The following is a 121896-nucleotide window of genomic DNA, read 5'->3' on the forward strand; positions in this document are numbered from 1 at the left end:
CAACGACACCACATCTCCCTTTCTATATTTAGTTGGATCAGGGAAACTATTTTCTCTAAGAAGTTTCATACTGACAAACTCGATATGGGAGAGTCCCTTCTCCTGAGGACTCTGGTGGTGCGCTGGCAGTCCACGCTCCAAGGCATTGTGGAGCCATGCCAGGAGAAAGAGAGATAAAATGAACAATGTCTGCTTGGGAGAAAGTCCAAGATTTATTTCTGACCCTGGCCAAAAGGCAGGAAGAAAACTCGCTGTTACCCAAGTGGGCAGTTCTGTGGGGAAACAGAGGACTTCTGCCTTCAGAGTGTACCAAAATAAGGAAACCACAATATGCAATACAAGTTCCAGTTTACTTGTTCAGTGATGCACATAAGTACTGGCCAGTTCATAAAATTTACTGTTTTCCCTTAAAAAAAACACACTGGCATCCATCTGAATCCTATGGTTTTTTAAATCCAAGCAACACAGTAGGAGAACCAAGGATATCTTCATGGGCCAAGTCTTGGGCAAACTCTCCCAGATCAATGGTTCGAGGAAGAATTTTGTTCCTTTTCTCCAACTACAATCCCAGAGAATACACCTATAAAAGCTCAAATTGGAGAAAAATGTTGCACGTTCTCTGCATTAGAAAGGGAAGTTACCTTACTGCCACACTATTCCTTTAAGACACCATGAACGAAAGAAATACAAAGAAAGCTTTAGTCCAAATGGACTCTCAAATTCACAGAATATGTCATATGCACATTACTATTTTAGGGCTTTTTTTTTTTTTTTTTTAATAAATTGCCCTGTGGGAAAAGCTGGCTGCAAGTCAACACCACAGAAACCTAATTTTAACTCCAATGAATACAACTATTTACAAGGCCCCCTTTCTGCAAAGGAAAAACCCTGCCATTGCTGGCAGTTTTGATGTGATATGAACACATATTTCTAAGACATTCAAATGGACTTGCTTAAAAAAATACTGTGTTTTTACTCATGCATCTTTAATGTTCAAACTGTTCTTGGCAGCTCCCAGTCAGAAGCACTGTCATCCAAAATAAGAGAATGACAGACATTAATATGGAAACATTCAAGCTTTTAACCGAGCCGGAACAATAATTATGCCATCCAATTTTACTTTGAAGAGTCCTAACCTCGGTCTCCACTAGCAGACAAGATCCAAAAGACAAAGATATAAAGAGGTGTTTAGGGAAAGCGAAGCAGAAGTTTTTTGACCACGGCACCTTGCACAGCATCAGAACCCACATTTGAAACTAAAAATATCATTGCAGGGGTATCGGGGGATTCATGGTATGACACAACAGTGAATCAAGTCTTTACTACAGGAAACACTAATGCTCTGAAAACACTGTGCTAACACATCAAGGAAACAGCCATCCAAAGGGGAATTTAACGTTGCACAACCTACACCACACTTTCCCTAAATATAAATAAATTATATGAACATATGCTCTGTACACTACTCCCAGATGCTAGAAGTGCAAAGACCAATAATGAAAACCAACGCTAGCAGGGAAAAATCTGTCGTTAAACACAACACTCGGGGAGCGTGGAGGGGGAACAGCCTTTAATGAAACAGGTCGCGACAGTTTGAAAGAAGCTGACAACAACAGGGAATGCTGGAGCTGACGTCTCCAAGTCTTCTCACTCTTGGTTAAAAATAAGAGGCGTAACCCCTCGCAGACAATGAAATTGTGTTTTATTACACCTATAAAAGCATGCAGGTTTTTTCTGAGACAATAAACAGATGGTTGTCTTATGCTCAGAAGCAAATGGGAACAGACTACTTACTGTAGACATTAGATACTGCTGATACACTGAATTATAAAGTACTTGTATGAGTGTTTGGCCAGCTAGGCTGCTATTGCAGCAAAGAACGACCTTCTGCAGCAGGATGCACAGTCCATGATGTTCTCCTCCTCAGGAGGAGCAGGGAGAAGAAGGGGCAAGGGGATCCAACATGCAGAAGTAGCAATGGAAAAATATCCAAAAAACCCAGAAAGATTTTTTTAAATTGGACTTTGATTATCCTATTTATGAAGATGACCTCCAGCTACACTTGCCTGTTTACACAGTTCAATGAGGTGATGTCTCTGCTTACCACCTGCTTGTCTGCAGTCCAGGTCTGAATGACAACTACTGGGTTTTTTTAGCTAGTGCCAAGGGAAAAAAAAGGCTTTCCACTAGCCTGAATTGGGCATTCGCAAATGTCCTGCTATGTTTGTGGTCCTAGTGACTGGCAGTGACCTTACAAACCACAGGGATAAATCCACAAGGTAAACCAAATGGAATTTTCCCTCTGCATGCGCATATGCTAATGCATATGTGTGTGTACCTATACTAATGCAATAGAAATCTCTGTGAAAATCTGAATTATATTTCCACGTTGCAGCACTAATTAATTTGTCGGGATTTGGAAACCGATTCAGGCACTAGTCTTGTCTAGACTAGACTATGGTAATTCTCTGACAAATGGCATTTTTTCCAGCTGCTTAAACAGTCTTCACAAATGTACCGTCTCCCCATGCTTGCCTCCATCCAGGAGAAACTTGAAAACACTTCTGTCTCTCTCCAATTTTTTTCACTGTGTAATCTTTTAATTTACAGACAGACACTTGAAGTTGCCACACTAACATACACGTCCCAGGAAATCATCAGAAGCCCCAGTACCGAATCTCTTTGTGCCTGTGCTTCACCTGAAGCACGTAAACAGCACTACTTCCCTGAAGGACGCTATTTGCATGTTTAAGAACATGATTAATTATTTGCAGGATCAGGGCCAAAAGGTCCACCTTGTGCACAGGCTTTGATACACACACACAAAAGAAATTTCTGAACTGTTACTCAGAAAAGCCGTAGCGTAGGCAGCAGCGTCGTAGCCTAGCGAGACAGGGTGAAAGGAAGAAGGGACAGGGTTTAGGACCGAGTCTTATTTGGGCTAACCTAAAATGGTTGGGAGCCCCAGCCACACCAGGGTGCAAATTATCACTTTTGCATCTACTCAGCTACCCCTGCACTTCGCCAGTTCCCTGGAGAGTTAGTGGCATTGGCCAGGCAAAGCATTTCCTAGGCATCCTGGAAAGGGTTTGGATGCAGGACGTGAGCAGAAGTCAATTTTCATGTCTGGAAGTCTCTTTGGAAAGGTTTCAAGTCACTGTCAGTTTTTTTCCAGACTGTCCTATCTAGGCAACCTCTAGGGAGTTTGAATAATTTTCTCATCGCTTACCAATTCAAAGGCATTCTTTACCTTGATATGCAGCTCCAGTGAAGTCTTCTCTAAATTCCTAGTTTCCTTTGAAGACATATCTCTATAATCAGCCTAGAAAGTTTCCTGACTCCTGTATGAGATGGCAGACTTTTTAAGCCAACATTTCTGGCTGAGATCTACATTGCAACAAAGCTGGAAGGGAAAATCTTTACAAACACCCAGCAATTTTCCCATACAGTAGAAATGCAGTCACCTTTTTTTTTGTATTAGAAAAACCCTACCGGTGACAAACAAAACAGAGATTCATCTTCTAGTAGGTATGCAAAACAGGTACAAAAGAAACCCAGGCAGAAAAGAGGGTGAAGAGGAAGAAACAAAATAGAAGCATTCTCTTGAAATATTGAGAGTTTGAATTTCCAGGGTTGGTGGGATTACCGCCTTTTGATGAAAAAATCAGTTTTAATTGTCTGTAAGATTGTACTCAACAACCCTATAGCAACCTGAAAGCTAGTTTTTCACAAAAATCCTAGTTCTTGACGCAGCTTGGATCTGATGTGATTTTTTTTCATCAAATAATTCTTTGTAACTGGCAAATAGCTTAAGCTGTGGGAGGTGGAGAGCAGTATTTTTAAGGCAGGGGCATCTAGCACCTTGCGAAAACACTGCTAAGGCACCGTTAAAGTTGTAATACCGCACATCTTCGTTTGGGTTGGAAGGGCATAAGCCCTGCAAGCTGTCAGAAAGCAGTTGTGTTCTGCTGCTAAAAAGCACCGTGCTCCAGGAGACGAAATGTTCTGCAGACGTCCGCAGATGGAGGTGCACAGAAAACAAGGAATGCTTTAACACCTGCTTGTCTGTGCCAGTTTCTTTTCTCCCTGCTCCTCTGGCCTGCGTTTGGACACTTCTATTCTCCTCCGGGTGCCTGGATCTCTTGGCAAATTTCCTGAGATAGGCAGTTCGCTATTTTCTAGGAAGGAGGATGGTAATTGGGGGATATTCCCCTTTTGATGTGCAGGGCAATTAAATCCTCGATGAATAGAGAAGAAAATGAACCATTCGGTGTCACTTGAAAGCAGAGATGTGTAGTGCCATTTCTACGCGCCCGTGTGAAATACAGAGGGGCATAAGGGCAGACCCGAGCTCTTTATGTTGCAGCCAGAGCCGCTTGCAGATGCAAGGGCACAACAGCCCATTCAGAAGGGAGACTATACAATAGGTCATGAGAAAAACCTGTTGCTCCTGATTAAGTTTGCAAATACTGTATCTGTAGGGATTCAGAGACATGGCTGTACCAGATGAAAGGTCCCAACTGGAATTAGGATGAGCGGCAATTCTACGTTGCGATCAGGTCTGATTAAACTGGTATTCACCCAGCAGCATTCTCTCACTCCTTTGTCAAAATTATTCAATTACCATTTTTGACAGGTTTTTGCTTACTTTTAAAGGAGTTCTAACAGTTCATAATATACCCTGAAACAATCTGTTCAATTAATTAAAAGAACACATTCACTCTAATATTCATATTTTTGCATCCAGTCCTATAAACATTTTCAAGAAGAAAACAAACAGCCCGTGGGATTCATTCCACCTTCAAAAGAGCTAATACAAAGGATTAGGGGAATGGTAGCAAATCCTAATACTTTCTTAAATGCCACAGAGGTTTACAAAATAGAGTTTAAGGAATACATAGATTCCTTATTAAACAGCAAGGAAATTGGGGGAAAAAAACTCCCATAGGATTGTTAGCCAGTTTCTACAACATGGTCTTTTAAATTACTTCTCAAGCCGTGTATAGTATGGCATTGCAGGACAGATGAGGCCTTATGTAGGAAGTCAAAAGTATGAAAGTCAGCATTATGCTACCTGCAAAGACAAGAGGCCAAATTCAGGCTTAGAGTGAGCACAGTCTTTGGAAGGAAAAACACAACTGGTGAAGAGACCTGATTTTGGCTTTTCTGATTTGAGTTCAGTGAAAGAAAAAGAAAAGAAACAGTGAAAAAAAATTATTTCAAGTGTCTGACTGATTGAGGAGTGCAAATCCCATTAATTTCCAGCCACCGCATGCTTTCACAAATCTTGCTCTCCGCCATCAAGGCTGCATGAGTATGAATGTATCTCCTCATAAGATCAGCTTCAAATTCAGATACACGTAGTTCTAGGTACCCAGTTATACAGAGGTAATTGCCTTTACACATGTTGTAGGATGCCATGAGAGGCATGATGCTGTAACAAGCCTTTCTAAAACACTTCTCCCTCTCCAAAAAAGACAGTCCTCACTGAACAACTTGTACGGTGTCTAGCTAACTTCTTTTTTTTTTTTTTAAAGCAGCTTCCATCTTCAGTTTTTGGAGTTAAAAAAGCATCTGAATGTTTACAAGCCACATCAGAAAAACAGGCTGCGACTATCATCTCGTTACAGTGAAAGCATATGTGTGGTCAGCTGTTAGGCAGGAACAGAAGACAGTCAATTACATACGAAATACCTCCGGGAATCAGCTTCACAACACCAAAACTTGTTAAGAAACTCATTAGGGTAGGTTTGAAGCGACGACTTTGGGACACGAGAGCTGTGAAGGGTGATGAAAGCAGGGCCACGAGGTGGGAGATGCAAGGCATGCCCAAGAAATACGGCAGCTACGGCCATCCCTGCGCCTGCCGCAGAGGGATTTTTGTTCAGGGGCTGATGCTCGCTCTATCGAAACCTGTGGGAGATCCGTCACTGGCTGGAGCAGCAGCAAGGGGGGAGTCAAGGGTGCCAAACACAAGAGGTGGCTTTAAGTCAACATGAAGAAAAACTGCTAATATAGAAAGAGGCGATTTACTTACCAAAAAAAAAAAAAAAAAAAAAAGGGGGTATTTGTTCAATCCTGTAAGGATTTCAGAGTTCGGGCTTTTAAACATGCATTAGCACTCTTATACGAGCAAGTATTTACTTTTCCTGTCTAACTCATTTTCTTCACTGTTGAAGATCCCCAGAGTCTTATCTAGATCCAAGTGGGTTTATACTTTAACTCTCCACATTCCATTTTAAAGCAGAGTTTTAAGAAGCCTCTCCTGCTCTCCACTGCTTATACACCAGACCCAGGGCCGTGAACAAATGCAAGTCTATAACCGCATCAAAAAAGGTTGCTTCAGAAAGACAATCTTATTACTATTTTCTTACATATGATTTAGAATAAAATCCCTTGTTGTATTTCACTACAATAAATCACAATTCTTTAAGAACTTCTTGGGAAAAGGACCGTGTTCTTTGAAGTGTTGCTTTTCTAATGCAGCCAAGGTTTTTTCAGTTGAAAGCAATCAAGTACTATTTTCCAAAGCAATTGAAATGTAAACTCTTTGTTATGATTGCCTTTCAGGAGAAATACAACATAAATTAAAATCAATGCAATTTGACTACTTCATTCACGTGCTGTTGCATACCAGAAATGCAACATTCAAAAATTTTGTGTAGGTACCATGGCACTCATGTAAAATAGATTGTCTATGATAACGGTGCCTAGAAAAAACACTGCAAACCAAGTATTTGGTAGCATATTATTCTCCTTTCTCATTTCCTTCCTTCCTTTAAATCAGTCAGAAGTGGGTCAATATTCAATAAACAGAAAATACAGATTACACAACCAACTTGCTATTCTCCATAATATTTTATCCAACAATCTGTTTAAAAACAGCAGAAAAAAAATTCATTATGACCTCATTTTCTACATCCAAAGTGACAAGCTTGTTGGCCTATGCCCTACAACCTACCTAAATTTTTCCTCTCAAGTATTGCCAAGGAGGTATTCATACTTTTCCAAAAAAGCACATCTCAGGCCTCTGGTTGTACGGTTTCATGCACTGGTTAAATAAAATTAGAAATCCAGCCTAAAAGAAATCAAACATGTCACAGACATCTAGACATGATATTCCATTACAGAAGTTATTTGGAAATGCTACAGTTTGATGCTATGGTTTCCTCCATTTAATTTAAAATTGCCTCAAGAATGTTAATCATCTCACAGCAGTAAATCCTCCGCACGCCAAGCATTTTCCATAAAACCTAGAACTCTTTGTTCACGCTGATTGGGATCTCCCCAAGATTAGGTGGTCTCGTCTGCCCATAGAAATGCAAAAGAGAGAGAATAATTCAAACCGGTCTTTGAAAATCACGGCGGCTCATAATCTGTCACAACCACCGGTCTCGAGTGGGAATCAATAGCAAGGATTCGACACGGCCATAATTTGCTGGTTTACCTGAATACAGGTATTAGAGTTATTGACTCAAAGTATCACCCGAGGGCTACAACTGAGCCTGCAACCCGCAAAGTGCTGCAGAAACCTCTAGTGAAGGATAGTCTCTTTAGGGAGATAAATCACCTCCTGGGCCAGATGCCGGCTGGTACGAGCGAGGTGGCTACAGCGGTCCCGCTCAGCACCGTCTGAAGCAGGACATCTCAGAGGACTTCTGAAGCAGGACATCTCAGAGGACTTCTGAAGTACACACAGGACTTAGGTGCATGATCAGAAAGCTACTACCCATCAGCTGAGGCCTTACAGCTCACTCCATGCACGCTTTTAGCCCACGGCAAAGGCAAAGTAATGAGAATTAGGAAAACGTTCTCTCCTGCAGATTACATGAAGATGAATTGCATCCCTTCTACAAAAGTTCAGGAGCACTGACAAGGCTTGTTCCCAAATCTCTGCTGACACAGGGAAATTTGATTTTGTGTCGGAGCCCTAGCTCTCAAGTGAGCCAGCATGTATAGCCTATGAACATGGACTTCTCTCATACACATCTGTCACACATCTGAGGGGTGGCAAATAGACATACGAGGATAGCAAAGGCTCTAACTATTGAATCTCACATAAAGTTAACAAAGAAAACAAGTTTGGACTCAGGCTGCCAAGCAACTTGAGTTTCCAGAGTGAAAACACTTGTGCAAGCAATGGAAGCAAGAACTGAGTCTGACTTCAGAGCTTACCAGGAGGGAAATAAAAGAGGAGAAAAGGAAAGTAAAATTTCTTTCTATCTCGTGAGGGAAAAGAGGCAAGAAGTGGATGATGTGCCGTTGCCAGAAATAATGAACTCTAGAACACCTAATAAAAGTGTTCAGGGAGTCCTGTGATCTCTAACAGAAAGAGGCTGTAGAGAGATATCACTCTTTTCACACATATCCCACAGAAAAATCATGAAGAAAAAGAAGGGAAGCATACTTGCACCACAGAGCAAAACACTCTGGGGCTCCGTGTTTAATTTGGAAGACAAAACAGCTTGCCAAATAGGGGTGGGATCATTTGTAGGACACATGAATAAACTTTCTTCAACAGAAGACATTTTTAAGAGAAACTGTTCTAGGCTTAGAGAAACTCCTCCACACTGCAGTGGCAGCTGGACAACCCAGAAGGACAAGTGGATGATGAAAGCCAGTAGTGTAGAACCGTGCCTGATGACTTGAGAGAGAGGTTGCTTTGTGGGATCGAGATAGCTGGAGCATGAATATCATATTCCAATATAAAAAGCATTTTAAAGTGGGAGAAAAGGATATCAGGTCCTGGTGAAGGGCAGAAAGGGACCCGTTTCATGAAGAAACTCTTCACTGAAGAGTTAGATAACCCTATGGAGGAGAATGTCAAGAACAGACATGAAGACCCTTTACGTGCCTGCCCTGAAGATGACTAACAGCTAATTCACTGGCATACTTGGAACGAGAAAAAATCCAGTCCCAGGTGAACAACACTAAATAGCTGTTACATGGCAGAGCAAAGGCAACCGCAGACTTGTGCTGGGGGGGGAGGAAAGGCTGGAGAAGCACCAGGCTGGTCCCAAGTGGTTCAGAGCATCACGAGGAAAACACGCGGGATGCAGCCAAAGTAAACAGGAGACAGATTTCCAAGGCTGCGGTAATAGAGGAGGAAGATATGGTTGTGCTTAGGCAAGCAAGGGCTGCAGGGAGCGGCGTGCCATGCAAACAGCCTTGCAGAGCCAGAGCCTGGCCACTTATTTCCAGTATCTGCACATCTCGGAGGGACGTTCCAGGCAACCCAACAGAGCTTCACACTGAGCAAATAAAACAGTAAAACCATTCATTTTCTGGAACTGGCCAAAATTCATCAAGTGCCATAAGGGGCACAGTGAGAGAGCAGCTGTACATACAAGCCCAGATTTTATTTAAAGAAATTTTACAGTAATCTCAGTAGCTGAAAGAGCTGACATCATGATGCAGAGACACCACTCAAATCTGAGGGAAGCTGGAGAATTTATCTGCTGGTCAAGCACACAGGGAGCAGAAAATAGACACGTAAAGGGTACCACGACTGACAGGAGGACGAGTCTGTGCAGCTTTATGAAATCCAGCCCAAGTCAAAACCTGTTCGTTCGGATGGAGCCTATTCATCCACTAGCAACTCAAGGCGATGGCATAGAGTAACGAGCCAAATGGCAGCAAAACATGAGTCAGAGGAGACAGGTACTAACTCAAAAAAAAAAAACCAGTCAAGGCAAAACAAAAGATAACATGAGCGGCAGGAGAGAAAACCTCAGCCCAGATGGCACAAAAGGAAGAAGTTAGAAGACACGGGGTCAGCTGTGGCTCCACGGAGCAGCCTCGCATGGTGAGTGTAGCTACGCGATGGGAGCAAGTCCCACCGAGCAAAACCAGGCAGCCCAAGCGGTACTGGCTCAGCAGCCCAGCTGGTGCTCCAAGCAGAGGACAAAGAACAACAACAACAAAAAGTCACTTTCAATCCACTTCCAAAAAGTCACTTTACAACTCAGTTAAAGCAAGTGCAACTCCTCCCTGGCTCATAAATGCCTGGAAATGAAATTAGTGTCGCTATGCAAAATGGACTATATTTAAATCTACATGAGTGTGATATTTTACATAGAAAATGTCAAGAAAAAAATGAGGGGTGAGAAAAACACAGCACATTGTCTAAACTCCACCTATAGCAGGCGGACACCCAACATTTCTGGAAATACGTTTAATTGCACCTAATGCATCAAGAAGGCCTCAAACTTGTTGCACATCGAGGTTGTGCCTCACCTATAGAGAAGAAGCATAAACCTCACCAGTTTCCAGCTATTCAGCAGAAAAGAGCTACAACATGGCTAAACTGGCTTGTGTTCATTCCTTCCGACCTCACAGGGAGAATAAATACATTGAACATCAAGAGGAGTCCAGGTATTACTCTAAGCAGAGTCTATATAATTACTAAAAATAGATGCTATGGAAAATCCCTGTGCTTTAAGCCCTTGCAGCTTTGGGCCAAATTCCAAAGGCTGTCACAACTGACAATGTGCACGTTTGTTAAGCAGCAACACAGGCCACATCTAGCTGATTGGGGACTTTATAATCTATGTTTTACTAATGAATTTTATGCTAGCTGTGCCAAATCAGCTAGTTTATTTGGGCACATTCATGCAAATTGTACATCGACTTGGAGCAGCAAGAAAATTCTTCAACTTTCCAGTGCTGTGGAATAAAGGGAATGTGTTCTCCAAGTCGAGGAGCACATTTGGCATGCTGAACAAGGGTCTTGAAGGCTTTGAGGAGGGTCCACCGCAGTACGATTGGAGGCTCTTGCATTTTGGAATGGATCTTTTGGGGGGAGAAGATATTTTCCCCCTCTTATATTACCTATGTAACCTAGGGGGAAAAAAAGGCGATTATGTCAATTAGACTGCATCGGGGGCTGCATATTGGCAGCTTAAAACCAGCTAACGACTCTGCTGACCCTGTTGGCTGCTTCCCATCTTCACCCCTTCCCAAAGATGTCTCTTCCTCTCCTGGACACCTAATTGCCGCAGTCTAGCATTAAGCAAACCAGGGTAGCTCATTGCTTATCTGACCTGCATAAGAGACAGGAAAATCCAGTAGTAGCCGGGCGAGCAAGGATCAGCAGAGCAGATATCTACATTTACAGCTTTGCTCCATTCCCTCTTAGGGCTCTAAGCGCTTAGCCAAGAGAGAAAATACAAGTATTATTAGCTTGGGAGAGGAGTCAGCACCTCCAAGGGAAAACTTGTTTCGTAGGCACAGTGTAAGCAGGGAAGAAAAATCTCATTTCATACAATTTGTCACTCTCCTTTGATTAAGTCTTACTTTTCCACGTTTTCACCCTCTGTGCTTCTCCATCCCTCTCCCCCCCCGCCTCGCCCCATCCCCTCTCACAATTCCCAGATTGTGCTTTAAACAACAATACCGCAGCTGAAAGGCTATTATGCAGATTCATGAATACATAATTCAAAATCAAGCTACCACAACAGTTGCTCTTAACTTTTTTAACCCTATTGTCGGGCCGAGTGGCGACGTTCAGCTGCGACAGCAGACGAGAGAAATATGACACACGCAGGTTTTCCCACAGCCTTTCGCCCCTTCTCCACGCTAATCCCATTGAGAGCATTTATGCCCGGAGCACAATGCGGGGATCCCCGCCGCGGTCCGGGGACTGGCCGCAGCTCAGCCGCCCCGTGCCAGGGGGATCCCCCGCCACAGTTTGGGTCTGGGGTTTTTTTGGGGGGTAGGATGAACCTCTTTGCAGTGATCCAAGGCTGGCTGTAGACGACAGAGCCGCTGTGTTAGCTTGAACGTGAGAAACATTCATTTGTCGCACGACTGTTCAGGCGCTCCAGTAAGCAAAACTGCACTACTGGAAAAATTTTTGCTGTAAAATGAAACACCAAAAAAACTATTGAATTCACATCCCAGTGCTCATACTGGTTTGTTTCTTACTGTTTCCCTCCTCCTGCCTTTTTAGGCTAATTTTAGAGAACGCCAAGAAACAAGGCTGTACAGTCAGCAGCTTCTAACAGGAGCCGTGGTGTCCATATGCCTTCAAACCAAAAGCAGCTCTTTCCATTTAAAGGGTAAATTAGTGTATTTTGTTTTCCAATAAATGCAACCCAGGTCGACCAACCCATGGCACGCTGTCACTTGGAACCCGGCTCTCCACAATACGCTGTCCTGTTAACTTGCCTAACAGCCCAAATGCAAGCCTCGGTATCTGTAAAATAGCCCTTTTAATTTAGCCCATGAAAGACTATTTCTGATTAGTGTCACGTCAATTTAGTGTTCTCAGTACTTTGCAGGGGTTTCCCAGACAGCTCCGTTCTCCTCTGAAGAGCAAAGAACGCTCATCCCAAAGGTAATTTTGGCATTTGAATTAAACCACAGTAACTGTGTGCCTTTTTGCCTATTTCTAGACGACTGTAGTCAAAGCAAGTACAGTGACTCCTCGGTGCCCTGTAAAGATCCCGCACAAGAGAATGAGATAACCAACTCTTTAGCGAGTGGATTAACAGATTGTGAAAAGCCCGTCTCTAAAATTCAGCACAAGCGTTTCTAATGGTCTACAGACAAGCAAATGATGGGCTGATTTTTATTAAGTTTCACACAAAGGTGAATTAGTGTCTTTTGCTATGGCAACGGCAATAAAAGGATATAGAATGACTCCAAAAGGTCCTGCCTGGCTGGGGAAATTGGTTGACATTCTGCAAGCCTATTCAACCAGGAAAGGGTTTCATTATGTGCACTTCCCCCAGGTTGATGGGTCCCATCACATGTGCCCCCCCCTACCACTGCCAGGGATGGGACAAGAAGAGAGCAGGAAAAAGAGAGCTCATCCCTAAAATGGTGGGGTTTTGGAAGGAAAGCATCCTGCTAAAAGGAGGGAGAAGGACATGGTTAATTGCTACTTGCTGAAAGTGTTGGGGGGAAAAAAATACGAGAAAAGAAAAACACCCGCTTGAGGCTTCCCACTAGCTCAGGCAAAGATTAAGTTCTGCTTCATCAGCTGATTCAGCAAACTGCACACCCGGAGCTACAAGATACCTGCCGTGGGGACCGACTGCAGCTTAACAACAGGAGAGTTACGCTTTTTGCCAACCGAAAAGCCACGCACACCACCCGGGTCTTACAGCTGCTATGGCTGCTTTCTCAATAGATGGACTATATGATGTCTTTCCCTTAAAACTTCAATGCTCTTTTCCATTGATCGCTGTCATCTACAGAACCCACTACCCAGAGACTTGGTTAACAATACAAGAAAATACCTAGAAGAAAGGGCATCCCCATTTACACTCTGAAAGGAATAAACAGGGAATAAACCACAAGAGATTGAGCATTTAGGCTGGTGAATGTTATGTTGCTGGGGCAAGTTCCTATACCGTACTTTTGTCTCCACTGGAGAACCTTGCACCTGTGTGGCAAAATACAGTCTTTCTCCACTTTCAGTTCAAAAATGCCATTAACTCGCCATAAGAACAGGAGTCTTAAAGTCTTGCATGAACCCATCAAGTACTTCAACCGTCCTCTGCAGAGCCTGGTCCGAGCAGCTGATTTCTCCCCCATTGACTCTGAACTGGGTTAGTCACACAGTTCTGTTCCTCATCTGCTCCCACAGTTCTCATGGGGATCTAATTTCAGTTTTCACTCAATCATAGAATTGGAGAATAATTTAGGTGGGAAGGGAGGACCTTTGGAGCTCAGCTGGTCCAGCTCCCTGTGATTCAAACATTTCTATTCAGCTATTTTTTTCATTTGTAAAAATTCTCTTGTCGTCTGTCCTTGAGCTTCCCCTTATCTGCCTTTTTCTTGACAGAGCAACCCCTTGGTGGACTTTCACCCTCCCGCAGCACTCAGAGCAGCTCTTTGCACCGACAATCCCTTGTCTGAGGATGTCCGAGGTCCTGGTGGGACTGATTAAACATCCTCCCTTATTTTACAGAAGGAAGAACGGTGCCTTCAAAGGATTAAGTGGCTCAGCATATTCCTCTCGTCAGGCTTTGCCCCACGCGTTACCAACGTGCCCAGCCGACCGCACCGCAGCCAAACGGAGCATCCCAGCAGCTCCGGAGCCATCACTGCCGAAGGGGACCGCAAACCGCTTCGTCAAAGGAAAAATCAGCCGTGAGGAGTGATTAAAGGAGGGGGAAGAAACTGCCAGGAGCGTTTGAGGTCACAGCCTGAGGGACCTAATCAATAAAAATAAACGGCAATCTTCCCCCAAGGAAATGTTCTGTAGCTTTTTATCTCATTTCTTCTGGAGCTGATAGAAGCAGAGGGGAAAGGCATTGACTTCTTGTTATTTTTATTTACTCAAAAGCACTGTATACTGACTGTCTTAGCTCCAACTTCATTGTTGTCTTACCTTACTTGCAATTCTTCCAGACAGTTTGATAAATGAACTGTGAAGTGGCCCAGCATCACTTGTTCTTTCTACAGCACTATCAATAGAATATGCTCTTAAAAGTACAGATCCCCCAAATACCAGGGGAAAAAACCCTTTCAGGATAGCAGCTGCACACTGCATATGTGATATGTTTATGGAAAGAGTAAACACGAAAAACAGACACATTTGGTTTTAATTCACTTTGACTGACCCAAGGAGTCCTCCCCAGGGATAATACTCAGGTCAGCCCATAAATTTTCAAATAAGTGTGCATGATTTTTGCTGCATGTTCTCTATTAAAAAAGCCAGAAAGTTGTGTGGGGAAGGATTTCTGAGCAGACATCCAATAAAGACACTGACACAAAACTGGTATATTTGTGGACTATTTCACCAGAGAGGCCAGCCGTTGTACCAGCACACGCCATGGCGCTGATGATCAACAGTCCATATAAAAACCTGCTTCTGTAGACAGAAGTACCTCATGTTACCGGAGGCAAGAGTCAGAGGCTCAGACATAACACACTGAATAATATCTCACCCGGCAAAGAGCTGCACTGAAGCCAAAAGATGAAATCATGGGCTCAGATACCATTCAACACGGCTATCGCAATTTGATCCATGATTACAGCTTCTGGGAAAATGTTCCCACTTCTTCCCTCCACCCAATCTTTAGACAAGTTGAAGGGATTTTGTCATAGAAGGGCAAATTTTTATTTTATCTTAGTTCTTTATAGCAACATAAATCTGGAAAATTCTGAAACAGGTGCCAAAACGCGGTCCTATTAATTATAACCAAAATGTTGTAACATTTTAAGGCCTCTATAGCAAATCGCAACGCTGGACCACACTGTGGTGTCCTGGCTCTCGTGGACTCCACCTCATCAAAACATTCCTCGCGGGCTTAGCCTTAAGCATCTGCTTATGCGGTCTGCTGAGCCCAAGCCGTGCAACGCAACTGTTCCCTACGAGAAGTGTCCCTCATCAGTGCAGCTACGCTGACCTACAGCGGCTGGTGTTATCGCTGTATAGCATTTCCATCTGCAGTGCTTTGTATTTGGTTTAGTTCTGGTTTTTACCTCACTGACACAGAGAATGACAATTTTGACTTAGCATTAAGGCAATGATCGTCATTACACAATATAAAGGATGCAAATGTAGGATACTTCCCGTCACGCGAGTAGAGAACTCGCTTCTGATTTCCTGCCACTACCCTGATTTCCCAGTGCTAACATGCCAGCATTTTGTCTTTGCTGCATTTGGGGTTTCTTTTCTTTTTTTTGATTGCCTTTTTGTTGACAGCAGTGATGGTTTCAGTGTTATTTTAAAAGATGGTTAAGTGGTACCCAGTTCAAGTCTTTTACATCACTTTGAAATTTGAAAATCCTAAATCGACTTTCAACAAATACATAGCTGGAAGCACAGGAGGACAGCCCTGATGTACACTGATTTATCTTAACTCCCCAAACTCCAGCCAACTGCTCTCAGTAATATTCCACTGAGGAGGTGATGTTGATGAAACTCAGCCAAATACAAGACCAAAATCCCTTTTTTCAATTAAATGTTTTTAACATCTCCAAAACAGAGTTCCATCATGCGACAACATCTTGAATTAATTGAGCTACGGGCAATCCTCGTTCTTTTTGTGTACTATAAAATGTAGGAAACACAGATGCTGTCTGTTTAAACTGTCAAACAAGTTTCCTGATGGTAGCTATCATGTCTGCTACAGACTTGTTGGTTTAACAAATGTTGTGAATGCAAAGTTGGAACATGTGTGCAAAATATTCCAAGCTATAAACATCAGAATCATTAGAAGTTTGGGGAAGGTTTGTACCAGCATCATGAGAAGAGTTATAACTGCTCTGGCCATTTTGCTGAAGGGTTTCAGGAAGGCTTTTCTGTTTCAAATATGACCACGCTTATTGCGAAAAGCCTCGTCACCCAAAACAGGAGACCCTTACTTAAAACTGCAGGCAGAGAAGAAAATAGTTGGCACATAAAAAGCTTTCCATTTTTCTTGGTTCAGGTTAACAACAAAAGAAATACTGCAGGTAATTTATGGCCTTTCTTATCAGCACAGTCCTTGAAAAATAGGAGGATTAACTCAGCAAGAACATTGAGAAATCTCAAATACTGCATCTAAGGGCCAGATACCATCTTTCCACACACATTGTTGAGAAGTATGACAAGCATGAGCTCTTTACGGGCTAGACACACCAAAGTTACTATTGCAGGTGTGCAGCAGGGAAAAGGGACGAGGCCACGTGTGAAAACTTTCAGAAAAGGGATGAAATCACAAGATGTGTGGTTATTCTACTGAGCTCCTAAAGTCAGAGGCGACACAACTGAGACAAACCACTGAGCTTATAAATTCCTGTTACACCCTAACTTCAACCTTTTAAGAAGGACAAGTGTTTACAGCTTTGCTATAGTACACAGTTATTTCTTGATCCAGATGATTTTTATTTCCAGTAAAACCAAGAGGCATAGACAATTAGTTGTTGCATTTGTAGTACCACCAGAAGGTTCAGGAGACTGTAATCCTAATTTTACTTACTATAAAATACGCTAATGAACAATGGTATAGAGAGGTTTGAAAAAGATCCCAGATGCTGGCTGGAACAGGAGCGGGGAAACATTTCGTGTTATGTCAGAATCAAACTTTTTATTAAATATCCAACTATTACTACACATCACTAGGGATTGCAGGACTTCTAATGAGGACAGACTGCTGGCTTTTAAAACCACCATACCATTTCTGCTCGATGCAGAGTGAGAAAAAATGATTACGCTCCATGGAGCCCGTTCAGAAGAGAGCTCAGGCTCGCTGAAGGCCAGATGCCAGTATATACTTCCCTGACCTTACTTTTGAGAAAAGTGGAGTCACTTCTAAAGGCCTCAACAACGATGTAAGGGTAGGAAACCTTTCTACACTCAGCTGCCTAGTTTTAGAGTGGCTCACCTGCCACACAGTCCCGCTCGGGAAGAGTGAGTCAGAATGATGGGATTTCGTGAGACTATCAAGCACTTTCAAGTACCAGCAAATTGAAAAATAAGGTGCCCGCGGGGAGAGTCATGACATTGTGAAGCTGTAGCTCCAAGGCATTTTGGATCAATGTACAATGTGCTGCTCACAGGACTTAATGAAACAATTACAGCCCTCCCGTTGATTGCCTTTGTTTTCTACCATGAATCAATAGATTATCAACTGTAAATGTCAATGCATTCGTTCTTTCCTAGGAGGTCACTCTGCAAGGTAATAATGAAGAACACACATCACTTGACTAAATATGCTTTTGAGTTACTAGCTACGGAGAAATGTCTCCATTTCTAAAGAGTCTAAAGAACTGAAAGAAGCTCGTACATGCAAAAGAAAAACTGAAGACACAACAAAAAACCCCAAAGGAAATGTGAATGGAAAATCAGCTGTTAAAAAGCATAGAAAGAGGCATAGAAAGTGTATTCCTCTTTGTAAATAGGAGGTATATTTTGACAACCTCACTCCTTTGGATTGAGTGGGTTTCTGTTAGGAGAGTTCTGCTTTTTCAGGAACATCCATTTTTAATTTTAGCAAGTCAAATTTTTCTATTTCAGTGCTCTGCTTTTTCCCATCGTGTAAATAATAATTACTATTTTTATTTTACAATACAAGGCAAAAAAAAGAAAAATATAGATTTAATATATTAAAAGCAGACCAAAAGAAGATACATAAGCTCCAATTTCATTACACCGCACTGGGATTCCTCGAATATCTCTATCCTGTTAAAGAGGCCCATGAATACAGGCGGTTTTAGAGGATTACCACCAGAAGCAGGTATTGATTTGGAGTGAAGGGTGTAAGTAATGAGACGGGGGGTTGCAAGATGTCAGAAGCTGAAGCTGGTCGGTGTAAAACTGAAGACTACACGTTAGTCAAGGTGCAGCATTATTCCAGCAGCTTTGCTGCCATGTCCCACCTGGGGTTGCCACCTTTTATCCAGGCAAATGCCTTTCTCATCCCAACTGGATACTTAAACTGCTGAAGAGTTTTGTCAGACTGCTGCCATGTTTATTTTCGCTGAGAAGACAGTGTCTCACGTATCCCCTCATTACAACTTGGTAAGAATGTGCTAATTTATTCCTGGCTGAAATGTGCTGACAGCCTCCAACTGAAGGGAAGAAGCCATAGAAATACTGATGTCTCATAGCACCATGGAACGTCCCCTTTTCACGTAAGAATGACAATGCCTCTCCATAAAAGTGTTTTTAGGTGACAGAGGGAACAAGCTGTAAGAGTTATCATAAAGTACACAAGCTCTCAAGGATGCTAACATAGCAAGAAGAGTATAAAAATACAATATACAGTAATATTATAAAATATTCTACAATAACGATATTATACAATAACCAGGAAATCCCATGTGCCGAATTGAAAGGCTGACAAGGGAGAAGTCCCCTCTGCCCCGCTGGCCAGGGTGAGCCTTAAGGCACCACAGTCCCTTGAGAAAAGGTACAATAACTGGAGCAGGACGTTCCTCTGAACCCCCAGTTCCTCCAAGCCTTCCACCTTGCTCCTGGAAAGCAGTTATTCACTCCATTTACTGTAGCCAGCTTAGAAAGGAGTATTTACAAGACATCTGGGATTTTATGGACTGCAAAAATTTCAGGGATGAGGATAATCTCAACTTGAGGACGCATGCAGCAGCTGTCACAGCAAAGCCTCTTCCAGGTTTCTGAGCACTGCAATAGTGTATTTCTATGAAGAATAATAAATAATTTACAACAGGGAACCTTGTTTTTTCAACTGATCTGTCTTTGACCGCTTTCATCTTGAGCAACAGACTAATATATCCACAAAACAAATGGGTTGCAATGCCCTTGGCAATAAAAAAAAGTGTTGCAGTCTCCTGACCTTTAAGTTCACTATTAGAAACCTTATTTTGACATCATTTTATTCCCTGCATAGGGGAGAAGGAAACCCTGATATCAAAATAACTTAGGTTAAAAATGAAAAAGAGATAAGGAGAAAGCAGAAAAATAATGCACTTCTGAATTTTTCTCTTTTTAGCTTTCACAATCAATGCACTAGAAACCTCACCAAGACAGCTATTGACAACGAAGAGATTATTTTTTTGGGGGGGAAGGTGTGAACCGAGCATTGGTTTTTTTAAATAAAATTTTGTGTTTGACTTAAAAATCAGTTGGCTTCTGAAAAGAGCAAGGCAACGGACAAGCTGTTAGTAACTGAAAGTGCAACTGCAAAGTTAATTGTTGGTGAACGCAATACACACCTCTCTTGCACCAGAAGATGCGAGCACACTTTCTTCATTTTTGGAGATAGCATTTTTCCTGAGATGCACTGATTTAGTTGTTGCAATCCCAATGAGAAATACAGAGCAGCTGTCAAAATGCATGCACTGAACAGTATATTAGACATTATTAATGCTCCTACTGCACACAGTTTGATAGGAACAACATGGAAAGGAATAGCATCAGAAGCATTTCGAGATAGGTAACTGCCAGCTGGCCCCTCTTTAAGTGTGCTACAGATCTTAATTTCAGTAATATAGGAGTAGTACAACATATCTAATAAATCCAGTGTTATAAAATCTAGACTATTGGTCTTGAAATAGCTTTTAATCGTAATTTTTAAAAAATTGTGCTTCATTCAACTAATGAAGCACAGAACTTTGTCAACCCCACCTGACAATAATTTTTTTTCTGATACACCACAACGAAGAGCAGAGTAAAAAACTAAACTCAGAATGAGATGTTAATAAAAGAGACCCAGAAAAAAATTTAGATACTCAGGCAAGAAGTAACGTGAGTGCTAGGATGAATTTTGCAAGCTGGAACATGCCCTCTGGTGGCTGCAGGTTGAGAGCATTTAAGAAGAGAAAAATTACGTTTGCTGGTATAGAAAGGGTTGGTTCTTCACTGTACTTTACTGAATTGTGGTAGATAAACAGAAAATAAGGATCTGCGTTAAACAGAAAAATCAGTTCTGACAGTGACAATTAGTATTTTGAAAAAGCAACATTTATTTGCTGATGTAAACCACTGAAATAATTCTTACTTTGATTACTGGAGCGGCTGGCACGAGGGCACCACACTAAAAAAGTGGACCAGTGGGACAATACTTAAGAAAGCTCAATAAAATATCTTAAAACCATGATTATTTGGAAAGGTAATTGGGATTGGTTAGTCTAGAAAAAACACCAGCAGGTTGACTTGGCAACAGTCTTTGAAAATGTCTAGAGCTGTTCCAAAGAGCAACCTCAGCGATTGCTCTTCATATTCAGGTAGGACAAAACACACCAGGTTCACTTGCAACCAAAAGCATGAAAATTAGATACCAGGTATTAAAAACATTCAATAACAAGGGTACTGTTCCCTGCAGAAAATCACTCTAAGGAGCTTTTTGAACTGCCTTCGTTAGAGATTAATGCAAACAGTGAGGATCACCCCTGTGAGGGGTGGTAGATGTGTTCTTGCTCTGCTTCAGCCTGGAGAAGAGAAGACAGGGGAGAAGCAGCAAACAGTTTTTGAAAGTCCCATCCAGCCTATACTTTTCTGCTCCTATGTAGACATCGAGAATTTCAACAGAATTCATGCAATTTCATTCCTTAACTCGAGCTTTTTGCCAGAAATGCAGGACACTAATCTTATTTATATTTTTAATATTCTACAACGCTCCATTGATTCTTCCTGGACAATGACAATCAGATGTCACAGACAAAGGGAAATGAATGAAATCTGACACATTTATTTTAAAGCCTGCAGCAGACTAAATTGTAAATAAATCCTGCTTTTTCTGCAGCACAAAGGTTGCAGACTGACTGTCCCTGCGGACTCTGCTCTCTTCTCACTACTTAACAGACTTTCTAACACTTTCTTTTGTCCCGATAGCAATCTCTCAGCAGGACTTTTGGCAGACACATGTATTATGTGTCAAAACCGAAGTGGAAATAACTGATGGGAAGCACAAAAATCTGATGGGAATAGTTATAATAAGGAAATGAATAAACATCGAAACAGTGGAACAACCATAAAGAGATACAGCCAGCAAGCTTCTGAGCTGTTACTTGTCTAAGATGATCAGCAAGAGCCACTGTTTTCAGAGTTAAGATTGTTTCATAGTAATATAGATAGCATTAACATACGCTATACTTGTGTTTATATGTTAATTTCATCTCTTTACATTCCTACTTATTTTAATACTGTTAGAAAACAAAGCTGTCACAAGATGAACTTCAAATGTGCTATAAAATGCATATAATAGATTAATTTATAGAATACTATTTTATTTAGGAATCCACTGACCACAACCAGCACCTGGCTACTATCTTTAGTATTAGTTACTATTGGACATCTGTTCCTGTAAATGTGTTTTGGCTTATACAATGTATTTTAACACCCCCCATTATCTTTGTACTTAGGCAGTTCTACTCACAAAATGTTTTGTTTAGTAAGTGCTTGCGTACTTGATGACTTATGTGCTTCTCAAAAAAACTCATATAAAAGTAGCTTATTATAACCAACCTAGCTGGTATACTCATTTTGTTAGCAGCTATGGTTAACATATATGGTTAACATCATGTATAAATGGTGCTATTTATACAATTTGTTTTCCACAGTGCATTTTTATTTCCCCAGTGAGACCAATATCTGCCTCGTAACTAAAGGCAAATCACATGGCTACTTGCCTGTTAATGCTCCTCTGACCAGCAGCCACCTTCAGTTCCTCTCCATCACGCAGGGTCATCGCCAACCCTTCCTCGGTGTTTTCTCTGTCGCACCTTCCTCAGCGGACGCTCAATCCTGACCGAGGAACACAGCTCACCACCCTGGCCTCCTAAGGACAGCCACAGAGTCAGGGCTTGGAAACTCTCCATCACTTCGACTAGCTTAAGCAAACAAATCATTTGGCAAGCAGAAACATAATCTGGCTTTTTTTATGCTCAATATGTGAGATCATACGCAAGAGGCTCTGAAGGTGCCTTTTTATAAATATATTGGGTATGACACGTGGCTACGATGCTTCTGGAAACACTGATGATTTCCCTGAAATGTGGAGATGATTTCTGCCCGAAATATTGTCTCTACCCTTCCAAATGCAGACTCTTCCTTTAGCAGGACTGGGACAGAACAAGCAAGAAGAACCATTAAAGCTTGGGGGGAACGGTGGAGATGGAAAGGCTGATGAGGAGAGCACATAATACATGTCTGAAGGATTATCTGGGACAACCAGCATGAGGGGGAATTCAGAAATACATGGCGGATCAGGCTAGTAGCTTCAGAATGATCACCTGGCAAAGATATTAACAGAACTTCAAAAGGAGTGATGGACGTAGACTCCGAAGGACCAATGAAACAGAAAGTTTCCCAGGAAACTGCCAGGAAGTATGATCTGAAGGACAGAGCCTTGTGCACTGGACCACCGCAAGCCTTGGCACACCAAACTTGTCAGCCATGGTGGCACTGGGCTTCGACAAAAGTCTCATTCAGGAACCCAGAATTAGCTGGAATTCTGCCTCATTCAGCAGGAAAATGAATCAGTGTTTGGTTATCTTTGTGCACACAATCCAGATTTCTGTGTTGCTTGTTTGGCTGCTTACTTCAGAGAAAGGGTTTTTTTCAACCAACTAGAAATGGTATAGCATAACTAAAATAAATAGCTAGTCCTACCTAGTCTCCGTTTGCGAAAAGCCTCTGTATTTTATTTCATTCACGAAAGAACTGTAAATTCTGTTTCAAAGCATAAACTCTTCATTAATCTCTCTAGCTAGAACTAAAATTTAGTTCTAAAATATGGTCATGTGTTTTGAACTGATAATTATCCCTTATAATCACCGCTACTCTTTGACTTCCCTGATTTTGCTGTTCACTGGACACTTAGTCAACCTCCAAGATAATGAATTCCTACAAAGTAACACAGAAGTCACACTTGGAGCTATTACTTACTTATAATAATTCACAGAGACTAGAAATAACTTTATTTTCTATACTTACAAGTCAAACAGGCCTGCTGAAAAGCAATTACAAACTCAACATGCAGGTTCTTTTGCATTTACTGAAATGTGTTGATGCTGGAAATGAGTAAGCTTCCCATTTATTTCCAATTAAAACAAAGAATGGTATTTTTTAGCACTGGTCACAGCTCTGCATTTTCTTACCACCATTTTATGCTCATTTATCAACAGACGATAGAACAAGGCAACCTTACTTTAGGGATTAACTCTCACAAACTAACTACACTAAAAAAACTCTTTTAAAATAGTTTGTACTAAATTAAATATCTCTAAATTCAATAATTCTCAGTGACAACTTCTTATTAAATAAAATTGTAATAGTGGTGAATTTTCAGCTCCACTGAAGTCAATGGCATGATTTACAGAACTTCCTCCTCAGACTCTATTCCATTTCCAAAACAGGGATAGAGGTATCAGTCCTGAAAAATACTGCACCAATTTCCTTCTAAAATAACACTAAAGAAGCAAGTCAGATCTCAGTGTGGTACGTCAGATGAACTCAATTTCTGAGTTAATCTCAATGCTGACTTTTTTTTTATATCTATCTATATCTATATATATAGATATCTGTTTGAGTTCAGTAAGAGTCAGAAGCCCAGCATGCCATGGTGCTGCAGTTCCAGCGGAGGTCAGAAAGTCAAAGCACCATTTCAGAATTCACAGGAAATGGTCATTTACCTTTAGTGGTCACACTAACGACAACTTCAAGCTGTAGTCAGTTTTCAATTTTATACTTATCTCACTTTTCTTCAACTGCAGTCCTTAAAAGCTCCCCAAGAGAAACAGAGCATCAGATAAAAGTCTAATACATATCTAGAAGGCATATCAGTAACAAATAGTGGGCACAAAAACATGGAGCTCTTCAAGAACTCTCAGTGGTGACGTTAAGTCTGCTCCCTTGCAATTTAATAGAAACTTTAACTTCTCCAGGAGCACAGCGAGGCCATCGTTAAATGGTTTTGATGATCTTTAAGATTTTGCAAGTCATACTGGAATTCCTCTGTGCCCATTAGCTGATTTTATATCATATAAAAAGGTTTTCTCATTTATTTTGGTTTTAAGCCGTATGGGCATCACCGCTTTTCAACACATTGTGTAGGCAGAAAATGTTATACTATTTGACATTTCACTGAGCGACAAGGGTATTTTCTCCACAGAAAGGAACTCTTTATAATAATGTTTATAAGTAGTATTTAGTGGTTCTCCTGTGGCCATAGGTTTAGATAAGACATGGACAAACTAGACTGTACAGTATACAAAAACTTCTTGGTACCAGATAAACACGTACCAGGTATAATGCTGACAGAAATAACCAATTTTGTTGCAGACTGGGAACAGATCAATACAATACATCCCAACTAATAAAACATAGAATTACTTTCTAGAATTACTGTTGAAGCTGTACTCTATATTAATAATATTAAAATGATCAAACAGATATGGAAAAAAAAAGTTAAATCTGCAATGCACTTGAACCCCAAGCCCAGGAATGACAGGAGATGTAACCCTCAGATGGTAAAATTGAATTTGGTTCCTTTCTGGGGAAAAACACCTACACATATATTCTTGAATAAGAATCTTTCTTCAAAGTTTAACAGGAAACTTCAAGTTGATTCAAGGTAAATAGCTCCTATCCAAGAAGATAAGAAACACAAATGCATTGGTATTGTTACGATGTTATAATACATTACTGAATTATACAAGAGTGTTATTTCCCCAAATTCCTATAACTTGTATGACTTGATAGGGACACAGACTACTAATGACAATGTTCATACATCAGATAATAAAGTGCATTCGGAAAGCATCACGACTTCCTGTGTTTCCAACAGAAGTATTTAGTAAAATGTTATTAAAGATGTTAATTTTTGAGCTGCTGCACCAAAAACACAACAGTCAGTAAAAACACAGGAATATGATATTTAAGTCTTCGCATACAATTCTGCTCAAAAAAATTGCAACAAAACCCAGCAGTGGTACCTCATGTCTTTTTTTTAGCATAGTTCTGAAATGTGCACTGAAGAGCTATAGGATAAACCTTCCAAGCTCTATTTCACATTAGTGAAGTGCATTAAAATACCCACTCTTTTTAGACAAAGGATAAGGCTTATACCAAAAAAACACTGTGCCACTTGGCTGCATATCTTTGGTATATTTATAGTGCAACTATTCTGTTTCATCTCTAAAGGGGAAAGTTTTCCAAAGCACTGCATCCCCTGCCACTGAGAATCTACTATGACCTCCTACATTCCCTAGGACCTCAGACACTAACCTACTACTTTAGACAAATGAAGAATGTGCAGTGAAAATAACTTCTTCCTGTTTTTAAATATACTACTGAAACAAAATTAAACCATGCCAGATTTCACATTAGAAGGAAACAGCACGTTTCAATTCTCTTGCAAGAGTTCAGGAGCATACAAATGCGAGCATAAATTTCATGGCAATTTTTAACAACAGATATCCAAGGTGCTATTTGAAAACATTTGTAATTTAATTATTGTTAATCTAGATTTATTCAATCTTTGTCTCTACAAAAAAGACACCTGTTTTTCATTTTCCTTAGATACTTAGAATTATTCAAAATGCATAGAAAGGCTAGAACTACTTAATTAAAATATATTGCAAGCATATTTTTCTAAACTTGTATCACTAAAGTCTTGCTGTATTGTAAGTTTTATTGGAGGTGGCCTTTTAAACACAGTACCATGTATTCACACAAGCCTAGATATATACCTGTATTTCATACTGCTATTTGAGTAGGCATACTAACACAAAACTATAGTACATATCATCCAGTGGCAGTGCAATAAAATGTAGCGCCATCAGAATCCCATTTAATGATTTTTCAACTTCTAAACAACAACATTCTTTCTGAACAGGTCTGTCCAACCAAACTTGCATATTGCTGAACGCTGGCTTCGTCGCTTGGCCCCTTCCTTCTTTTCTTATACACACTGTAAGGCATCACGGTTCTCTTGTGAAGTACTCTCACTCTGCCCAGTTCCTTAATACGACCTTCATCAACTGCAAAGGGAATCAGAGAACACAAAAATTAGTTATGTACATTGCCCATATGATCTTAATTTATGCAACTAACTTCAGTATGCATAATGAAAACTGTAAGAAGTAATAAAACTAACCTAGAGATGAACAGCAGATGAAAGCAGAGCTGATCTACAGAGCAGTCTTCTTGAATCATGGTTGAAAACAAAACCTAGTTTGCAAAGTAACTGTATTTGTGGTGTGTGAAAAAATAAACCATGCATCACACATTTCTAATGGTGATACATAGCATTTCTGAAAATACCTCTACTGCTGTATTTTAAAATTCATGTTCATTTAATGCTCGCTGGACCTCACTGCCAGAAGTGAAACCCTATCTGGGAAATACTTTCAAACACAACCGACCAGAAGAGACTTGCTGTTATTGCCATATTGCACTTAATTACTACGCCACTTACAAAATCCACCAGCACAGCGCACTCCCTTTCCTCAACTGTGAACAGTGTATTAAAACCAGCAAGAAGTCTCCACACCGTTTGCCTTAGGTAAGCATCAGGCAATAAACTACCTTCCCAGGTGAAACTCCCTGGCACTCCAGCCCCCAACTTTTTTCCTCATTTATACTGGTTTCTGAGTTTCTCTAGTAGACTGAAGTTAAACAATGCCCTTACTTCAAGTCTGATCCCCGAGCTGAGCAGACCGACAGAGTTTTAGCAGTGCAAGCGCTAGCTGGGTGGGCACGACATAATTCCTCAAGCTTTCAAAGATACACACACCACAATTGAATCTTATTAACCTCATCTACAGACCCCCTGTGACTTAATTTAACCAGAATCATACACATAAGAGCATCGTTGAACAAGTTAAAACTTCTTTATTTTTATGAATCCAGTTGATGCTACTATTGCTGAATAATAATGTTATATAGCTGCTGCGTGTCAGAAAAATTGGCTCTACCGTGCTAGAAAACTCTGAAAGTGAGAGAACATGCCACACACCTGAGGCCATTGCAGGATAAATTAATAAAATTGTTACAAAATACTGGTAAAGAAATCTTGGACTTTTCTGAACTTCAGGTTTAAAAAGCCACCAATGTAAGAGTCAACTTAAATACAGAACCTGAAATACGAGTTTGAGAATAGAACCATATAAATTCAAATAGTAACAGAGAAAAGATGCTTTCTAGAACATCAGCATTTGGGGACATAAACTATGCAAAGATTCAATCTTTTTTTGGCATCAGGACATTATTCTGACTGAAGAGACAGCACAGGTAAGTATAATTGCTTAGCTTCAAGTACTGCATCTGCCCCAAATTAAAATATTTTATTTGTTCATGTACTTGCTTCATTTAGGTTAGACTATTTAAGGCTCCTTGAACAGTATCTGAATAGGATCCACTCTACACCATTCCCCACTTACAACACCCGCAATGAAGCCTTCTGCTGATCATCGGTTGACTCAAAATCGAACCAACTGCTGTGGAAAACCAGATAATTCAAATAGCTATTTCATGGGCAAAAATAGGTTTTATTTATAAGAGAATAAACAGAGGTAGAACTTTCTCAACAAGTTTCACAAATGGCAATAGATCCAAAGTGCAGAGGATATGACACCAGCTCTGGAAAGCAAATTGGTCACCAAGTCCTGTTGCCTTTTTTTTTTTTTTTTTTTTTTTTTTTTTTACATACCTGCTCATTAGACTTGCCACAGGTAAGCTAAACAACTTGTCTGGAAGAATCTGAAGAAATCTAAAAGACAAATCTCTATTCAAATGTAGCCCTTACTACAGAAAAGCTTAATACTCCCTTTGGGGCCTTCTTTATGCTTTAATAAAGACAAGGGAGGTCATGAAATGCTTTTCTTTGCAAGACATTCTTAAGAACCTCCCCCTATTCATCCACAGAAATGGCTTATAAACATTTTTCTGCTGATTGCCTGAATTTAGTATGTGAAACTTAATGAAGCCTGCTTTACAAAGTTTAGAATGACTTCATTACTTTTATCTCTGTTTTGATTCCTAACATGAAAGCACAATATATTTCTTGAGACTTAACTAGGAAAACGTGGTTCGAAGGAAGAAAATCTGAATAGTACTTGCTAAGATTGCATTCTCCACTAATTATTGTTGGCAATTGCTTTAGATAAACACCAAGTCAATAACACTTTATGGCTTTCTCTCCCTCTTTGAAATCCGTTAGGTTTTTGATGTGTGGCCAACGCCTTTCTGATATCCCAATAGGTTGTTTTTACTACCAAGCCCTACTGCCTCTTCTATTACATCGTCGTCCTTTCTGAAAGTTCACCAAGGAAAAATTTGCAAGTTTAGCTTCTGGAGGTGACACAAGTGTAAAGTTATTTTAACTTCTTTAAATTGGAAAGTTTATATTTACTGCACCTCTAGGCCAACTATAAGTTTGTGTCCTGAAATGGATTTATGCCAAGCGTAGCCTTCATAGTCTCATGCCAAAAGCACTTTCAAAGCCATTCACTACTCACTGTTTGATACTCTTGCTTTCAAATAACACTGAAGCCTGATACTCTGGATGAGTTCATCTTTTGGCTTGGAGTGTTCCTGGCCCCAGATTCAATTTCTTACAGTAACTAAAGCTACTGTACCTTCGGTTTCACTATAGCCTTACTGGCTCAGCTGAACTCTGTTCTTGTTGCTCAGCATTTATACCCTTACTCCACTTTTACACATTACATCAAGCGCAGCTGGTGCATTATCCTCCTTGCAATCAGGCCCATGTTAGCTCTAGTTCTGCAGCCATATGAAACCGTTATTATGACCCAGCGTTCTAGCAAATTTGTTAAGCACTACAGCCAAGTGTTTTCTGGGGAGAAGTAAGGCTTGCCAAGCCATGCTGTAGATCAGTCCTTTCTTGGACAGGTTTGTGGCACACGTTTATAACACAGCCCTCAGGCAGGAGAAGGCTCTCCCAGAGCAATTGAGAAAATACCAATATCTTGAAAAAAAATCACTGTAATATGAATACTTCAGACAAGTTTTAAGCTTAACACAGTAAGTTCTGTGCATAAGATGACTTGGCAATGAGTTTATCATCAGGAAAAGTTTAAAGCTAGGTGTGTTTGGTCTTACAAACTTACATTTGATTGACTGTATTTATATTTGTTCTACATATTAAGGTTGATTCCAGATTCCTCAAATAAGGTTTGAAAGGCAGAAAAATAATAGTCCAAATGTCTACAAAGACTACCTGTTTTAGTGAACATTCCTCCATTGACTCCCCCCAAAATAAAAACTTTAATGAGAAAAATAACTTTCTGTAAAAGTACTTAAATACACATAATTTAAACTCCATCTGAAAAAAGAAACCATTTACTGAAATGTTAAGTATCACTAAAATAATCTCAGGTACATAGTTAAGCTTTTAGAGCAAGCGAATAGGAACTTGTGTCACCATAATAACAAACCCGTAAGTTAAAATTCAGCCACCTTTCAATTGCTACTGCTCTGAAGGCAACACCATACGAATTCAGGAAAGCACTCCCTTTACTTGTGATTTAAACCTAAGCAGAATAAAGAGAATTTAATGGAAAATAAAAGCAGATTGGGTTCCAGCATTGTTTAAAAAAGAAATTACCCCTCCCCAAAAGAAAAATTAAATACCTGCTCCTGCTGAGTGGCACATGATAAAATTTGCATTATATTTAAGAAGATGCCAGCTGAATTCTAACAGGCCTTCTCTGCGTGACTGATGCTGGGATACAGAAGCAATCTCAAATCAAAATGAGATCATATGCTATATTAAAGATAATTACTTGTTGAAAATAAGAAAAACATCTCTAGCAATAAGTATTATTTCCATGCTTTATTAAAGAAATTTCAGTTAATGGAAAGACCCAGACTGATCAGATAGTGGAACAGTAAGTTAGTGCAACTTTAATCATTATTGTAATTACTGAATGCAGTATTGTTACCATTAAAAAGCTAAAAAAGCTTATTTTTATCTCCTCACACTTCCTCACTTTATACCTCCCGAGTCTCCCACTAACCTCTGCTTTGCCTCACAAGTAGCTGGTGCATTAATTTATATAAGCCACAAAAAGAGAAAATCATGGGTTTGAAAAGGAAATTTCTTTTGCAAGTGCATAATTGTTGGATGCCTCATCAATTTATAGTCAGTTAATTTTCTAAGGCTGGCTTCTTTAGCCATCACCCCAGTCCACCCCTGTATGGCTAAGACCAGACCTTGTAAGCCACGGTTTTAAAGACTATGCCACGCAACTCAAGTGGCAAGTTGCTTCTTAAGAATATTGTAGAATCCATCCTCCTGTAAGTCCACATTTTGTTCAACTAAGCAAATAACACTGGGTCTTGGAACATATTTTTATGTTTTTTTACAATTTTTTACCTTTTATCTATTTCTGTGCATTCTCTCCTGACACATCTGGAAACACTTCATCTTTATGACTTGAAATGACCGAATTTGGTGGAAGCAGTTCTATTAACAAAGCGCTATAAATGAGCAATAGTACTAGAAGGAGGTACAATACTGCTAATGCCCATCTGAATTCTTGGGACTTTGCCTCTGGGAAGATCATCTTCTCATGGAACTGTTGATTAATTGTAGTCTACAGAAGAGACACTGTCACTTGACATGCAAAATATGTAAAGTTTTACCCCTTAATTCAGTTACATCTATCAATATAGTTTGGATGGTAGAGACATAAAAAACCTAAACCGCAGAAAAATCAATTCTGTAGATTGAAAGTACCTGTCATTTTAGGAAACTGAGCAACTGCGGATGCCAACTGTCTTTCTTTACCAAAATATCATCCTATAAGTCTCAAAGCTAAAAATACAGCTGAATTCTTGTTGAATAAATTGTCACTTCTTTCTCTTCTCTCCTATACTCCTAAAACAGCAGATTTTTTTATATAGTGTTGGTCTATTGAAATTTGAATATAGGAGAGATTTCATATATAATTCAACCTTGCCACTGTGATCCCATAAAGAATTTGCAAGGATTGCAAAGAGGAGCTAAAATTCTTTGTTCCCACTCCCATATCACTATTAAATGCAGTTTATACATGGAGGATTTCTCCTCTGAAAAAACAAAACGTATTGGATATGTTGTTAAGTATCGGTAAAAAAAAAAAGTAAAAGTGATCTAAAGACCCTCTACGCAATGGTTTGTCTTGGCAGATGTCAGGCAGATATTGGTTTGATTTCTTGGCCCAGCTACACATGTGCACCTTCATCAAAAGCATGGGCAACATTGCTGAGCGACACTGAGTAATAAGCTAAAAGTAACAGCAGTGGTCTTCAAAGGCAGCCTCATCCAGCAATCAGCCCCAGAAATGCTTTTATACTCAAGGGACTAGTAGGAACGTGAAGAGCAGAAAGTCTGACATACTCCTGTACAATTCGGTTTTTATTTCTTCGCACAACCCAAACCAACTTCCCCCCAAAACTACAAGCTCCCTCCCAAAACCAAAACATGATTTTCAAATGCTGATGTGCATTCCTGCTGAAATCCCAACATAAAATAAGGAGGAATTATTTTACCATTTTTATTCACAGTAATAGCAAAAGGGCATAAGTGTGCTTTTACATGGAAATTCGAGGTTTCATGTTCTGAAATATTTTTTTTTACAGCATAGAAATTGATTTGCATTTTTATAAAATTATTTTGGGAAGCCGATATCCAAATATTTTCATTCTCCAAATGCATTAATCTTTATTATTACTACCTAATATAAGCTGAAGTGAAAAACAGCTACATCTGTCAGAAAGCCAGGTAAGCACGTGCAAAGCCGTACAACTGAGACGCACAGAACAGCGAGCGAGCTCTGCAACAGCCTGCTGCAACTCTACACAGGCTTGGAGCCAACATCGCGTTCAAAAAAGTGCGATGGTTCAAAGGTTTTTGTAGCAAACTGTTACTAAGCCAGCTTTTCGGTGGTGCCTGATTTGGGTCAAGCTGGTTTTGATCAATACTGATTTGGAAAGACAGCTTGCAGCGGCCGTGTTCTGTGCTGCTCTTCTTTAGAGCCACGCATGATGGGTGCCGAGTCAGTGGTACCTCTTTCCTCATCCCCTTTAATACACTCCTCACAAACATGACGTTTTAAAATTTGTCAGGGTTATAATCTAGAGATGCAAGCAATCTAACTTTTTTTTTTTAAAGTACATTTTTCCACTTATAGGAAAATAAGTGAAGAAATAATTAAAAATAAGTGACAAATTTACTGACTTCCTTATTTTTTTAAATAGGAAAAAGGACAACTGCCAATTTTCAGAAGAGCCCACATTAGTCCCAGGAAAATATTTCTTACGTTTTCTGTACAGAATGGATTGAGAATTAGTATGAAGCCTTGCTGAAGTCTGGTATTTCCAATTCCAAAAAGAAACGTGGCACTCCTACTCAACTCCAAAAAGACACTGTTTCTGATCATAAGTTTCAGTTACCTTAAATGCTACTTAAACCCACTGAAACAAAGAAAATATTTGGCCATCTTCACTTTGTGCTTCTGCATCCATGCTACACAGGGAACCTGGATTTACTTTTTTCTCCACAGCAGGATGAAACAGTGGAAGAAAGAATGGAAACAGGAAAAGAACCAGTCCTAATTCAAAATTTAAAATATGTAAAACGTGCCATTAACTGAAACCTGTGATTCACTTTGAAAGCAGTCTTTGAAGAAAACTCCCACGTAAATAACTCACATTATAAATTAGTTTCCATTTTGCTTAAAAATGGAATCTCAGAAAAAGTGGTTTTACCTCTAAGTATTAAATCCACAGGAAAAAAAAGTACAAAGATTAACACTTGACAACTGCTGTATTTTGAGACTGACAACCCAAAGGTTATGCTTGGTTTTTGGTTTTGTTTCAAGTTGTTCTTAGTTTTTAATTTTCAATTTTGAAGCAGCTAGGACTTGCATCATTTTTAAAGATGAACACAGTGTTCATATTTTCCAAATCAAAGAAAAATAACAGGTTTAAAACTCAATTTACAAGTAGTTAAAAAATTTCATGATACCTGAGCTTTCAAACTAGGTGTAAAAATGATCAAAAGAAGCACCCATCCCTTTCTGGTCACACTACGACAATGTTAATCTATTTGAGAAACACTACAGCCTTGTTGAATTTTTTTTAAGGAAAAGCTACATCTGGTTTACATGACCTTGTCACAGTTAATGATGAATGATTTTAAAACAAAGAAACTTTAAAAGGAAGAAAACAAATTAACTTTTCAAATCTTATGACTGAAATATAGGAGATATTAATTACTGGAAATAGAAAATGTTTCCACCTCAGCCAGAAGCCTAATGTATCTGACCTTTGAATTTAAGCTCATTTCTTACTCAATTTAAAGCATTATTTCTTTTCCTTCACAAGCAAAGCATATTAAGTCATCCTCAAAAACAAAATAAACAATACACAGTGACAAGATATGCAATATCCATTAATAGTAACATTTATATAAAACAGTGAGTTGAAACGTGTTGTTTCTCATACTGCTTCTTTCATACTAGATTCATACATTAAGAAATATTAAAGACCAGTATGCCTTGGGGTATAAAAATACTAACTCAAGCCAAAATAAGAGTACAGTTAAAATGAAGCATAAACAACAACAACAACAACAAAAAATCAATGAAAAGAAATCTTAATTAGAACCAGAAAGCACAAGTCACAAAGAAAGTACAGTAAAATGCTCAGGATATTCTCAATCAGCCAAATCTTTGCAGTTACTCTAACAAGAAAAAAATAGGAACTTTTGAAATCACTGTTCAAAAAGAGTACATTTCTAAGGGGGAAAATGCACTTTATAAAAATATTATCAACGATCCTTAAAACGTGAAGAGAGAAGAATTACAGTTTTACAAGCATAACTTACAGGGAACCTTAAAATAGGTAAAGGCAGGGAGTTGCAACAAGGGTAAATCCTAAAGACATCTTCCGAACAAAACTTTTGGGCTTTGTGCCTGAAATCATACAACTGGTTTATGATTTGCAATTCAATCTTGAGAAGCAAGCAGACTAATCACTTGACAAAACGCATTCAGAATCCACTAACCCTGCTGTGCCATGCGGAAACAATAACTTATTGTGTTTTGACTCTTATTATTCTAGTAGTAAACATGAATAGGGGCCAATGGAAAACATTTCCTGTGAATTCAGAAATTCATAGCAGTTCTCGTTTTCAGCTGTAATTCACAGCAACCTGCAAAGGCTTCTGGCTTACCTGCAAATACAATCCTTTGACTACATTGCCTAACACTAAAATCCAAGTATGGCCCAGTGTTTTGGACACATTTGAGTAAGATGCACATAGAACAGTAAGTATAAAATTCCCGGTTTATGGATGAGGATGTCTTTTATAATACAATTATTCTAACCTACCTCAATTTATTTTTCTGAAATATGGTGACTGAGAAATGGCTACCGAAGGGCTATATTTAAATGATACTGATATTTCTCCAAGGACTTGCCTTTCAGGGATGCACTATTAAAAAAAAAAAACCAGTAGTACCTGGGAAAATGTTAGTTAAATGAGACTGAACAACTTCCCATCTGAAAACACTATCCAGTGCCTCCCAGTCAAGACACTAAGACACACAAAAAAAGGAATATAATCTAGTAGATGGCGAGCTGACAAGCTATTTCACTTTTAGATGCTCTTCCAGAAGACAAAATGAACTAGTCAATTCTTTTGAAATTGTATCTCTGACACTATTCTGGATGACTTCAGATACAAGAAATGAGAAAGTGACTTGCCAATGAAGAATATTAACTACATATCCAGGAGATTTTTGTGGTTTTTTTTCTTTTTTCTTGTTTTAAATATCCTTTAATTATGGCTTCAGTTTAAATGCACCATGCATACAAGGACCAGAAGCAGAAATGCAGCAGGTACAGCTCGGTTTTAAATGCATGAACCCTGTGAGACACTAGTTCTGTGCATGACCCTGCAGATAATTGCCCTAAACCAGGTTCTGCGACTGCAGCACCCAGGCAATCAGCAGACTGCACAAGGCAGTTTTGCAGACCCAAACTAGGTAGGTCAAAGTTTTACAAGCTCATTCATGTACCAACTCACTTTTGCTGGCCTCTGCAGGGCTTTCTAATTAGAAATCTGCAGGGATTTCTAATGCCTGACTCCGATCACACGGGGTTCTGGGAAGGTTTATTTGCTCTGGGTCAGCATCGATGAGCCTGACCAAGCTTCATCCTGCATCAGATGCATCTCAGAACCTTTGTTAGCTGAGTTTTTCTGTTCATCAAAGCATCCAAGTCATTCAGAACAGCACAAGAATGTTCAGTGTTTTGAGCTCCTCATTTCTCTTTAGAGACAGAAGGGAAAATAATGCTCAAAATCCAATGAGCACTTGGAAACAGCACATGAAAGCAACTCTCTAATTCACTTGCTAATGGGGAATTAAAACTGCACACGTATCTTTCCTGTCATCTCAAGAACGTCATCAAAAGTGACTCAGTTACTGTTGGGAGAGACACATTAAACATACCACTAAATCTGTGAATTAAAGGTTGAGGATACTAAATCAGGGATGCATCTTAAATAGAAAAGATGAGGGATGGAAAGCAACTGCCACACAAACACTTCCTATTAGGGATGAATGAAACTTTTCATTCATTTCTCATGGAAAACATGAATAAATATTTTTCTTAGATAAACACAGAATGCTTACCTCATTACTAACTCTAGTAGAACTTTAAAACTAGTAACTACACTGACATCTCAAACACAGATTTATTTCCTGAACATATTTTGCCTAGGAAAAAACAGAAACAATACATAAACTGCATTCTTATTCCAACTGGTAGCTAAAATACCTTGTAATTTAGCAAGATTTAACTAAGAAGCCAAATACTCAACTCTACTAAAATCAGTAATTTTCTAACTACAAAGTGACACTAATGAGTCAGTCTAAGTTTTGTACCATGAACAGTGCCCAAGATGATGTACTGACCTTCGTGCCTGTGTGAGATGAAATCATGACTGTCCTTCCCAGTATGGGAATTTCTGCAACTTCCACTGATTGCAAAGCTGACATTTGACATGTAAAAGTGTTTCAGACTTTATTTTTCATGTCACATTATTTTTACAAGGGCTAACAATGGAGGAATAGCGTTACTGCCTCATTTTATATATTTTAGAGTCATTTTGCACTGCACAGACAAATTAAGAAAACACACTTCCTAACATTCATAGGCCATCATCACCTGCTGGATCATAACCTTGCTTCCAGGCCATCATCACCCACTGGATCATAATCTTGCTTCCAGGGAATTAAAACTATTTTTGTGGCTGAGATAGAAATATTAATTAAAATAAAGGGAATTTTAGTAATTCTGGATTTTTTTTTTAATTCTATTTTATAAATATATTTCCATATAATTATTTTCATCACATTTATGCAAGAATAAAAAATGTTGGTAGCTTTGTTTCTTTTTCTGAAGCAAAATCTTCCCATGGGACTGACCCCAAGCCAGCTGACAGCAAAGGAGAACTAACGAGGACTTCAGACTTCCACAAGAAGGCTTCCCAGGAGGCACTTCCACTTTCAACCAGACTTCCAGGGACTTTTAGTCACAGGATTTAATGACACTTCCAGCCGACAGCAAAACACAGTACTGAGCCCCAAGCTTACAATGACAGTAAAACCAATGGAATAAAAGATAGTACGAAAGACAAAAGTTACAGGATTATGCTTTAGGGAGTTACAGCAAAAAAAAATGGGACAGAAACAGGAAAAAATCTTGAAGAGTAAAAAAGTTAAAGACTATTAAAATATTTGAACTGTATAGAAGTTAAAATGGCAGAAAGCACTAGGAGGATCTTTCAAAAAGAGGGCAAAGCAAAGTGTTTGTTAAGTTTGATATATGAGGAGGAAAAAAAACAAATACAAGAGTCAAGCTGAGAATTACAAATGCAAGCATTTCCATGAAATAGGAAAAATTGAAGCAATTGGCAGTAGCTTATCAGCTAAATAAATCAGATTACAGCAATCAATTTACAGGCTAAATTAATTAAAACATGGAATCAAATTATGTTCCACGTGAGAAGTCGGGATGATGTCACCCGAGCAGAGAGTAAACATGTTCTGAGGCACTGAGGATCATTACAAAAAGTCTGACCCTGGAAAAAGTTTGCCGTGGTGGCTGGTAGCGTGTGGCTGCACTGGGACTCAGCACATGCCTGTGGTGTCGCTTCCACAGCTGCTCTGTATCTGCGCCTAATTACAGCTTTTAACTTTTATCACATTTTGGAACTAATCCCATATGCTAGTTATCCTCGGCATGAAATAAATCTGCATGATCTCTCTACTTATCCCACATTATTTAATTTTTAATTTCTGTTCTTGTTTCTAACACCTTCTGAGTATGGAAAATAATTCCTACAGGATTTGGCAGTCCTTGCACTTCCCTGCATTCCCCTGAATCTTTACGAACTAATGAGTTCACTTGTGGTCCAGTCACAAAAAAAAACAGAATTATTGTGCTAGAGAATTAAATGTCACAACATTCAAATGGTAAAGGAGTACCTTGAGCACACAAGCGTGTAAGATTCATCTCTTCAATGCGAGGAGAAGTAAAGTATGCCAGGATATCTTTATTTTTCAAGCAAAGTCCTCAAAAAAATATGTAATTTCAAAATACATCTGTTTGTTACACAGCTTCTGTGATGGTCATGTTGGATTAAAACATATTTTTCGGAATTCTGCAGTCCAAGCCAAATGTTTCATGAACTACACTAGAAGTCAGGCGATGGTGCTTCTTGAGGGACATTGGTTTACTCTGCTACATGTATGTCAGAAGCAGATATATTTAGAACATCAATAAATACAAAATTTTAAATCACAAATATTTAGCAAAGTTTGAGATTTGCTAGAACAACACAAAATGGAGTTCATATTATGGCCATACTTCAAATCGGTTTTAAAGACCTTTCTGTCTTTGCAATTGATTGTTTTGGGAGACTCTGTTGCAGGGCTGATGATTCAGTGTAATTTCTAACCCACAAGCCAAATTATGCAGTGCAGTTGTTTAGGACCCACAAATTAAGTTAACAACATTACCTTTTTAATTACAGAAGTACTGGAAAATTTGAGCATATTTTTGCATCCGAGACTAAAACCCCATGCCAGTCATTTCAATTTAATCCAAATATACTGAAAAGTGAGGGAAAAATTTGCCTGGCTACACCTTATTTGCACTATCTTCGTTGTTTAAATATCTTGTATGCTCAGGGATCACACTGGATTTAGAAATATGCATTCTGATGATTCTAAGTGTTTATAAACTTAATTAGAAACAGATACAAACTTGTAAGATGTGTTTCTTCTAGAGGAGCTGCTAGAAATAACTGCCTTATTCTTGATTATAGAATTCAGATTTATTACCTATAGCTCTGATAAGATAGTGGAAAGTTAGTTCTTTAGAAGAATTTAGTACATGATCTATCAGAATTTGAGCTGTTTTCTAACTCTCCAAAGTACACAACACTGTATCCTTAAAAAATTATAAACAGCAGTTTTTTCACAGCAGACCAGCAATTTCTCCCTAATCAGATGACTGCACAGTTCTAAACAATTTGTTTAATGTGTTCCATCTGTGATAGTTTCGTGACTACATTTTCATCGTCTCAAGAAGTTCAGTGCATTTATGCTTATAAACATTAAGCCACATCACACTACCCTTATAAACATTAACGTATACTGTCTTTTGCATTAATCCATCTGACTAGATTCAAAGATGCACCACTACACTATACATCACTTTGCCAGGGATCTAAACTATCAGACACAACCAAATGGCAACCGTAGTTCACTTTACGGATGCCAATATGTAATCATGGCTTTTCCGTTGTGAGGGGGAGGAGCAATAAGACCAGTATCATGCTAATACACCATATTTTAAAAATATATCTTAAAATTAAACAGCCTCTGTACTTGATGGGAGAAAAAGAAAAAAAAAAATCAACAAAATACTTGCATTCACATTCACAATAAATGTAAAATGTTTGAAATACACCCTTTTTATTAGCAAATAATAGTATCTAAATTGTACATGAAATTAAATGTTCTGAAAAACACAGCACTAAAAATCAAGATTATTGAAATAGTTGTGACATTTTTCTAGTCAAAGCATCATGCACACAAATCTATTTCTAAAATAAACACAGTTTAATATAACTGCCCAAGCCTGCAGATTTCTGGGTAAGAATTCTAAGTTTTATTTATGTATTGGGCTTGCGTGGCAAGGTTTTGGTAGCAGATGGGCTACAGAGGTGGCTGCTGTGAGAAGCTGCTAGAAGCTTCCCCCATGTCCAACAGAGCCGATGCCAGCCGGCTCCGAGACGGACCCGCCAATGGCCAAGGCCGAGCCCATCAGTGACGGAGGTAGTGCCTCTGGGAGAACAGATTTAAGAAGGGAAAAAAAATCTGTGCAACAGAAACGGCAGCCAGAGAGGGGAGTGAGAAGATGTGAGAGCCCCAGCCCTGCAGCCCCCCAGGTCAGTGCAGAAGGAGGAGGAGGAGATGCTCCAGGCACCCGAGCAGAGATTCCCCTGCAGCCAGTGGTGATGAAGACCACGGTGAGGCAGGCTGTCCCCCTGCAGCCCAGGGAGGTCCACGGGGGAGCAGATCTCCACCTGCAGCCCAGGGAGGACCCCATGCCGGAGCAGGGAAAGAGTGAGGAGGAGGAAGGAGCAGCAGAGACAACGTGTGCTGAACTGACCACAACCCTCGTTCCCGTCCCCCTTGTGCTGCTGGGGGAGAAGAGGTAGAGAAAACTGGGATTGAAGTTGAGCCTGGGAAGAAGGGAGGGGTGGGGGGGAAGGTGTTTTAAGATTTGATTTTATTTTTCGTTATCCTACTCTGATTTGATTGGTAATAAAATTAAATTAATTTTCCCAAGTTCAGTCTGTTTTGCCCATGATGGTAACTGGCGAGTGATCTCTCCCTGTCCTTATCTCGACCCATGAGCCTTTCGTTATGTTTTCTCTCCCCTGTCCAGCTGTGGAGGGCAGTGATAGAGTGACTTTGGTGGGCACCTGGCATCCAGCCAGGGTCAACTCACCACGATTTACTAGAACTCATAACCTTCAGTTTCTTGCAAGAAGCATTAAGATGCATAATCACGACACTAATAAGAGGATTCAGAAGTTATTAAATACTGGGAATGTTGTTTGCTTTTTACTACTCTAGCTTACTAGGTGCAGCAGAATAACAATGCCGCAAAGCTGTGAAAATTTTAATTTTGTATGTAGCAAAGAAAATGGAATTAGTTCTGCAATATGTGAGAAAGACGTATTTCTGAAGAAAAAAAAAGTTTTTTCAGCTTGTATTCCTAGAAGTTTTAAAAATCTGGTAAAAACTTGCAATAAACATTAGAAGACTACTATAGAAGTCAACTGGAATTCTTAAGTAATTTTCTTTAGTTCAGTAACTCAAAAACTAGTGATCTGGTATCAACTCTGTTCATAAGGTAATACATGGAATGGGAGTTATTACAGAGTGATTCTTGTGAGCCTGAAGTGAGACCTCTCACTTCAAATTCTGACCTCTGCATAGCTATGTGTACTGTCCCAGGACTCTGGCATTGATCCTTGGACTAATAATCCTGGAAAGGACAGTTCAGGCGCTGATTTTAATGTTGTTTTGGTCTGGGGAGGGAGGGTGGGGGGAGTTTCAGATGGTTAAGACTTGTATGTGAACATGAGGCAATTTATAACACTTTCTGGATTTCAACATCTGTCTTTTGTGTAGACATAGCCTCACCAGTTCCTGGGTGGCTGCAGACAGATCATTGAAAAGCACAGAAAAGACAAATGATCTTCTTTTGATTCCAATGCCTATCGTCATTTTGGCTCAGACCAGCTGGAAACAGTCTAAAGCCTAAATTTTTCTAAGGACTTCCACTCCTCTGCTGGAAGAAGCAAGGTCCTTATTGCTGTGTGGAGATGGCAGATGCAAAGTCTGGTCTGCATCAAGAACAATGAGAGGAAGGTGCTTGCTGAATTGTTAGGCACTGGCAAATTTCTGCTGGCATATGACTTTGGCTTTGTAATGTCTTCAGGTTTTCATGTCTAGTTTCTTTCTACATAGTGTATCTAAAAAACAGCCTCTCTTATTCATCTCTACAAATACCTGTCTAGATTTTCAAGTTTTAATCCCACCATTACAGCTTTCTTCTGTTCTTGTCAAGTCCTTCTTCTTACCATTCTACCTACGTGAACTACCACAAAATATACTTCCGTATCTTTCCATGCATGTTTCTACCAGCTACCCTGATCACATCAGACAGACCTCACTTCTAAAGCTTTCCAGAGTCTGTTCCACTCCCATATTCATTCCTAGCACCTGCAGGCAGTAATGTAAGCTCTACCTCTGACTATGGGATCTGATGTCCCAGACCAGTTTATTTGTTTTTGAAGGAAACTCCTTTGTGTCTCCCCCTATTCTTCATTTCTCCTATACCTCTCATGCTGTGAAAGATTTCTGCAGAAACTCTAAAAGATAACTAATGTACTTCCTTAGATTCCTCTTCGAAACTCTCCTCCACTGTGATGTTTACAAAAAAACCCAAAAAACCATACAGTTTAGTCTATTACTATTTAGTCTATTAATAGACTATAATCTATTTTATAATTGACCGGACAACCCAGAAGTACTTCTCTGTTTCTTTATACCATCCTTTTGCATCCATCGTGGTTTGTTTTAGACTGTACTCTCTGGAGCAAAGAGTGTCTTGTCTCCAAGAACACACAAAGACAACACAGAGGAGTCTATGTATGCCTTTGTTATGTGTATTTTTCAATGCTGGAGAAAGTACTTTCATTTTAATTAATGTATTCCATTTGATTCCATTTTGATTTCACTCTATTATTAGATATACAGGAAGTTGAACAGATGTGTATTAGCTTAGCCAATTTATCAGCTTCAGCAAACAAATCAGTCAAGAAAAAAGAAAAGCACTAAAGACCCTTTTGATCTGCACTACTCAAAGCTTCTGCTCAAAGCAGCTGACACAGGAAGGTGGGGAGCAGCTTGCACCACCAAGATTGCTGTGGGCCATGCCTACCAATTCAGATCAAGCATAGCTTTTTCACGTGGGTAACAGTACCCTGTTCACCCTGGTTGGCACAAGGTACACCCCACATTACATGACCCAGTCAGGAGGCTAGAAAACTACAAAGTCTTTAAAGCCACGACTTTAGATTGGGATTGTATCTGCCCTTATCTGAAGTTGCTTCATAAAGGTGTTGACAGTCCAGTGCTGATGGGAAGACAGATTTGAAGTTTCCCACTAATTTAATTACCATCTCAAAAGCAGATTTTCATAAAGATTTTACTTCATGAAGATATTTTTCACAGGCTTCTCTCTCAGGAGCAACAAACTGAAAATCTCAACAGATGTTAGAAAAAAAAGACATGTCATTGGGTTAGTCTCAGAAAAAGGGAAAGTGGAAGGATAAAAGTATTGCCAAGATACCAAGTAAAGCATTTGTAATTCTTTTCATACTGCATTTGTTCCATGGGCAAAGCTGTTAATGAAAGTACTACCAACGAAATAAAACCCTGAAGACTGGTTTTGAGAGGAAGAAGTTAACTAGTATGACAGACAGTCTCTGCCCAGGTATATTTCAGCAGATGCTATCATGTGACTGAATTTTGCTCATCAGTTTTGATATGTTGTCAGAGTCACTGACAAGTACTTATCTGCAGAGCGATCTTTTAATTAACTTCTTTTTTCTTTAACATAACTCCACCTGTACTTACAGCTAATGGCCTGTTAAATGAAGTTCAGCACTATCTCAATTTTCAGAATGCATCAATATCCAAAGCCTCTATTACTGCCCTACCTCACTAACTGCTTATTTATTTGTAAGTAAATGACTGACCACTGGTTAATAATAAACACATCAGAATACTAATAAACCTCTCATTTATAAGATGGTGCCGTGCAGGTCTTGCAAATTTTTCCAATTGAACAGACAACAGAAATGAAAAATCTGTCCTGAGGCATGAGTAATTTAAGCAAAACTGGTAATTTATAAAAGCAAGAATGCTTGACAAACATGACCTTTCATCCATGAATGCTGTCTGAGCAATGCTATGCAATTTTTTTTTCCAAAGTAACTGATGTTTTTCAATACATGTTAAGAACTGCACATAAAGAGCCTACTAGCAGTTTATTTAAGGATCAAATTTGAGCTGGCACAAGACGTCCTCGTTGTCTCTGTATGACTGGAGTGTTTTGAGGTTAAGTAAGGTTGAATCTCATTACACTGGCCAGAAGTAATAAAGACTTGGACCTATTTCAAACATCAGGCACCCATGATTTGCCATTCTAAACAATAAAAAGTTATCATGGTTCCTATGATTGCTTTTTAAAGTTATTAACTGTTAGATACTTTTTTAGACTTATCTCTGTGGTATATAGAGTTAAGAACTTTGTTTAGTTTCTCTGTCCTCTCTTCTTTATTCTCCAACTGTTAACAGAAGTATTAGATGTCAGAGGAGACAGGGATGGAAAACAATACACTTTAAAACCATTTGAAAATGCTCAAGCTCGGGACAACCACATAATGCAAAACAGGCAAAAATTCTCTGCAAATATCAATTAATATTTTCTGATACTTTAGAAAAAATTTGCTACTTTTTGTGAGCATCTCCTTTTTCTTTTTTCTTTCCAGAGAAGAAAAAATAAATCTGATTATAAGAAGGAGCTCTGCAATGTAATGCATATGAATAGTCAGAAATCCTTTTCATATTGCAGAGACTTGGAAGGTCACAGTGCATAGCACCCCCTCCCGAAGTAGCATTCGCTGCTGTTCTATAATGCATTTTCATAACCTGCAACTGGTAAATTTATCAGGCAAATTTTTAATTTTTTTAAAGGGACGGAACAGAAATTCAAAAATTGCCAAACATGATGAACAAACTAGTGTGAGGTAATGTTTCAGAAATTTTCTGACATTACAGACAATATTAAAAGATGACCATTTGCAGTGACTGTTTTATTGCCCCAGGCAGCAATGCAAGTAGCACTATTTCTTCCAGTTGTTTACTGGATCTGGTTACTGCCCTCAGTTTCTACGTCGGAAGTCCCACTCCTGATAAATCATGACCTACTTAACTGACATAATTATGGGCATTATTATAGAAAGCTGATTCAAAAGGAATAAAGCACACAATCATTCCTATTGCTCTTTTTAAAATTCCCTGTAACTTCATTAAACTCATACTACTGACTATTGTAGAAAGTAAAGAAGTAAGAAGGAAAACTGATTTTACTGTTGAGAAATAGCTTCCTTAGAGCTAGCAACTACTTAAACCTCAAATGACTATAAGCTCACAGCAGGTCCAGTTCATTTCAACGTGTAGCTATGTTTTAATTTCCTTAAACCACAGGACATAAGTCACAGTTCCAGTGGTGTCTGGAGTGAGATATTCTGTGCTGATAATGATGCAAAGTTTTATATCCTGGAGTTTCCAAATGCATGGTATGCCACAGGAATTTCACAGAATCGAGAGGATGATGCCCCTTCGCTTGTACAGGGTTAACACCTTCAAAGGCAGCAGTTTAGTTGTCATTTTTGCACTTAAATGAATGCACTCTTCTTTCCGAATAACAAGAGTATCTTGAGCACCGCTGGCCTCCCAAACCATTTCCCTTCTTCCTCCTCCCTTTGTAATTTTTTTCCAATTTCCTCCCACCAATCTAACGATGATTCTAGTTGATCAAGACATGATGGGCTGCCCATTTAAATCTCTCACACATTGAGCACTTCCCATGGTGATAAATACTCTTTTCAAAGAGCATCCAAGCATGCTCCCCAGTCTACTTCCCACCCCACTGCACGGCTACCTACACAATCCCTAAAGAACATTCTCTATTTGCACAGAACACTTAAGGTAGTAATTCTGATACTAAAACTTTTAAATCAGTATCTATATCTAGAAAGTTATTTAAACCTCATTATTGTAGTGCTTAATAATTATTATCTTAATGTCCAGTTGAGCAACCAAGTCACAGCATAAATGGTAACATGCACAGGATGAGGAAAAGCAAGGAACTCAAGTGGCTTTTCCAGAAGCTCACAATCTTGCTTAAGTGGTCATCTCTTTTCAAATTCCTTTCATTTATCTACATCCTGCCCTTCCAACAGTTAACAGTTAACCAGCTAGTGAATGAAAATTGTATTAAACTACAGCCATGAAAAGTAAAAAGAAAGAAGCAGCTGTTGAAGACTACTCAAACTCAGACAGGTAAATTTGTATTTTGATGGCTAGAAACAGACCGTAGTGTTATGTATTCTTGAGCTTAATCACTGACATCTCTGAATAATACCACAACCTTTCTCAATTGCTTTTCAGTGGAGAAAGAGAAAATTTCAAGAGCAGAATATCCAGCAATTTGCAATTAATAAAAAAAGTTAATCGGTTTTTCCTTTCTACCCGAGCACCACACCAAGCATTCTCTAACACAGCTCCCTTAAGGCCTGCAATCGGCCAACAGAGTCAGTAGCTAAAGCAAGTATATGTATTTTTTTCCATTTGCTTGCATTCTTTTACAGTATCATTGCTGTATTATGTTCTGGTCAGTAATATTTTCAACCATTCTATGCTGGCATATCACTAAGTACCTATTTTACAGAATGTAAAAATATGTCCCTTCTACTTCAAGATGTTTAAGGTGTTTCTGCTGTTCATTGTATTCTTCAAATTCACTGACAGATTGTTAAATCAAATCTGCCAGTTTGTTTCTTAACAAAAGCACTTGATGCCTTTAAGCTTCTCCAGCCCTTTCATTCCCTTTCCTGTATTGATTCTAATTTCCTTTCTTTATGCATTCATCTGACTGGAATGTAAGGGAGGAACAATTATTTGATCAGTATTGTTCATGCACAGAATAACAAATATCATTATCTGAAAAGTAGCAATGTGTGTTAAATTTGAACTACATATAGTTTGTAAAACAGAATGTACTTAAAGTTTGTATTGCTTATTTCATGTTAAAAGATAAAACTCTCTATTTGCTAATGCTTGCTGGAGGAGTTGTGAATTTTACACTTTTTATCCTTTACAGATAAGATTTCCATAATGCTTCAGCAGCAGATGATACCAATACCTTATAAAAACAAGACAGACAATTTATAGGCCCATAATTACTTGTAAACTTACCTGCTTTTACGTCCTGGTTGAATCGACAGTATTTTGAGTGCTCAAGCAGCGGTAGACATTGCTCAATAGGTGTCCAGACATACGTCTCTGGACACAACAAGTCAGAGGGCCTGTACTGACCCTAGAAAGAAGAAAAGAAAAAAAAAAAAAAAAAAGAAAAGAAAAAGAGAGTAGTCATATCAGTTGCACAAGAACACTCTGGCTACATCTTCCCAGATTTTCCTATGAACAAGGAATAGTTTTAATCTAATCTACGCCAAATGAGTCAGAAACAGCTTCATTGAAATCACAGGCTTACTTCTTTATTCCTGAGATGGTGCTGAAATTAATACAAACTTAACCTTGGCACTTGAAGAAAATGTAAAATTAACATACCACATTTTTACAGTATCCAAGATGAACTAGAAAAGTTTTGGCTTTGCTCACTGAAACTCTGTTTTTGAGTTATCCTCTAGAGTTCTGCTGAGCTGGTGCCGACACTAAAAAACTCAGCACCTCCAAAAGCAGCTCGTCTCAAGTGTTGGTAATTCTAGCAAATAATGGAGACCAAAAATAATCTAATAGAAAAAAACCCCACTTAACAGTAAGCAGGATGCTATTTTTATTGCATTAGTGATGGAGCATTTTGTTCATTGGTACTTAAATAGTAACATTTTCTTTTTAATTCATGGAGTTTTTCCTGGAATAGCTTACAGGTAATGAATAGTGAAATTCTACCACTTTTTGTTGATTTATTAAAGAGATATTCTTTGCAGACATTCCCAGAAACTAAACAGCCATAATTATTTTCCCTTCAGCTACGCAGAAAATCACCACCTCAGCAATAATAACCTCCTCTAATCAGATCGTCATTTGATTTAAAATAAGATTATTCACGGGCCTATAACTTAAGTAAAAAAATCTATCTTTGAGCTATTATTCACTTAATCCATACCCTCTCAACATTCAGAGCCATATGGTAGCAATATCAAATTGATTTTTAAACTGAAAATTTATTTCACATTATCAGCTTGAAAAACACACATACACTAAATAGAATGAAAAAGTTTAAGGATCTCAATTATACAGGTCTTGAGGCAACAGTTAAAAGACAGCATTGTATGAAGTCACACTGCAGTTGGTACAATTAAGAGTTCTTCATATCAATTACTTTAAATAAGTAATGAAGATGATCACCTTGATATGAAGTTGATTTTTTTTCTAACATCTACTATAAAAAAAGGCAAACTGGCCTTGAATGAAGCTGCCCAATGTTTGGGAAAGGACATAGATATTTACTGTGACTACAGTCTGGTGATAAGACATATTTTTAAAAGTTACATTCACAAGCTCTGCTATTCTTCTTTTAGACACATCCTTATGCAGCAACTCCCAATTTTGGAGAATGAGAAGAACCATTTTTTGAATGTTTGCAGATTCCCAATTCTTTTTATTCTCTTACTGTTCAACTCTTCACAATATTTACAGGAGAATTAACTTCTTTTATTATGTATTTCCCATCAACTGTAAATTATTGAGTAAGAAATACAAAAATTACCTCTGATAAAAACACCCATAACTGTCCACTTAAAAAAAAACCACAAAAAAACCCCACAAACACCAAGTTTCATGCTGAACCTTGTCAAATACCTGATGTATCTTTCCAAAATGGGTCTATATGACTCTGATTTTCTCATTTGAAAAACGCTCATGATTGACTTGTAACTACTGTTGTTGGTTTAGTGGGTTTTTTTTCTAATTAAATGCAAATTTTTGTATTAAATTAAAACAATATCCCTCCACTTCCATGCAGAACCTTAAACCGCAAGGCCTTATAAAATCCTCTAAAGCCAGAGAATGGAAATGACATTATTAAATAAACCACTTTGAAATGTTACGCTATCTAAACAGAAGTAGTTGAAAGGTATGTGAAAGTAATGCTTAAAGAACACTTTTAGTCACCATTACTCAGATAAACAATTTAAGGACTTGGGGAAAAACATAAGCCTTTTCAGTCAGATTTAAAAAAAAAAAAAAATAAAAAAAAAGAACATAATTACTTGTTGATTTAAAGACATTTTCTCAACTGGCCAAGAAGGCAGAAATAGCCAAGTAACCATGTTTCAGAGCTGTCGCTTAAGCACAGAAAATACAAGGTGGCAATTTAGTCTTTCCTAGTAGCATGGGTATACTTGTGGCTGTAAGTAAAGATTGCTCAGCCACTTACAGTTTTCCTATAAAATACTGCCCCCCTACATCTTGAAATGTATCACATTTGTGAATCCCACACATGAAAATCATATCACTATGCAGCCCTATTCTAAATTTCCCAATTAATTCTACAATGTCATATTCTGTCATAAAATGGGATGTATAAAATTAACTGCATTGCAGCATTACTAGTTTGGTTATAAGAAAAAAGAGCTTCTTTAGTACTGAGCAAAACAGCAATGGGAAAAATTGATTATCCAATCCATCACTATAGATTCAGTATTTATTTTGGGTGTCGAAATACCCTACCTAGAAGAGAAAAAAGAAATAGCTCTGAGGTGACCTCCTTTAGATGTTTTCTTCCCCCCAAATTTAGAATCTTGTTACTAAACTTCCCTGAAGATATGTGAGGCTGAGGTGATGAGACATCACTGACCAGTAACACACAATGTAATTAGAGGTAAAAATTAAACAAGCCATTGATGCTCTTCAATATCCTCCCTTTCTAAAAGTATTTCCAAAAATACTAGAAGATACTTCTCACATAAAGGCATTTTATTCACACTACTGGTTAAACCCATATCCCATGACTCATTCCATGGAGGAAATGGGAACACAGAGACATACTGAGGTGAATTTCCCAAGGAACAGCATTGGCACTGTGTCTGTATTGACAGAATTAAAAAGGGAAACCACAGAATTTCTTAAATCAATGCAATAATTTCTAAGGGCTTTTGCCTTTTTTTTTTTCCCCCTCCCCTAAGCACTTACTCTCAATTTACTTTCTTTCGTAAAAATGTTTAAAACCTCAATATGAAAATAAACAACTATGAATTCACCTCATTTTTTTTTTTTTTTCTTCTCTCTCTCCTTATTCCTGGACTGTGAAAAAATGTGAACCTGAGAACCCAGACAGATTCTGCCTCATGTACAAGAGCACCTGTACTTCAAGAAAAATTTTCAAATTTCATTATTCACTCTAAAATGATTACATCATCTAAAAAATTGCCTCTAATCATACTATTTATATTCCTTCTTATTCTTAATATTGCTGATTTGCAGTATACATACAACATAAATCCAAAATAGAAAGGGGATCTCCTGAAGTGAACTGCTGCAGAGCTATTTATCACAGTAGAACTTCATCAGATTTGCACAACTGGTTTTGAAAATCATTTCTCTTTGGCTTCAGATTAAATTAGCATACATTTCAGAAGTAATTCTGTCTATGGTAAAATTCCACAACTGAAAACATTTTGCTTTCTTTTATGTCATAATATAAAAGCTCTTGCACAGTAGCACTGTTTATGCTGTCCAGACCATCTTGGGAATACTTAACTACAAGACTTTCAACAAAATGTACCATGTTACAGACCATCCCTAAGCACTTGTCTTACATTTCAGCTTCTTAAATCCAATACCACCTGCTGATGAAATGCACTCTGTCAATATACAACTGCCCATATGTCTGTCTGTGCATCTACATTTTGTCGAGAAATATCCAACAAGATGTAAAATGTGCTATTTTGAAATGTTTTTGGAAATAAAAAAATGCATTTGCCTAAAATTTCATTACTTTTGATGCTGTTTAAAATTTTCATGGACATCCACAAACACCCTTCTTGAGACAGAATATTAACACATTTTGAGCTGTTATAACAGCCTCTGCAGATTATACCAGATGTCCATGGTACAGTCAAATATCCCATCTCTGACCGCCATTGATAGGAAATACTCAGTGAAGACCACAAGAACAGTATAAGCGTATAGTGTTACTCTGCCAATATTCTCTTGACCTCCAACAGTTTGCAGCACAGATTCCTCCACAACCAAGTAACTTCAGTAATAATGCGTTTTGCCATTCAAGAATCCTAAACAACCGCTTTGATTTACTTCAATCTGCAAACTGTAGTTTTGTTTGATGACCATTCCTACTTCTATTACAGAAATGCAGTGAACAATCGTTGCCTTATCACCATGCAACTTATGTTACAGACAAATATGGTACCTCCATCAGTCTGAAGGGACCTAAATTCTTTAACACATCCCCTTACATAACTATCCTAGTCAATCTGTCCTCTTTCCAATTTTGCTTTCTCTCCTTTGAAATGGGAAAAGGCCACAGGGGGAAAGCATCCAAACTGCATTGTTCAAGGAGCAGGAGAGCACAAGGCATAATAAAGACATAAAGAAAACCAAAAGAAAAAAAGTTGCATATTTATAAATATCTGACTAATCTATCAAATGGCTTGATTAAAAAGCAATACTGAAAATTAGTATAGCTAAGAAATTCCTGAGTATGTGGTTTCTTCTACCAAGTCAACTCATCGCAATATAAATGTGACTGTTTCATAAAAAAATACTTCCAAGACATTTTATTCTCACTAATGTTTGGGGCATTTTTCCTCCCATATAATATAAAAGAAAGAGTCTCTAAGGTGCTTTCCCTTATACTATTAGGCATGCTGCATTTTAATTGGAAGCTTCTGGAAATAAATTTTACAGTGAGGCTGCCAAGCCTAAATTAATACTTCACACCATGATATTTTTTGTTTTACAGTTTCCAAGTCAGAATCGACCAGAACTACTCTGAACTTTTGTTCCACAGGAAGGGCAAATGTTTTAATGAGACTTTAGTCTGGAGATTACTTTTTAAATATTTTGTAAAATCTGAGGGATTTGGTAAGTACTTCAGATGAAAAACACCAGCGGAGTTTGTTTTTGTAGCCTAAGTAAAATTTAAAATGTGAAACTACGAAGAAAGAGAATAGTCTCGAAAACGAAGAAGGTCAAGCACCAGTAGCACTGAAAAAACAAAATAGGAAGGTTAAACACACATTTAATTCGTTTATCAGGTACAGTTTACATCTGTATTCTATTTTTTCACAATAAACCCATTGATCTTTTATTAAAAGTGAATTAAGACTGCCTTCATCTCCATTTCCAGCCAGCTGCTTAAAAAGAAGCTCTCAGACTACATAAACAAAGTAACCCCAAATTATCAACAGCAATCCATTAGAGCAAGGCAGCACCACCCGAGAAAGAGCACACCAGACTACAGGTTTATTAAATTCAGTCTCTTCATTGAAAGACAACCCCTCTGGAATCCCATCAGCAAAGTACTACAGCAGACCCTTGCTCCCTGATTTCATTACATAAACAGAAATAGACTTTATCGATCCCCAGGAGAGTCCTTTGCAAGTAACTTTAACTGCTGTGTTTTCACAGACAGAGGTTGGACCGTGCCACGCTGCACCCGCGCAGTGAGCCAGTGCCGGGGGGGACAACGAGCGGAACATCGGAATCTGTGCTTCCAACCATCCGCAGTCACTCATGTGGGATCCATCTGTGGAAGGCCTGAAAGACTTAAAGACAACAAAAAAAAAAACCACCCCAAAACAACCTACACAAATTCACTCCCACCTCATAGTCGCTTTGGTTTATCCTCTTAAACAAACAAAAAAACCCCTAAGATTAATAAATACGGAATAAAGCAAGCAGCTTTATTTATCAATGAGAGATGGCTGGAGACTTCAGATTTATCATCAAAAAGTATCCAGCACACAAGAAAGCATATACCAAAGAGGAGTTAAATCAGCCAATGTGTACTTTGTAGGTAACTCAGTGAGTAAGTAACAACAAGCTGGATTTAACCGTGTGGTCCGCAGCTGCATGTGCACAGACTGCCTCGTACTGCACTGCCAGTATCAAACTTACTTTCTCCAAACTGCAAACTTTGAATTAATTACGCAACCAACATTTTTAGGACCCCAGAGCTGCATTCTTGAGTGCTTAGCCACCTTTCTGTTTTAATAAAGAATAATGCATTGTAATCCTTAAAAGATGTTATGAATAATAACCAAAATTCATTTTGTAGCTCACAGAACTCAAACTACTTCAGAGAAGTATATGAAGTGCTAGTCCTTCCTCTTCAAAAAGCTGTGCTGATTCTCATTCTTTTGGTTACATTATCACAGGCACAAAACCTGTGTAATGGGAATTCTACAGGCCAGCCAGGGAGCTGTAACGCACTTCCCAACACATCTCAAACAACCACCTTCTCCTATATTGTTTGGCTTCCCGTAAGTGAAATGTAAACATCATTTGAAGTTGTATTTGGAGAAGTATACCAACACTTACTTAGGTCAGTTAATTTGTTATGACATTACTTTTTTTGCTATTTTCATATAAATGTGCCCCAATAATCTTTAAACTGACTGACCAAAGCAATGGTATAATTTGCCAGCTTTCACCTCTTTTCTGTTTATTTTCCAATTCAGTGTAAAGTATTAACAGAAATAACTAATGATAACCTGTTTCCAAGAAGAAAATAGTTGTGGTACTTGATTCCTACATGTCTTACAACTAGTAGGAAACAAAGTTTCCTACAAATATTGACTACATATTCACACTTAGCTGTTCTCCACTAAATCTAAAAAAATTTTAGTGTTTCAGAAGGTTTTCATAGTGTCTCTCAGGTAAATAAAATATCTCAGGTAAGTGTAAAACAGATTAAGATAATGAGTAAAAGACAAAAAGGAAGAGAGCCAAGATTCATGCTCAATACCCTAAACTAAATTAGTCTTAAATTTCACTCAGATTTCAGGTAAATCTCAGCACTTTATTTGCCTAGGGTGGTCTGCACAGAAGCACTTACAAAGAAATACGTCACCCCCCCACCCTCGAAATACGTTCGGAAAGTATTATCATTTCTTTGTTTACCCAACACATGCTATTCCTAGGAATCTCCTGAATTGTTTGGATTCTGCTATCTTCATAACTCAGTGTACACTCTAAATAGCTGCTTTCACCTTGTCCTCTTTCATAAAAATCATCTGAAATATTTAACACTTTCTAGCTTGCTTTTGATACTGGAAAATGGCCAACAGGCGTCTGAAAGGGCTCATGGACTGCTAGAGAAAAAATTGCTTTCCATTGAGGAAAAAAGGGAAAATCTGGGACAGGTTTTGGTTTTTTTTTTCCTTCCCCCTTTAGTCTCTAACTCTGTCCAGCTCTTCTTCCTCCTTTATACGCCAACATTATCTTTCCCTCCACTCACTGAGTATAACATGCTAAGGGAGGCTGTGGATGTTTATGTCACAAGATCCAAGCTATGAACTGCTGCACATTAATATACAAATGTACCATGAGCAAGATCCAAGAAGCCAACAAAGTGCTGCTTGAGATAACATATATCCATGACCATACTCAAACAGATCCCATTATCGTCTCTAACACCACCATATTAATCAACGAGATAATTCTGGTTTCAAGTTTAAAAGTTAACAGTAATTAGTACGCTCAAGAGACTTTCGCTTCACTGTCGTGGAAGGCTGCTGCAGAAGTGATGTGTGCACAGCAGACATTTATCATCTCTGTTTTATCAGCTTGGGATGCAACTCTCCAGAGCTGAAGATAACGCACAGCTCTGGGCATACTCTGTCAACCACTTTCAAGCACTGCTCTCTCCTCCAAGACTTCTTGCCAAGAATTGTTCTTTTTCATTTATAAAGACCAGTAAGTGAGAATTTTCCATTGCTCATTCTAAGCAACTAAAGCCACTCTATCTGAAGTCACCACATTAAAGCCAATATATCTGGAATAAAGCCAGTGATTAGGCTTGCACAAAAGACGAAAAAAATCCATACGTTCAGGAATTACATCATAAAAACTGTACTTTTAACATCTCCTTGATGACTAGATAGACAAACACATATTTAAATGAATACTTACAAAAAGATAATTTTAAGATAATTTTTGCAGGGGGGCAGTTGTTAGTCTTTTATGTTCATATTCTTTGCATTTTGAGATCTACTCAAGCCAATGGATGCCTAGCGTACAGTAACATTTCTGAACTTGGACATAAGCCATTAAATATCTGTGCCTATTCCCACCCCACATCTGTTCTCACTCATTGTTTTCTGAGTAAGAAAGATAGATGGGTAGATACATACATACAGGTTCTACATTTGCTGTTCTTAGATTTCAGTAAGCTTAATCTAAACAGTGAATGCTACTAGGCTGAATTGGCCATGTATATGATGTTTCACACTGTTGAGACAACAGTACAAAACATTACAAAATGGTCCCTTCAAGACCAATAAGATGTATTGTTTACGCTACAACAGCTATTTGTCCCTGGGTTCCAGACTTTTGATGACAGAAACAGCAAGTTTATGGATTCTGAACTGCCTTAAGTTGGCTGGCTGTTTAGCCAAAGCTGAAATAATAATATCCAAATGACAGACAAATATGAAGACAACTCCCGAAACTGAGAAACAAAGAGAAATATTACAAGTACACCGCTACTCAAAAAAGCTTACGTAAAATTAGGGTCACTTTTTAAGCATGTTCTCCAAGTACTTTTACATCATCAAACTTTTGATGTATCTATTTTGCCTTTTTACGTTTTCCAAGCTTCTTTTTTTAAAAAAAATTATTTCTTTTTTGTTTATATCTGCTAATCTATGCTGTACACAATAGCATTTTATTAAAATAGACTACTGAAACTAAGTTCAGCTTTCAGTGTTGCTACATAAACTTTGTGTTTGGCATACAAAAATATGAGATACTGATATGGGATGGTACTTACAGGAAAACTCTATGGTACATTCCTGGCTGGAATTCCAGACACTGCCACCAAGAATATTAAAACATTACATACCTTCAATTATTGCCATTTTATCTCTCTCATTTACTAATATTTAGCGTCAGTGATACTAAACTGGCAGAATAGTGACATTAACACAAGACTGAAATTCCAAAGAATGTTCCTAATTCAAGGTTTATTTGTACACGTTTAGAGACTGAGATTCCTTATGAATTTAAAACAGCCATATGTTCAAAAATTTTACAAGAGAAAACATGATTTTGTGATTTTAAATAAAATATATAAAACCAGCTAACATTTACTGGAAATTGCCATTAAAAATCTGGTTGGGAACAAGCTAATTAAAGATGGTACCACACAGATATACTTCGGAAGCTGAAAGCTAGTATTCATCTTGTCCATAGAGAAGCTACTCAAGAATCCTAAAAAAAAGTAGCAACTTCTGAGAAAGCTTGAGTGGAAAATAATAAGAAAGAAGAGTTAAGCTTGTACATTTGATGAATACTAGCTTCTCTGAATTTCAGCCAATTTTTCAACAACTTAAAAAAAATATCAAGTATATTACAGGAAAAAAATGTAGTACACGTTGCCTTTTTACTTCAAAAAACAAAGGTCTTGGGGAATAAAAATTGTCTGATTACTGAAATGGAACTTGTTTACTTTAAATCTGCAGCAGAAATTCTTAAGAAGACCCTATCATTAAACTTGGAAAGAAAGATTAAAAAAAAATATGACAAAAAGATAAAACCCAAGTAGGGGCCTCAAGAGGAATGCTTCATTAGAGACACACCAACTATGTTGACTTAGGTCTATCTCAAAAGAAGTTTATTTTGGCAGCTGTGAGAAGCAAAAGAAAAAAAAAAGAAAAAAAGTAAAAGTAGTGAGTGTTTCAGTCATGTGGATCCTGTATCTTTCTCTTTAAGAGCTGCCATAAACTGACAGTATTTTTTAAGTTCATTAAATTAAATGTATGAAATTTAGTATTAAGTTTATTTTCTTACATTTAACATAAAGTGAAATAAACACAGGAAAAATATGCACAGCCTAATATATCATACTCACACTTTACACTTACATACACAAAATTGTCACATCGATATCAAATAGCTTTAAACATTCATTAATACCTCACTAGCTGGAGTCATATCTAAAAGAACAGCATTCATCTAAGCTGCCTACAGACATACTCCACAGGAAAGCTAAATTAATGCCCTGTCAAAGAGGCTTCTACTATCTAGTTATCAAAGTAAAAACACTACAGACCATGTTTATTTAATAGAAAAAAAAAAATCCAAACACAAAATTAAATTGATAGAATTTAAATGAAAGTGAGCATATTTTAAAATATTTTTCTGTACAACTGCACAGGGAACCAGAAAGTTAACATTCACCAGAACTAAACCACCAGCACAACAGAAATAGGTGTGAGGGCAGTGTGCATAGTTTTTTATTTTTTAAAAACATTGACTGTAATTATGATGTACCAAAAAGTAAACCAATGCAAATTAACTTTTTAATCCTTTGTGATGATTAAAAGGAAACAGGGGCTAAACCTGCTACCCTCACTCATATGACTCACTTCAACTCAAATTTGTTTTTTTTCTCATCTTTTAAAGCAGTAATTCTAAAGGACAACACAAGAGAAAAGCAGGTATATTCTACAGCAAGATACAGTATTTACTTTTCAGATATCTATGATGTCTGCAATTTACTCTTTTTATACATCCATAACACATGCACTGCTCTTGCAACTTAACCCAGCTGCAGATTCTCAGCTTCTGGATAAAACTGTTCACTGTGCACCAACAGGGCACACAGAAACCTGCGTTTCTTCCTGTCCATTAATTTCTCTGTATTTTTAATGCTTTTGACAACCCTTTGCCTGTACGTCTATCTTCAAATCAAACTCCCCATTATAGCCATTGTGTTCTGTGGTTACCTGCAAGAGCTTGTGCCATTTTCCCCAGCAAGCACCAGTGCTCATCAGTGTCCAAGCTTTCCCCATCTTTCCTAGCGTCTCTCCAACAACTCTCCTAAAAGAGTTTTCCCTGGTGCCCCAAACCTTCTCTCCTCCCAGCTCCAAAACTCAACCCTTCATCCCACTCAACCACCCAAGAGCCCCTCAGAGCACAGGCTAGCACTTGCTACTCAGTGCCCCTTCTTCTGCTCAGCCTTACACATCAGATCGAGCTTTCCCTTACCACCTATACCCATCAAACCACCACCAGGAATACTACCTCTGTACTAGACTTTCCCAAAGTCCCACTTCTGCGTCTAATAGGGTTTCCAAAAACTCAGCTAGAAACACACCGAACTTGCCAAAAATCTATCCAGACAAGACTCTGAGGGCAAGAAAATAAGACCTACCCAGGAAAGTCTGGGCTGATGGTAGCCTTATACTGAATAAATAATTTCATACTTCACCTTCATGCCCAGCTACTGACTCAGTCTGTGGAATTTTTGAAGACATAATAAATACTAGACTAATTGACAGCTTTTCAAATTGTGAAACAGTGATATTCACAAGTTGAAATATACTCCTAATTAAGAATTCAGATACTAGATGTTGGCTTTAGATTAAGACATGCTATGTGGAATTTTCAAAAGCATTTATAGTATTTATGCCACTAAATCATGTTGAAAAACAATGTCACTTTAAAAATTGCCACTCCAGCATTTTTCATTTCTATTTGCTTTCATACATTTAAGAACAAGAAATAATATTCTGAATTGATAATTCAGAACAGTACAAGATCTATAACTTTAAGGCTTTCTATCAATTTATGGTATACTTGACATGTTTTTTCAAGCCCAACAACAAAAAACAATAGTAAAAACCAAATAATTTACCTTTAGTCATTCAACGCTGAAATACACACAACCCAGTACTGAAGAAACAACTTCAACAACAGTGGCACATATACACAAATAGGTGTTAACAACAATCTTAGGATAGTAGAAAAGAGTAATGTTGTAGGACAAAGTGGACAGCACAGGAAAGCTTATTAGTAAAAACTTCATTTCTGTGGGATCATGACTAAATAATATTGTGAAATTCAAGTTAACACATCCTTAACACACACAAAAATGTTATTCAGACTAAAAATCTGAAGGAGAAAATAAGACAATGATAAATTTCAGTGTCTAAGTGACTACAACTTATATTATCAGGATAGAGTAACACACCTCTGTCAAAAAATCTAAACCTACTTGTCTCCCTTACATCTGCAGATTATAAAATGAATAAATAAATAGACTCACTTTACCACGGTATTCCAAGCATGTGTTAGAACTTAAACCTTAACAGCAAGTAAAGCAACAGCTATCTGTACGAAGTACCAAGAAGTATCTGTACAAAAATGTTGGACTGTCAAAAGAACTGCACTTTAAAAGAAGCTTCTTCTATTGTCCCTAAGAATGTTTATTTTCATAGTAAATTTTCATTCATTAAATAAGCATTCTAATTTTAGGTCCATTTTGTTTGTGAAGTGTTTATTAAACAAGCTTGCTTTGTTTGCTGGGAGAAGAGAATTGGTAAACAAAGCCTCTCTGTGCTCTCCGAGCAGTCCGTTCTCAGCAGGAGACCATCCTACTCCACCTTGGGACCATCTCAGCATGTGGAGCTCACAAACCACACGTCTGAACTCAAGCCATTACTGATCTCACTGGAACAGTCTTAAAACGAGACAAAAATCTGTACTGCAAAAATGTGTTAAGTTTTGTCACCATAGAAGAGATGATATGTGGTCTCCAAAACTGGAAATGCATAAAGCAGAGCAGCCAGGCATCACACCTCCCCTACAGCGCACACAAACATCTACTGTAAAGAGCCAAAACCAGCCAAAAACCCTAATGCTGCAGAAAGCAGAACCTGAACTGCCACCACAGCCCATACCAGCTTCCGTTCATCTTCTCCTCCTTAACACTTGAAACTGAAAAACAGGCTGTAGCTACGTTAGTTGCCAGAAGAAATACTAAACTGAGAGCGCCCCAGTTTCTGGGCTTCAATGCATCTCAGTCCCTCTGGGAGCATAGTAAACAAAAGACAGTGGAGAAAGAACCCAAATATAGGAACACTAATGTAGGAATAAGACAGAGAAAATATGGCTAGATAGAGAGATGTCTTGAACTTTTGTTAAGCTATTTTGCAGGGAATAACAACTGCCTGAGGATATAATGCAGTAAAAATAATTGTATCCTTTCAACATGTTCTTTTTGCATTGACTCGTTTTCAAACTCCTTGTTCTGTTAATGAATTCTGTCTCCTTAATTATAAACAAAATATTAGACTTACAGAACTGGAATTCTTGTCAAGTAGGTCCATTTTCATTACACCAAACGGAACAAAATGAAATAAGAGTAGCAAATTCTGTAGTGGTAATTCTGCATGCAGCTTTTGCATCTATTAGCAATATAAATGCACACGTGCATGCTTGCAGCTCTGTAAAACTGCCCAAGTTCAACAGTATTCTCATAGTTGGTTAGAACAGATTCACTATTATGCTTTCATCTGAATTACTACCACTAAAAGGTACACGAATGTCTACTTGTATGTTTAGGAAAACACACTGTTTAATGTTATGTATCCCCAAAGTCTCTGAGCTGAAACATCAACACTTCAGTTTTCTCTTAGTGCCAGATGTTTGGAAACTGTTTTCTTTATAATCACCTTCACAGAAGAACACAAGTTTGAAGGCAAATGGGCTGGAATCAGTAACTATACTATATGCTACGTTAAGTCCTGATCATACCAAAACCTGGTAATTCAAGGGTATATTAAACATACATCCAAATATAGCATTAGGGGAGTATAAAAATTAGAACTGCACTTACAAAAATCAAGCACTTTGTTGACATTCTAACAGTTTATAATCCTCACTTTTCAGAGTAAAAATACTTAAAAACTGCCCAGGCAATCACCTTGCTTTATTTTAAAATCAATAAAACTCCACACTGCATTCATGTGCATACATATCTGGAAGCAGAAAAGCAGTTTCATGTACTTCCATGAATTTGTAACACATTTCTAAAATAGAGAGCAAAGTATAATAAATCCTTGTATGCTGAGCATCATATGCCACTTAATATTGACACAATAGTTTAATCCAGATCTACACATCTGAAGGACAGTGTCCAAAAATGTTTCTCAATTTTTCTGCCTCCTAGGCAGCTTTGGTGGCATCTAAAGCTGTTTCAATGTACAGCAGCTCACACTGGACCCTGGGAGGCCGTTGTGCTGATGAGGCTTGGCAGAAGCGTGGTACATTCCAGCTCCACCACCATCCCCTGCAGAAGGTCTCCAGCTGCCCCTTTAGGGAAGTTTTCTCTTGGCGTTGCACTGTCCAAGCAACTTAACGCAGCCAGGAACCAAAGATTTGGCCGTAAACCCAGAAAGAGTTCATAAATCTCAGGGAAGGAACAATATCTGCAGTTTTAAGAGACTCACAAAAGGTTCACACTCGTTCTTGTTTGTTGTTGCTCTAAAGACATGCAATAACCACAGAGGCAAGAGGATTAAAGAAAGCCCATCTTACCCAGAATTTAGCTTGTAGCATACTAAAGATTTTAGATATTTTTGTTGCAGTTTGCAACTTTTCCAACTTAATGGGTATTGGCTTGAGGAATATCAGCATCTTTTTTCTTGGATCATCACACCAACTTCTTCCAACGTCACAAGTAAAGGAGGCAGATGTACTATCATTTAAAACTTCATCAGAAAGTGGGGCTGTTAGTACAGGCATTTGAGGACTAACAATTCAGTCATCAATGCAATCAAGAAGACATTTAATGTACAGTTTCTTTACCATCTGCCACTGATAGAGAATTATTTTGTGCTTACAAATCCATTAAACCATCATCAGCAACAAACAGCAAAACAGATACAGTTCTGAGAAAGAAACCAATTTATCTTCTAAAATAAAGTTTCAGTCAGGGCTTACAAACCGAGCTCCATTAGAAGCACACAATTTATGAGAAAAACATAAAATACCATCTTCCAATAATTTAGGCTGCACAGGTGCTGTCCCTTGGATCCTTTCTCAATGCCACACCTAAATTAGCAGGAATTGTGGTGGAACAGCCCCAAAGCTTCTCCCTGTGGGGACATTCCCAACTTGATCTTCCTGCACAGCGTCCTCAGATTGCCCAAAGTGAGAAGCAGGGGCAGAACTTGGGACAGGCGCTGCGGCTCTCGGGCAGCACTACAGCCTTCAATGTCCTTCAGTGCCACTGTATGACATAAACGGAGGATGCAAAGAGTAGCAAGGCCCCCCCAAAATACACTGTTAACATCTCTCCACCTTCCTCCCCTTCCCCTGAATGTAAGATAATTAAAAACAATTAATAGCATGCCACACAATGCCAACTGGTAAAGAGTAAAATTGAAACAATGTAAAAAACAAAAAGAAATTCATAAAATAAATCATGGATCAACATTACTGACCATATTAGCAATAAGTAGCCCTTCAGAACACTAGCCTTAGTATCTTAAATAAATAAATAAATAAAATCAATAGATCAGTGGAACAAAAAGCTCATCTTGTCTTCTGTCCATTCACAGAACAATAGTGCATTTGTGTTGGGACGAACAGAGAATTTGGTTCCTGTGTACTTTTGCTCCACGAACCCATTCTTCTTCAATTAGTTGACAATGGGGTCATTTTCATACCCTTTTTTTGTCATTTTAGCTCAGTGTTCTTTGTGAAAACATTTTTGTTCCAAACAAGAAAGGGGAAGGAAGGAAACTATAATATTCTATTAAAAAAGATGATCTACTCCCTTGAAACCTTTCTAGTAAGAATCCCAAAATTATCCCACACATCTAACACAGCAAATAACTACTCTTAACAGTTTCAGTCATTCCTTTTAAAACAGTTCAGTTATTCAGTTGGAAACAACCAAACAAAATAAAGTTTTTGGCAGTGGTTAACTCTCTCACATGATAAGCAGAAACCTCATGGCAGTGTCTGGAAACAGCAAGGGGGTTTTATGTTGGTTTTTTTAATTTCGTACTCAAAAGACAACAGTTCTCCAAGCTCCCAGGTCTCGCTAGGCCTCCCCAATAAGGTAACCTTTGAAAGCCTTTGGGAACTGATTTTATTAGATTAAGAAAAAGCTTTAAAGAAGCTGTAACAAAAATATTTCACTTCTCCATTGACCCTTCTGCTTGGAGCCCTGCTCTGTGCAATCTCTCACAGCTCCAGTGCCCTCATGATAGTCTTTGTGAAAACACAGCACCATCCAAGAGCCTGCCAGGCTCCACAAACTTTGAATACTGAAAAATGTAACTTTTAACAGATACTTAGCTAAACCAGAATGAACAGCAGCAAGATCCAAGGGCATATACACAAGTGCTTTCATAGTCACTTAGTCACAAACCTTAACACTAAAAATAACTCAGCCCATATCCCAATTTAGCCCATTCTGAAAACTTTGTAGTCACACAATTCCCATTTTTTCTCCTTTCCACCCTTTCTCCTTGCCTCCAGAGTCTACCACCATCTTCTTTAGTATAATGAAGGCAATAACTCATGTTATATAAACAAACCACAGAAGCTGACCTCAGCATCTGAGGGCCTTAGAAGGCCTAATTTTTGACATCATTCTCTAGGACAGAAATGCATAAGTTGATGAAAATCCACTAGACAGAATAAAGAATGACAAGAAGCTTAAAAATGAGACTTGGAGAAAAGAAAGAACGGGGCGGGGGGGGCGGGTTGGGTTTTTTACCAAAAATTAGAGAAGCCCAAGAAGACACATGATGGGAACCACCAGGTTTAGAAAGAAGGGTGTTCAAAACAAAACAAAACCAACCAAAAATACCCATCATGGGTTTTTATGTGCATGGTAGGTAGGACAAAATGTAATATTCTTTAGGAAGAAAAGTTGAGGTCAGACATTATGAAAAAGAATTTCAATGGGAAGACTAATAAAGCACAAGAATATGTAAGTATATAACCACCAATGCATGGAGACGTGTGTAAGTTTGTCAAGGGGGGCCTTTGGCACACATATGTCCAATGGGTCTTAAAAGTTAATACAAATATAGTTGAATCTGCATTGGAGTAAGGGGATGGACTACATAATCCCCCATAGCCATGACAAGTCTACTTTTCTATGATTCAACTTTTCCCTCCTGGCTCCAAATCATTCCCCTCTATAGGAATCTGGGACTCTCATTCCCATTCAAACACTGATGTTGAACTTTTTACAAACTAGACTGTTAGAAGCATTGTGTTTAATATCAGGATTGAGGATAAATAATAGAACCTCATTAATATACTTTTACTTGGAGACGCAGTACAGTCAGCAGCTAAACAAACTCAGACAAAGAAAATAATCATTCAAAATAATGAATTGTCATCTAGATTAAATGTAACACTTCAGAGAAGTGTACTGTGATACCTCTGTAAAATTAATGAGGTCTTAGTAAAACCAGACCTCATTAAAGTATCTACCATTAAATCTTTCCTGGAAAATTGGAGAAAAAACATCTCTTGTGTAGATTAACTGACTTGTCAGCCAGCTCCTACTGTAAAGACCACAAGGTGAAATCTGGCAGAGCCAGGAAAAGCAGGAGTTCCTGGCTTTCAGACCAAATAAATTCCACTTGACAATATTGCCTAATTAGAGCTAATATAATGAGAAAAAACAGCAAAAATAAGAAAGAATACAATAAGAACAATCAGATTTGAAGTTAAATGAGAGATCCAATACTCCCAAGTGTTGCCAGGCTCAATAAATGTGATGCATAGATAAAACTAACCAGCCTTTCAATGACTTGCACTTCAGTGACAGATTTAAAGGCTAATTTTCTCCAGGACACAAGAACTTTGATATTTTGCCCAACACTTGAAAACTGGCATGGCTATGAGCAACTTCACACAGAGACTATGTTAGGAAAAGTGAAGAGCATTGTCTCCATAAATATGTTTTAACTTTTTGCATCATGGCATTGTAAGATGTCCATCTCTGCATATTCCAGTTCACTCACTTTTGGGAATGCTCACAAAGAGACAGGTAGAGAGACAAAATTCAGAATTAAAGAATGTTAACTAATGTTTGAGGACCATCCAAAAATGATTAAATCAACAAAAAATGAAGTGAAGCTGACAAAGCAGCACTATATTAATTCATTTGCCTGTTAGAAACTTTAAAAATATACTCAATTCCATGAATTCTTACACTTACTAGCAAGGACTAATGTATTTATAGAACTATAATTGGAAAATTCTGAAACGTGAATTATGACCTCATTCCTCAGATGAAGGAGAAAAATTAAAGACATATGAATTGTGAAGCGTATTACTCCCCCTCCAAAAAACCTCAACCAAACAAAACCCACACCTCTTTTATCTATATATTTCACAGTTTACAATTCCTATTTTAATTGCTAATAGTTGCTATGGAGTGCTCAAATAAGCCTTCAAATAAGATTTAGTACAAGTCAGCAATGAGCAGTGAATTTATGACTATGTAGAGTCATGAATTAGAAATGATAAATTTCCACCAGCTATTATCTTTCAGAAGATGGTTTGCCTCAGGTTTATTAACATGATCCTGAATAAATCTTTTTAGCAGCTCCTTTTGACAGAGACAGGCAAGTTACCTCTAATAACTCTGAAAACACCCACCAGTACAGAACTGGCCTACAATTTAACAAACCATACCTCTTATTCTTGTGCTTTTATGAAAATGAGGTTAGATTTTAGTTTACTTAAGCCTCACACAAAATAACAAAATCACTTTTATTAAAGAAACACTACAGGGAAGTTGTCCCAAGTTCATAAAATTCCTCTAGCAAGTAAAAGGTGTAAAACTTCTCCCTGCTGATGTGCATATGTAGGTAGTTAATACCATCTCTATCACGTTTCTGTGTTTATTCTTCAGAATATCTGAAATGTGAATCCCAAATATGTACCTCCTTACGGACAAACATATCCCTCCTGTATGCAGAACAAAGAATCTTTACTGACAGATATTAAAATAATTAGTAGCATCAACATAATCATCATCAAAATCAGCAAATCATCAATATTCAAGTCTAATATTTAAATAATCTCATATTTGGAATTACTTAAAAGACACACTGTATGACACTGAACATGTCTCTGAAATAACCTATATCGGAACTGGTTCTTTGGGAGTTTTTCATTTGGTTGGTTTTGGTTGGAGGGATGTGTTTGGGTTTTTTTAAAGACTGCATGAAAATAACATAACCCAATCCAAGCCTCATACAGAAGATAACAAATGGATAGTTTTAAGAGGACCTACTCCTATTTAATAACATTTTTTCTCCAGTATAGAGAAGTAAAACACCAAAAAAAAGAAAGTTTACTCAATTTGAGGAAATTTGTTTTGTAATCAAAGACCCATCAAATAAAAAGTTACAGGTATACAGCTGAAGCTGTAGAAAGGCCATGTCTCACAAATACAGCATCACTCTGAAAATTACTTTCAGATACAGGTCCTTCAAAGTTTGTACAACATACACCCCAAAGTTTCTGCTTTTGGACACATGTTTATTTTCTCAAGGGGCAGTACAGTAATGAGAAAGAGACTTGTTCACTTCAGAGGTCAGCTGAGACCTACACAACAGACATTTCTTTCTGCTCTGATAAAGTCTACAAATAACACAATCGGGCATAAATATACATATTATTTTCACTTCAGTTCTGCAACACTTCAATCATCTTAAACTTCAAGTAAACAACTGAAAAGAAACCCACATTTCCAAAATTAGAAAAATAAAGCTCCAGGGACATGTTCACATTCTTCTCAAGGGAGTTCTAACTGACAAAAAAATAAGTCCTGATTGCAAATATTTTAAAAGGAAAAATAAAGTTAAGAAAAAAACAAAGTTAAGAAAAAAACATGGCTGTGATCTGTGTTTGTTTCTAGTAGAAAAATGGGATTACAACTGGTTTTAACCATGCAAATGCTATGTGAAATTCAGTGCAGCTTCAACATTTGCACCACGGAAAAACTGTAATAATTTACCAATTACACACAGTATAAAACAGCAGCTTAGGAAAAAAATAAAGAAGTAATTGCATTCACTATCTTTACCTGCTACGAAAACAACATGGGAACCAATATTCTGCTTTTAATAATTGTATTTTCAGTGGAAATCCACTGTCAGCATTCAATAACAGCTGTTGCTATCCAGAACAGAGCATCTCCTTTTTCCTGCTTTTTGATGCTCATAATAATGTAGTTTTCACAAACTGAAAATGCCTGACTAGAAGTGCCTAAAAGCAACTTAGAAAGTGGCCTCAAACACTTTGTAAGATGCTGTTCAAAGTAAGTAAGAAATACTTTTAAATATTTATCACTAGCACTACATCAAGAACTAAAGGACTAATAATTTTTCACCCATGGTATTTTTTATTCTGCCCCACATTCTCACAGTTGTTTATTCCAACATGTTTAGTTCCACTTTCTCAGTGTGGGCTCTAAGTAGTTAGTAAGAGTCTTCCAGATGAGGAAAGGTGAAAAAAGAATGCTTTTATGGAAGAAAGGAACAAAAGAAAAAAACAAAAAAAGGGGGGGGGGAGGCAGAGCAGCAAGCTGTTAGGGACACTGCAATCCTGAATATAGCATATGACTTATCAGATCCACAAAACAGGCAGCCAACCTTCTAGTCAAAACACATTTCATAAAATATATGTAGAGAGATAAGGACTTTTTGCGCTAGTTACAACTTGAAGGAATATTAAAGCGATTTGATTTTCAGAAGCATTTAACACATGTACTCCAAGTCAATCATTCAAAATACTTTTGGAAGCCTTAAGCCACTTTAAAAGACTTCTCAAAATCCCTTTGGGTTTTAATGCCAAAACTCCAACATAATTCAGAGTAGTCTTTTTCCCTCAGTCACTAACCCAAACCATTAGAAGGAACACATGCATTAAGTTCAGAGCTCTGAACAAATGAATGTTCAATTTTAGTTGCTGATGCTAATGCAGAGGAGTATCCTGGCCAGTGGGGAAGTCTGGTGAAGGAATGGAAGGAAGCAAGAAAGGAGGCAGTTAAAAGTGATGTTACCAAGACTTACAGAAAAAGAGGGATTTTTCCCCTCCACTTCTGTAACTTATAATTTTCAGGGCTTCATTATTTTTCTTGTATGTTTTTGTCATTGTTTATTGTTTTGCTGTTTGTTTTTAGCAGTCTTGTCAAAAAAGCAAAACCACTGTGTTGCCAAAACTTTTATTGCTTTCTTAGAGTAGATAATGGTTTTTCGACCCAGGTATTTCAATTCTTTATTCCCAAATGGCATTGCAAGCAACAACTTGGCACTCTGTAACAAGTACCGACTTTTCAGAATATTTAGTTGACTAATTATGTCCTGTTTATAGAAAAAAATAGTTTTGTACTAATTTGAATGCATATTTATTCCTATAAACTGACAAAATTAATCCTGGAAAAGCCACTAATACAAGTGCTAACAGACTTGAGCAGAGCAACTCCAGTCCTCCAAACTACTCTCAGCTTATCTTTTCCCATTATGAAGGTAAATAGTAATACCAGTGAGAAAAGCAGGCTGACAGCTGGTAGCAACTTCAATACATGCTGAATAAAAAGATCACGCACGGAGGTATAAAAATGTCAGCTCTTTTTGTGTGGAACTAGTGACACATTTTGGAAAGCTGTTTGCTGCTCAGTGGCATGTGCTTATCCTCCCCAAATCATAGATGATCACATTAAGTCACATCACATTAAGTCTCTTTCCCTCACACATTTCAGCTTACACAGCAAAAGCAAGCTTATTGAAAAGGTTAACTAAATTCCATGGTCAGAAACGGCAAAAGAGTCGGGACAAGTGAGGATGAGTCAGACCTTTGTGGATCCCATGGGCGTGGAAGTCCAGGCTACCACTGGATGCATTTCACTGCTGCAGGAGGAGTGATGCTGAAATTCCTGAAAGCAGCCAAAGAAATTGGCTCTCGAGTGCCATAAAATTCCAGGGGCACTGCTTACAACCACAGTCAGTCCGAGGCATTTAGTTTAAGAGTGATTAATCACAGTTGAATCAGCCTTTTGTTTCTTTTCTGACATTTCAGAACCCTTTCTAGTATTCCATCTATCTGAAGTCTGGCCATGCCTTGATACCGAAGGAGACTGTTTGAAATAATTCCATTTACTTTGGCCTGCATACAAGTCTGGATAAAGATTTCAGTCAAAACACCTCTTCACATCATAGAATGGTCTTAAAATGGTACACAGAGAAAACACAGCAAGAAGACATTAAATCTGTTACGCACTTCAAAGTACGCTGATAGTTATTTACGATAGTTATTTATGATAGTTATTTAGCAGAGTGGCTTCAGGGAAAGCAGATCATTGACCAGAACAAGTAACAATATGTGCTTCAATTGCAGTATTTGCATGCAAATATTGACACTGAAAAAAACTCAGAAAACCCAGAAATAAGGAAACTCACGTAGAAAACATCCCCAACAAATCCTTTCCAACAGAAGAACTTAGAGGAGAACTTGACTTAAGGTCAACAGCAGTCTGAATGGCAAATGCACGGCAGCAAGTACACGTGCTATTTACACCAGAAGCACAACCCCAAAATCTAGTTAGTGTCACCCACCACAAGACTCAAAATCAGTATCAAAAAACTGTAATGGAAAGAACAGAAAGGATCTCAAAGAGTTCAGTAGTGACTGGAAAATGTGAACTTAGTAACATAGAGCCATGGAGTAAAATTTTTTACTTGGAAAGATGCAGGATAAGCCAGAGTATCAGTACAGGAAAAAAAAATCCAAGATCCTCTCAAGCATCTCTCCGATATGCCTGTTCACTAAAGGTGGTTCTTTTATTTCTGTAACTCTATAAATATGTTTGTAAACAAACGTCTTTAACTGAAAAGCATTAAACAAGTACAGATACATTGCTTAAACACATGAGAAGCAAGCCTGAGACCAACATAATCCTAAAGTTAAATACTTTCTTAGACTTAAAATTTTATCACAGACTCCAAAATGCATTAGGAAAAAGACTTTGCATCTTGAGTCCTGGAAAATTTTCCAGAAGACTGTTTTCCAACATAAGAACTACCACATCTAACAGAGCCTGAAAAGTTTTACCACAAGGTCATGAATTTCTTCAGAGAACCATTCTAATCTTGTATTACCCTAACCTACCCAGAAAAAATGGAACAAAGCCATTGCTTAAGGTTTTTCATAGGATTTTTCCATATTAACATAGTTAATAGGACTACAGAAATCCTTTTGTCTCAATTTAATGTAGTTTTTATTTTACCAGTTCATAAATATTAACCCATACATGGGAACAAATCTAAGAGAAGCTGGGAACTAAAAAATAGCATAATATTGCAATATATTCCCTTCCCCCATCTTAAGTCATTTCACCAGTACTCCAGTGTTTTAAAATCCCATTGCAATCAAATGCAAGCTGTTTGGGAACAAAAGGAAAGGGAAGGGAACAGTGAGTCAAAAGGGAGCTTTATTTTTAAAAACTTCTGTAATTACGTCTGATCCATGTGGTAGATGATACTCTTTAACCATTTATCTTCCTGTCTGATAATCCAACTCTGTTACGGAGCCACAGGAATCCTGAGTTGGGGACCCTCTTCCAGGACACTCATGCCTCCAACCTTCCACTGGATTACATACTATTTATGCCCACAGTTGTATCATTCATGGAAATAGAATCCTTCAGATGAAAAGGTCACACACTGACCCCCAATAACGTATATTCTGCCAGTTCAGCCCCTGATCTGCTCAGTGGGGGCTAAAAATATTCAGCAGCTGCACAGCACAGTTGCACTGTGGGCAACTGGTGTGACGATCTGGCCATATCTGCCATGTCTGGCCATATGACTGCTCAAAGAAACTTTCCAGGATAAAGATATAGATAGCATTTTAAGAACTGCATAAAAAAAACAGAACAAGCATACTAGCAGCCATATTAAAAAATAAATACTTCAACAAAGTATTCTATCAATGCCTTGGACCTCTTTAGAGCATACAACATAACCAAGATGATGTGATGCAGAGGGGAGAAGCTGTTACTATATATCACCCAGTTACTGGTATTTATGTTCACCTATTACCAGTGCTTTAAAAAATGATGTTTGATGATTACTTGACATCCACAAAGTAGTTAGAATCCAGAAAAGAAGTCTACAATTTGCATTCCAAGAAAGTACCCAGGCAGAACAAGGCTTCAATTCTTGCTGTTGGACACCTATACCTTCAACTTAGGAGTCATGTATTTAAAACCGAAATGTCCAGCTATATCCTCATGTCCACAACAATAATGCATCAGTCTTGGATTGTAATACGAGTACAACAGTTCATTGCACAGATCCCCAATTACTCCAACCACATCTTGTACAGAAGACTGAGTTTTACTCCATGCAAAGTGGAACACTGTCAAACTCCTTAAATCAACATCATAAAGTCACTGTTCCTTATGCATCCCAATTCATCAGTTATCCCTCTTCAGTCAGCAGGAAGAGAGACATCTGTTTGGTACAAATCAGAAGTCAAGCTCAGGCATCTTTGCTACAAGTATTCTAGTACTGCATTTCCATCAAAAATCAAATGCAAATGCCAGCTTAGGCATTTCCACTGATCACAATCTGTGACCAGAAGACGGAAAATTTTCAAAGACTTCCAAGATCCTGTGACTTCACTGTAAGTAAGTATAGCATGCATGTGTTCTTCATAAGACACGGCTTATATAAAGAAGTGATACTGTGCCTAGCCTCCATTTCTAAACATCCTAGGACAAATAATTTGCAAAGAAAATTACAAGTAGAGGATAAAAAACAGTGGTTAGCTTTTCAGCTCCTTCCTTTTCTTTCCTTCATTTAATTTGCTTACCTGACATCAGTTTAACCAGTTACCTACAGCCTGTCATTCTTCCACACTAGTATCATTAAGGGAAGGGAGCCTCTAACATCTCTATTAAACTGTAATAAAGCAAAGTCTTCAACATGTAATGCCTCTAAGTTAACCAAGCATTACTGAAATTACTTAACCTGCAAAGTCAGTACTTACCACCCTACTTTACCACTACCAATAACTTCACAAGAGTAGTAGCATTACCCTGTCACATTTCAGAGCTTAGTTTTAAAAGTAGTTTCCAGTGTACTATTTCAGTGAGGGTAAAGTTGAACTACAGAATTAATGTCAACCTGATTTTCAATTGCGCTACATTTGGCCAATTCCAAAACAAATATACAGGGGAAAAGAAATATAAAATAAAATAAAAACCCTTGCAATTAATTTATTAAATTATTACTCTCCCAACACAGAACATTACTTACCTGCTATTGTGTGTGTTCTAAATATATGTGTATAGGCTTTCTTCTTCTCCCCATCCCCTGCCCTGGCAATTCTCATACTGGGCCACACTTAACTACCTAAGCACATTGACATGTATAGGTTTCTGGAAGACTAGAATGTATATTCTAACAAATCACAGTCATATCAGATAGTCATTAAGTATAAGCAAGGGAAGAAAAGGAGCTTCTGTGGAAAAAACCATAAAATTATACTCCCACTACAATTTATTAAATTTCCATTATTTGAGAATGAAAACTAGAAGCACTGTGAGATTTATATTCTTGATGAAATCATTTTCAAATAACAGCACAGGTCCAACAAAAGAGGTATCACATTATAATAAACAATACAAATGTATAATGGCTAAGGAGGTTAGCTCCCAGTTTTACAGCGTTTAATCTTCATATTTAAGTAGTATGCTGGCTACTTTAATACATTAACTCATGTATGAGCTTTGTTTAATCCATGCATACAAAGTTCAAGTTTTTACTAAAACTTACTACAAGCGGCTGAACCCAAAGTTTCTTAGCAATGCTATCTTTCAGAATTGGGACACTTTTTGTCCTTATAGTCAGATTTGTTTCTTTTCTGCTACCTGGCTCAAAATTGCTGCTAACCTAGCTTCTCGCTTGTTTCATGGGCAGAGCAAGTCCCTTATCGCTAACAAAAAAACAAAAAGGAAAAACCCAAGTACAGCCAAGACCACGAAGGCATGTTATCACTGCCTATAGTCACTAAGCAACAGTTCCACAAATATGCAAACCTAAAAAAGGGAGAATTTTAGTCTATTGGAAGATACACTATAAACATGAGATAGCCAGGTAACCAAATGACAAACTATTATCTGACAGCTTTGAAAACCTCTCCATGTGAAGTGCTTTTAAGCCAACTTGTAATAAATACCACATGCAGCTAAATTTAAAAAAAAAAAAAAAAAATCCTAAGCCAAGTTAAATAGTAACCAATGTTCAAATTTAACCATATAAAGTCTACATTAAAATCCAAAATGACAATTACAAAATATTATATTACTATGAACGCTGTCAAATGCTTTGAATAATAGTACACTAAGGAAATAAGTAAAAACACACTTTACCTTGTATCTCATTTTGGGGCATGAATGAATGTAGAAACCCATATAATAAAAACAGAGATCAGGAGCTTTTTCATGAAGTTGCCTAGTAAAAGCAATTTCCCTGTGAAAGGAAAGAAAAGACTAATTACTTTTGAATACAATTCTTACATTCATTTTACCTCTTCATATTGAAATATTTTACAGCTACCTGGCTCTTGACCTATTTAAAGGACTAGGCTTCTATCAAATAAAAAAATGAAGATAATAACCTCAAAACTAATACTTAAAGAAACCCAAAGACAATAAACTGAAAATGAATGCTTAAAACACAAGCAAACAAATCACCAAAATGCAAAACACCATGTCAGGCTTAAAAATACTTTCATTTTTGTGTTTTGTCCTGCCAATGGACTAACTTGAAACTCAAATAAAAGTGACTAAGAGCCTCTATTTAACAGGTTTCTTGTTAATATTCATGTACATTGGAATTCTACAGAAATCTGGCCCAGCTATTGTACACAGACTGGCAAACGTGGCTCAGGAAACAGGGTATTTTTAAAAAATAAGCTTCAAAGATAAGCCTCTTGTTTGTTCTATTATTTGTGTTCTAGCAATTTACATGTAAAAACATCCATCTTTATGCAACAAAAGGTATTTTTCACCCATCCCATGTTTGATTATATGATTTTCTCATTTATTCTGAAAAAGAAGTGTCAATATATTCCAAAATAAGTTTGCTTTTTATTATACTAGCACAAGGGAAGTAGTATTATTACAAAGATTCAGCCAGTATTTCCACTATAATGCTCATTTTTACAGTATTTGTAACTTTGCAGTTCACTTTTGTAACAAATTTGATAAAACATGTATGTTCGTTCTTACTTTCAATGTCGAAGGGATGAGAGGATTATGAGCACATGCATATAGGAAGCATGTACAAATAATGGGGTTTTTTTATCACTTAATATTAAGTTAGTAATAAGGATGTTTAAATGTACTGAAAACCTAACATTTCCTAACATTTCAGTTGCATGTAGTTTGCTGAGACCATCACGAGTTCATTATAACTCTGTATCTATACATACATCCATTCAAAAAGAGGAGAATGTCTAGAAATAAGTTACTCCATATCTGAAAATCCAGGTAAGTATAACAGATTCCAGAAGTGAGATTTATGTACTACCAAAAATGTACAAACATGCACTTCATATACATAATCTTTATGACATGGCATGAAATTAAACAAACTTACCCTTTCATGCAGATTATCCTGGACCTAATTAAACAAATGCCTTTCTGCAATTCAAAAAGCTGGAACACTACAGGGAAAAAACATTATCTTTGCATTTCAAAATCTCTTAAACACTCTTTCCAATTGGACTACACTATCTGATCTAATAAAACAAAATTACTCAAACTGAACAGAAAGTGAAGTAAATAGACCATGATGTAACGGGGTAAAAATTGGGCTGCAGCAGCAAGTCTTACTATGGGCAACAGAGCTTCGTGCAAGTGAATTAGTGCACATGATACTAAAGCTAGCTTGCTTGGAACTACTGCCACTGTCTTTGCATGTACTACAGTCTCCAGTGATATGCCTTTGGTAAGGACCCTTAACTCAAGTTCTAGCTCTATCTTCCATTTATCTATTCAGCCAACCCCACTCCAGGCAGAGTTTTATTGTGGGGATGCTAAAACTTCCTTCTCTTTCTGCTTTTCAGGAGTGTATGCTGTGATCCAAGGTAAGAGAATCCTCCAACTCCATCATTTTACACCAGGAGCAGCCATGAGGTGTCACCGTATGGCATAACAAACATCTACCTGCATTCTTTCTGCCTAAATCTTTCCTATGGAAAAGGGACTACAGACTTGCAATTACCTTATTGTAAAGTTTTCAGTTATGGTATGTATCTAAAGAGTTATAATGGCTGTTTGCACTTGGCAAGAGTAGCCAACTAGTGAGGAAGATATATATTCATTTCATAATACAAAATTCAGACTTAGTATTTCAGTGCTATATAACCCAATTCCAAAAGAAGTTCAAGTATTCATCCTCCTACTAAATAAAGGTTATGAATACTATGGTTGTCTACTATTCATGATTTTAGGTAGTAGGGGGAAGGTTTCACTTTTTCCTGCAAATAAGAATAAGAATCACTCAATATTTCTTCATGATTTTTTTTCCTTTGGTAAGACTGATATTTCACAAGTAGCAGCTTCCCCCCTCATTCTTTACTTACATGCCTACATATTTCAAGTGATCTTCAAATCCCATCCTTTCTACGACTCAGCATCAAAAATTCTCAAAGTATCATGAAGTGGAAGTGACAGCACTGCAATGCAGTTTAACCTCCTCAGAGTAAAATTGGCAACAGCTTTGAAGCTATCAGATTCCTTTGCAACATCCTAAATCCTCCCTAACTCTCAAGGTTTTTTTCCCACTTTTGACAGAAGGACAAGGTTGGCTCCCTCTAAGACTGTTGGGAACTCATTTTTATTGCCTTAAATGCTGCAGAATTTATAAGCTGCTTTTTCACTAGTTGAGCCATGCACGCATGTTGTGCCGACAAAGTTTTAAATTTATTATGTAGAAAATTTAAAATCAGTTCAAGAATTCATAAGCATGGATTATGTCAGTCTATCATTACATAAAGTAATGTGATATATACAAATACTAAAAAACAACTCTTAAGAGGACTTGGTATTTTATGTTATTGCTCACCTTGCATGAAAAATAATCAGTCTAATTTCAAGTATCTAGCATATGTAATAAAATATTTCTAAAAATCTAGACCACTAATAGACAGAAAAAAGATCAATTCTAAATCACAGGAGTTCCAACATTTTTTCTACATTTGTTAATTCTGATTAGTTTTATAAAATCGCCAGTGCCACTGAATGCCTCAGAAAAACAACAATTCAGACTCTTTTAGACAGAGACCACTGGAGATGCTACAGCAACAGCTACATTAATGCTCATGATGACTTTGAAGTTAGCCCTGATTTGCTCTGGAACTGGACCAGATGACAACCAGAGGTCCCTTCTGACCTAAATACTTCCATGATTCTACAGTTTCTCCATCATAAAGAACCATTCTAGAACAATGTGGGGAAAGCCAACAGGAAGGCAATGTTACCAGCTCTTATTAAAGGTGACATACTTGGAGAAATTGCACTTTAGGACTTAACTGATCTAAGAGCTTACCAGAGAGCGGGAGGAAGTCCTGCTCTCTCACTCCCTAGACATTCTCAGCTGCACACTGTGGCTCCAGCACAACTCTTGGACTAGCTCTGGTGTTAACAGGTTCTCCACTGAGCCAACTAAGCTCACTAACCAGGTTGCTAAAGCAAACAGTCTTCTGATCAGTAAATTAAACCAGCTAAATATATGGTTTCTAGAAGCCCAGCATATAGCAGAGATGGAGACGAGTTATTGCAGCACTTCATTTCAGCAGCAATAAACCATTAGACTGATGTCAGAAACTTAACAGTGAACTTTGTGGGAAAAACCCTTTGACATATGCATTTGAACAACTCATGTAAAGATTATGCAGAAATCACAAAATTCACCACTACAGAGAGAAGAATACACCCAAAAGGAGAATTAAAAAAGAAACAAAGAAAAAAAAAAGATTCTTAGGAAAACAAAAGATCCTAAAAATAGTGTTTGTGCTATACATATTTCAAAAGTCATGTGACATTTACCCATCCTGGTGGGTAATACTCAACGTTTAGCTAAGAAGCTCCACCTATAGAGAAGAGGTCTCTCAACAGGATGCCTTGGAGAAAGAAGAAAGATGAATCTCATGATTTAGCACTTCTTTCACATCTGAAGGTGTGTAGTGCAAATCTCAACAGGTAAAGACTTATTCTAGAACATCTCACACCCAGGGAAACTTGAAAATAGACATGTCTGGCATGAGGTTCAAACCCAGTTGCTTCATGAGAACCTCCCTGGGAATACCACATCTGTGACCAGCTTACTTCATGTTACAGAGAAGCAAAAAAGCTAAGAAAAAAATTGAGATGCACAAATATTTCCACTCATTTAGGGTTTTTTTTCCCTTATAATTATAATGCAACCATAAAATTGCTTAAGGAGGAAAAACAGTAACTTGCAATTTAGCGTGCAAGTCGTATTCACAGTGAAAAGCATTACTCACTATTCCTACTGTTTTGCAAGACTAGGTTCATAGTTAATTTAAGGCTTTAAAATTCATGGGATCACTCTCTCCATCAGGCTTGCTAAAGACAAAGATAATGAGATTAACATACCTGAAAAATATACTTAGTTCTAGTACAGCAGGAGACTACTAATTCAGAAGACAACGGCTTTTAGGTACTCTATTATTTATGATCTCAATGTGCATAAAACTATAAAAGTGATTAATTTCATTTGGTGACTGGGCTAAGAAATAGGCCAAAGGAAAAATTACATCTATTCAGACAAAGAAGGGGCTTTACCTGCTGAAACCAAGCAATACTAAATTATTTTCAGGGGCAATAAAAACTAGGCATTTAGTTTCTGAGTGGTTTTTAATCTTTAAAACTATTTAGCTAACTAGAATGATACATCCCTATTCAAGGATGACAACTAAAAATTTATTTGGAATGCAACCAACTGCAGAGAATTAAAAAAAAACCCAACGCAAATACTTTGCTAGAGATAGTGTTACCAGTATCTGTTTAGACTGGAAATAAAAGCTTAAGTTTAGGAACAAGTATCAATTCTTACTATTATGTCTAACCAGATAACAAAAATGTCCTCTTACCGTAATGCAGAGTAGACTCCCAAAGATAAGAAAGAATAGTCTGGATCATAGTACAGATAGACGGAGGACACACAGTAGGGCAGGATATCGATTACACCAACAGCAATTATCTTCCCATCCAGCCAATACTGCTGGTGGAAAGAACCATAGCCACATTCTGGTCCATTTGGTGCATTCTCTGCCTAAGCAAAAACAAAAGGGGGGTGTAATTGTCTGACAGATAGACTTTCAGTATAAAAACATTTTAGAAAGAATTTTAACAAAAAAGTAAATACTGTGAGAAATTACTCCTGCTATCTGTGTTTAGAAAATGAAAAAAATGAATTTGAGAACCAGGGAAAATAATGTTAGTTCACTGTATCATTTGTGATTTTGCTCTACTTATGAGCAGTAAACTCTACATATCACGCATCCCAAACATGAATCTGCAAATAGCCTCTGCCATCTAGTATTTATAGTACTGACATGATAAAACAACATGATTCATCAAGTTATTAATGTATTATTACATGCAAACAAATTCTGCAGATACTCTTTAATTTGACCTACTTTTCAACAAGAGATGAAGCCTGAAGACAGAGAGGTGAAACACAGACATTTCACTATACTGGTGCTTCCCAAAGCTGGCTGTGACTGCCTAGTTCCTCCAACACTTTCTGTCACTGCAAGGACCCTACCTCTTCTCTCCCCGATGCCCCCAAGCACTGGAAGCACTATGGCCACCAAAATTCAGTTTTTCAGAGTGGCCATTAAAGTTGCTTGAGAAAAGCATTTATTAAAGGACTGAATAGCTTACTCTTCATGTGCGGTTTACTCTTTATGACCAACGAAACACCTTTTATCTAAGAACCTGAAAATCTGTGTTGCAACAAAATCTGTGGAACATCTTTGTCAGCCCACATCAGAGCATCTTCTGCAAAAAACACTAAGGACCTCGCTATCGTTGTGCGCTGCAGTTTTGGACATGCAGTGAAGTATGTCTCCGGACGGCGTGAAGTACCTAGAGCCAGAAACTGATGCTTCAAATAAAGAAGAAAATGATCTCCTCATTTAAACTGTATTACACAACCAACCTTGGCATGCCATTTTCTCCCATGTCAAGTTTACTTTAATCCTGAATTCCACTCTGCTCAACTTAATTATCCATCTAGTCATGTTTTTCACTGCATTGCCAGATCTTCAGAAAGCTGCTTCTCACTCAATAAATCTGACAATATTGCCTACTATTACCAACTGGTTTGCATTACAACAACAGAAGGTGGGTTTAATCAAGTATTTTGATACAGTAGCGCAGACCGAAGAGATGATGGGCAGTAGAAGTTACTCTAATTGGTACCACATGTGTCAAAAGAAATCAATCACGTGAACAAAAACCATTTCAACTGACTTACCCAACCAATAAGGCCCAAAATAAAAGCTGTATAATAAAATGTTTGCATTTTTATATAGTTATATAGCATAAAAGTAGATATGGAGCTACAGATACTGTAAAAGTGAAACAATCAAACATTTGAGAGCTCAATCTGCAGTATACAAGGATATTAGACTCGGATACTAGCATAGTAAACTGGGTTTCTTCTCATTCAGGTAAAGCCTACTTATTCAGCAGTTATGGTTTCATACAATATCATCAACGTTTCAGCAGAGCCAAACAAAATCACATGGTCAGTAGTAAAACTTTTAAGCTGGGACACAGTCAAGTAAGAGAGTTTCTCTAAGGATTTCTCAGCACAGGTTAAGTTCTCTTCTCAGCTACCAGGGTGCAGCCAGTGACAGAAAAAATGAAACATCTCCTGCAAGCCAAGGGGAAATGTGATTGGTAATATAACACAGACCTGCTTAAATAAGTTTCCATTAAAACAGATTTTCTTTCTTTGTCAAAAACTCATCATATAGGATTTCATGAATGTTAAAAAAGATAGTCTAAGCCAACATGGAAAAGATTTTCACTCAAAGCAAAGTCCTCTGAAGTTAAATGAATGCTGTGTCTGTGTGTGACCCCAAACCTCTGAACAGCATTGCATGGGTTCGGTCACTGGACCTCTGCAAACTGAAGTATTAGCATCAGTTAAGAACTTCTAGTAAAGTATAAACTACAGTTATTTCACTAATGCAATTACAACAAAATGTCATGAACATAAAAGAGGCTATGTTCTGCAACAAACATAATAAGCACAGCACTGATTTCAGGCAAAACGTTCAGGGATCTCCATTACATTAAGCAAATAACATTTTTTAACAGAGTAACATTTTCCTCCTCCTTCAGAAGTTTTGATACAATGTAATCCTTTGTAATGCTTGCAAGTATGTTTTCTCCAACTTCTCAATGAATACTTGGCTCCTTTAACTTGGTTTCTCATGCACCATCCAGGCAGTTTGACATGAAACAGGTCTAGAATATGAAACATTTTCCTGAAGCAGGTTATACCATTTCACACTACTGACATGTCCACCTGGGACTGTGTTTGCCAAAGGTGATGTAAAATATACCAGTGACATCAGGTGAGCAAGCCCAACTGGAAAGGGCTTACCTTATCTACCCGAAATCACAACTTAGCCCTGGAATCAATCCAGAGGGATCAATTCATTTAAAATTAACAATTTACACTCAAAATTCAATACGATGAATTGTTATAATCTGATGATATTGAAACAATCAAAAAAATAAGAACTTAATCCAGGAAAAAAATTAAAACAAGTCATTTTCTCTCCAGTGTTTAGACTACAATACAGACAGATATACAATATATTCCATCACATGTGAATTCTGCCTGTCTTCATATTCTGCTAGCTAATGATTCTGTGAACACATTTGATTGCTCATATTTTATAAAGCATTATTAAAATTCAAATATTTAATAGCAACTGGTATTACATATTGCTCCAATTAGAACACCTCAATGTAGTAACTGCTTCTAATTGAACTTCAATGATGGGGAAAGTGCTCAATTTTCTTCAAAGCACGTTGGTCTTTCTCTTTACTTTTAAGAGATGTTTTACTACTTTATTACTACTATGGAAATTGCACTTGTTAACCCACATGCCAGATCAGTGTGCAACTGCAGAAGGCACTGCATACTTGCTTACCAAAAGTGAGTCCTGACTATACTAACTGCATGATTATTTTTCTCTGGAAGGTTTCATGAAATTTCCTATTTTGAACTTTTCCATTTTACCCTCCGCTGTGCATGGAGGGAGGAGGAAGATATGAAATCCATGCTATCCCTTACACAAAGAAGAAAAAAAAAAAAAAGCCAGGAAACCCCTGACTTCTACACTCCAGTGGAAATTATTTGCCGAATAAGTGAAGTGATTAATTCCAGCAGTTTCCTTCCCAAAGGCACACACATACACAACCTACCATATGGTAGATTTCTATCTCTTGGTTAGCAACATATTTCCTTTTCAGTACTACTTTCTCCTTTCATTAGGGATTAGTGGAGATGCTGTGAAAGCAGCCTACAACTATAGGCTCTGTCAGCAGAGAGGTAGCACTGCATGTTTTCATTTAAAAAAGCACCCTCACAGAAAAAAGGGCCAACAGCATCCTGGGCTGCACCAGGCAGAGCGCTGCCAGCAGGTCGAGGGAGGTGAGCTTTCCTCTGCTCAGCACTCGTCAGGCTGCATCGGCAGTGCTGGGTGCAGTGCTGGGCTTCCCAGTACGAGAAAAATACAGACTTACTGTGGCAAGTCCACTAGGGCCATAAAGATGATTAAGGGGCTTAAGCATCTGCTGTATAAGATGAGCTTGAGAAAGCTGGGACTCTTCAGCCTCCAGAACAGATGACGTGGGGAGGTTTTATCAATATGTAGAAAAATCTGATGGGAGGGAATGAAGATAAGGGAGCCAGATTCTTCTCAGTAGTTACCACTAACAGGACAAGAGGCAATGCATGCAAATTAAAAGACATGAAATTCAATCTGAACAGAAGGAAACAGGTTTTAACCAAGGTGGTCAAACAGCATCACGGGCTGGCCAGAGAGCCTGTGGAGTCTCCATCCCCAGAGATATTCAAAACCCATGGGCCTGGACAACCTGCTCTAGCCGACACTGCTCAAGCAGGGGGGTTGGACTAGGTGATCTCAAGAGGTCCCTTCCAACCTGAACAATTCTGTGATTCCGTATCAAAATAAAGTAAATCAACCCACTGCAACAAAATGTGAGACACTGTCTACAGAGTTAACATCTGTATCTTATTGGAAAAGTACAGTGTTTGAGCTATACTGTCAACTATTTAATCACGACAGTGATAGTAAGCTTAAAACGCTAAAAAGATTAGTGGAGCTGTGAAGATACAAAGGACTTCAGTAGCAAGAAACTTTGACTATCACCATGTAGACATCATGGTGATGTCTACACCACTATAAGTAAAAAAGCAATTTGCCAAGATCTCTAAACGAGATGAGTTTTGATTTAGTCCTGAACAGTGCATTGATTGTGACTAAAATACGACATTCACAGAAGGTGATCCTGGGAATTACAGACCTGGAACAGTAGCATTTGTTATTAGATCTCCTAAAAATTAACACATTTCAATAAACAAAATAATGCAGAGCAGAAGCTGCTGTGCTTTTCAAACAGCAAAGATCTAGATTCACAAATGTCTTTCAATTCTTTAGAATTCAAAAGCATCTCAATATAGATAACAGGAAACAAAGTGAGAACAAATGACCATTTACACAATGGCAAGCAGCTCACTTTCCATCACGCTGCATCTATTTTGTTCTCCATACTAGTAGGTGAATTACTGAAAAACTGAACAATGTTGCAGCAAACTGAGCTGATGAATTAAAAGTGTTCAGGATGGTTAAACAAGAGCTGAGCGTAAATAACTACAGAAAGATCCCATAACACCGAGTGATTAAAAAGGCAGAGGAAATATCAAATGTTCTTAAATGCATGGAACATAAATGCATGGGGGGAAAAATATTGCTATATACTCATCCAAAACAATGGGTATAAATTAGCAATTCTCTCAAAAAGATGCTTTTGAGAGCAGTTTTATGAAATCATCAATTTAATGCTTAGCATCAGTCAAGATGGAAAAAGACTAAAGAGCAATCAGAGAAGGATTTGAAAACAAAATCAAAACAAAATCGTCATTTGACTGCATAATGCCATGGCACATCCGAGTGCTGAGGCTCATTCCAACTGTTGTATCAAAACGACATGGAACAACTTGGGAAGGACAAACACAGAGAAGACTATTAGTGACGCCAACAGAACCACTGGCCCAGAGCAACCCCCTAACTCACTAAGCACCAAAAAACTAGGAATCACCCTGAGCAGTCAAGATTTTCCCTGTGCCCTTCTTCCATAAACACTCTCACCTTGGCAATAACAGGGTACCAGGCCACACTGGTTTTTCGCTAAAACTCCTGCATGCCAGTCTCCTATACTGAACCATCATAACTGAACCTCTCCAAACAAGGTAGCATTTGCACATGTGAAGTAGTAAAATGGCAAATGTCTAAAGGTAGTTTCTAGGACAAAAGGCTGATTAAATAAAAAAAAAAAAAAAAAACAAACAAACAGTTCTCTCTACATTATCCTGTTTACTGCTAGAAAATTTTCTGCTACTACATACTGTATCATTTTTTTAAACTATTCATTTTTTGTGCGAGAGCCCATACCCAAAACAGAAACTAAACAGAATAATAAAATGAGGAAATAAAAAAGACAAGAAGCGTTTGGGTGTTCATACTATTTGCAGCTAATAACAATATTAAAAATTCAACAAATTACAAATCAAAATCATGTAAGGTTTAAATTTCATTTTAAATTTTTTTTGTTCAAAAGAGTAAACAGACTACACACTACTAGATTTGCTTGTGGCAACTGTTTCAGAATAAAGAATTTCAAGAATCCCTTGGCCTCTGATATACAACCCCTTTTATTTAACTTCATCTAATTGAAGACATCTGTAGTGGTGCCACACAAAATTTAATTCAAGCTTCAAAATGTCAATAAAAAGTGTCTGTAAGAAACAATACTGGTATAAACCTGGCAGGGAAGTGTGCATCAACATCAACGTAGCCATACAAAATTAAGAATATAATGGCAGTCTGCTGCCTGAGTTGACGAGGTGATAAAAGCCCTTTTCCTATAAAGTCTAATGAGCTCTATTACTCTTCAGCTTTCAGGAATGTAAAGGCCAGTGGACTCAGCAGAGAAAAGCAACAAACTCTCCACACATGGATTCATTCAAACTGCAACATATCAAATTACTAGCGTAATTACTATAACCTGACAATTTCATTACAGTCACGCGGTACTTAACTCTTTAAGACTAACAAGAACGAAAGTGCAAGAAATTCGTAGCAGTTTGCTTACTTTAAATGAAGCAACAGCATCTCTCCTAAACTTTTAACTCAGACTGTAGTCAAATGCAAGTTTAGCAAGTTATTTAGTAATATATTCTTTTCTTTCACAGAAATAAATCAAGAACAGAAAAGACACAGCATTTTCTGCTACTGTCTCTTAACGCAGTGATATGAAATTCAGTGGTGGCTTATTATCCAGCTTATTATCCAGCAAAGGAGTCCTCAGACTCCTTTGAAAATACAGTGCTATCTTCCTTACCAGTCGGTGATGATGCAAATACTGTGACACCTATCTATACCACCGATACCATAACGGTTTGATGTCTATGTAGTGTGAAGAGGAAAGAATACATTAATTTCAAAACTAGCATCTAGAATGAATACATACCTCCAGAGGAGAATTACAGAGGAATCGTGTGAACTGCATCAAAGTAGATTTATCAGAAATATGTGCCCAAGAAGACAGTCCAAATATGCAAAGCAGAAAAAGAAGAAAAATATTAGCAGTACTTCAGGATACATTAACAATCAAATACACTCTTTCAAAACCATATATTTGAAAAACACTATCAGATTTTAAGAGTTAAAATAAAATTTCCACAAATCCCCACATTCTATTTAGAAGAGCAAATAGATACAATAATTAACTATACAAAGTACTTCCTTTCTATAAAATAGAAGATTTTTTAAAATGTGATATGAAAGAATTATCACCATCTAATACAGGTCTGCTTCTGCTGTCCTTTATTTTAAATTACACATTACCCTCCTCTGTGACTGCCTGCAACAGGGAGTCTTTTCCCACTGTTCCATTGGTACCTGCCCCATCATTAAGGGGGTTAGGGCCCTCATATCTCTTAATATAAATCGATTAAGTCTATTTACATTCAAAATCATAAACAAGCCCATTTTAATTATAAAGAAGAAGAAGAAAAAAAAAATCAACTTCCTGAAAGTGCAAGCATTTTCAAACCTAGATTCTTTACTCAATACAAAATGATGTGCTGCAATCAACCAAAAAGGGGAAGGTTTTAATGAGCTGGAGCTTGTTCAAGATTCTAAGAGTAATAAAATGTAATAATTATTTCTTTACCATCATTTACTTATTTGATACAAATACTTCCTTACTGGTGGATTCCACATTAAACATGTCACAAAGTTCTGGCATGTATTTAACCCTAAAACATTCCTTTGTTAAAAACGTAGCACGTGTTACATGGTTTAATTCCACCTCTTATTAAATCATCCAGCTATTACAAGTCAGCAGTTCCCAAACTGTAAAGTAATAGTAAAAAGCAACTTTTAATTAAAAGTTTGATAAAAAGAATATATATGGACACCTACAAAACATCATTGTTTTCAAGAATTCTATGGATTTCTGAGCTTAATTAAAGAAGATTATTCTATTTAAAGGGGAATACAAAAAATGGGTTGATTACTTGTCAGTTATCCCATTTTTCCCAAGGAAGGAGAGGAGAGGAAGGCAGGCAACAATAAAAAGTCCAATATTGTAAATTGCTGACTTAGGACAGAGTACCATATACAGCCTAAGTAATTAAAACTTTCTCTTTTCTTCAGAAGGTGCTATAAAGCACATTTTAGAAATAAAAAGCCTCTGGTAGATACATATACATATATTCATCTGCAAACGTTAACTGGACCATTCTCATTGTAGCTCAAAGTGAACACAACCTTAACCTTCTCTAAGATTGTGCCTCTAAGAAATTGTATCTGTTGATGCTAAAAGAATCAAGACTTTGCAGAAGCCATATTTCAGACTTTTCCCCCTCAAACACATAGCAGCAACTGATCTACAGATGAATGATAAACCTTTGGACACAGACTTTACGGAAGAACACTGAATTTCTGTAAGGTGCTGGTGAAGACAGGGGATTGTGCATTTTCTGTAATTAACCATTCAGATTTAGTCACAACCCCTCTAAATTACTCAGAGTTTGGAAAAACAAATGACTGCAATATATTAATTACATTTTAGAATTTTTATTGATTTGGTGGATAGGGAGAGAGAATGAGAAAAAAAAAGGTAATACTTAAAGAGGAAAAAAAGTAATTAAAAATTTGAATTATTACATTCCTATTAAAAAAAAAAAAAGGAACAGTTACAAATTCCTATACTGCGAGTGCATCAGTCCTTACAGCCAGTGATTTTAGAATGTGCAGGCTTCAGAAAAAATAAACCATGTGTTACTAATTTTCATGTCAGAAGACCCCCAATAGTTCTTAATCTGTAACTTTAGCTTTATAGTGCAAGTTAAACCCTATGGGTGAGAAAACTGAGCCAACAACACTTTTCAAATAGTTTTATCCATTCTCCAGGCTCTGCTGTACAATCCCTTGGCTTTGGGGGTGAGGGAGGACTTTTTAAGTCTACCTGAGCATAACTGCTGCTTGCTAGGGGATTACGTACTGTTACAGCTATCTATACTGCTGGCTGAAAAAAAATTCTTAACTGTACTTGAATTTGTATCACAATCTTCTGGGGGAAAAAATCATTGCAAGTCTTGTTACATATTTCACCTGTTGACTTGCTAAAGTTCTCAGGTTAGACAATTTTCTTAAGTCCTAGAAAACTTCAGAAGACTGTGAATCTTCTCTAAAGTCAATTAAGAAACAACTACCCCAAAACCCAACAATTTTTTGTTGTGGGTTTGTGGGGGGTTTTTTAAGGAAGAATTTAATTGGCACATAGAGCTGGAGAATTTAATACATATTTTAGATCCACTGACCTCTGCTGTTATCTTCTCAACCCTTACTCTCCCCTCCCACCCCTAAACCCACAGCACTTTCATCATCACCTAAGAATACACATAGTCTATACATTTATTTAAACTGAAGTAAATGTAAGATTCAGTTTCTAAATTAACAAACTCACTTAATACTGCAAGATTATTATGAGCACAATTCAAAACTGATTCAATAAACCATGAAAGAAGTACAGTCAAAAGCTGGTGTTGCATGTAAAATAACTCAATCTGTCACACAAGCACAATTAAAATTCCTTTCACAAAGTTATGCTTTTCTAATTTTAATTTCAAACTGAATTACATAAACTTTAGTCTTTTAAAAACTATATAAGATATACAAAATCCACAACATTTTTGCTTTGGTGCAAGCTAATTACAATTGCCAAAAAGAACCAACAGAACAATGGCAAATAAGTTCAAACATTATTAGTAATACTAAGAGAGGAACACATCACTGAGAATTAAATCAAAGGGGGGGAAAAGGCAGAAAAAAAAAGAAAGGAAGGTTTGTTTTAACTCAGAGCTACTCGCTCTAGTAAAAGCACATGCGCAGCTTTAAAAAACTGTAATAAAACTAGAGTGTTAAGACCTGCTTCCTTTTACAGGTGAGGGAAGATATTCAGATGCTAAACCTGAATGGGTTTCACCTGCTAGTTCAGTAACTTTCTGAAAGCAAGGGTTACTGATGTCACATGATGACATCATAGCCTTCTCAGGAAAAAACAGCTTTGAGCTGTCATGACCAGTAACTAAAATTATCTGAGGCCTTCAGTGCGAAGACATCACAGAAGGACATTCATTTCTAATTTTCCTTTTGACAGTATTGGAGTTTGCTCATATTTGTAATTCACTGTCAAGGAAAACAGAGTATTTGCCCTTTTCCTTTGAGTAAAGGAGGGGTGAGGAATGGATATGGGATTTGGGCCTTTGGTTGTTTTTTTTTTTTAATCTAATCTCTGAATGGGATTAAAATAAACCAACGTGTTGGTTATTGTTTTGGTTTTGTTTTTCATAAAGGTGCCAGGATTAATAATAAAATAATAAAAAAAAAAAGTTACGAGTTTCCATACAGAACCAAGTCATAAAACCTGCAGTTCCAGTTTAACACCCTCAGGTGTATCAAGCCGGTTTACTCTCTCTTCCTTCCCCTGTTTCCAAGATGAACATAATGAACGCTTCCTCTTCTTGGGAAATAAAAGTGGCCAAACAAATCTTAGTGTACCCACTAACAGAAACGAGCCATGAAAAGATTACATTCTTTGCACAGGGCTCCTGGCATCTTCCCTATATATTCATTTTATACAGAGTTTCTCCTCCTCAAGTAGGGCGATCTTTAGGTATTTTAGATACACAGGGAAAAACAAAGGGCTAAAATTGGGGTTTTCTTCTCTAGAACCTCCTTTCCAGGTCAAACTCTTTTTCTGTTTTATCCAGCTCCTCTCAGCTTCATGCAAACCCTGCAGGACATCCTGCCACCACCAAAGAAAGGAGTGATGTCTCCCTTTTGAGCTCCATTACTTTCAAGACATTGGCACTTCTTACAGGTTCACAATAAACAGGTTTTTGCTCTCAAACATTAACTCTTCCTTGTTCATCAACAAAAATTGTTTCTAAGGCAGTTCACTTTTTAAAGAACTTGGTCTGTAGCCATAAGCACACTTTGTTCTAGGACATGTGTTAGGATTTATTTTGTGCATTGGGCTGCCATATTTTAATTGAAATAATCTTCTCTAGCCAAAATAGACTAGAATCAATATTAACCAGAAAGTTGTGGAGTGAAAAAAGTAAAAAATAAACAATTAAAAAGTAGTCAAACTTTTCAGTAAGACTAGAAGCAGCTGTTAAATGACCCCCCCCCCCCAAAAAAAAACCCAAACAAACAAACAAAACAATAAAAAGAAACTATCTAGGAAAACAGATTGAAATTAAGCTGGAAAATGAACAAAATTCTGTAACTTTTTGTAAAAATCGGGGAAAATGGGACAAAATGTAGCATGTTTACAAGGAAAGATGGTGCCAAACTATCCCACTAACCTTGAAGCGGGCAATATACTACAGCTAAGTTAGCAGAGGAATCAGACACTTATTCTAGGGCTGGTTCTAATAGCATTTTCAACAGTGACTTACAAAAATATAAGAATGCTAACAAAACACAGTTTCAGAGATATCCACAGACTCAAAGGTGAAGAAAGAGCCTTCAAAACATAGTACATAAGGAAAGAGGGGATTTAAAGTTTAAATGTATGTCTCAAATGTAGTTTTCAGTGCAAGAATTGGACTAACAAAATAGAAATAACTGCTAATGGGACAGAATGTACATTTCAGAATTAGAATTTCAATTCCCTTACTGAGTGACAAAAGTCACTGTGGCTTTGTCTGCTCAGAAGAAATTACTCTCATAATAATGGAGATTTGTCAGTCTTACAGTAAAGTTTTTTTAATTTTATATGGATTTACATAGAAAACTCAATATCAAAATCAGGAAGAACAATGTAAACTGTGATGCAAAAAGAATTTGAACTGAAATAATATGACTATGGACAAGTTACTTAATTGTCTGGATGCCTAAATTCTTTGGCTTACAGGCACTTCGAGAATAAAATCCATGATTCCATGGCACTACAGTCACAAGAGCCACACAAGTAAGCAGAAGGAATCAGGCTGATAGAGAAGTACTCATTCCAAGTCTTTAAGTCAGCGTTATCAGAGACCTGAAATGCAAACTCGTTGCAGTGAGACGTTCTGTCGCGGCAGCAGTCAACCACGAAGAGTCAATCATCAGATTAGCGCTGCCATCAACCAAAATGATAAAAGAACTAATTCAAGAGCATTCAAAAAACGTATGGCTGCCAAGCAAGCTACAGAAGGTTAAAAATAACCACAAAGGCTATTGATTTTTTTAAGCGTTCTCTCACTAGAAAATAAAAAAAGAAAGAGGAAACTAGGTTAGAGAGACAGACCTAAAAGTTTGCAACTGGCTGCTGATACCAGCTTTTCCAATCAGAACACGCTCCTTTGCACTTCCCAGACTACTCAGTTTTCTATATTAGTTCAAGTGGATTTCTGGGAGGCAATTTCAAAAAAAAAAAAAAAAAAAGGAAAGAAAAAAAGCACTGTACCTATTTCAGTAATTTTTTGCACCTTTTCAAACAGTGTATCTTTTGTGAGTTGTGAAATTCTTTTCTTCCAAGACAAATATTTAGTTAAGCACAAAGCAAAGAGAGGGTCCAGCTAGCTTTGCTAAGGAAAAGGAGACACACACTATTTTTCTACAAGTTTGTGATTATAAAACACTCATGAAAAGTTAAATAAAACATTTGCTTCAGAAGGTCTAAACAGCAATAAACTGTTCACTCCTGCTCTTTCTGGAAACTACTGTAGAATTTTTATGATCTTTTATGGAAATGTTTTTTAACTTGTGTAGCTGCCACATAGCTTGTTTCAGTTACACTTCAGCTGTGTTTCTTAAAGACAAATACTACTGTAAAAAGACTTAAAGCCTAAAAATCACATTAATGGACTAGGTGTATTGTATCAGTGTTTTAAACCACCCAGATCAATCACAAAGTTCCCTAGAGAAGAGGCAGGAAGAAAAAAAAATGCTTAATTTCAAATTTTTACATGACAATATGTTATATGTAAAACTCCATTTGGAATGATAGGCACTAATGTGAGTGTGTCTATAAAATATGCTGACAGCTTCTATAATTGACTTCTGGAAGCATTTTAAAAAAAAGACAACATTGGGTCAGAAATGCAATGCCTCTGGTGAGATGATACTTCATTACAAAGAGCTGCTAGAGATATCCCCTATTCTATCTAAATTAGCCATTGATTAGATCACTGGGATCAAAAAATTTCCTTCTTGGGATGAAAGGGCCAAGAAGAAATGTTCTCACTGTATTCATTTCATTTAAAATCTGCCTCCAGAGCTACACAGTTCCACATCTGTATCTATCACTTAAATACCAAGAAATACATTCTGACACTTCGTATAAAACACAAAAGACATGCAGGTGGCAATATGTACCGAAACATTTACATACATATTTCCACATACTTTGTTAATCATCCTGAAGCTGGGATAGAGTTAGATCATAGCATCTTCCAGGTGATTTGTGTTCTGCAAAGTCCTCCCTGCTTTTCTGACACAGAAACACAGGTATTTCTGCTGTCCATGTACAGTACTTCCATAAAGCACCAGAAGAAATGCATAGAATGTGACAAACATTAAAACAGATTCTTCCCTTGCACATTTTCACAACTTCCAAAAATGAGTAGTTCAGGGACTTGGCCAATTCAAGATTAGCCTTTGATAAACTTCTCCAATAGGCAGATACACCTATTTTCCATGATTATATCTTACCTCATTCAGAAGCTATTTATACTTTACCACTTAATAATCTGTGGAGGTTCCCCCTAATTCCTCTGATTTTTTCCAACAACTCTTTTTAAGATAAGAGTACATATATTACTAAAACAGTGGATGACTATGCATTTACATAGTAGCTTAATAAGGGTTTGTATTCCCACAGAGAAAAACTGAAAAATCAGTTCTTCTACAGCACTGTTTAAGTGCAAGTATTATGAAGCAACCTTTAATTAGAAGATCGTTTGCTATGTTTTTCCTCGGGACACCAGTTCAATTCAATAAAAACATGCTGACATAAATATTCTTAGGTGCCAACAACTTTGCATAACTTCAGTACTTGACTGCACTCCGAAGCAGAGACAGCCAGGTCAGTTTTGAAGCTGAAATCCTGTAGCAATCAACCAAAGGTTTTTGTGGGAGTTCAGGAGATTTCCAAGGGTAGTTCAATTTATACCACGCAAACTAAGAGAAAAGGGGATAATCAATAGTTTAAAAGCCTATGCAGAAAATAGTTGTAGCTTTTATGTCAAGATAAAAACAGATTTGAGAACTTTTCATATGTAAGCTAAACTGGTTTTAATTCCAGGAGCAAGGGGATACTCAAAACTGTTCCTAGAATATTAAATTATTTGGCAGATAGCAAATATACTTCTACCTCACCAAATCCCCTACTCACCAATGAGAGTGGCACTGAAGATTGTGATGATGCTTCCACAGAAAAGGCAAGTTTCATCACCACAGCGGTAACACCAACTCTGGGACTTGGAAGAAGTTTATTCCACTATGAAATTTCTACCTTGCTTTTTATTAGAACAAACAGAAGTCACCACCTCAATCAGGAATCAGTACTGCATCACCAAAATGTATCACAGGACTCTCCCCAGCAAAATCTCAAACTAAATTATATTTAATGAACACACACTATTATTAGTGCAACTGCAGTCTCCATCAGAGATGCAGAAGGAGAGGAGAAAGTAAGGAGGAAAAGGCAAAATTCAAAAAGACCCACCATCTTGAAGGGCACTGAAACACCAGTTGCCACTGGTCTCAAACTGGCACTAACCAGAGAGTGCCTAGAAGTTCAAAGTAATCTTTGGTGTTAAGTATTCCATGGATTCCCTGTCCTGGAAATCATCTACTCCCCCTTCTCACATAAAATCCTGATGAAAAGATGTATATACATTACATAGGTGCAAAAAGAGGGCCTTCTTTCACACTCATGGAGCAATATTTGGCTTCATGGTTCACATATCTTTTGTTAATATTGTGAACTGTTTTATAACTTTCCACATTAGTGTTATTTTCAAAGAATAACCAAAATTCTAAATCTATTCCTAAAATTGCCTTTTAATGTAATAACATTAATATTAAACTAGTCTAGCAGCTAATATAGGCAGACAGTATATTGTAATGCCAACAACCTAAGAATATATTCCAAAAAGAAGTTGTTAATACGTCCCATAACAACTTTTGTTGGATTCTGAATTTAAATATAGGCAGGTTTCTCAATATGAAGTGTTCGGCCAAATATAAAATTAAATACTTTTCCTAAACTAGAAACTTTCCAAACACAAAAGTGTACAGGACTCTCCCTGAAAAGGTGGTTCATCCACTATACACAGATATATTAGCTTGCACAGATTAAAAGTTAAATTTAATTTTTAGATGCAAAAAAATTCCTGGATGTTTGCCAGTTTAAAGCCCAAAGCAGACTTGTTACTACCCTGATAAAAAGCCTTGTGTATAGAACAGAATTTCATTCTACCTTTACTTAAAGAACTGCTTGGCTCCATAATGTCTGTATGATATATTAAAAAGTCTGAAGAAGAGGAAGAAGAAAAAGTTTGAGGTCTTTCAAACAGCATTCTCCAAACTTCCTCTCAAATGCTTGCATCAGTTTTACCCTACTTGGTATCTTCTGTTGTTAAAACTGACTCAGATAATTCTCCTCCCACAGATTCGGTATAGAAATAAAAAAAAAAATTAAAAAAAAGAAAAAAGGCTTCTCATCTACACCAAAATACATTCTGTGTAAAGTATTCTTCAGTTTACGTCCTGCAGGAATCAAATACAAAATGCTTTTGATTGAAATGACTGAGCTTTACTGCCTAATAACTGTGAATAGAAAGACCTTCTTAGCCAGATAGTCACATGAACACACAAGATAAAATACTAGTGCTAAAGAAGGACCTGAATTAAAGGCCATCAGCATCAGACTGAGTTTTTACATTTACTAGAAGCTTCAGAGAAGGTCTTATGTCTCCCCAGGAATATTATACTAAGCCTACACAAACATGATGCCAGAGAGAGAAGATAAAGGCAGAGCAGAGAAACACCTATGGCAAGTAACAAGGAAAAAGAGGAGGATAAAAATCCATTAAATTATTAGCAGTATGAACAGAAATCCATCTCCTTCCTATTCAACTGCAATTCCCATGATAGACTTTACATCTTAAGGTGGTAGAAACCTGAACTGTCCTTAATGCATCTTTACTTCCCTAGACTCCCTCAGTTAAAAAACAAAGTTTCATGGGTGATTAAGGCCATCAAACCCAAGTCTACACCAAACCATGCACTCTGACCCAAACAGAGGTTAGATGAACTGAGAGGTAGCTATTATTCAGAACTGAACTGCAAGCAGCCATTGTGATTTTGCTTTTGATTCTTCATGATGTAATGATGGTATTAAAAAAATCCATAATTTTAAACAAAGAATAAGTAAGTATACAAAGTTCTTAGCACTCTCTTTGCAGCAGCAAGATTTTCAGAGCAAATGCATGGTGGAATATATGCTATATCTAAGCATTAAGGCTGAAATAATTCATTGTAGCGGACAAATCAAGTTCCTAATCAGATCAGGTAATGCCTGGTACAAATCTAGTAAATAGCTCAATCTTTCTTGGCATGATTCCAATTTTTACATTATTATAATTAACCCAATTCATGTCAGCAGTTATAACAAGGGCAGAGACTACTATGTATTGTTATGAGTCCTATTATTTTACAAAACAAAGTGAAATAAATTTTATGGTTTTCCACAGTAGCATTACAGAGATCTCACAAAAAAGCTCTCCTTACACTCTTTTGAACTAAAGCCAAAAATGATTATGTGGTTTTATTATTCTACCTGGAAAGCAGCCGCAGCTTGCTAGGTGTCACTTCTGCAAGTATTGCTCTCAAGAACAGAAAAGTCTGACTAGATGGTTGATCAACATTGAAGTCATACATTTGCAGTAGATAGAAATGACAGATCTGAGGTAGCAGTTTTACTAATTCTGCTAATGAAAATGTTGTGCCACCTGCCAGAGAAATGGAGAATTGCTGCTTGTTTAGAATGCCATGAATGCTTTTTTTTTTACTTATTAGATTAGGATTAGCATCCTGTAAACACTGTTTTAAAAGCAGGCTTTTTTTCATATGCAATGTGCTCTCACTGAATCTCAGACAATCAGCTGGTGGGAATATTTTTGCACTATTTCTACTGCAAAGGTGAGTTCCAGTTAAAAGGTATGCTTAGCAATGAAATGTGAATAAAACTGAGATTTTTAAAAGCTTCACCTCTAAAATTAAGCAAGACCTCAAAAAATTAAGGAGAAACGTGGAAAAGGTACCAAACAGCTTTAAAGCAGAAGATGGTTTTGCCATTAAAAAAAAGCACTTCCATACCATTATCCCATCTCCAGTGGAAATCTCAGTCCTAGACCTCTTTATAAATCATGTACAAACAGCAGCTCTACTTAACTCATTACTAACATTAGTTCTTTAGTTATGATGGTGCATAAACCCTCACTATTAAGCTCAGTTTCCCCTGGGCTGAAGCCTGCAACAGAAGCTTGCTAAAAACTACAATGCTTTCCCTCCCAAATGCAAATTTCAATATTTTAATATTCAGAATCACTGAGAGACACCATTTCCCATCATTTAACTGTGCACTTAAAAATATGTTTTCATAAAGGTGCATGCAGTGAACTGTACCTCATTTTCGCCACAGTCAGAAGGTGTATCCTTGTGTATAGCCATCTGATACTTGGCAAATAAAGTGGCTGATTGGTTGAAGGATGATTTGAACTGGGGGTCCTCAAAGGAGACAGGTACCAACCTCACCTTCAGAGCAAGGAAAATACAAGCATACTATTTTGAGTGCATATAATCAGATAATATGCTTCTGAAGGTAAGGCTAGTGAAAGATCTCCTCCTATGCACTTCAAAGCCTCTGAAGTCAGTTTTCTACTTTAAACATAGTAACAAGAAAATGCTCCTACAGGGGAAAATCTGACAACTAACCCTACGCTTAAATTGACTGTTGATACTTTCCTTAAAGAATAAAAATTGCATAACACTAGAACACTCAAAAGCACCAGTTTAGTCAACCTATTTTTTGACCAAGTTATTTACCAAGTCAACCACAAATTTTATTTTTGTTGTACAGTCTCAGGGACTTTTAAAATATACTATTTTTAATGGCACATCACTCATTGCCCCAGTTTAGCAGTTACATATTCTTGCTACATATACTTTTTCTCCAAACTCCTGAATTTTTTCTTCATAGTACTAGAGAGGTAATATGTCTGTCTGACAGCTAACTATTACACACCACCTGGTCATTACAAGAAGCAGTAATGATGTGTAATTTAAATGGAGTGCACAGATTACTTCTTCAAGGGCTTAAACTGAAAGTGAAGAGGTTTATGCAACTTCTGTGAACCTTAAACCACTAATTTGTACGTGTGATAAATTTTTACTCATATGTTGGCCCTGATCATGCTAGCTCCTCCTTATGGAAGCATTCAAACCAAAGCCAGTGAGACCAGTTATCAGGCTAACTGTCCAGCTGTTTTTTTGTTCTTATGAGATTTGTATTTATAAGGCCCACAAAATCTATCTCCAAAAGGTTCATCTTCTCCATCTCTTACCCAATAGCATACCCACGTAACTTCCCTAACTTTTCTGTCTGTAATTAAGACCAAATATTTGTGGCACTTCCAAAGAGATATCAAAAGAGCTTGCACTTTCAGGATGTTGATTTTATTTGATATAGTATTTTACATGCTCCTGAATAAACAATGGATATAAAATCCACATTTGTTTCTTTTAGAAACAAGACACATGAAATGGAGGGGAAGCTGAGCTATGCATAAAATTCATTTGGCCTTCTGACCTGATTTATAGTTGGTTTATCAGGTGGGTCCTTGTGAATAACCATCTGGTAACGTTTATAGACCTGGTAAGACTCCTGAAATGTGGCTTTGAACTGTGAACTTGGTGGAGATGATCTCACCACCCTCACCTTCGGAAGAAGTTAAACACATTTATTATTACAATATCATGCAATAACTATATACGTATACAAACATCACAACAGAGAAAAATTTTGACTTCCTGCACAAGGGCCCTAACAATTTAATTAATATTAGACAATTCTTCAGCTCAGTTTAGGCTATTGAAGGCTTCTATATTTACACTGAGTAATATACAATGTTTTCAAATTACAAATTAAGATAACTAAAATGCCTACAGGAGAACTACACAAATAGTTTTCAGGAAATGATAGCAACAAATGGTATGCAGATCAGCATTTTCAAGAGATTTTTCCGTACTTTTTAAAAACCTTCCCTTGTAGTTTCACACTATACTGAAAAATACTTGAAGGACCCATGCATTTGGAAGACTCATATCTGTGCTCTTTAGATAAAGACTATGTTTTTATTGCAATAATCCCAAGGGGATTTCTAGGTATTTTTCAAATTGAAAGAGGAAGAGGAAACAATGTTTCCATATTCAATTATGAGTCAATTATAATAGGAAGTTATCCATCTTCCCCACCAACATCCTTAAACACACAAAAATAAAATAACTTTAAAAAAATTAAATCAATAAATTAAAAATTGTTCTTAGTAAAAACAATTGCTTCCTAACCAAAATAATGATATCACATGAGCAACAGTGCATTTCTTTCAGACATATTTAAGGACAGTTTCCTTTCAAAAAACACATAATTTTCAGTATGGTTCTACTTTCATAAAGAGCATTGGTTCTGATCTATTAAAAAAAAAAAACAAAACAACCAAACAAGCCACACTTCACAGACATAGTAAGGAGCAAGGGGCACAAAGACAATCTGGGAAAACACTGCTGGAACCATCCTCCTAATTCTCCCTGCATCTTCTAAATGAAGATGTTCAGAGCCATCATACTTCTGTTATACAACTCAACAGAAAATCTGGAGGAGTTAGTGAGATGGATCTATTTCATGGCTTCTTGTCAGTTACTCAGGGTGAATCTTTTAAGCCATCATTACTACCTCTTCGAATAATTACCAAAAGAATATTAAATATTTAATTTTTAATACCATCATTGATAACCAGTAACTAGAGGCAAATACTTGTATTCAAATAGTTTTCCAGCTTCCAGAAAAAAAATAAAAAGAAAAAAAATGGTTTTAAGATTAACAAATGTTAGAAAGTCCAAAAGTCTTCCAGATGACTGTCTCTGTATTACTAATAGATTTAATGGCAACCAGTATAGTAAGCAAAATTTTCTACCATCACTTTTACAGCTTCCAAAGACATCAACACATATCAATGACGTTTATAAAAAGCAGCTATCTTCTTATCTGTCTAATTTTACGAACAGTTACTGCTTTCTTGTCAAGATTCATTAGCATAGATAGTTTAAGTATTTATATACTGCAGAACTAAATATTGAACCTCTCTCATCATTCAACACTCAGTTAATTCAAAGTCTTTCATTTTCAAGTCACACTGGATGAAATCAATTTGCAAGTTATTTTGGTAACTGTACTGGTTTGTGCTACGACTGACTGCAAGTGCAAGAGTACCCTCTTGTGGTTACACAGAGCTCAGCTGCACCATATACATATCGCACAGTACCACATGCATTTCAAGATTTAAACTACAACCATTCCATAAAGTCACAGATACCAAACACCTAAGCATTTCAAAAACTCCTTAACTAGACCTTTCCTTAATTTGCCTCCAACAACAGTGAACGACGCATTACCTCTAATTTGTGTTGTGCATCATCAGGTAAAGAGACAAAAATGAAGTCTTCAATGGTTTTAGGTTGGTTTGTTTTAGATTTAGAGTTTTGCAAGAGGAAAACTTGATCTCCTGCTTGAAGTTCAGAGCCTTCAAATGCGCACATCTGGTTCTGAAGGAGTTTCTGCAGTTTTCTTTCTTTCCGTATGTCCTTTGCTTTTCGACACGGTGGCTTGCTCAGATCAGCCCCTTTCCCTACAAGGGCACAGGTAAAGAATTAACCACCACATTTTGCAACAAACAAGTAGTTCTTACATAATCACCAAAAAGAAATGGTTAAAATCACCAATAATTGCAGCCTGCAGCCTGAACATAACATGGTATTTCACATTTACAACTACCAAGGGCACCCCTAAGTTGCAATGATTCTTCCTCTATAGCTGTTTAATGCAGCACTTTAATATGGAAACACCTTGACCACGATTCCACCCCAGAGCCAAAGATATATTTAAAAACTAAAATGAAAAGACTTCCTGCTAAGTCTGTCCTTCAATCATTTTGCCACATCCCCCTCTCAGAAACAAAGAAAAGCTCCTGTTTAATGTACAGTACGATGGTGTACTACATCCAAACAGCTACAGCATCAGCTTGAAATACTGAAAGGAAAAAAACACAACCCACAAAACCTTGCAGCCAAATTTGCAGAGAATTGTTTTACCACATTAAAAACCCAGGTGGCTACACAACAGACTCCTGTAGAAGACACACACACACACAAAAAAAAAGCATTTATTTCTTGCCACCTGGAATATTATGCACTATATAGAAATGCTGCTAATGCCAGCACCATTAGTGCCAATGCTACTAATGTCATGTAAAAGAAGAGTTAAGGCCACATGAGCTTACATCTTTGCTTAAAATTATATTCAGATTGTCTGTTTTTACTAATCGATTCACTTTTATCCATTTACTTCTACCTGTAATGGATCAACCATTTATAACATTCTATTTGTGAAATGTTATTTACTTAAAAAAGAAGTCAAATCTAGAAAACAAATGGATCAGCATGGAAAATAGTACATAGTCTTAAAGCAACACAAATCCAAAGACATGCATAAATAAAAATTCAAGTGGTCCAAATTCCTCAATGAAGTGGCCAGGTTAATTTTATACTTAGGACACTAAAGTAAGAGAAAAAGTCAAGATACAAGAATGGCAGTACTAGAAAAATTAATACAGAATTTTCTTCAATTAAAAAAGAAAAAAAAAAAAAAAGATGGCTGGTCCCCATGCTACCCACCAAAGGCACTGAAATGATGGTTACCCATCTACTTACAAGTAGCAATTTCCCTAGATAGTACGATTTTCATAGATACTGATTGTAAAAATCGCAAAAGAAAACTTCCCAACACTCTCAGTTCTGCCTAAAATTTGTAGATCATTGTTGGCTATTCCATGCAGTGCACACAAGTAACTGCACACCATGCCTCACTCCAGAAGCTGTGCAAGAGCTATATGAATCTGCCGCATTGCTGGAAACAGTGGTGGAAGAAATAATCACTTTTCAAGGAATACCTGTCTCAGCTTAGCAGCTGCTGTTGCAAGTTTCATACAGAGGGAAAGTTGCACTCAAAATTGCATCAACAGCCAGCTAATGTAATACAAAGTAACTTTTTTTTTAATTTTTTTTTTAATTACTTTTTAGGGCAGTGGTAGATGAGTTGGAGGCCAAAAAAAGAGCCATAAAACTAAAAATTTCAAAAAGAGAGGAAGAGTGGAAAAACCTACTTCCATATAGGTGAAATACAGTCATACATCCTCCACAGAACCAAAACTGTAACAAGTATTACGACAAACTGCTGAAGAAGTCTTTCACACCATTAGCTTTCTCCTGAAACCCATGTATTTGCAATAGACACACTGGCAACTTTTGAAAGACTTATCTTTTCAAAAGGGAAAGTACCCTTAAGAGTGAGGTGCTTTCATTTGAAGCATTAGAAAGAAGACACATTTCCAACTCTGTTAATATGTAAAGAAGAAAAGAAGTATCCAAACCCAGACTTAACTACAGCTTATCCTACTTTACTCTCTTGAATACCTGGAAATTACATGGAAACTGTTTTTTACAGAACTCCTATGAAAACGCAGTTTGAGCTTTCTTTCCTCCTCCTCACCAGTAACTTATTAGCCAAAGCTGACATCTTTTTTGTCCTCTACCTGCTTCTTGTCCTCTACCCAAACCTTCCCATGGACAATGAGAACAGTGGTATCCTTCTGCAAACTAGAAATGGTAAAAGCACTGATTATTTTAAAAGCTCACTGATGTGTTTAGAGTCACTTCACCTGCAAAGAATTGCAGCCCTCAGAGTCACTGCCTGCATCTTACTTTACCAATAGATACATCACAGAAATTGGCAAAATACTCTATATTGGGATAAACTTTTAAGTATCAGTAAGGCTGTAAACTATTCTTTTTAATGTGCATACCATACAGAATTTACACAGTTTATAAGTGCACTCCTGGGGCAAGTTAGCAGCAAGCTCTTCATGGCTCAGCCATAAAAGTCCCAGTCTGGTTTCTCCACATAGACTCCATGACAGCTGAAATGTTGAGAGCATGTCAGGGACTTAGAGAAGGAGCTAATACCACTTTGGCACTCTTCAGACATCCTGCAATCACACTAGCAGATTTTATGATGAAGTGTTCTTACCTCTCAGCTAAGGCTTTTGAGTATTTGTTTCATCCATACAGCTAAAATTATTCATTAGAAAAGGACAAATATTATGAGGAAATTACAGATACTATGTGACCTGTCCACGGGCAAAGTAGTCAGAGGAAAAGTTTATTTAAAACATTCATGATACATTTGAAGAATGAGTACTTCATCTGTATCAGGATCTGTTTCATGTCTCATATCTTCTATGAGCTGTAAGTCAGCAAGAAATACTTCTTAAAACAATGAACATGCATACAGACATAAGCAAACTTTTTCTATCTGAAACTGTGCAGAAACAACCCATTATTTCTATAGGACAATGACCCTTCTGTTTATCAAGGAATAAAAATGCAATTAAACAATCTTATTACAGCATAAGTCTACATTTTCCAAGATGAAAACTAAACATTTTTCTATCTGGAAAATTTTAAACTGAATTTGACCTGTGACACCACCTACCCTTAAAATAAAAAAAAGATGAATTAAATAAGCTGATGCATTTACTATTCACTTCTATATTTCATTTAAAACCTCCAGAAAGAAAGAAGCACACTGGTGCGTATTTCTCCTCTGTAAGAGTACAAACAATGTTTCAGGCTTTCTTTATTTGTATTTCCAGTGTTTCAAGTTTCACCCAATGTTATTCTTAACATAACTAAAGGCCATACCTCAGCTTTTTCAAAGCAATGGCTGGTTTACACTAATAATTTACCCAAGACTGCCATCTGCTGTCAATATCCACTTACTTTGCTTCCAAAATGAAGTTTACATAACCCAAAGTTTGTCATCAGCTACTTAAAAAACAAGAGGGTTTTGAAAATTTGCACAACAAATAAAAGTTGTATGAACTACATAAGGGCTATAAAAGCTTTGAGTGCATTTTATAAAATCAAAATATAAAATACAGTCTTAAAAATTCTGGAATACGTTTCCAGGAATGTGTAACAGTACTGCTTCTATGCAGCACTACTGGTTTTCTGATCAAGCATTTCTGAAAACTTTCCTTTTTGTTTAGAAGCAAAATTGCTTGTTAAGCTGCTGAAAACCTGATCCAATTGGAATTAGTGTTCATCAAGGAAAAAACAACATTATTTTACTTGAAATTAGCCACTCTACAGAAGGAGACAAAAATCTTTGAAGAAAAAAGTACTCTGAAGTTCTCATAAATACTGGCACAACACATAATAGGTAAGTGAAATCAGGAATTAGTATGACAGCCCAACACATGCAGAAACTCTAAAGCATCCAGCCTCCACTGGGATTTTAACTAACATTACTCACCATGTATTGGCTAACTGCAATTCAGAAAATGCCCTTTATTTTTCTGAAAAGGCCATTGTAGAGGCTATGCAAAACTGGAAACATGAAGTTAAGACAAGGCTGCCTCATCGGCAACCTCCGAGCCACAAAGTGCAGGTCAGCAATTCTGCCCCTCTTTTCCAGTGCAGACTGTTAGTCAAATGAATTATTCCGTCAATAATCCATCCACCCCTTACCATCTTCCTTCCAGAAATCACCCACCTCCCACAAGAACACAGCCAGTACAAAAGAGAAGCTGTAGGAGAGGCAACCCGCAGCACTCTGCGGCCATGTCCTGGTAGCAGTAGTTCCCAGCACTACTTATTTTCCTCAGGGACCCTTAATGACTCCTCTGCATGTGCAACAGGTACGATCACACCACGCAGAGGATCACCCGCCAGCTGTGACATACGGTCTTCCCTGTCACAACAGCCTGTGAAAAGCTTAACACCACTGCAAGAAGATGTAGATTCCAGGCTCTTGGGCCACACCAAGGGGTACCATAACAGCTACCACATGAAAGAGATTAGAGTCAGATGACCAACAATGAGATTATCTTTTTTTAGGGTAAAGATTTCACATTCAAATTCAGCCCAAAGGCAGCATTTCAGAAATCTTTACAATTGTGATACAAAAGCTTGACTGAGGGATAACTTCCATATTGAGAAAAGTGACCATACTATTAAAATTAGTATTATACTAAAAATCATTAATATTATTATATTAAAATTGCCACCAATATTCGATGTACTTTCACACAAAACTGTAGACATGAGTAAGAATTTACCTTCAGTTTTTGGCACATGAGAGCTGTAGCATTGTATAAATGCATCAGAAGTAACATGAGGGAGATTGCCTTACTTCTTGTACATACTTACTGCACTTCCTTACGGAAATGTAATATTAAGTTCACAGTAAGACAAAAAAGAGAAATTACTACATAATTTCACATCCTCTAGTGACACTGCTTTTCTAATCTGAAGTTAGTCAAAATCTAAAACACAGAAAGCTCCCATACAGATGAAAAGCTCACCTACAAAATGTCATTCTTTATAGACGACTAGAAGAATTGGTACTTTTTTTTCTTTTTAAGTCATCAGAAAGTTATACAATTTTCTTTAAGCCTACAAAATAACGACACAACAATATATTGAACGTATTTCCAATGCCAGTTAGACCTGTGGCAAACAGTCTGCAAAAGCGTAAAAATACAGTCTTAAGCAAGTTATTTACAGGGGTGTATTCACAAGGTGTAAACAACGTCAGTTGTGTTACAACAAGATGACCTGCAGAAACGAAGAAATGTAAAAACAATACCTAGGGTGCTTTTCTTGGGTCTTAAACTGGTTTCCCACTGCCGCACAAGAGACGAGGTTAAGCCTTAACCTAACTCGGTAACTAGCACTCCTGCAGCACCAGCCAGAGCTGTACCCAGCTCTTAGTCTTGCAGAACCAGGGAGTCCAACTCCCTGAGCTGGACTCAATGATCCTTATGGCTCCCTTTCAATTTGAGATATTCTATGATTCTATGAACCATACCTCAAGCTACATAAAGCCTGAGTCACCACATCCTATAGAAGAAAGGGAAAACTGGATGTACATCTTATTCTGCACACAAAAGTACCCTGGAACTGGAAACTGGTCCCAATGTCTGATGAGATTCAACTACCTTGACCTATCTGACTGCAATGTAAATAGCTTACAGAAAACTATCAGCTGTAGATATGTATTCTCAATAACCAAACTAAAAAAAATTAATATAATGAAAATCAATGCAGCTTTCAGGAAAAAATAAGAAAACAATTAACTCGCAGAACCTCTTAATTTATACACTGTAATTCCATAAATTAGGAAGAGTATAGGGAATAAAAAGAAACAATTATTGATTTACCAGCCAAGATAAAAAGGAGGACTTCAACATCATGTGAAAACATGACAGTATATTCCAATTACAACCAGAAATTTACCTGGTTTAGGTGGTGCATTAACAATTTTAGCTGAATGCGATGGTTCTCCAGGGACTGTTGTGTCTTTATGTGCACAGATCTGAAGCGAACCCGATTCCACCTGCTGCGCATTCACCTCTTCTTTTGTTTCTCCTATGTCCTTATCTTCATTCTCCACCCTCTCTGTGTGATCCACACTCAAGGGAGTCAGTTCAGACTGACTGACATGAGATTCACTTTTGTACGCAAAATCGCACGTGACCACATCCTCTGTGTGGGAATCCATAGGCTCTTCTGTAAATAATTAAAAAACTGCATGAGTGAATTTCTCTCTGGGTAACTGCAGCTCACACTTTGCACAATTAACATTAATATTAAATTAACTCATTTCCATTTTTACAACTGTTTCCCAATAGATAAAGTGACTGTTTGCAATAGTCTGAAAACAGAAAGCTTCCTCTGTGACCCTGAATTACTAGCACCAACTTATTCATGAGAACAGTTTTATTTTCTCCACTAAAATGGGGGAGTCAACTGTTCTCATGCCATAACTTCAAACGAACAACAACAAAAAAGATCCAAAAAACCTAACACACAAGAGGCAAATTATAGTGATTCAGAACCAAACCAAGTTCCACCACAACAGAGAATAGCTAGTTTTGGTGTTGGATAAATGGGGTGTGACTGTTCAATCACCTGGAAGAAAAACTCCTTTCCTTGCTTGCTCTTCTTCTTCCCTGCCACCCACTCTCCTGCTTAGTCCTCTCTACATTATCACTTTTATGACAGAGGTAAAACCAGGGTCTAATTCTCTATGGCACCCAGCTAGAAAGTAAGCATGTGCCCAGAGACGAAAAAGAAAGTAAGTTGCTCTATGCAAAAAGTAAGGAAACATATTCTTCAATAGAGCAAGCCAGCTGCACAATTTGGTCTCTGGGTTACGTAGCGCTCTTGACTCAATACACACTTTAAAGACACAACCTAGCCAGACCTTTATAAAGGGGTCTATATACAAAAATCAAAGCGTATTAGCTATTTGATCACTCAAGCAGGTACTTGATCCTCCTTTCAAACATCAGCATTGGTTTTCAAACACAACAAATTTCTAACCTTCACTCACTCCTTTCGAAACATCTCCTTTGGAAAGAAATTTCAACATTTTCTTCAGAACTTTCTTGTGAGATTTGGAGGTCTGAAAACGCAAAGCCTGGCACCTTAAAAACAAAAAATTATGGCCATTTCCTTTGTGAAAGGTTATTTCAGAAAAAAATGTTAGGAACCACTTTAAAAAATTACACTGTATATGTATTTTCTAATTATTTCTTAAGCTTCCCTATATTAAGTGGTCAATTATTTTATTAACACTTTTGAGTTAATAAAATGATCTTGCCTTGTACTGCATAGTATGATTCTTTATGGCATGTTTTGTGTGTATATCACTATAATCACTAAAATATGTCAAGGTGACCTCAAGCACTGCATAAAAAAGCTTTCTTAGGAGGCTAGTACACTAGAATTTTTCATTTATCCATCTTATGGATACAGCATTGAAACTAACTACTAATGCCAGAAAAGCATATCAAGAATTATTCATACCTATTCAACTGACAGCCACTCTTACGTGGGCTACTAAAGCAGTGATTGTGGGATACAGACATACCGGGTCACCTGCAATCCATGGAGCAAGAGATCAATCGTAGGACTCTTGCTTTGGATTGCAACCCAGAAGCAAAAGGCAAGGGTACACACTTAGATTGCTTACAGAAAAACACCACAGAGCTGCTGATGTGCCTATGCACAAACCCAGCAGCATGTACTTAGCATTCAAAGTATCATTAAAAGTAGATAAACTTTTCAAATATTACGTATTTAAAACAGTAAACACAAATGGTTGAACATAATTGAAGTCGTCAAATCATTTACAGTAGTATTTGAGCTTCTTACCTTATTGTGTATTGAGGACAACACGTTTGATTCATGATAGGTTTGTAGACATATTTTCCACTTCTAAAAACAATAATAAACACGTATTGATTTTTTGTTGCTTATACTACAAAATAAATGGAAGACCAACCTTTTTTGTTAAAATAATACCAAAATATTACATGAGTAACAAAAGTCAAGAAGCAAGTTCTTCAGTTTTTTACTGCTGTACTAAAATACTATCCTTCTAAAACAACTGAATATTTTCCTGCTCAACAAGTGTCACGTTACAAAAAGTTGCAGAGCATCGGACAAATAGTTTTATTTCAATTACTTATGGAAACTAGTTAACTGTTTTCACAGACCTAAATTTTAAATCTGGATTCTAAATTGTACCTAAACTGACAACACGGCTTCGTATTTTCTTTTTAAATTTACCTTCGCCATCCTCTGTCTATGAGATCCTGGTAATCTTGAACTGTCATTGAATGTGCCCACATACCTGAAATAAATCATACAGTAACACACTTGACTGACCAGTTATGCTTTAAAATACAACAAGCTTTACAGAAGTATAAGTGTAAACATGAGTCGCTAATGGTGACTTTCGAATAGATGCCTTTCAAGGATTTAGCATATTCATAAATCTGATAAATTGTGGATTCCAACACCCACACTAAGTGTAAAAAACCAAACCCAACATAAACCTTGGGATGCGATTGACTATATTGCTCTGACGGTACAAGTAAAAGTTTTCCTCTCCACCTGCTATCTTTCCCAGAGATACACCAACAAAATAACATAAAACTGCTCCTTAATTCTCTTAAAATCAGTCAGGAACACCGGGACAGAAGAACTCTTCCGAGAGGCGCTGAAGCTGACGCAGACCCTTCCCAGGGACCCCTCGGAGAGCAACTGCCCGGGCCGCCCCCGAGCCGAGCAGGGCACAGGGACTGTCACCTCTTCACCGGGCAAAGGAATCGGAATCCGCTTGCCCTTGAGCTGGCCTAAGCGAAACTTGTCCAGCCACAGCTTTAGAGCCGTGGAGCCCCGCCGGGCAGGCACGCTCTGCTCTTACCTACGGCTTAACCCGGACTGCCGCCGAGCTGGAGGGTCAGGCAGGGCAGCTGCAGCTGAGAAGCAAAACTGCACCGAGAGAACACTTCGGGCCAGATCCTGACCGCGTCCTTAGGTTGGGTGCGGATATTACGACAGTAATAATTAAAGCATTTCATCCTCCACACAGCTCTCCCGCTATTCCTGATGGTTTGCCCTTAGACTGGAGGAGCGCTCCTACAAAACCCTGAGGCGAGGTCTCCCGGTGAACCCACGGCCTCCGGCCCCACACCGACCCCGTCTCGCTTCGCAGGCCGCCCCCCCGCCAGCCAGCCCAGGGTAAGGGGTTTCGGGCATTTTCCGCAGACGAAGGGCAGCTGCCCGCTCCCGGCAGGACGGAGGCGGGAAGGGCGAAGGCTGCTGCCAAACCGCCGCCTTTACCCGCCGCTCCCAGGCCTCCCTCAGCCCCGCCGGCACCGGCTGGGAGCAGCCCCGTAGCCGGTGCGGCCCGGCCCGCTCACGGTTCCCCTCGCAGCCCGCCCTGCCCGCGGGCCGCACCATGGGAGAGGTTGCCGGTCTCGTTCTTGCAGTAGCCGCAGCGGTAGCCATCCTCTCCGCCGAAGTACTCGACGATGCTGGCAGAGCTGCCGGCCGCCGCCATCTCCCCCGGTGACCCCCCCCACCTTCGCCCTGCCCCGCCGCCCGCCTCAGGACGGCACCCTGCCCGCCGCGCCGGGACGCCCGGAAACAGCCGCCGCCATCTTCGCTACGGGCAGCGCCCACAGGAAACGGCCGCCCCGCCATCTTTACCCCGGCAAGCTCCCCCATCTTTACTGAGGGCGGCCGCGCTTCCCCGGCCCCCGGCTCCCACCACGGGAGCCCGGGCAGCCTCCCCCCACCACCACCTCCTTCCCGCTTACCGGCGGAGACCTTCCCCCGCTCCGAGGCGCAGTAGCCGCAGCGGTAGCCCTCCTTCCAGCCGCTGTACTCCACCACGGCGGCGGGCATGGCGCCCGGCGGTCCCGCTGGCCGGCAGCGGCCCTGCCCGTCAGCGCCCCGCCCGGGCCGAAGCGGCGGAGGTTGCCGCCTTCAGAGGTGCGGGCCGGGCCCCCGCCTGCTGCTGGAGACAGGCGCGAACACAGAGCTCTTGCAGATGACCAAAGAGGATCCAACTCTTGTTTTCGCGTACCCTCAGAGCCTGACCAGGTTTCCTCACCCCCCAGAAACATGCTCTAACGGGGGTGGCAGCAGCAGGACAGAACACGGCTCGGTCCCTACCGCCTCAGCTGCTTCATTAGAGACCCTGCCTAATGATAAAAGGAAGGATGAAATCCTAAAAACCTCCAGAGGCAGTGGTGCTCCAAAGAGCATCTTCTGGAGATGGAGCTAGACTTTATTTCTTTTGAAGAAAATAACGTCATGGCCTAATAAAGCTGTCCTGCCCAAGTTACAAAACCAAATACACTTAGGAAAAAAGGAAGGAGGAATTTTTGTCTGTAATTCAGATCAAGTTTCCAAACTCGAACCTTGATTTCCAGAAGAGTAAGAACAGGAAGACAATATCAATTTTTCCTGCAGCACCCAAGACCATCTAGATAACAAAATTATCACAGCAGAGATGGTTAACCGTGTAAATCGCACTTGCAGGCTGCTATTGGGGAGAGACAAGGGATGACAGAAGGGGGATAGCAGGTGCTTTTTATGAAAGCTTATATAAAGTTTACTGACACTTAGAAAGTAGCAAACAAAACCATAATAAATAGAAAGTATATGGCAATAACCCTATGACAGGTATAAACAAGACAGCTTATATAAAGTGTCAAGATATTTTGATAAAAATAAATTTAATTTTACAATATATACATATAAAAATCTTCTCTGAAGGAAGCATTTTAAAATATTTTCTTTAAGGCACCTAGGGGGAAAGAAAAGAGAAAACAATAAGACAACATGCATTAAGATTTGGAACTTACTAGACAATTGTGACAATAAAAGAATTCAATCCTGTCATTTAAAGGATTTTAGAGGGAACCAGGCTGTCTCCCTTCCCGCTTCCCTAAGTCCTTCTTCAGACTACTCTATTAACAACATCAGCTGTCAGCAGGTTAAAAAAAAAAAAAAAAAAAAAAGTACAAAAACTAAGCTATGATTCTTCACAGCATTGCATTGAGTATAAAGTTCAAAAAATTAACTCAAGTATATCACTTAACTGACCATCAAATGTAAAAATAAATTTTTTTTCAGTTAATTACTACGTAGAAGACTAGATTACATTTTGTTCCATAAAGAGATCAAGAATATAAAGATGTTCCAGATGTTATACAGTTACCCTACTTATAGGTTTTCTACACACTTAAGTCACAGGTAGTTTCCCTGCAGCTCTTCCAGATGCATAAGGAACTCATGCACTGTATCCTTATTTAGTTTGATTTATTAAAAGAACTTACTTGAGGAATTAAGCTATCTCCATTTCTTCTTCATTTCTATGATGAGGAGGGCTAATCATAGGTTCTGTTATTTCATATGTTTCTACGATTTCCTGGTTAGATATGACAAGAGTATGTGAGTTACAAGAGCTGAACTATTTCAATTTAATTGCAGTCACCACCAGGTAAGTAATAAAGTTTCTCATACTAAAGCACTATTTCAAATTACTAAATTTCTTCTGCACATTCTGAGTGAGGGACAAAGAAGAGTGGTATGTGCTAAAAACTACTTTTTGTCTAAGATTTATTACAAACAGCAAACAGTGAGGACATTGCATGGAGAACTTCCCCTCTAGAAGCAAGTATCATACATTAAGGAAAGAAACAGACTCCGTATTTATGCCGTCCTCATATAAAGCAGTAAAGGCAAGTCACTGCACAACTTAAAAGCACTTAAACTGACCAGGCTTCAACAATCAAAGATGAAATTGCTATCCCAATTCTCAGTTTTCTTGCAGTTAAAAGCATTAATTAGATTTGTGATTGTCCTGGAATCCGTAAAATTAAATGTAGTGGTAATATATACAGGAACACCTATCCTTATCAGAGTACATAACAGCACAGCCCTCACATGCATTCTTACACTTAAGAAAAAAATAATAATAATCAAAAGTATCAAGTGCTATCTATTATACCTTCCATTCTTGATGGTTCAGAGATATGACAACCTGGTTCCGTGCTCCAGTACTACGGTCATCCTCCCCTCCCGCCTTGTCTTTTGAAGGCTCTGTTCGAAACATAGTGTTTTCATAGTCTTTATACTTGTAAAGTCAGCTTCCTCCAGGAACACAAAAGCTTCACAAAAAACAGATCAATTATACATGCGCCACTAAGCTATCTATCAATAGCCTGTACTATATACTTAAGAAATTACTTTAGTCTTACCTCCTAAAATTTTAAACACTAACGTTTCTCAGAGTCCCAGAAGGACCTAAGTATTTAATCCTTTATGAAATCCCACCAAAGTCTTAATCCCATTGATATCCTGTGGGAATGAAAGCCAAAGACCTTGTACATAGGAAGGCATTTCCTTTTCAACTGTTTTGAAGTTGCAGCACTTCCCAACTCAGATAGACAAAGAAGACTTCTTGCACACAGAAATATCTACTCTCAGCAAAGCATAACAATGTTCATATACTTACTAGAGAAAGTTTCACTTAAAAGGAAAGGTAATAACCTTTTATTTCTATTAGTAGGATTAATTTGTATAGATCAGCATATTGGCCTTTTTCCATATTTTAATATTTAAAGAGACTCAATCCTTTCAGTTCCTCTCATAGATATCTTCATGCCTTCAATTACATTCACTGCATATCCCTGAATCTCTACTCTTGCAGCTAAAAATATACCAAAAACTTTGTGAACATGTAAGAGGTAGCTACTTTTCAATGTTGTAACAAAAAATTATTATAGTCTTCCAAAACTAGATTTTACCTATTATTGGCAATTTATCGTCATCCAGCTTTAATCTTGCAAAACCATCCTAAAAGACAGTAGGATTTAAAATTTCAGAATTTAGAGCTATCTAATTAGGATAATGCACTGAGATTTCATATTTTTAATTAATATATTACATAATCATAAACAGATACATATATGGATAAAGCATGTTATAATTGGCATACCAAATAAGAAAAATTATTTAAATATAGCACTTATTCATGAAGAATGCAGCTGATATATGACAGTTAGTAACTGTTGGATTAAAAAAAAATTGTTTTATTAAAAATCATTATTAGTCATTAAATATACTTTAGTTAACACTTTCTAATCACATCACTATTCATTATAAACCTGAATTTAGTCAAAATATGTTTGTAAGTTTTTCTCTTTTCCCAAATTAATTTTATTTATTAGACAAGCTAAGTATAGTTTGAAATCCAAATCTACAGATTCAAAAAGAACAGAAAACACTGCAGTGACATACTTTCCTACAACCTCAATAACTCTTCTGTACTCTATGACTACTCTTCTATAAACTAAAATAACATGAGCTAGGATTCCTTTTTGAAAAGTGCATTGACAGCAAAAATTTCATGATTGTTTTGTTGGTAAATTGACTGTAATAGAAAAATCTAATTAAAAATATTAGTCTGTCAACTCTGTTTTCTTTTTTATTCAATTACCAAAATATCATAGACTGTTTGTGGAAAACAAATTAGGATTCCCAGTATTTCAATCCTAATCTGTCAATATCGAAGCCATAAAAACAACAAATCAATATTTCTAGATAATTCCAGTATCTAAAATAAGATTTCAAGACATACGCCATGCCTTACCCTTATAATGAAAGACACATGGAAGATGTTTTCCACAGTACGTGCAAAAGAGTTTGGATCAATCACAAGATCAAAGAAGGAAATAGGTGTATCAGCTAGAGATGCAAAAATGGGTTTGTTAATAAAAAAAAAAAAAAAACCACAAACAAAAAGGTGGTAGACAAAGAGCTAATATACCTAAACACAAACTTAAGTCAATACTCCTTTTAGAAGCTAACTGAATGTTTATGTCAATCTAGTTACAATGCTAACTAATTTCCCAGTGGCCTGCAGAAAGAAACAAAGTTTCTAGAGAATGTTATTTTCTGCCATCTTGTGCCACAGGCATACACATACAGAGTGACCACTTGATTGCCTTCTAAACACTGGCATGCTCTACTATGACGGAGAGGGTAGGATTTCAGTTTACTTTGCAATCAAACAGCAACTGATTAGTGCTCACAAAAAATACAGTCAGTATATATCCTTCAATATAAAGATTTCTACTTGTGACCTCCACCTAATTTTGTTTCTATAGTTTAACCACTCTTAACTGTAGAAGATTAAGAGCATTCATTTTCTCAAACTAACGCTTTAAAAGCTTAACTGAATCACACTTACGGTCATTTTTAAAATGAGTTTGCAATAATCCCAAGATCCTCTCTACTTCTTTTTCTGTAGCTTCCTGATGAGACTCCTCCATTTTTTTTAACTGGAGAAAAGAAACACAGTTTCACCTCAAATAATCACTGTTGTTAAGACAAGAATATGAAAAGGGCCTTTTATGAACGCGTAACATGAAAGATAATTTTTTCTCTCTACACCACACATGCACAGTTACAGACACACTTATGCAAACATGAGACAACTTACAAAATGCTTTAGGAATTAATTCCCATCTTGCAATATCAAACTGAAAGGCCACAGTTTGTATGTTTTGAGCCTATTTACTGGTCTATGCTTACTTTCCAATAGTTCTGTGGAATTGGGTTACCCCTAGTGATACATAGTCTGTGAGTTTACTGAAGTTTATTTATAAGCATAGAAGGGCAGTTCATCAAGATCCTAACTTTTTTTCAGAAAAGGCACCTAAGTTTACATGTAAGAAATATCATGTCCTGAAGTTTGACGTGGCCAAAGGACACAATTATTGTGATTTTACAGATTTGTTCATTATCTGTAAAGCAGGGTACTCCTAATCGTCCTTCAAGCACTGTAATCAACAGAGTACCAAATTCACTTTTCAAGTACAGTCTTCAGTAACGTGTTTGCTGTTCCTGTTAGCTAACACTTTCCCTTCGACCACCTTGCAATAAAGCAAGCTACAGAAACTTTCACACACAACTGTATCTCTAACACAGACTGACATGTATGCTGATCATCAGTGTTTACCTAAGCAAACCACAAAGAGCAGTCACTCACTTCTGGTAGCAACTCTCTCAAACCCTTCAGCTCCTCTTCTTCCCAGTACAAACTGTATCAGAATAATTTCTATCACTATTTGGATTATTGTGAAGTAGGCTGTATTTAGAAAGACATATACAACATTTTGCCTCTATGTACTGGCATTATCAGCCAGAGGTTCCCCGTAACAACATGGTTTATTTTTTCAAAGTTTCAAATGTAAACCTCTCTAAGTATACTTAGACTTTTGCCTTTCTGCCAGAGTAAGACAGAAAGAAGAGGGAAACAGGAAGCAGGGAAAATATAGGTTAAATGAGCTAATTAGTTTGCTGTTGCTAACCACATTTCTGTGCAAATGCCACACACTGTTAGACACTTTTTAAATAAAAGTTGAAAACACGCTAATGTAAAGAAGTTTCTTTTTTGTTTCCTTTCAAAGCAAGAGCATCAGAGCAAATAAGCTAATATGAACTTGAAATCAGTCTGTAAATCCTGTTTCCTTCCACTCAGTGAAATACTGCAGTCCACACAAAACAAATCAAGCAGCCTAATAATGAAATCTGAATCCTTTAGTATTACACAGTTCATCACTACAAAACCCAAACTAACATGAACAGAGATAGTTAAAAGTCACTTGTAATAACTATGCCACAACAAATTGTTAATAAAGATAACACTTCACAAACCTGAGCAGGCATTGCCCGTTTTTCTTCTCCTCCCGTAGCCTTTTTCTGCCTCTCTATCCGTTGCCTTGGTACAGGAGGATCAGACTTGAAAGATCCTAACCTAACCGATATAAAAAGACCATATATATGGAAATATATTTTACATTGTATGATAAGAAATCTACATACTGAGCAGTTGATCTCCTCCTGATAGAAGTGCAAAGTAATGACTGATATCTAAAAATATCACGATACCACATTTAGAGATTTCTATAAAGAACCATCCCCAGAAGTTGCTCCCAGTATGTTGGCAGCCTCATACCAGAATTAACAACAGATGTATAAAATTTGATGCAATTACTCCAACTTTTTTTTTAAAACTGAAAGCTTTAAATCTACTTTTCTTAAAGCTAGTTAAGAAATTAAACAGAATATATGGTTCATATCCTCAAATATCTCCATTTGAATTTATTATAAACTTTTCTGCCTGAAAACTCTCTCCATACAATATTTCTCTCTTTTTCATCTATTGTTTAGTTTCTGTAAGTTCAGGTTTGCAGTAAGCTTTTTTTTAAAAAAAAAAAAAAGCCACACATTTTTAAAATATAGTCAATCAATAGAACATTCAGTACACTAAGAAGAGATCCAAAGCTTCTCATTAAACAATGTGAGCATAATATACGTGCTAGATTTATGCACTTTCTTGAAGTGCTTACCTCTATCTATTGACTACATAAGGAACTTAGGCTCCTAACTTTGATTGCCTTGAATCTCCAAGAAGTTAGATGCCTAAACGAGAGAGTGTGAATTGAGACTCAATCCGTTAGTTCAGCCAGTAGCCAAAAAATCTGCAGCACCTATTTTTCCTTATCTTGGGTGAGTTGTGACTGCTCAATTTCAGAAGTCACGGACTGACCATGAAAAAAACCTAAACTCAGGCCTCGGATAGGAATAGATGGAGTCAGAAATAAGTGGTTCTTTTCCTAAACTGAGAACTACACTTTATTATTTAAAATTAACACTCTGCAAATATTCACACATCCTCCATCAAAAGAAGCCCATCATTACTTAAGATGTCAAAACGCAACTAATGAGAAAAAAAGTCTTTCTTGCAGTCAGTTTTGTCTTAAGGTGATAAAAATGATTGAAAAATATACTTATCATTTAGAGCTTACAGCTTTAAAGTGCAAACATAAGTTTGAAATATCTCAATTAGCTATCCAATGTTAAATATCAGATATTGCATGATCAAATGATTATATTCAGTAACTTTGTTACAATTACAGTGATACTTATTGGAGGGTGGAACATGTGTAAAAGCATAAACAACTGAATAATATTCTATCAGCTCTACTGTTGATAATTTAATTGAACTAGATCCTGCTATTCTAGGCTGACTTGATGAGAGATTTAAATTGGAGCACTGTGTATAAGCAAGGTGACTGAGGGTCATTTGACAGCAGCTAAAAAGGCTCCTACTAAATGGGTTGCCTACGCATAAGGAGAGATGACGTTGCTTCTACAGAAGGCCACTTGCCAGTAATCAGGTGATTTCTTCTGAAGGCAGAGCCAGAAAGCAAGATTCTAAAAGACAACCCATTAACACAGACGTACAACGAAGAAGTGTTGGCCTTTTCATGATAATACAATCATCAGATAAAAGATATAGACCCTGAAGGACTGACCTTCCATAACTGTCTGGGAAAGAAAGAAAGAAAAAAGAAAAAAAAAACAAAAGGTTCCTCTATTCATGATTCTGGCTGCAGCTTTGCACAGGGAGAGAAAGATGACGGAAGAGTCAGCTTTTAAAGGAAAGAGGATCACTTCTACTGGTGTTGGCCTAGAACAGGTAAATCAAGAATACCTTGCTATCTCTACTAGATACAAGTGATATTGTTTTGTAGCCAAGCCAAATCAAAATCAAAGAGAGAAATATGGAATATTTTGGAGACAAAGCATTCACTGTACCATAAGAACAGAGACCACACAGAAGTTCTTGTTGACACTGTGTGACCCCAGATTAAACTCTATTCAAGACCAGGGCATTAAAGATAAGAATCAATTAAGGCTATTAGCTTGTGCTGCAGTATATACGATTTCCTTAAATAAACTTACATATAGTGAAAAGAAGGCGCTCTTCTGAAGTATTTTTCTGTTTCTTCTCCCAGTTTATGCCAGGCATTACTAGGTAAATAGCCACCTGAAGTGCCCTCAGAATCACTATCATTTTCTTCTACTTCTATGCGATTTATACCCATGAAGGTTAGCTACAAAAGAAGAAAAGCTGCAATGAAAATTCACTTAGAGAAGAATCAGTAAATACATTAATGGTGAAATAATGTATTACGGTGTTTGTCCTGCTAGATTAGTATTTAATATCACTCCATAAGAACCTGGACTTTCCTGAATACATTGTGAAAACAGGAAAACACTCACATACAGACTTCTTGTGTTCAGCAAGCATCAGCAAGGAATGAAAAAAAAAAGCTATAGGTAAATAAAACTGCCTATATTCCAATAGAATTTCAATGACGTATGAAGTAGCAAAGCATTACTTAAATTGCACTATAAAGCTAAGATGTCTCACAGTTTCTGAACACCACACACTTCCAGGAAGCCTAGCTCCTCGAATACCATAAAACAACTTATTTGGCTCAATCCTGCATCTACCAATCCAGACTTCCCCAGGAAAAACTTGAATAAAACAATTGAAATTCATGGGGTTTTATACTGCAGAGCTCTAGACTTGACCAAAGGCTCAGACTCCTTATTAATCTGCTGTAACATAAAAGAAAACTTTCAGGGAGGAAAAAAAAAGTCTGCTTCAAAGCTTTTCTGAACTGACTCTTCCACTCAGTCACAGTACAGAGACAAACAGGTCAAGTCTAAAAGCATGCAAGCAATCCAAAGTCCCATTTCATGTCAGTGACACAGGGCCTTGAGAACTCCATCCTAAAACTTGTAAGGCAGTAGACAGGATAAAGAAACTACTTAGCTACTGAGAAACTACAAAACAGTGGGTATAAAAAAAAGCGCACAAGACTACCCTAACAGCACGAACTGACTGAACTGTGATAAAGTAGCAGCAATGCAACAATGAGAGGGTGGGGGTGGCTGTGTGGCTGCATTTTAAGTTAGATTTTCCCCTATGCATAATGGAAATGCTTAATACACAGTTTAAAACAACGAACAACGCTAACCAGAAAGTTAATTGAAGAAATTCATAGGAAGAGTGTTAAATTCCATCAGATCTGTCATGTCCTGCTGACAATCTCAGGCTTTTATTTTATGATTCTGTCACAAATAGGGTAAACCTCTAGCAAAATTGTTGGCAAATTCAGAGTCAGGAACTTACCAAGTCTTCCGCAAATGCTAGTGAATCAAATGCTGTCATCTCAGAGCGCAACTCATTGGCCTTCTCCTTTCCTAGATTTGATGCTAGGACCAGAAATTGGGCATCCAGTGCAGCCTCTCGTGCACAGGAAACTGTTACAGAAAAGATTTTTATGTTAATATTATGAAATTGTAAAAAAATAATAAAATTTAGCATATAGACTATCCTGGGTATTGAGCTTTGTAAATCAATTTATTGCAATGACCTCTAACACACTTACTTATATAATCCTTACAATCATATTTGCATTTAAAAAAAGAGGATGACACTGACAAAGGCAAGCATGGAAAAATAACACATTATCTTAAAGAATAAAACACATTTTTCATCAATACATTTTCCATCTCTCCAAGTGAAATGCACCCCTCTACACTCATATCTTTTATAAATGTACTACTTACATATATTGTTCTACAGAGTCAAGATAAAGCACGGAGTATTTCTAAGTGCAAATAAACACTAAAGTAATGGTATTTATTTCCCCATATCACCTTATTCAAACAATTCCTCTTCAACTGAGCATATCAAATTTTACTTTAATAATTCTGATAATGTACATGGACTTCAATTTCATTCTCTTGCCCTTTTTTGTTTATAAGGCATCATCGCCTCACACTTGGCCAACTGTCAAGCAAACACCTCTAATAAGGACCACAGAACTTGTTTTACCTCCACTAAACAGTTTATTGGCTTCTTCCAAGGCTTCCGTCAGTCTGTTGCTTTTTGAACTCAGCATATCCTCACGATTTTCTGTGGGATAGGGACACAAATGAAATCCTAAATTACTTAAATATAGAAGCGTCAAGAAATACATACTTACACCTTAATCAAAACTGGCTGGTTCATAGCCCATCATACACACAAAAATACAGAATATACTTACAGTACATTAATTGCAAGAGTACATAGGCTCTATTTTTATTAATGCTTATGCACCAACTCAGTTTGAAGTAGTAATTTTCCATTTACTTCAGTGGAATAAGATTTATATGGTTGAATTTACGTTAGCACATCCCAGATTCCTCTTGGTTCCAGTAAAATATCTGTATCTGTGGCAAAGCAGCTACCAGATACCATAGTTTTCTGTATGTTATTCATCTTATCCATAAGTTATTACAGATCTTCACAAAAGAAACCAACCAACCCCCAAAAATGTATGCTTGGTGATATCTGAAGATCACCATGTCAAACGCAGTTAGTTATACATAACAGCACACATATGACTTAAGGAGGCTTTCAGATGTTCAATTCTGAACAGCGACTCATAGCACTGCTTTTAAGGACCTACACCATACTCAATGCACTGACATACCACTGTTGTTCTTCTGCATAAACACAGACTGGAACATCCATAAACTGCGTTGTATTCTCTCGTAAACAACCCTACCAATTTAGCGCGTATGCAGAAAACAACCAACAGCACATGTTGCTAAATTTGACAGCGCTTACTCAAACAACCATTGTTACGCTTTCATGAGGAAAACAGCACACTCCATAGACGGGAGAAGTACTGACACACCTACCTAGAGAGATGCTAAAAATCACACGGCATTTTCTGGAAAGCCTAAGAATAACTTTCTGGTATGGGCGGATACTGGTTCCTGCCCTTTCAAATGAAAGCTCAAACACCACGAAGGCAAAATTAAAGGCTTTCAGTACACCTGCAGGGCTAAAGCTGACCGTTCCCCTGCATCAATGCAGTCACACGCGTGAAGTGCCGGTAAATCCCTCACAACCTCGCCGTCCCTGGGCTTGCAAGTGCTTCCAGGGAGACCAATTTCGATCTAACCACAGGCTCAAGATTTCAGCACCCCGAGGAACTCACGAGTGCCCACGAAAGCTTTAGCAGTTCCTCAAACAATATCTTCAAGCTACCAGCCCGGCACCTAAACGGCTGTCCCGCCCCCCCCCCCCCCCCCCCCGGCAGCCCCCATCTCCCCGGGATAAAGAGTCATCCCCGCCGGAGACGAAGCGGGCCGGCCGCCCCGGGGCCGGGCAGAGGCCGGCGGCCCTGAGGCTCCTGAAGCAGCCGCACCCCGGCCTTACGCTGCACGTTGTAGATGAGCTCCCGGTACTGGTTCCGGATTATCCTCCTGCTGCGGTCATCGCCGGCGTCCTCGGCGCTCTCCGGCGGCCTGGGCGAGTCGCCCGCCGCCTCCAGTTCTTCTCCCTCCTCCCCGGAGCGAGAGCGGCTCGACACGCGTTGCTGCTGGTCGTGCCGGGGCACGGCGCCGTTGCCCGAGGTGGACGGCAGCGAGAGGCGGCCGCTCTCCGCGCCCGAGCTCTGCGAGGAGAAGAGATCATGGCTTCCGCTCGCCTCCGACATCGCTGGTCGGCGCCCCGGGCCTCCACCAGCCGCCAAGGAAGAGGGGCGGGAGACCGCCGCCGCCGCCGCCCGGGCAGCCCGGCCCCGCCAAACGGCGCGGAAACGCCGTTACCAGCCACAACGGCGGCCCGAGAGGGCCAAACCCCGCGGGGAGGGGAGGGGACGAGGGCGGAGCGGAGCGGAGGGGCGGGAGGGGAACGAAGCCGCTAACAGCCCACCCCGAAGCGGGCGCTGCCGCCCGGGGAGGTCGCTGCCGGGACGGGAAACGAGCAAAACCCGCGGTGCCATAAGCGGGCGAGCTCAGTCAGTCAGTCAGTCAGTCCGTCCCTCCCTCCCTCCCTCAGGGCGCCCGCCGGCGGGAAGCGGCTCCTCTCTGAGGTAACGGCGGTCCCTCTCTGAGGTAACGGCGGTCCCTCTCTGAGGTAACGGCGGCCTCGTCACCGGGCGGGAATGCGGCAGGCGGACCGACCACCGCTCGCAGCTCCCCCCTCAGGCTTTGCCGAGCCTCGCAGGTAGTTTAGTCGTCGAAAATAAGTTGCGCCTCAGTCGGTCGTTTCGAATAAATCCCCGAGGGGTGCGCACACGCGCGTCCGCGGCGTGACTGTTTTTTTTACCTCGTGGAGTAAGCAAGTTTTCTGCTTTTAAACGCTTTTAGGAAAGTGGAGCAGAAAGGTCCGAGAACTTTCACCTTTATTAAGGGGTGGAAATGTAACGATGAACCTGCTGGTAACAAACCTTTCATCTACTTTTAAGCTTCTCTAACATCTGAGGAGCAGAAGAGGTGAAAATTGGAGGCAAAGGCATGGCAACACTTGACTGAGCATCTCTAACACGTGTATTTCCATATAATATGTGTCCATTAATCACTAAGCAGGGATCCGTGCTCTGGCAAATAAAGTAACAAATTTATGCTTTGAAGTGGAATAAACTCCTAAATTAGTTAATCATGACCAGTGGCATTGTTTATACGAAAGACAACAAAGTTAAAGCTGAGTTAAATGTAAGAATATGTATTATTAATTTACCAGGAAGAAATGTCAGTATTTTCAAGTTACCCACAGCAGCCAAGCATTACATGTCTGGAAAATATTCAACAATATTCAAATTGCCATTCAATGATGAGCATTTTATATTACAGACAAAAAAAAATTTCTCTAACGCATAGTTTCTCCTCTCTTTCTATTCATTTCCCAGTACCAGTATCATTAGAGTTGAGTTTAGTGTAACAGTGGATCTGGCTTCTAATTTGGAGCAGCGGGCCAGGTAATGTCCCTCATTGCCCTTATTTTCTCATAGTTCATCATAAGTAGTAGAACTCTTGTATAAATATCAGTAGCTTAGGAAGCATGCTGAATGATTATTTCCGAAATCCTGATGATCCTACTGTAAGACTTCCTTGAAATAGACTTTTGGTTTATGTTACCACACCGATCAGATAAAACAATCATTAGTAATCTATTTCAGTTGTGAGTATAGAGTTTGCACAAGATTCTGATGAAAAGAGAATTAAAAGATAGGTATTAATACCAAGTTGCTATAACCTGTAAGAAATTTAAAACAGCCATATATGCTAGAGGTTTAATTCCTGCTTTCCTGGTTACAGCATGTAATTCCCCTCAATCATGGAGTTCATAGTTACAGTAATGCATATGCTCTCTGCTTCAGTGTACTATTTAGTGTTCAAACATAGTGACAGGATTGCCTAGAAGTTTTTGCAATCTCAGTAAATTGTAGAACAGGAGGCAAGGGTTCAGAACATTCAGGATTTCACAGTGACTTGTTGAGGGCTTCAGTAGGCTGGAAATTGTTTGGTGAAGCAGCCAGAGAGGCAAAAAGAAGTAGCTTCTTTGTAATTTGGATAATTTAAGTCCAATTTTGTATTGGTTCTAAAGCAAGTTCTATTACACAGGACTTATTGCAAAACAGCATCTCCCAGCTGACTCTTCTTTCACTGTTAATGTGTATTTATGTAACCAGTTAGAAGGCATTCTAGGTGTAATGAACACTAGAAGCATAGGAGATTTTCAAATTTGGGAATCTTTCATGATATTGATATAGGATGAAATACACTGTATTACAGAAAAGGCATGGGGATGAAGTGTTCTGTAATTTTAACAGAAAATAAAAGTAATTTTATTAAGAGGGCACATCATTAAAAACAAAAACATACTGTTACTTCAATTAATGTATCCCAGATATTTTACAAGAACACATTCAATAGCAGGGATTTCCATCCTCCTGAAGTCCAAAACTACAATATTCTTTTCTTCATAGTACATGTCAGTCAACTCCAAATTTTCTTATACATTCATAATTCAGTGGAGCATGAATCCAGAGGTGTGTTGGGTTCTCCTGACAACTTAATATACTTGTGAAACTTGGGGTAAAATCTAAATGCACGACTTACCACAGGCTGGTACAATTA

General features: G+C 37.9%; 2 protein-coding genes across 7 annotated transcripts; both read right to left on the reverse strand.

Moving 5' to 3' along the window:
• Window positions 1-23301: 23301 nt before the first annotated feature.
• On the reverse strand, window positions 23302-107968 carry ATE1 (arginyltransferase 1). 5 transcript variants are annotated; one of them, XM_075026541.1, is made up of 13 exons: window positions 107497-107660; window positions 106321-106384; window positions 105904-105966; window positions 105070-105173; window positions 103981-104253; window positions 98020-98252; window positions 96158-96286; window positions 94975-95103; window positions 84251-84283; window positions 77539-77720; window positions 72788-72887; window positions 46570-46690; window positions 23302-26400 (listed from the first exon to the last, which is right to left on the reverse strand). In XM_075026541.1, the coding sequence occupies exons 1-13, from the start codon at window positions 107597-107599 to the stop codon at window positions 26222-26224; spliced, it is 1713 nt and encodes a 570-aa protein (XP_074882642.1). In that variant the 5' UTR covers window positions 107600-107660; the 3' UTR covers window positions 23302-26221. The 5 variants fall into 5 exon arrangements, with proteins under 5 accessions (XP_074882642.1, XP_074882640.1, XP_074882638.1 ...); XM_075026540.1 differs by lacking the exon at window positions 94975-95103 and adding an exon at window positions 26517-26590 and having other exon boundaries at window positions 26304-26400; XM_075026539.1 differs by lacking the exons at window positions 96158-96286; window positions 107497-107660 and adding an exon at window positions 107859-107968.
• Window positions 107969-108765: 797 nt separating this feature from the next.
• On the reverse strand, window positions 108766-119954 carry NSMCE4A (NSE4A component of SMC5/6 complex). 2 transcript variants are annotated; one of them, XR_012650182.1, is made up of 11 exons: window positions 119192-119954; window positions 117815-117895; window positions 117107-117237; window positions 115867-116018; window positions 113773-113872; window positions 112304-112394; window positions 111704-111798; window positions 110859-110907; window positions 110060-110219; window positions 109386-109477; window positions 108766-108853 (listed from the first exon to the last, which is right to left on the reverse strand). XR_012650182.1 is itself a non-coding variant. In XM_075026542.1 (11 exons), the coding sequence occupies exons 1-10, from the start codon at window positions 119469-119471 to the stop codon at window positions 109394-109396; spliced, it is 1155 nt and encodes a 384-aa protein (XP_074882643.1). In that variant the 5' UTR covers window positions 119472-119864; the 3' UTR covers window positions 108766-108853; window positions 109386-109393. The 2 variants fall into 2 exon arrangements, 1 of the variants encoding a protein (XP_074882643.1); XM_075026542.1 differs by having other exon boundaries at window positions 110060-110151; window positions 119192-119864.
• Window positions 119955-121896: the final 1942 nt, after the last annotated feature.

This window comes from Buteo buteo, chromosome 4 (genome assembly GCF_964188355.1).
Source record: "Buteo buteo chromosome 4, bButBut1.hap1.1, whole genome shotgun sequence".
In the NCBI taxonomy this organism is placed as follows: Eukaryota; Metazoa; Chordata; class Aves; order Accipitriformes; family Accipitridae; genus Buteo; species Buteo buteo.

What these genes read in the sequence shown, in the direction of transcription:
- ATE1 (XM_075026541.1), bottom strand. Translation starts at nt 107,599, where the DNA reads ATGGCGGCGGCCGGCAGCTCTGCCAGCATCGTCGAGTACTTCGGCGGA. An exon ending in GACCGGCAACCTCTCCCATG is followed by an intron (nt 106,385 to 107,496) that starts GTGCGGCCCGCG and finishes GATTTATTTCAG; the next exon opens with GTATGTGGGCACATTCAATG. An exon ending in TAATGCACCACCTAAACCAG is followed by an intron (nt 98,253 to 103,980) that starts GTAAATTTCTGG and finishes GTGCCCTTGTAG; the next exon opens with GGAAAGGGGCTGATCTGAGC.
- NSMCE4A (XM_075026542.1), bottom strand. Translation starts at nt 119,471, where the DNA reads ATGTCGGAGGCGAGCGGAAGCCATGATCTCTTCTCCTCGCAGAGCTCG. An exon ending in CGATAAATTGCCAATAATAG is followed by an intron (nt 110,152 to 110,858) that starts GTAAAATCTAGT and finishes TGTTTCGAACAG; the next exon opens with AGCCTTCAAAAGACAAGGCG. An exon ending in TGAACCATCAAGAATGGAAG is followed by an intron (nt 109,478 to 110,059) that starts GTATAATAGATA and finishes ATATCTAACCAG; the next exon opens with GAAATCGTAGAAACATATGA.